We start from the raw sequence: 110171 nt of genomic DNA, 5'->3' as shown, positions 1-110171 counted from the left end.
TGAACTCACAAATTCCCACTGACTTGGAGGTCTCTAGGCTCCCGGCTGTAGGAGAGCCTGGCCGGGGGAGGGGGGTGCCTCTGTCTTCCAAAAGAGGCCAGATGTGGGCACCGGTGAGGTGGGCTGGGGCCACAAACCTTAATGGGAAAATTAATAATGGGAAACCTCACTAAAAGGGAGCCAGGAGGCCAGAAGGGGGAGCCATAACAGTCTACCTCAACTGTAGGAAGAATGATCTATTACCAACCCCCACAGAGGAATCATCAAACAGAAGAGAATCATCCAGTTCAGGTCCAACAGGGCAAGATGTGCATAGCCTCTCCTCCAAGAAAGGGAGCGCCCTGCAACTCAACTGAGCCAATGAGGAGCTGTCTTTACCCCCATCCCTCACTTTTCCCAGTGGACTTTCCTTCAAAACAACCCTTCCTGACTTCCTCCTCCTTCTCTGCGAAAGAAAGTTCCCCTCCTTGGTTTGGTGGACTAGCCTATGATTTTTGCCATAGGCTTGTCCTGAATTACCATTCTCTGCCATTCTTGAGTCAACCCATTTTTGCCGGAAAAATAATTTTTATTTTTAAGGTTAACGAACACAACCTGGAGGGGGGGGGGGAGGCCTGTCCTGGATGGAACGACCCATGTTTCCCTGTGTCTATTTAGAACAGCAGCCCAGGGACAGCCTCTGAAGTTGTAGGTAGTATGTGGTGTGAAGGCTTAGTTTTCCGGGGAAGAGTCCTTAGTTCTGAGGACTTCCTGACCCTGGCTTCGAAGAACCATGGACGGCTGGTTTTGAAGGCCCTCCACAGATGCCTGGATCCCCTGCACAGAGTCGGCCTCCCGTGGCTCCCTCTCCCAGGCACCTGAAAATGTCTTTGAGGTTGAGGCGGGGAGGAGACCCAGGGTTCTGACAGCATCGTGGGCCAGGAAGAAACGGTTTTAAGCGACAACCAGTGAGAATCTGTCTCGCCTGGCCACCAGAGGACACAGTGTGAGCACTCCTCACCCTGGGTGTGGCGGAGGCTGTCACACCCCAAGACCGGCTGGCTTACTCCTGAACCCATCCCAGGGGACCTGGTCCTCCTCTGCCAGTGGCCATCCTGCCATGGGGTCTCAGGGACGCGTTTTCCGTCGCTTGGAGGCAGTGCTGGACTCTTGGGTCCATAGGGCCCAGATGGGGTGGGGGCATCACCGTGTCTTAAAGGAGCCTGAGGTCAGTTCTTGTACCGCGAGGGAGGCGGCCAGCCCCCCCACAGTCAAAGAGGGGCTGGCTGGAAACTCTGAAGCTGGGGCTGGGAGCCGTGCTTCCCCTCCACATGCACACCTGTTCTGGCCAGAGCACCAATGGCAAGCTGCCTACCAGAGGCCGGAGCAGGCAATACCTCACACCTCTACACACAACCTGGGGAGTCCACAGAGTCACGGGGACTGAAAGCCGCTCAGACCCCACTGGGCTTTTGCACCGTGTCAAGCCCTCCTATTTGTCCCCAGCCCTGCAACGCGACCCAAGCCCTCCCCCGCCCACCCCGAGCTCCTGGTCCGGGCCACTCTCTGCTCTCTCACCTTCCCCTAGAAACAGGAATCCAGGCTCCTGGCAGGGCTGATGGGCTATCTTGGGGCATCAGAGGGAGGTGTCCCAGGGCCACCCATCCCAGAATGTTGGCTGATGACCCCCCGCACCCCCAGATCGCTCACCTTCCTCACTGGTGCTTTCAGTGGTTGCGGGGACAGAGCACGGGGCCCGTGGGATGCCTGGGGACACTTGCTTGTGGCCAGCCCTCCACCGCTCAGGGCCTTGGCATCGGTTACTGATGCGCCCGAGGTGACAGCTGGAGTTTCTAAGGCAAAGTGATCCTCTGAGTAACCTGAGAAGGCCCCAGTTACAAGGCAGGCCAGCAGGATGGCTGGACAGCTTGGCCAGGGCCCAGAGTGGTCGGCCCCTGCTGCGTGGTCCTGGAGGGCAAGCAGTGATGTTCAGACGGGAGTGAAGGCTGGCTGGAGCTGGGCCATGGCTGGGTCCCCCCATGAGGTCACGGAGCTTGGTGGGTGGGCCGAGAGGGTTTCTTCAGGCTGGTTTGAGGTAGGAGGTATCACTCAGTCCAGTGATGGCAGAGGAGAATGATGAGACTCAGTAAAGCAGGGGGATCCAGTATCCACAAGGAATATCAACCCAACGGCCAGATCTACCATCATCAGAAGAGGAGGTCCAGGCCATGAAATAAGGTTTGGATGGGAAAGGATGCTCACCTAAGTCATTTTGGAAATGAGTGGAGTCCATAAAGCTAAGCACACAGCGCTATACTGTAGCTGGTGAAGTCGGTCCCCACTGGGGTACAGGTTAACAACTGTGAAATCACCACACATGCATGCTGGACTTGAACAATTAAGTAAGTGGACTGCGGGGGCCAGGCTACTCTCTGGCAGAGTGGGAGGTCACAGATAAGCAAAAGGGAGAGCTAGAATGATCCACGTGGCACTGGGTTAGAGTTGGGGCCATCAGCGTGAACTCAAGTTTGGCTTACTATAGCTGCAGATGGGCACGTACAGAAATATTTACTGGGGCTCCTGGGGGGCTTAGTCGGTTAAGCGTCTGACTTTGGCTCAGGTCACAATCTCATGGCCCGTGGGTTCGAGCCCCGCGTTGGGCTCTGTGCTGACAGCTCAGAGCCTGGAGCCTGCTTTGGATTCTGTGTCTCCCTTTCTCTCTGCTCCTCCCCGGCTCATGCTCTGTCTCTGTCTCTCTCTCAAAAATAAATAAACATTAAAAAATTTTTTTAAAAAAGAAATCATTACAGATATGTGCATATACATAGATTAGTATAGGAACATATGTCTGCCTGCTCTGTCAGCAAGAGGGCTGAGAAGCCAGGCATCCTGGCAGCATTGAGCACATCTAGCGCCAGATCTTGGTTTCTAATATCATTCTCCAATAAAAGGAGGCAGGATCTTTGGAGAAATGACTGATTCTAGGCCTGGAAAGTCGGAGAAACTGTCAAAAACTGGAGGGGTCGGGGCGCCTGGGTGGCTCAGTCGATTAAGCGTCCGATTTCGGCTCGGGTCATGATCTCAGGGTTTGTGGGTTCGAGCCCCGCATCGGGCTCTGTCCTGGCAGCTCAGAGCTTGGAACCTGCTTTGGATTCTGTCTCTCTCTCTCTCTCTCTCTCCCCTCCCCCACTCACACTCTGTCTTTCTCTCTCTCAAAAATAAATAAACATTAAAGTTTTTTTAAAAAACTGGAGGGGTCTAAGGAGAGCTGATGACTGGATGTAATGCGGGATCCTGGGACAGAGAAAGGACTTTAGGCAAAAACTAAGGAATCAGAACTAACTAATGACAATGGATCAGTATTAGTACAGTAGTTGTGACAAAGGTACCATAGTAACGTAAGATGCCAGCAATAGGAGACATTGGGTGTGGGGCAGCAGGGAGCCTTGTACTACCTTCACGCTTTTCTGCACATCTAACAGTATTCTAAAATTAAGTTCTTATAATCAAAACCTTTTCTCAGGATGTGGGGGATGGGGATCAGACAGAGCGGACGATACTCTTAATAGGTCATCATGGTGGAGCTGGATGTCTTCCCAAGTTTGTTTACCCAACGGTGTTCCAAGTTACCGTGTGTGTGCATGTGAGCATGCGTGTGTGTTGGTGGGATGGCGGGGGGAGGGAGATAGATGTGTCCGTATGTGTCGTCTGGTCTCATTTACATTACAAACTGTGCTAAGGAGATTGCAGTATATCCTCACTGGAAAAACCAAAAACCAAAAGCTCTGGGTGAAGCAGTGTCCCCAGAGCAGGGTAGAAGAATGACTGATGATGTAACAGAACACATCTTTGAGCACAGCTCCAAATGCTTAACAGGCTGCCTAATTGTTGGGTTGCACGGTAATTACACACAAACCGTGACAGTCACATGGGCGACTTTCCTCGGCATGCTCTTTTGTCTTCTTGATTAACCAAGTGATGTTTCTCTAGATGGTAAAAAAATGGAGTCTGATGGAAATGTAAAAGGGTACAACCATTATGGAACACTGCTTGATGGCTTCTTTCTTTTTTCTTTTTTAAAAAAAAATGTTTATTTATTTTTGAGAGAGAGAGAGAGAGAGCATGCTAGAGAGAGCAGGGGAGGGGCAGAGAGAGAGTGGGAGAGAGAACCCTTTGCACTGTCTGCACAGAGCCTGACCCAGGGCTCAATCTCACAAACTGTGAGATCATGACCTGAGCTGAAATCAAGACTTGGGGGCTTAACCGACTGAGCCACCCAGGCGCCCTGATGGTTTCTTAAAAGCTAAACATACACTTAATCTTACAACCCCTCCATCCCACTCCTGGGTATATTATGTGCAAGAGAAATGACAGCATATGTCCATGTAAAGACCTGGATGTGAGTGTTTATAGCAGCACTATGCACAATAACTCAGAATTGGAGACAATTTACGCATCTGTCTATTGGAAAATGGATAAACAGACTGTGGTCCATCCATGCAATGGAATGCGATTCGGTAATAATATGAAATGAATCACTGATGCATATACCACGGGTGAAACTCGAAAACATCATGCTAAGTGAAAGAAGCTGGTAACAAAAGGCTCTATGATTCCGTTGTTGTTAAATTCTGTAAGGTGCAAAGTGATCTATTACATCGGAAAGCAGATCAGTGATTTCTGGGGCCGAGGTACAGGCAAGGATGAATTGCAAAGGACCTCGAGAAAACTTGTCCACTTCATATGTACGCAGTGTGCTGTATGCCCCTCAACAAAGTTGACTTTTAAAACTTGAATTACTTGAGGGGTATACTCCTAAATCCTGTCATTTAAAGGGGATGGGGAAAGTGACACATATACCGAGCCAGACCCAATCACAGGCCAGCAATTTTCATATATTTTTTAAAAATCTCTTTTGCTTGTCACGGCTCCCCAACAAAGTCAGAATGGCTGCCTCCAGTGTAGAGAGGAGAGAATGGAGCTCCAGAGAGACGAAGGGACTTGTCCCAGGTCACACCAGCTTCCAGCGGCTGGGGGAGGGTTTGACCCTCCCCAGCCTCCACTCCCGGCCAGCCCTGGGGAAGACTTGGAGGTCCCGGACTCTGGAATCAACCACGGAAGGAAGATGCGGTCCAAGCCTGGCTCCGTGCCCCACGTTCTACCTTCTTTAAGGCTTTGCCCAGGATGAACCAAAAGGCTCAGGATGTGCTCTGGCATTTCCCACTCCAGTCTCAGGCGGTCGAGCCAAGTTGCGGGTTTCCCGGCGGTGGGAGGGGTGTCCGCGGGTTTGGAAAAAGGGACTCCAGGAGACCCTTGGGCGGGTGCAGCTGAGGAGGACTGGCGTCCTTGATTCCTCTATTTTACGTGCCAAACTCAAACACCAGCACAGGCTATGGACTCTACCTTCTACTTTCAAATTAGAACCAGAACCCACCTGCTGTCTCCACTTCACTGTCACCATCCTGGTCCGAGCTGCCGTCATCCCTCTCCCAGACTGGCTCCTCAGCCTCCTCATTGGTCTTCCCTTGCCCCCTGCAGTCAACATAGAAGCCAGAACGATCCTTTAAAGCCAAAGTCAGATCCTGCCACTCCTCTGCTCCAAACCCAGCCCATCGCTTACGTCTTCTCCATGGCCAGCAGGACCCTGCCCAGCCAGGCCCCCTGCACCTCTCTGATTTCTTGCACAGACCAGGCATGTTCCCACCCCTGGGCCTTTGCACTGGCTCTTCCCTCCGCCTAGACTGTTTCTTCCACGTGCCGGCACGTACACACCCCCAAATCTCTTCATTTGTCTCCTGTTCCATGAGCCCTTCCCTTCTTTCCCCTTCCCTGCTTTCTGCTTCTCCAGAGCACTTCTCACCGTCCGCTGTGCCATGGACCTCGCTGATTTATCTGTTTTTTTCTTTTTATTAAAAAAATTTTTTTTAATGTTTATTATTGACAGACAGAGAGACAGAACATGACCAAGGGAGGGGCAGAGAGAGAGGAAGACACGGAATCTGAAGCAGGCTCCAGGCTCCGAGCTGCTCAGCACAGAGCCTGATGTGGGGTTAGATTCCACCATCCCGGGATCGTGACCTGAGCTGAAATCAAGAGTTGGACTCTCAACCGACTGAGCCATCGAGGCGCCCCCTGGTTTGTGTTGTTTAATGTCTGTCCCCACCCATTATAATGCAAGCCCCAGGAAAGCAGAGATTTCCGTTTTGATCATTGCTGTACCTGTGGCACCTAGAACAGTGCTTGGCACATAGTGGGTCTCAGTATTTGTAAAAGGAGTGAGTACATTAATAAACCCTACCCTGAGGTCTCATCCCTCTATCAGAAGGAAGTACATTTACCTCCCATGGCCGCCCTAAGTGATCTTAAGGGAATCTCAAGGAAGGCCCCCAGTGTGGCACATGGTAAGCATTATTATGTGATTATTGTTATAGTCACAATTATTATGTCCTTCTGACCATTCAGTTGCGTTCCCCCAAAATGAGCCGAAGTCAGGCATTTAACCGACTGAGCCACCCAGGAGCCCCTTATTTTACAATTTTTTAAAAAGTTTAATTAGTTATTTTGAGAGGGACATAGAGAGTGCGAGCGGGGGAGGGGCAGAGAGGGGGGAGAACCTCAAGCAGTTTCTGCATCGATATCGCGGGCTTTGAACTGATGAAACTGTGAGACGATGAGCCGAAATCAGGAGTCGGACACTCCACTGACTGAGCCACCCAGGCGCTTCAAAGTAAACTTTTCTTTTAGAGTAGTTGTAGGTGCACAGAAAGATTTCAAAGACAGTACAGAGTTTTCATATACTCTGCATCCAGTGTCCCTGATTGCTGACATCTTACATTACTATGGCACCTCCTTACCATTAATGAACTAATACTGATCCATTATTATTACTTAACTCAGAGTTTCGTAGTTTTTACCTAATGTCCTTTCTCTGTCCACTCTTATTCTTCCCTCTCTCCTCCCCTTCTCTCTTTCTCTCTTTTTTTTTTTTTTTTTAATGCTTATTTATTTATTTTTGAGAGAAAGAGTGCAGGGGAGGGGCAGAGAAAGAGAGGGAGAGAGAGAATCCCGAGCAGACTCTGTGCTGTCGGCACAGAGCCCAACGTGGGGCTCGAACTCATGAACCATGGGATTATGACCTGAGCTGAAGTCGGATGCTTAACCGACTGAGCCACCCAAGCGTCCCACCCTTCTCATATTTTCAATTGACAGGTTTTTTTTTAAAGTTTATTTATTTTTGAGAGAGAGACAATGCGAGCAGAGGAGGGGTAGAGAGAGAGGGAAAGAGAGAATCCCAGGCAGGCTCCACACTGTCAGCACGGAGCCAGATGTGGGGCCCGAACCCACGAAACCGTGAGACCATGACCTGAGCCAAAACCAAGAGTCGGACGCTTAACCGACTGAGCCACCCAGGCGCCCCTCAATTGAGGAGTATTGGTTAGCATTTCATAGAATGTTCTCCATTGGGCGTGCCTGATATTTTTCTCATAGTTAGACTGGTTATAGTTTTGGGGAGGAAGACCACAGAGGCAAAGTGACATTCTTGTCACACCATATGAGTGGTACATGCTATCACCTTGATTTACATGCTTTCAAACTTCATCACCTGCCTGAAGTCCTGTCAGTTTGCCCACTGTAAAGTACTCTGCCCCCTACCCCTTCATACTGTCCTCATTGGAAGGAAGTCACTGTGTGAAGTCCACACTTAAGGAGGGAGAGTTATGCTTTACATATGTTATTTGGGATCCTTCTGCATGGGAGATATGTCTCTTTTCTGCTATTTATTCAATCATTTATATCAGTACGGACTCATGAATGGTTTACACTTTGGGTTATAATCTAGTACTATGGTTTGTTTGTTTGTTTTTAATTTTTTTAAAGTTTATTTATTGGGGCACCTGGGCGGCTCAGTCTGTTAAGCATCAACTTCGGCTCAGGTCATGATCTCACAGTTCGTGAGTTTGAACTCTGGGTCAGGCCCTGTACTGACAGCTCAGAGCCTGAAGCCTGCTTTGGAATTCTGTGTCTCCCTCTCTCTCTGCTCCTCCCCCACTCACGCTCTCTCTCTCTCTCTCAAAAATAAATAAACATAAAACAAAGTTTATGTATTTATTTTGAGAGAAGGAGCATGAGCAGGGTAGGGGCAGAGAGAGACAGAGACAGAGACAGAGATAGAGAGAGAAAATCACAAGCAGGCTCCGTACTGTTAGTACAGAGCTCGACACGGGGCTTGAATTCACGAATCGTGAGATCATGACCTGAGTCGAAGTCGGTTGCTTAACTGACTGAGCCACCCAGGCTCCCCTCCTAAGACATTTTAAAAATCGCATACATGGAGGGTCCATCTTTGTGCTATAAGTACTCATGGATTTTGAAAAGTGCGTGGTGGCATGTGTCCATCATTACAGTATCACTGCCCTAGAATATCTCCTGTGCCTCATCTACTGAACCTCTCTGCTTCCCCAGTCCCCCAGTTACTATCTCTATAGTTTTGCCTTTTCCAGATTGTCACATAAATGGAATTATAACAAATTTAGACTTGTAGACTGGCTTTTTTTCACTTAGCAATATTCATCCATGTTTTTGTGTCTTGATAGCCCATTCCTTTTTTGTGTGTGTGTGTCATCCCATTGTATGGATATACCACAATTTCTTTATCTATTTACCTATTAAAGGACATCTTAGGGGCACCTGGGTGGCTCAGTCGGTTGGGTGTCCGACTTTGGCTCAGGTCGTGATCTCACGGTTTGTGAGTTCGAGCCCCGCGTCGGGCTCTGTGCTGACGGCTCGGAGCCTGGAGCCTGCTTCGGATTCTATGTCCCCTTCTCTCTCTGCCCCTCCCCAACTTGTGCTCTGTCCCTCTATGTCTCTCAAAAAATAAATAAACGTAAAAAAATGAAAATAAAAAATAAAGGACGTCTTGGGGGGAAGAAAAAAGAATAGTTACAAACTGAGAGGGAGTCAAACCACAAGACATTCTTTTTTTTAAAAAACATTTTTTTTAACGTTTATTTATTTTTGAGACAGAGAGAGACAAAGCATGAACGGGGGAGGGGCAGAGAGAGAGGGAGACACAGAATCGGAAGCAGGCTCCAGGCTCTGAGCCATCAGCCCAGAGCCCGACGCGGGGCTCGAACTCACAGACCGCGAGATCGTGACCTGAGCCGAAGTCGGACGCTCAACCGACTGAGCCACCCAGGAGCCCCCACAAGACATTCTTAAATACAGAGAACAAACTGAGGGTTGATTGGGGTGGGGGAGAAGGGTAAATGGACGATGGGCATTGAGGAGGGCGCTTGTTGGGATGAGCACTGGGTGTTGTATGTAAGCGATGAATCATGGGAATCTACTTCCGAAGCCAAGAGCACACTGTATACTCTGTATGTTAGCCAGCTTGACAATAAATTATATTTTTTAAAAAAGGACATCTTGTTTTTGGTAATTACGAATAAATCACGGATTTGAAAGAGATAAAACATATGTTTTAGGGCAGACATAACTACCTTCCAATCAGTTGGGTGAATGCATGGTACGAGTGTTGCATCATTACCCTAAGACAAAAGTTAGAATTCTCAAACTGTCTCCAAAGTGGTTGCACCATTTGCATCCTGCCAGCAAAGAATGAGACTTCTGTTGCTTCACATCCTTGCAAGCAATTGGTGTTGTAAAGATTATTTTGGGTTTTAGTCCTAATGGGTATGTAGTGGTATCTCACTGATGTTTTGGTTTTTTCCCTAATGTTAAATGATGTTGAGCATCTTTCCATATGCTTATTTGCCATTTGTCGATCTTCTTTGATGAGGTATCTGTTCAGATATCTTGTCCATTAAAATTTTTGTTCGTAATTGTTGTGTTTTTCTTTTTGTTTATTTATTTATTTTGAGAGAGAGAGAGAGAGAGAGGGCACAAACAGGAGGAAGGGGAGAGAGAGAGGAGAGAGAAAATCCCAAGCAGGCTCTGTGCTGTCAGTGCAGAGCCTGATGGCGGGCTCCGAACCCATGAAGCGTGAGAGCATGACCTGAACCAAAATCAAGAGTCAGAGGCTTAACTGACTGAGCCACACAGTAATTATTGAGTTTTAAGAATTAAAAAAAAAATTTTAATGTTTGTTTTTGAGAAAGAGAGACAGAGCGTGAGTGGGGGAGGGGCAGAGAGAGAGGGGGACACAGAATCCAAAGCAGGCTCCAGGCTTTGAGCTGTCAGCACAAAGCCTGATGCAGGGCTTGAACTCACAGACTGTGAGATCATGACCTGAGCCGAAGCTGATACTTAACCGACTGAGCCACCTAGGTGTCCCAAGAGTTTTTTTTTATGTATGTGTTTTGGGTCCAAGCCCTTTACCTGATGTGTGATTGACAAATATTTTCTCCCAGTAGGTAACCTGTACCTTCGTTCTCTTGGCAGTGCTATTCACAGAGCAAAGTTTTTAAATTTGATAAAGTCCAGTTTATTAAATTTGAGTGGGGGGGATTATGCTTTTGGTGTTGTATCTAGAAACTCATCACCAAACCCAAGGCGGTATGTATTTTCTCCTAATTTTTTTTTGTTCTAGAAAATTCTAGAAAACATGCAGCCCAACCCTGGTGCCCTGTTAAGTCTATGTTGTAGATGATCTGGCTCCTCCATGAGAACAGGCTCCCCCCACCTTAAATAATCCACAGAAATAATTCACAGAAATATGGATACTGATCGGTATGGGCTGAATTTGTCCCTTCAAGTCCATATGTTGAATTCTTAACTTCCAGAACCTCAAAATGTGACTGTTTCTGCAGATAAGGCCTTTCAAGAGGTGATCGAGTTAAGATAAGACTGTTAGGGTGGGGCTTAATCCAACATGACTGCTCTCCCTATGGGAAGAGGGAATGTGGCCACAGAGACACCAGGGATGTGCACTGACTCAGGAAAGACTACGTGAGAAGGTGGCCATCTACCAGCTTCAGGAGAAACCAACTCGGCCGACACCTTGATCTCAGACTTCTAGCCTCCAGAACTGAGAGAAAATAAATCTCTATCGTTTAAGCCTCCCAGTCCGTGGTATTTTACTACGGCAGCGCTAGCAAACGAATGCACTGTCACAATGAAGTTTTATCAGAGTATGGCGCCAAGACTCTCTATGGGCCGAGAGCTGGGTATGTGGCCTTGGCCAAGGAGAGCAAGGGTGGGCAGAAAGGGATTGATTGGGAAAACCCAGACCTAAGATTAAAATTGGCTGGTGTCCTTTCTCCGTGCCAAGTCGACCTGACACGTCCAGCGACTCTGGACAGAGCAGACCGAGTCCAAACTGGAAATTGATATCTTACAGTCTTGTCATGTACTGCTACCCAAAGCCTCTGAGTATATCTTCACGGTGTCCTTGAGACCTCAGGTGACAAAGGCAGGGGAGTAGGTGACTGCCTGCTGGGGGGATCGAGGGGTTGGTCCATATGATCGTCCACACCCATGACATGAGGGCTGAAGTTGACCAATGGCATAATGGAATTTTGAGGACATTTTGATGGTTGCCATGGGGCCATGCTATGGCTTTCATCGGCAACTTGGATAGTGTACTGGTCAAGATGAGTAATTATAGCTGCTGTAACAAACAATCTCCAATCTCCGTGGCTTAACATAATGAAATTTCATGTATCACCTACATCACAGTCCAGCATGGGTTGGATGGCTCTCCTGGGTTGGGGGCAGAATGTCCTCTGGGTTCTTGAGCCTTCCATCTTGTGCAGACATATAAATGTGTGGTTGCTTCTCCAGAGGTCACTGCAGAAGGGGAAGAGGTAGCCAGAGGATTGCGCGAGAATGTTTTAGAGGCCCAGTCTAGAAGCGACCTACATTTCTTCTGTCCACTTTTTCAATACCCAGAACAAACTTCCAAGGAGCCTGAAAGACGTAGTCTTCCCGTGCCCGGGGAGAGGAAGCAGCGTGGCAAACACTTGGTGTTGTCTCTACCACGGCTAAAGACACAGATTTTCCTACCCAGCCTGCAACTGTTGGGATGCTGGAGAAGATGGTGGGTAGGGACTCAGTCTCCACAGCCAGCGATGATGGTTGTGACAGCCATTTCCATCTAGCAAGTCAGGAGGAGAGTTGGCTTAGCGATAAACAGGCCAAGAGTTGGGGGCTTTCTTGACCACGGGTCTGGTGTGAATTAAGGAGGGAGCTTGTCGGGAGTGCTCCTGGAAGAAGAAGGTGTTGTGATGAGCAGCGTTTGGGACAGTAAATCCCACTGGCGTTCTACTCGAAGTGTTAGTGAGACAACAGTGATGAACAAAGTAGCTGCCGTGTCTGCGGCCAGGCAGGCCTGACTCTGTGCAGCCCTCGTCACAGGTCATAGGCCTGAAGTTGCACGTGGAACTGGTCTGTGAGCCAAGAGCCAGCGGGAGCCTCTGCCGGCACCTGCTTCCACAACAGAAATGAGATCAGCCCAAGGGAGCACCTCATCTGTCTTATGCCCATTTCCCTTTTGTCTTCTCTCCCCTCTGCCCACATTAAAGTTATCGCAGCTTGTTTTGTGTGTCTGTGTAAACCATCTCCAGTCCTGCCCGGAATGAAACAGGGGGATATACACAAATGTGGTGGAGAAGAGAGTCTGGGGCACTGAGAAGTTGCCTTCTCATTCCTTGTGTCCATAGCTCTTCCCCCAGTCATCAGGGTATTTGGTGGGGGAAGGGGCTTGTGAAAGGGCAGGCGGGGGTGGGCAGAGGGAGACTGAACCCTGAAAGAGCCACCTTTCTGTTTTTCAACCCCCTAAGTAGACTGCAGACAGATGTCTTTTGAAAAGACAGATGTCTCAAAGTCAAACTAATTTTTTTTGGTGTCAGGTTGGGGATTATGGAAAGGAAAAAAGATTATTGCAAAACTTACGGTTTACCCTATAAACCACAGAGTGGGGCTGCTTGCAGGGGGAACTAAGAGCCTCTTTCACACCCAAAAGAAAAAAGGGCTTGAGAGGAGGGCAAGGAGGGGAGACTCAAGAGGGAGGCTCAGAGGAGCAGACTCGTTGCTCTGTTGGAACCTGGGTCATGGGAGCCAAGCTAGGTCCAGCTATGGGAAAACAAAGAAGGTGGCGTTCGGGACGGTTGACTTTGCAGCTGTGTGAACTCCTATCAGCTGCACAAGCTCCCCTCTTGGGGCCCCTCCCCACTCTTGGGAGCACCATCGGAGTGAGATAATCAGGGTGATGAGTACCAGCTGCTGTAACAAACCACCTATCTGTATGTGTGACAACGAACAGTGTCCCAGACGCCTCTCCCTCTGGTTCTCTTGCTTCGGACTAGTGTTCCGAACCGCTCTGACACCGCGGGCTCAGGGGTCCCTCTGCCCCAGGCTGCAGGCTTTGTAAGCGGTCCATCCTGCTGATTCTGGAGCTCCTAGTCAGTTACTGAGGCACCAGCTGTATCAGGCTCTGAAGAGGAGTTGCCCCGGTGGCTCGCTGGCCCAGGGGGGCCATCAGAACCTGGTGGGCTAGTTCACGGTCAGTGCTGAAGGCAGGATAAGGGGTTCTCCAGGGACATTTCACGGGGCCTGTGGGATGCTCATTCCAGGCCTCTCGATGCGCCTCCCCTGTTCCAGCCTCCCTGGAGAGATTAGCGAGCACTTCCTGATTTGCCTTCCGTAACGGCCCTCTCTTCTCATCCTCAAGTTAGGTTGCCCATCCTCTCTTGGCCTTCTTTGCCAGCTCCTCCTTTCCTTCCGGCCGGGACGTTGGAGAGCCTCTGCCCGTCTCCCTTTACACCTTTGTGCTCGTCCTGAGGAACTGCATCCGTTCCAGGTGACCTTGCGGCACTAGTGACTGCGGCTTTGTGGCTAAAATTTCCTCCCCCTTCCTTTGAATATACATTTCCTTGAGTCTACACCAGGAGACAGCTGCCAGGAAGGAATTTTATTAATAGATTTGCCTTTGCGTCTGGGAAATGAAGGACATCTACCACACGCTCCCGCCGTGTCCCGAGCAGCCCATGTTTTCATAGTTGCACATTTCATTCATCCTGGGCTTCACCTAACTTGGGGGGACACTTCTGACATATTTCTATCATTCCACAAAGAACTTACTAGATACCCACTTACTGAGTGCCTACCCAGCATCCATGTCCCTTTCTAGTATTACCAGCTCTCCATCTGGAATCTTCCTCTCGCCTTTGGGAGAAATTGATCCCCCCTGAAGTTTCGGCAGGGGCCCTCATTTAACTCACCAAGTGATGCGTTCCATTCTCCAGGTCCTGTCACTGGTTCAGGGGTGAGCCCATGACTCAAGTCAGAGTGAATTTCAGCACCGCTACTTGGAATCCCAGGGCAAACCTCCCCATTGGCCTCTCTTTGGAAGTGAATGCGGAAGCATGAAACTCCACTGGGTGACTGGCAGCCATCCCACCACCGGGAGAAAAGCTGGTTGGGGAAGGAAGCTGTTACTCGGGTGACAGAGTGAGGGACAAAAACAACCTCTGTCCTTGATGATGCCATTGAGCTGCTGATTCAAACCTGAAGCGTGCCCCATCTCTGAACATTTACAGTGGCAGAGGCCATGAAGTGTTCTTTGTTATTTAATCCAGTTTGAGTTGGGCAATTACTCGAAACATAAAGAACCCTGGTAACACCTCCCACTTTTGTTCTTCTGTATTGGTCGTGTTTGGTAACCATGAGACTAGTGGCCCAAATTCATTGGATGTGTTTTACATGCCTGCATTATCTCATTTAACCTCCCAACAACTCTCTGAGGTAGATTCTCTTATCCTTACTTTATAGAGGAGGAAATTGAGACTCAGAGAGATTAAGTAACCAGCCTAAAACCACACAACCACGAGAGATGGATCCTGGACCGGAACTCAGGAAGCCTGATTCCTGAGCTCACACTCTTAACCCCTACGTGACTTCCCACCCCACACTCATTCTGAATTTCTTCCTGGGATGACATTCATGTCTGTGCTTCACAGAGTCTAGCGTCAGCCCCGATGTGCTTGGGTGTCCAGAATGTTAATAAGGAAATCATGACTCAGGAACTAACTGATATAGGCAGGCTAGGTCCGAGCATCCAGAAGGGGTTCCGCAGGGCCAGCCAAGATGGTCCTTGGCTTTGTGCAGGGCAGAAATCAAACGCGAGCCAGGAGGAAGTGGGAGCAGTGTTTATTGAAGATGTAGAGAGAGCACATACAGACAGGGCGTCTGGGACACTCGGAAAGGAAAAGGGGCGTGAGTCTCATCTTTATTTGGGGACTGGGGTTTTTAGGGAGGATGTGGTCTGGCATACGTGTCCTCCCAGGCATCCAGGAACCTGTCAAAACAAAGATGAGTGCTCAGGTGTCCTCCATAAGTCACTTACACCCTGGAGCCAGGGGTCTTCATATCAGGGGATCTGGACTTACTGGTCTTGGAAAACATACATGATGCCACCTCGCCCCGTCACTCCTTAGGTGTTTTCTACTGTGCTGGGAGACTCCAAAGAGATCATTATCTCCTTGACCTTTATAAGGAGGACATACGTTGTCGGTGTTACAAGCCATGTGGAGGGCGGGGGTGCAGGTCCTAGCAAGGACAGAGCAGGAAAAGGAGCAAAGAAGCAGGGTTTTTTCACGGGATGCCTTCAGGTTGTCTGTCTCATGGCCATGAAGTGCCATTCATTTCTTCCTCCCGGCTCTGAGAGAGCATTCACAAGACTGTCCCTCATCCTTCTCTACCCTCTTTCTGTGTGACACACACATCAAACAGGCAGAGCACAAACTGTATAGTTTATATGGAGGCACCGTCCTCCACCAGCCCGCCTGTAATTTCTTGTTCCTCTTTTCTCCAGGTTGTCAGACAGCTTCTCTTTTCTGAAGATGTCCCAGTGGTTGTCCTGAGACGACTCAGTCCCAACTCAATGTCCAGGGCTGGACGCTCCTTTTGCTCAGCACTACTAGCCAAGGGGTAACCAGATTCCAACTGTGAGACTACCTCTTGGTCCCAACCAAGGTAGAAAACTAGAAGCTCTATGGAGAGGCATCCCGATGGCGGCTGGAGATAGGATCTCCAAGATTTAGCCAATAAAAATAGAAGATGCCCAGTGAAATTTGAATTTGCAGTGTTGGTGACCAGAGTAACAGAACATTTGGGTAAGGAGAGCTGAGCAGTGTACCAGGTCAAGACCGATTCAGAAGCCATCAGGAAATGGAGGTTCTGCCCTGACAGTCCCGTTGGACGTCGTAGCCGAACACAGCTGCTCTAAGGGGCATAATCAAGGTAGCAAAGGCCAAGTGGAAATTCGAAAGTATAAGCTACATTGCGTTCCAAGCTGGCTAATGTACAAGACATGGCCCCAGGGACTGGCCGGAGGACTCTGTGGTTCAGTGATATCCAGGATATCGATTTCCTTTGGGTGGATGTCATCTTTTTTCTTGCATTCATGCAATGTATTTTTATTGAACATCTGTTATGAGCTAGGCATTCAGATCGCTGCCCCTGATACAATAAGAAGCAGATACAGACCCATCCTTGCCTTCCAACAAAAATATTTGCGCTATGTCCCTTTTAAAATTTTTCCTGTTTTCCTCCATTGTAAAATTCCTCCTGACCAATAAATCACTGACTGTAAACGAGCCTCGTGTGCTATATTTGTCTGTTGCGAGGATAGCTATGAAGTCCTGTATCCCGTTTCCAAAGTATTGCCTCAGTCATTCCCTGGGGGACAAGAGATCATGGTATAAACGGTGGTTGATCCTGTCAACCGATCTTGCAGCAGGTAAAAAACTGATACCACAGGTCTAGTTTCAGGGGCTGACAGGAGGGATTAGGAATGCTCCCAGGAGAAATTCTTTGCTGTATGTTTCACAGGTGCTACAGTCCTTCCTATCACATTTGAATTCGGTTTTTGATTTTAGGCTTAAATAGTGTTTTCTCCTGTGCTATTTATAGAACACAAGCATCAAGGTTCATGCTTGGAGGTTTTGAAGAACAGAGGGAAAAAGTAAAATGTGGGAAACGCATGAGTTTCAGGAACCGACAAACCACTGAGAGATTTATCCCAGGAAAGTAATTCAACTGAAAAAAATAAAATAAAAGTTCTGAATAGGTTACTTGCAAAACTATAAAATTAAAAAGTGGGAAATAATACAAATATCTAATAAGATGATATTGAGGTCATTATGTTGCATCCCTCATTAATAATTAAAACTGTCTAGATAGAGGAATAACACCTATGATAAACTAAAAGAAGCAAAATTCGAAAATTGTCTGCATGCTATGATTGTAGCTATGTAAACCATTTAAATGAATATATAAAATTCATGTTTTACATGTTTATAGAAATACACAAGTTAAGGGGCGCCTGGGTGGCGCAGTCGGTTAAGCGTCCGACTTCAGCCAGGTCACGATCTCGCGGTCCGTGAGTTCGAGCCCCGCGTCAGGCTCTGGGCTGATGGCTCGGAGCCTGGAGCCTGTTTCCGATTCTGTGTCTCCCTCTCTCTCTGCCCCTCCCCTGTTCATGCTCTGTCTCTCTCTGTCCCAAAAATAAATAAAAAATGTTAAATAAAAAAAAAAAAAAAAAAAAGAAATACACAAGTTAAGAAATACACAAGCAGTTAAGACAGTAAAATATAGCCTTTTTCTATGTTGTTATGTATGTATTTCTATAAAGTGTAAAATGATTTTAAAAACAAAAATACGAGGTGGGGAAAAAAGAGCTCAGTGACTATGTGTTTCTCTCAAGATTTGGAGGTTTTAAGTTGCAAGTTACAGAAGAGGTAATTCCACATGGTTTTAAAAAATAAAGGGGGCTTTTGGCTCACCTAACAGGGAAGTCCAGAGGTGGTGTAATCTTCAGGTACGGTTTGCTCAGGGCTCAGACTTCATTTCTCTGTGCCTCTCTCAGGTCTGCCCTCCCCAGTGTGTAGACTTCTTTCTTGGACTGACTTTCTTCATAGTCCCAAGGTAAAGGAAGTGAAGCTACAGTCTTCTTCTTTAATATCTTTATTCAATCTTGGGGAGAAGAGGCACCATGGCACGGGGATCCTAGCTTCATTCTGATTGGGTCTCTGGTATTCCAGAGGCTGGCTTTTGTTTTGAAAAATTACTGTGATAAGGAGTATAGGATTGCCTTGACTGACTGATACCAATGAAGTCCCCCACCCCCTGAGCTGAGGTAGTTCAATCCGACCCAAAGAGCACATAGGGAGGTGTGTGGCTTACCTGAGGAGTAGGGAATCTCAGTGTCCATTGTATAATGTCTGTGCAGAAGAGTGTCATGAAAATCACAGATGTGAATTGGAAGGCAGCTGAGAATTTGATAAATACCTAGTTCCTTGGCTACACACTTTAAGTGTCTTCCTTCCCTTCTGAAATTATCTCAGCCATCACAGGAAGAAATTCCAGATGAATTACAGATCAAAGTATGAATCAACTAGAAGAAAATACTGGAGAATATATTTGTGTGTGTATTTGTGTGTATGTGTGTGTGTGTGTGTGCGTGTGTGTGTGTGTAATTTTGGAGTAAAGAATACCTTAAAAATTGTTTTTAATGTTTATTTACTTTTGAGAGAGACAGACAGACAGATCGCGAGAGGGGGAGGGGCAGAGAGAGAGAGGGAGACACAGAATCTGAAGCAGGCTCCAGACTCCAAGCTGTCAGGAGAGTCTGGCACGGGGCTCAAGCCTACAAACCTCGAGATTATGACCTGAGCTGAAGTTGGATGCTTAACCAACTGAGCCACCCAGGTGCCCCCAAAATACCTTTTAAATAAGATTTAAAATTTCTTTTATGTTTTATTTATTTTTGAGAGAGAGAGAGAGAGAGAGAGAGAGAGAGAGAGAGAGAGAGAGAGAGACAGCGCGAGCAGGGGAGGGGCAGAGAGAGAGGGAGACACAGAATCCTAAGCTGGCTCCAGGCTCTGAGCTAGCTGTCAGCACAGAGCCTAATGTGGGGCTCAAACCCACAAACTGTGAGATCATGACCTGAGCTGAAGTCGGATGCTTAACCGACTGAGTCACCCAGGCGCCCCTAAATAAGATTTTTTTTTTTTAAAGTCACAAAGGAAAGGCTGATAAACGTATTCTGGAATTTAAAAGCTCTGTGTGACGAAAACACTATTAACCAAGTTAATACCAAGTGAACACATGTGTGATATATAGAAGAAAATATTTGGAGTTTATGTCAGAGATAAAGGGTTAATATTCAGAATGCAATAGAGAATATCTACTTCTTCCTTTTAGTAATAACCTATCAAGTGCTAGCTGAACACCTGGCAGCACAGCCAGAGATACATTTCCCAGCTCCCCTTTGGCCATGTGACTAACTTCTGGCCAATGGGATCTCAGCAGGAAGAGCTAAGTGCAGTTTACAAGTTCCGTTCTTTTTTGTTTGCTTTTAATTTTTTTTAAGTTTGTTTATTTACTTTTGAGAGAGAAGGGGGGAGGGGCAGGAGAGAGGGAGAGAGAGAATCCCAAGCAGAGCCCAACACGGGGATTGAACTCACGAACTATGACATTGTGACACTCAACCAACCAAGTCACCCAGGCGCCCCCTACAAGTTCCATCCTTAAGGGTAAACGGCCTTTCCTTTCCTTCTTTTCCCTTTCTCAGGGGCTCGAAGGTGGTGACCTGGGGGTAAGGACACCACCCTAGTGCTGTGTCTCCAAACTGTGCACAAAGTGCCGTGGGGTGCCAGAACAAGCTTCTAGGGGTGCTGTGGGGCATCTTAACATTTTGAGGAAACAAAGCTATTTCTGTGTCGTGCATGACATGACAGCTTGAACTAGTTCACATTTTCAACATTAGGTCACTAAGTTCCTGATATTGCGTCTTTGAGAAGACGGATTTAGGAAGCAATTGCTATGGGAATATCCATGTGGAGCAAATAACGAGAACAGTGGTTCCCAATCTGGTTTTAAAGTTTGATAAACTGTGCAACGGACACTAAGTTGTTAGGACATAAATATTTATGAAGTTGTTTGGAGCTCATTATTTAAGAGTGGAGATTGTTAGATATTTCTTTGGGCTTAGGAGCTCTGTGAAAGAATCTCTAAGGCACTTAAGGGTGCCCTGTACAGAGAAAGTTTGGGAATTTTTGCCTGGTGGCGGAGAACAAGATAGGAAGAATCTGGGTCTTTGTGTGAGCTTGTGGATCTCCTGGGACAGAACCGCCGACTGCTGTGGACTGCCACCTTCCTCAGGACAATAGTGTGTGAAAGAAATAGACTTCTTTCCTATTGCAGCCATTGTGTTTGGGGATCTCTCGGTCCTAACAGCAAAGCAGACATTGTAGGTGTCCTGCCTATATCCCCGCAGCCCACTGGAGAGGTCACCTGCAGTGGTTCCTGCACATGCTGATGGAGTCTCTGGTTCAGGGGGTTCTCTCCTTGGGGCGGGGCTGGGCTCTGTGTGGGCAGGCCAGAAGGACTAGGGAGGTACCGCCTCAGCAATGGCTGGGTGAATACCGCTGCTGCGCTGTCCCTCAGTGGAACGATTCGGAGGCATATTCTTTGCAGCCTCTCAGAGGGTCCCCGGTGGGACTGAGGTCCGCGTGCCCACCTGTACTCATCAACATCTGCTTTCTTGGCTTTCCAGTCTTCTCTCACTTTCCCAATCCCTCGCCATGTTTCCTGAGATTATCTCCAAAAACAAGCTACTTGGGGGCACCTGGGGGGCGTGGTCGGTTAATCGTCTGACTCTTGATCTCAGGTCATGATCTCACAGGTTCACGAGTTCGAGCCCCGCACTGGGCTGTGTGCTGATGGTGCAGAGCCTGCTTGGGATTCTCTCTCCTTCTTTCTGCCCCTCCCTTGCTTGTGCTCTCTCTCTCTCAAAATAAATAAATAAACTTAAAAAAAAAAAAGAAACAAAAACAAGCTGCCTTTACCAAATCCTTGTTTTGGGGTTTGCTTTTTGAGGGCGGAGGGGGCTAAACCAAGAGGAGCAGCTAGTCCGTACCTTAACAAATACATAATATATGTAAATAAGTACTGCAAAGCAACAGGAAAATGGTAAACAACTCAAATAAAAATGGATAACTGTAAACAACTCACAACAGAGGAAACGTAATTGGCCAATAAGCACATAAGACATTCATCACTAGAAACTGGCTAGTGGTGATCAAGACAGCACAGCACAGTAATTGAGAATACTGACTCTTGAGTCCAAAGGTCTGAGTTTGAATCTCTAATGCTTTCTAGCTCTATATCCCTAGGAAATTTAACTTCTCTGTGCCTGTTTTTTCATCTATAGTTTAATAATAATAATAATTAATAATTAATAATAAATTAATAATTAATAATAATTTATTATTATCTCACTGAATTACTATAAAGATTAAATGATATTTAAAAAAATTTTAAGTGCTTACAACAGTAACTGGAACCCAGGAATCACTTTATAAATGTTTGTTGAGCAAATAAATAAAATGTCATTTTATCCATTAGAATGATAAATATTAAAGGAACTGATCTATTAAATGCTGGCAAGGGTCTGGAGAGACAGATTCAGACATTTGTGGTGGAACAGCAATTTAACAGCATCTATTAAAATTAAAATGCTTATATATTCTTTGGCCCAGAAATTCTACTTCACATAGCTGCCCTAGAAAAACACACCTAGTTGCGTGCAATGAAGCTCACACAGGTATTTCCACTGTAGCATTGTTTGTAATAGCAAAAACTGACATGAATCTCCATGTTTAGTAATAGAACAGTATATTGCAAACTAGTGGCCCTTGGGCTAAATTTGTCCTGCAGGTATGTTCTGCTTAGCCTGAATGGTGTTTTAAAAGCCTAGGTTAGTTGCCAACACTAAAAAAATCAGATTTATGGGGGCACCTGAGTGGCTCAGTTGATTAGGTGTCTGACTTCAGCTCAGGTCACGATTTCAGTCTGAGAGTTCAAGCCCCGCATGGGGCTCTGTGCTGACAGCTCAGAGCCTGGAGCCTGCTTCGGATTCGGTGTTTCCCTCTCTCTCTCTCTCTCTATCCCTACCCTGCTTGTGCATGCATGCTCTCTCTCTCAAAAATAAATTATTAATTTATTTAAAAAATCAGATTTATGTTCTAAAAACCCAGATTTTCAAGTACTCTTGAAACACTGTAATTTAAGTTGTCAATCCTTTTGGTCTGCATAAACAGCTATTTCTGCTTAGAAAAAAATAAACTTGCTCTACTTTGTCACTCATTACTTGCATAGTCCCTGTAGGCACTGGAATTTGGGACCCTGGAAAACGAGTTATAGCTCAGCTATGTAATGAAATGCATATAATGAGGTAAATCAATATAATAGATATTTATGTGGAAAGATCACCAAGACGGAAAAAAAAAAAAAAAAACCAAAAAGGAGGATAGAGTACCATTATGTATGATGCCATTTCTGTAAACAACAAATTATATATTTGTGTATATACACTAGGATGCAAACTATAAAATACAGGAACATTTGTTTTATTGCTATATTCCCAGTGCCTAGAAAAGTGCCTGGCATATATTGGGTGCTCAATATATATGTGTTGAATACTTATGAATAAATGTATAAGATTATTATTTTTTAAGTAGGCTTCATGCCCAGCATGGAGCCCTACATGGGGCTTGAACTCACAACCCTGAGATCAAGACCTGAGCTACCAAGAGTTGTTTAATTGACCGAGCCAGGTCAACTGGCTGTACCCAGGTACCCCTATGAATAAATGTACAAAAGAATTTGGGGAGGATATACTAAATAAGTGGTTAATTTTTTCAAGGGATTGGGATTTCAGGGTGATGTTCAAGGAAGGGTTTTGTTTTTGTTTTGTATAGTTTCTTTTACAAGAACACAGTATTAATTGTGAAAAATTTTTTTAAATTAAAGACAACGCAAAATACATAGGTGATCAAGATTTAAAAGTTAAGTGTCATCTGGAGAAAAATGAATGGGGATAAAAGTAAACTTGCATTTATGAGCAAAAAAAAAAAAAAGAAAAATTAACTCAAAATACTTAACCACAAGCTCAGAATTAAGCAGCAAGGTGAGTCAGCTGGAGACACTGATGCAATCCAGCCCACTCTGGATAAGTGATGACGTTCCATCCATAACTTACAGTCCCCCCGCCCCCGAGGCGGGGGGGGGGGGGCCATCACATCTTCTGATTTGGGGAATTTGTTTTTCAATACCGTGTCCACAAGTTCATGATGGCCTCGCACATCATGTACCAGAAGGTGCCCAGCTTGTAAGTTTTTTAAAAAGGAAGAAGAAAAGGAATCAAGAAGCTGGGGTAGGTAGCAAAGACAGAAAAAGAGAAGAGCTTTAAAGCCAGTGTTTGGAGATCAGACATTTCCCTTCAAAGGGAAGACAGGCCTGACTGATTTTTCAGAGGCATCAAGAATAGACTGGTCCCAGCGGATTCAGAGGCGTTCGGAGCAAAGGAACGCTCCACGGGAGACTTCTCCATGCTATGTTTGGAAGCAGCTCTTCTCACCCCAGGTTCAACTGTCATTAAACAGCCTTAGTTCTTATCCTCCAGGTTTGGAGTCAAGCAATTGTCATTGTTCCCAGGGGCAGCATGTTCAGAGCTGTTCTGAGACAGCAGGCGCAAAGACACTGGAACGGTTCGGACAGAGCCCAACGGCGTGGCTGGCAGAAAGCAAAAAAGCAAATCCTGCCCTTCACGAAGACTCAGTACAGGAGCCCCTAAGGGTGCCTGCCACGGGCCAGCCGGAGCCCGTGCTTGGCTTGGTTCTACCGAAGTCGCCAGGCGGCTCGGGCCGCTTCACAGCACCGGCGTTCTCGCCCGCGCTAGCTTAGGACCGTCGTTTAGGAAGATTTCTGGCAACAGCGTCCCAAAGTTCGGCCTTCCGGCCCCAAGACACGACCACCTTCTGGAGGAGCCCAGGCGCGCAGCTAGGGACACCCAGGACAGCTCTTTCGCCAGCGGCAAGCCCCGCCTCCAGCTGCCGTCCGCACGGACTTCCGCCGGAAGTCGGCCTGGAGGCGAGCGCCGCGTGCTAACGTCACAGGTCCGACGGAAGTGTAGTGTAGAGAGGCGCCCTGACGGCGCCGGCTTGGTACGGCTGGCGGTTGGCCGATCCGGGCGGTAAGGCCGCCTCTCCGGGTTTTTTTGACACCCAGGCTGACCCGCCTTTCCACCCCGCCGGGTGCTCAGGCACCCACCATATGCCCGCCGAGCCTTCTGCACCCCGCCCCCCACCCAGGGTTCCGGCCCCCGGGGAAAGCCCTGGCCTCGTCCACCCGCCGGGACCGTAGCCTGGGAAAGACTTTCTGTTCGGTGGGCAGCGTGGGCACCTCAGGGATTAGGGATAGGAACGGGGATCCAAGGCTCCTGCCTTATTCTTCCCAATTAAGCTTTTCCTCCTGAAGTCGTATAACCCCTTTCACCCTGTGGTAGGTAACACAATATCCCCGACTTGCAAATTATTTTCCACAATTTCTGCCGCTCCTGACTCCCACCCTGTTTTATTATGTGAGTCTTTTATCGATGTCTCTGCAGCCAGGTCCAGCCTTCTAGAACCATGCCCCCGGCAGCTCTGGGTGCCACCTGTTGCACCGGGCGCACGCCGCTGCACAGGACGGGATGCCGTTTGGATTCTCCGTGAATGTTGGGAGGAGGAATGCCCGAGCTGCCGATTGAAAATTATCCAAACCAGAAATATGTAGGCTGGGGACCCTGAATCACGTGAGAATTGCTGCTCTTTGTTTCCTCTGTCTTACCTCGTGAATAGTTTGTAGTTTGCTTATCTCAGTTGGAAGTCCAGCTCCAAATCATACTTGCTAAGACCCAAAGTAACCATTTCCAGTTAATACAGACCTGTGTGTTGACTCTGGCCCCTGTGGGTGATCCCTGATTGCTGTGGGAGTGGGTCCCTGACTGCCTCTGGGGTTTGTTTGTTCCGGTAACGTTGTCAGCAGCTTATTTTGGGTACGTTCTGTATCAATGTCTATGTGAGTGTTTAAGTAAGTACAAAGATGATTTGTTGCTGGTGGGAGGGAAGGTGTATGCATTTGGCATATCTCCCCCCGTTTTATTTTGGAATTTGCAGGCGGGAGGTGCCCTAAAGACATCACAGTGGTTTGATTAGAAAACTCCCTAAGCAGAAGAACTCAGGACCATCTGGGAGGCCCTAGTGCGAGGCAGTGTGTGCTCAAGGGCTGATGAATTCTGTTTAGGGAGTTGGTGTCTGAGAATGTGCACCATAGATTTTATCCCGCAGTTGTAGTCACACTTTTTCTGTTTCTTTGTAGCCCCAGGATGGACTTCCTGGTTCTCTTCTTGTTCTACCTGGCTCTGGTGCTGATTGGTGTTGTTACGATATGCATCTGCTCAAAAACCCATTACCTGAGAGGCCTGGTCAGAGGAGGAGCCCAGGTAATCACGATGCTTGGAGACCACTGGATTGTGACTACCACATCTAAAAGGCTCACCGGTTCCCTAATGGAACAAAACACAGATGTCATTTTTATTCATTTGTTCACTTCTTTCATTTATGGCAGTTATGGTATATCCGAAAGTCTCTGGGTTTGTTTTTTTTTTGTGGGTTTTGTTTTTTGTTACTTTTGAAGTAACCTTGTGATGTTGCTTTGAGAGAAGATCACATTCTCGAGGTTGGCTATTTTTCTCTGGATTTGATGCCTGTGACTGGGCGTGGATGTGAGCAATGTCTGCCTGGAGGGGCCTGATGAGTGGAACTGGGGGCTGTATGAGGAGAGAGCTGAGCATCAGCTGCCCACACTCCTTCAGGAATCCAAGTGAGCAAAGTTGGGGTCAGTGGCCTTTGGCAAGGGGGTTCACTTGGGAGGGACCTGGGCTAATGCCCAGTGACTGCAGGTGTGGACTCTGGAATCTGAGATTGAACCCAAGGCAGGGAAAGGAGTGGAATTCACATTGGCATTACCTAATCCAGTCCCTCTGCTCACCTCCCTTTGCCTGAAGACCCCGACATGGTGCTTTCTTTGGTGCTAGGGTGAAAAAGGAGGAGCTGGCATCAAAGGCAGACCAGCTGAGTGAAGCCCTCCTTCTTATTCTCTCTTAAATCTCTTCTCTACCCGTGTGCAGAAACACAAGATCACAGTATTGACGGCTGACCGGGAAGCATCTAATTTGTTTGGGAGTGGGGGGGATGAGAAATGAAACTGAATCCTTCTCTTTTATTTTAGGTAATTTCCCATATAATTCCAGAATGCCTTCAGAGAGCTATGCGAAAAGTGCTTCATTACCTCTTCCACACACGGTATTTATATTTCACAGATTACATACTATCTTCTCTTCTGTTTTGACTGCTAACTGTTGCTGCCCTGTAGCTTCAGGAAGTTTCTTGTTGGTTTCCAGGTGTGGTATGGGGAAGGAGGCTGGAAGGATCAAGAGTCCTGGTTCAGGACCTCTGCTCATAAATAACCTGCCTTTTATTTCTGGAGTTTTGACAGAAATATTTAAAGAGTGGGGATATATTGACATGCATTTCTGTAAAAAGAAATCTATCCTGATACCTCACTTCCCAGCAAAGATGATAATCATAATAGATAACAAATACTGAATGCTTGCTATTGCTAGGCACTGTGAGAACTGTGTCACATTATGTAATTCTTGCTGTTATCCCAAGCCCAAAGGAAGCGGTTGGCCCCGGGTTAACTTTAGTATCACATGGTTTCTTCATGGACAGGGCCCTGTAAAACTAGCCACGTGTCTACTTCCTTTCAGAAACCACACCTTCATTATGCTGCACCTCCTCTTGCAAGGGCTGGTCTATGCTGAATACACCTGGGAAGTATTTGGCTACTGTCAGGAGCTGGGGTTCTCCCTGCATTACCTTCTCCTGCCCTACCTGCTGCTGGTTATAAACCTGGTGTTTTTCACGCTCAGCTGCGTAAGCAACCCTGGTAAGTTGAGGCTCTCACTACAGAGACCGGCAGCCGTCGGTCTTACCATGCTACAGACCAGTGATCCCTCTGAGGACTCTGCAAAAGAGTTGATACGTAGTGGTCTCATGATCTTTCGGTTGTGATTGTTTTGTAAGTTATTTCTTCTTTGACCTGTGGGTTATTCAGAACTGCTTAAAATTTTCCATATACTCTTTTAGTTTATTTTTTGATCTCTTCACTAATAATTGTGTTATATAGAGAGTTTGTGATCCTTATGACACAGTTTCTTTTAAACATTGATAATTTGCATTATGGCGGTCACGTGTTGTTTTTGTAAACGATCTGTGTGCTTGAAAGAGTATGTTTTCTTGTTCTTAGGCACAGACAGCATATAAGTCCATTAGATCAAGTTTTTAAATTATGTTCAAGTCTTTTATATTCATACTAATATTTTTGTGTGGTCAATTATCAAGAGAGGCATGTTATCTCATTCTGATGGTAGATTTGAGATTTCTCCTTGCAATTTTTGCTTTACTTATTTACTTATAGTGTGTGTGTATACATATATCGTGGTTATGTGTATATTTGTATTATATGCATTCAAGTTAAGAATTGGTATTCTCATTCCATTGAATCTTTTTTCAAAATATAATTAGCCTCTTTGTCACTAGTAACGCTCTTTGCTTTCAGTTCTCTTTCGTGTGATGTTAATATTATTACACTTTTTTGGATTGATATTTGCTTGGTATCTTTTTTCCATGTCTTTACTTTTTTTTTTTAATGTTTAGTTATTTTTGAGAGAGACAGAGACAGAGCATGAGCGGGGGAGGGGCAGAGAGAGAGGGAGACACAGAGTCCAAAGCAGGCTCCAGCCTCTGAGCTGTCAGCACAGAGCCCAAGGCGGGGCTCGAACTCACGGACTGGGAGATCATGACCTGAGCTGAAATTGGATGTTTAACTAACTGAGCCTCCCAAGCGCCCCTCCATGCCTTTCCTTTTAAGCCTTTCTATCCTTGAAGCACCAAGGGTCCGACAGCTGATGACAGGTAAACTGCGGTGTGCCTATTCGATGGCACAGTATTCAGCAACAGGAAGGAATGAGGGAGTGACATGTGTTAGAACATAGATGAACCTTGAAAAACTGTGCTAAATGAAAGAAGCCAGAGGGGTGCCAGGGTGGCTCAGTCGGTTAAGCGTCTGACTCTTGATTTCAGCTCAGGTCATGATCTCACAGTTCGTGAGTTCGAGCCCTATGTGGCACTCTGCGCTGACAGTGTGGAGCCTGCCTAGGATTCTCTCTCTCCCTCTCTCTGTCTCTGCCCCTCCCCTGCATATGTGTGAGCACGCACTCTCTGTTGCAAGATAAATAAAATATAACTTAAAAAAAAAAAAAAAAAGCCAGATACAAAAGACCAAAAATTGTATGATTCCATTCATATGAAATATCCAAAAAAGGCAAATGCATAGAGACAGAAAGTAGATTAGTGATTGCCAGGGGCTGGGATTAGAGAGAAATGTGGAGTGGCTGCTAACGGGTTTCTTTTTGAAGTGATAAAAACATTCTAAAATTGGTTGTGGTGATGGTTGCATAACTCTGTGAATGTACTAAAATATGTTGAATTGTGCACTTTAAATTTTTTTTTTTCAACGTTTTTTATTTATTTTTGGGACAGAGAGAGACAGAGCATGAACGGGGGAGGGGCAGAGAGAGAGGGAGACACAGAATCCGAAACAGGCTCCAGGCTCCGAGCCATCAGCCCAGAGCCTGACGCGGGGCTCGAACTCACGGACCGCGAGATCGTGACCTGGCTGAAGTCGGAGGCTTAACCGACTGCGCCACCCAGGCGCCCCGAATTGTGCACTTTAAATTGGCGAATTGGGCTTGTGAGTTGTATCTCAATTAAGCCATTTATTTAAAAAAAATTTTAAGTTTATTTATCGTGAGAGAGAGCGAGCAGAGGAGGGGCAGAGAGAGAGAGGGAGAAAGAGAATCCCAAGCAGGCTCCACCCTGTCAATGCAGAGCTCCACAGTGGGATCCACGATCCCACTGTCCACAACCCACGAACTGGGAGATCATGACCTGAGCTGAAATCAAAAGTCGGGTGCTTAACCGACTGAGCCACTCAGGTGCCCCAAAACTTTATTTAAAGTGAGTTATTTAGAATATTAAATATGTAAGTTTTAGTTGCACTTTGTCAGGACAGATTTTGTGAATGTCCAGTCTACCGTATTGCTCAAAACTGACATTTGTCCTTTTTTCAGGCACTATAACAAAAGCAAACGAGTTCTCGTTACTTCAAGTTTATGAATTCGATGAAGTGATGTTCCCAAAGAATATGAAGTGCTTCACTTGCAATGTGAGGAAACCAGCACGATCCAAGCACTGCCGTAAGTTTGGCTTTGGTCGCTCCCTCTCTACCTTTGTACAACAGACGTGGGCTTTGTCAGTAAGGGAAGGTTCCAGAAATCTAAAGCAAGGCCATTTGTCTCCCAGGCATGGGCAGCCTCTGCTTGTAGAGGCCAGATAGCGACTCCTTCAGATGACTGGAGGTGAGGTCTCGATATTCTTACATAGTGGGCAACTCAGCCCCAGGCATAACAGCCCATCCTTTGCCGCGCGGCGGGGCGTGTTGCCCAACAGGACTTCTGTGGGATGCTGTGTTTGCAGATTTCAGTGCTGGCAGAGCCTACTCTTCTGGGGAGTAGCCAAGATTCTAGACTAGTGCTGCCCAAAAAATATAATGTGAGCTACATGTGTGATTTAAATTTCCTAGTAGCCACATTACAAAAGTAAGATGAGGCAACGTTAAATTTAATTATGTATTTATTTAACGTAACCTATTTAAAATATCATGGTTTATGAAAGAGCTTTTTTTTTTTTAAGTTTATTTATTTTGAGCGAGAGAGTGAACGGGGGAGGAGCAGAGAGGGAGAGAGAGAATCCCAAGCAGGCTTCACATTGGCAGCACAGAGCCCACTGTGGAGCTTGAACTCACGAACTGTGAGATCATGACCTGAGATGAAATCAGGAGTCAGACGCTCAACTCACTGAGCCACCCAGGAGCCCCTAAAACACCATTTTAACGTGTAGTCAGTTGTAAAAATCATTCATGGGTTAGTTTATATTCTCCTTTTCATACTTTCTTTGAAATTTGGTATGCATTTTCCATTTACAGCACATCTCAATTGAGACAATAAATTTTCATAGGAAATTCTTGAGCTTTATTTAGATTTCATAAAATTGGGGCGCCTGGGTGGCTCAGTCGGTTAAGCGTCCGACTTCAGCTCAGGTCACGATCTCGCGGTCCGTGAGTGCGAGCCCCGCGTCGGGCTCTGGGCTGATGGCTCAGAGCCTGGAGCCTGCTTCCGATTCTGTGTCTCCCTCTCTCTCTGCTCCTCCCTCATTCATGCTCTGTCTCTCTCTCTGTCTCAAAAATAAATAAACGTTAAAAAAAAAACAAAACAACCATTTAGATTTCATAAAATTCGCAGTTGGAAGAGCAGATTCACGTACCCAAGTTACTCTAGAAATTCTTACAGGTTTTTTCCATAACATAATCATTTTCCTTTAATAGTCACGTAATGATTCATCTCTATAAGAAGAATTAATTTGACTTCAAGGCATTGGTTTGGGGCACCTGGATGGCTCAGTCGGTTAAGTGTCTGACTTCGGCTCAGGTCATGATCTCACAGTTCGTGAGTTCGGGCCCCACATCAGGCTCTGTGCTGACAGCTCAGAGCCTGGAGCCTGCTTTGGATTCTGTGTCTCCCTCTCTCTCCGCCCCTCCTCCACTCACATTCTGTCTCTCTCTGTCTCAAAAATAAAATAAACATTAAAAAAAAAAAAGCATCAGTTTCAAAGTTAAGTCTGTGCAAGTTAAGTAAATTCACTAACCCTTATGTCATCTCAGCATTGCTGACATTGAACTTAAAGGAGCATTGCATAAATGGAAAAACAACTCTAAATTTAGCAAAATAAACAGTATTCTTTCAGGTTTTCCTCATGGCCACATTTTAAGTGCTCAGTACCCCTCTGTGGCTCGCGGCTACCATACTAGACCCTGCACTTCTAATAGCCTGGTGATGGCAGTTGCCATTTCCTCCAACATCTACTGCCAGGAGTCAGTTTGTAAAAATTTCAGAGGTGTGCATGGTCTCCTGTTTCTTCAAGGACTAACTCGGGGCTGTGACTTTCCCTTTTCCGTGCAGGTGTGTGTAACAGGTGTGTGCACCGTTTTGACCATCACTGTGTTTGGGTGAACAACTGTATCGGGGCCTGGAACGCCAGGTACTTCCTCATCTACCTCTTGACGTTGACGGCCTCAGCTGCCACCATGGCCATTGTGAGCACCGTGTTTCTGGTCCAGTTGGTGGTGGTGTCGGACTTGTATCTGGAGACTTACGTTGATGACCTTGGACACTTGCAGGTTATTGACATTGTCTTTCTTATTCAGGTAATTAATATTCACGGAGTTATGTTGTGGGATGTACGTTTCTGACTTTAGGATTCAACATTGGAAAAAGGATATTTATTTTCCCAGTCAAGAGACGAAGCCATTCCTTTTTAAAAAATGAACATGGGGTGCCCAGGTAGCTCAGTTGGTTAAGCGTCTGACTCTTGGTTTCCACTCAGGTCATAATCTCACAATTTGTGAGTTCAAGTCCAGCATCAGGCTCTGCACTGTCGTGGAGCCTGCTTGGAATTCTCCCTCTCCCCGCCCCCCTCTTCCTCCCCTGCTCTGTCTCTTTCTCAAAATAATAAACTTAAAAAATTAAAAAAAAAAAAGAATATATAATTTTTTTAGCTGATAACAGTACATATACTGTAAAATTTATCCTTTTTGTTTTAAGGGTTTTTTTTGTTGTTGTTTGTTTTTTTAAGTAATCTCTATGCCCATTGTGGGGCTTGAACTCACAACCCTGATATCAAGAGTTGCTTGCTCTTCCAATGGAGCCAGCCAGGTGCCCCTAAAATTCATTATTTTGTTTTGTTTTATTTTATTTTATTTTTTTATTTTAATTTTATCTTATTTTTCATGTTTATTTATTTTAAGAGAGAGAGAGAGAGAGAGTGAGCACAAGCAGTGGAGGGGCAAAGAGAGAGGGAGAGAGAGAATCCCAAGCAGGCTCAGTGCTGTCAGCACAGAGCCCAACATGGGGCTCGATCTCGTGAACAGTGAGATCGTGACCTGAGCTGAAATCGAGCCAGACGCACCATCAGCTGAGCCACCAGGTGCCCCAAAATTCATCCTTTTAAACTATATAGTGCAGTGGTTCAGAGTTGTGTAACGACCACCACCATCTAATTTCAGAACGTTGCATCACCCCGAAAAGAAACTCTTACCTATTAGCAGTCATTCCTTTTTGTCCTCTTCCCCTGGCCCCTGGCAACCACTAATCTGCCTTCTGTCTTTATGGAGTTGTCTTTTCTGGACATTTCACATAACACACAGTCTGTCTTTTGGGCTGGCTTCTTTGTTTAGCATGGTGTGTCCATGGTTCATCCATGTTGTTGCATGAATCAGTATTTCACTCCTTTTAATGGCTTATTAATACTCCATTGTGTGGACATACCACATTTTATTCACGTATCAGTTATGGACATTTGAGTGTTTTCACTTTTTGGTTATTTTTGAATGCTGCTGCTTTGAACATCTGTGTACAAGTTTTTGTGTTTTCATGTCTCTTGAGTTCCACCCAGGAGTAGAATTGCGGGATCGTACGGTAGCTCTGTTTGTAATCATTTGAGGAACTGCCAGCCTGTTTTCAAAGTATCTTGACCATTTTCCATTTCCACCAGCAACGTGTGAGGGTTCCACCTTCATACATCCTCGCCTACACTTGTTACTGTCTTTTTGATCATAGCCCTGGTCACAGGCACGAAGCGATACCTTACTGCAGTTTGATTTGCATTTCCCTGATGACTTCACGATGTTGAGCAACTTTGTGTGTGCTTATTGGCCATTTGTATATCTTCTTTGGACAAGAAGATTTAGAGGGGAGGCTCATCTTTTTTTTTTAATTTTCTTTTTCGTATTAGAGAGAGAGAGACAGAGAGACGGAGCTTGAGTTGGGGAGGGGCAGAGAGACGGAGACAGAATCCAAAGCAGGCTCCAGGCTCCAAGCTGCAAGCTGTCAGCACAGAACCCGATGCGGGGCCCAAACTCACAAGCAGCGGGACCATGACCTGAGCTGAAGTCTGATGCCCAATTAACTGAGCCACCCAGGCGCCCTGAGAGGCTCATCTTTAAATTGAGTTGTCTTTCATTCTTGTGTTGTAAGAATCCTTTCTGTATTCTGTACACTTGACCCTTATCAGATATACGATTTGCAATGATTTCTCCGATTCTGTGGGTTGTCTTTTCGTGTTTTTGATAGTTTTCTCTGAAATACAAAAGTTTTACATTTTGATTTTAAGTTGATTTTTTTCTTTTATTGCTTGTGCTTTTTGGTGTCATATGTAGGAATCCATCACCTAATCCAAGGTCATGAAGATTTATTTACACTTACGTATTCTTCTAAGTGTTTTTTGTAGTTTTGGCTCTTACAGGTTAGGCCTCTGGTCATTTTGAGTTAAATTTCGCACATGCCGTAGGGTAGGGTTCCAACTTCATACTTTTAGTATGTGGGTATCCAGTTGTCCCAGCATCCTTTTTTTGAGAAGACTGTTTTTTGCTCATTGAATTGTTTTGGCACTTTGTCAAAAATTAATTTACAATAATGTAGGGTTCTTATAAAACTCATTTGATGGCTAAAAGATTTCTACTGCATTTATGGGAAGTAGCTTGTGAGCAGTCACTGTTTTAGGTAACTGGTTAATTCTTCTTGGTTTTTTTTCCTTTTGTTCAAAGAAAATGAACAAGTGGAATGTATTCCATAAATGCAAGGTTGGTTCAATGTTAGGAAATTGATTAGTATTTTATTCGGCATTATTAAATATAAAGAACAATAGCATGGTCATTTCCCTGTCTCTCTCTCTCTTTTTTAAATGTTTATTTATAGTTGAGAGGGAGAGACACACAGCGTGAGTTGGGGAGGGGCAGAGAGAGAGGGAGACACAGAATCCGAAGCAGGCTCCAGGCTCCGAGCTATCAGCACAGAGCCTGATGTAGGGCTCAAACTCATGAACCATGAGATCATGACCTGAGCTGAAGTCAGACACTTAACCAGCTGAGCCACCTAGATGCCCCACATGGTTATTTCTCTTGATACTGAAAAGTGTTTCACAGAATTCAACACCCATTCTAATAAAAGCACTCAGAAAATAGAAGTGGAAGGAGACTGTCTTAATATGATAAAATGCACAGTAAAACTAGTATTTTTTAAAATTTATTTTGAAATAACTGTGATTTACAGGAGGTTACAAAGAAACCTACAGGAAGCCTATGCGCTCTTAAGCCTGCCCTCCACTGCCAGCCCCTCCCCCCATGCCAGCATCCCTAGGCAACCACAGCCCAATGCCAAAACCAAGCAGTTGACATTGGCACAATCCGCAGAGCTGATTCAGATTTCACCAGTTACATATGTGTTCATTGGTGTTGTGTGTGTGTGTGTGTGTGTGTGTGTGTGTGTGTCTGTGTGGATCTGTGTAATCTGTCGCATGTGTGTGCCTGCATAACCACCACTATAGTCAGCATGTTGTGTCCATCACCACAGACTCCCTCGTGTTACTCCTTAAGCCACAGCCTCATCCTGCATACCTGCCACTGCTACTCTGTTCTCCATCTCTATTAGTATGTTATTTCATGATTGCTACATAAATGGAATCACATCATATCTTTTAGAGATTGGTTTTTTCACTCAGTGCAGTTTCCTTGAGATCCATGCAAATGGTTGCATGTATTTAGGGTTCCTTCCTTTTTGCTGCTGTATAGTATTCCACAGTATGGGTGGACCACGCTTTGCTTAACCATTTAGCCTTTGAAGGACATCTCTGTAGTTTCTGGGTTTTAGCTATTAACTTATAAGGTTGCATTGAACATTCCCATTTACAAGTTCCTGCATGATACCTCTTCACTGTGATTGTCGGGTTGATAAGTCCATTTTAGGTTTTGAAAAGGACCACCATACTCTTTTCCAGAGTAATGTACCAGAGTAAAATATACCGTTTTACATTCTCACCAGTGATGGAGGAATGACTGGTTTCTCTGCATTCTTTCCAGCATTTAATGTTATCACTGTGTTTCATTTTAGCCATTCTGATAGGTGTGTAGTGATTTGTTGTTTTATCCTTGAGTAGTTTTTGTTTCAGTTTTTTTCATTTATGTAAGTGTCCAAACATACTGAAAAGTTACCTGTATACTTTCCACCTAGATTTAAAAATTAACATTTTAATCTGTTCTTTGTGTATTTTTCTTTCTTTCTTTTTTTAACAATTTTTAATGTTTATTTCTTTATTTTGAGAGAGAGAGAGAGAGGACATAGTGTGAGGGGGGGATAGGCAGAGAGAGAGGGAGACAGAGAATCCAAAGCAGGCTCCAGGCTCTGAGCTGTCAGCACAGAGCCCGATGCAGGACTCGAACCCATGAACTGCGAGATCATGACCAGGGTCAAAGTCAGCGCCCAACTGACTGAGCCACCTGGGTGCCCCTTGTATTTTTCTGTATTATTAGACATAAATTGGAGACATTATGTTGCTTCACCCCTAAGTACTTGAACATGCATTTAAAAAAAAATGTTATTCTTTTTAATTTTTCTTTCTTTTTTTTTTTTTTTTTAATTTTAGAGAGCAGGAGCAGGGGAGAGGAGCAGAGGGAGAGAGAGACAGACAGACAGACAGAGAGAAAGAATTCTAAGCAGGCTCCACACTCAGTGCAGAGCTTGATCCCACGACCCTGGGATCGTGACCTGAGCTGAAATCAAGAGACACTCAACTGACTGAGCCGCCTAGACGCCTCTGGAACATGCATTTTTATAGAATGTCAACCTCCAACATAACTACAATTCTGTTATCTCACCAAGGAAAAGTAATAATAAATATATGTAATAAGTATAGAATATATAGTAAATATGTAATATATAATCTAGTCCATATTGAAATTTCCCCATTGTTTCAAATGTGTCTTTTATAAAGCTCTTTTGCCTCCTTGAAGCAGAATCTACCTTGTAGTTAACACATTGCATTTGAATGTCATATCTTTTTAGTCTCATAGTCTAAAATAATGCCCTTCCTTTTTTTCATGAAGTTGACATTTAGTAGTTTAGTAGTCTTTTAGAATGTCCCTTGGTCTAAATTTGTCTTTTTCCTACTTGTGTCAACTAATTTTTCTCTGTTCCTTAATATTAATGTGAACTGGAAGTTAGTTCTAGAGACCTGATCAGATTCAGGTTAAATGTTTTTGGCAAAAATGCTTTCTAGGCAGGAGTGTGTATTTCATGTTGCATCCCATCAGGTGGAACACAGGGTCAGTGACACTTAGCTTGATCTGTTGCTTAAGGTGGTGCCACCAGCTCTCTCCATTGGTGAAGTGCATTTTCCCCTTTACGGTAGGTAATCAGTGTATATGGTTTTGTTTTTGTATTTAGGACTTTCTGTAGGATCGCTTCCAAAAAGTATATGTACTGAGTCAAAGATTATTTTTTTTTTTTTAACATTTACTTATTTTTGAAAGAGAGAGAGCATAAGCGGGGGAGGAGGGGAGAGAGAGAGAGAGAGAGAGGGAGACACAGAATCCGAAACAGGCTCCAGGTTCTGAGCTGTCAGCACAGAGCCCAACGCGAGGCTCAAACCCAGGAGCCGCGAGGTCATGACCTGAGCCGAAGTCAGACACTTAACTGACTGAGTCACCCAGGTGCCCCTGAGTCAAAGATGATTAACATTTATAAATAAATCTTTTGATTTTAATATATATCGTCAAATTGTTTTTTAGAACATTGTGGTTAGGTGGGGCTTCTAGCACAGAGCCTGCCTGGGATTCTCTCTCTCCCTGTCTCTCTCTGCCCCTCTTCCACCTGCTCTCTCTCTCTCTCTCGCTCTCTCTGTCAAAATAAATAACATTAATAAAATAAAACCTTGTGCTTAGAGTGATTGGCAAGTATTCACTTTGTTGTGTCAGGGTGGACATTGAGGGGTTTTGGAGGGGAGGGTTTTCAGGAGCAGAATACGTAAGATTCCCATGGCCAGGCTGCTCAGGATTGGGGATTGGGAAGAGGGGACTGGGGAAGAGGACTTGGGACTAGAAGCTGGAGGCCAGGGGTAAGGGGGCATCATTTGTCACTGCAGCGCCAAGAGTTCCGGAGTAGACGTAATCTTTACAATGAACCTGCATTGGCAGGTGCTTCTATGTTAGTAGGAATACATGTTGTACCCTTTTAAAGAATTATACTTCTTTATTACTTTTGATTACTTTCCTTGTTTGGCAGTCATTTGTATATCTTTTTTTGTGAATTATGTCCTTTATTATACTAGAATTACTTTAGATTTGAGATCATATAATAATGATAGTTCATTCTTGTATTTGTTTTCTGTTTGTGTATCCTCTTTTGTATAAAAAAAAATCCTATAAAAAAATTTAGACATCCTTTCTCATCGAATCTGCCTCTTTTCTTTGTGACTTCAGTTAGAAGGTCCCTCCTGTGAAGAGTTTTGATGCGCCTGCCTCTCTTACTCTTGCCTTTCAAAGATACTGAACACTGTCAAAATTCATTTTCTTTATTCTAAAAAATAACTTCTAAAAATTCAAGCAGTCCAGAAGTGCTTAAAATGAAAAGGGGGAGAAGACGGGGAAAGGGCTCAAAGGCACAAACCTGTAGTTGAAACCAACTAACCTTGTTGTGATCATTTGCTATACGTCACGTTGTGCACCTTAAACTTTCACAATGTCATGTCAATTCTGTCTCAATAAAGCTGGGGGGAAACACATGAAATTTAAAGCATCTTTAAAAAAAAGTGAAAACTGGGGGTTATACCCTGCCCTTCCCAACAGCTCACTGCCTAGAGGCCACAACTTTTGTAGCTTGGTGTGTACATTCAGGCTTTTTTCCTGTGGTTATCGATATTACCCACCTTCATGGAGTGTGTTTTTGTTTCTTATAAGAATATGATCCCATGTGGATCCTTGCCTCTTGTCTCTCTTATCTGGCAATATTTTGCCAACGTCTTTTCCGAATCAGTATGTAAAACTTGGCCTCGTTTGTACCGGCTCCTTATTATACCATAGTATCATTACCCCAAGATTTTACTCTTTCTCATGACTGGACTTCCTCTTTTCGGAAGAGGGGCTGTGAAAATCACTACAGTGAATACTCTTGTACGTGTGTTTCTTTGGCCATATTGTGTTGAGAGAGAGATCAGTCTCCTGTGTCCGTCTGGATTTATATTGTGATGCATGAAAGAAGATCTGTATTTATTTCTTTGTTTTACAAGTAGCTGACTGGCATAGTCACATCTCCTAGTATCCTTTTCCTTTTCCTTCGGTGTGCACATTTCATTTATCCCATAGTAAACTCCTGCATGCTAGGACTGCTTCCGGGGCTCTTTGTCAGCGCCATTTATGGTTCTGTTTTGTGTTCAGTGGGTCAGGTGTGTGTACAGGTGGGTGAGCTGGGGCGGCAGCTCTCACGTGCCTGCAGACGAGGCCGGGGCTGGTGGGTGCTGGTGGCCCTTACTCGTGTCACAGCGTGGCTGCCTAACGTGCTGTTCCTTCTCTGCCCCCAGTACCTGTTCCTGACCTTGCCAAGGATCGTCTTCATGCTGGGTTTTGTTGTGATGCTGAGCTTCCTCCTGGGGGGCTACCTGTGCTTCACTTTGTACCTGGCTGCCACCAACCAGACCACTAATGAGTGGTACAGAGGTGACCGGGCCTGGTGCCACCATTGTCCCCACGTGGCCCGGCCCCCATCAGCAGAGCCCCAGGTCTACCGGAACATTCACTCCCATGGGCTTTGGAGCAACCTTGGAGAGATCTTCCTACCTGCCGCTGCACATTGTGCCGAGAAAATGAACTAAGAATGAGAAGTGTTACTGCTGTTTAAATATAGTATACATTTATTTGTACGTCTAGATACTTTCAAGCATCGGTGTGGTGTTTCTTCGTTTTGGGGTGTTTTGTTTTTTTGTTTTTTTCTCTTTTGGCTTCTGCTGCATGTTTATAAATTGGCTTCAAGTAGTTAAGGAAGGGACGAGAAAACTCGTGTTTATTGGGTGCCTAATCCTTACAGGTGCTGTGCTGGACCCTGTGGTAGAAACCCCCTTGCCCGTCCTCTGTTCACTCAGCCTGTTGGAACAGAGTATATCTGAAGTCCTGGTGTCAAGGGGACCAGAGATGCCTTCTCAGAGGACCCAGCTAACCTTGGTCTCCCGCTCTAGACTCTAGACCTCAGACTTCTGACAGGAGGGGCCTTGGCTGTGTCCCCACATGTGCGGGAGAGTTCCAGTGACCTGGGGTTGTGCCAGGCTGCACCCTTCCCATCCCTCCTAGGGAAAGGCCTTGGCTTTTTATCTCCTTAACCATATCCAGCACCCCTCACCCAGGCCCTCCCTTGGGTCAGCATGGGCCTTTTACACAAGGCCCATTCCTGTGCTGGTGGTCCCCTGCCCTTCACTGGCCTCTTGTGGCCCACGTTCAAGTCTTTTCTGACCTATTAAAACAAATTTTTTTTTAATGTTTATTTTTGAGAAAGAGACAGAAGGAGAGCGCGTGCAAGTGGGGGAGGGGCAGAGAGCGAGGGAGACACAATTCTAAGCAGGCTCCAGGCCCTGAGCTGTCAACACAGAGCCAGAGGCGGGGCATGAAGCGACCAGCGGTGAGATCATGACCTGAGCCGAAGTTCCACGCTTAACCGACTGAGCCACCTCTGCCCTATTTTTAAAATTCCAAACTATCACCCCCCACCCCTCCACTGTCCCGTTAATTCAGTGCAAAGAGATGAATGCGCAAGAGTTTCATAGAAAGTGCTGAGGGGGTTTTGGAGGGGAGGGTTTTCAGGAGCAGAATACGTAAGATTCCCATGGCCAGGCTGCTCAGGATTGGGGATTGGGAAGAGGGGACTGGGGAAGAGGACTTGGGACTAGAAGCTGGAGGCCAGGGGTAAGGGGGCATCATTTGTCACTGCGGCGCCAAGAGTTCCGGAGTAGACGTAATCTTTACAATGAACTGCCAAGGCCTGAGCTACGGCTCAGCACACCGGCCTACCTTACAGGTGGGAAAGCGCGGTCAAATCCAATCCAATAGGCTTTGAGCGCCGCGCAGAGGAAGCAAGGGGAACTTCTCGTCTTGCGCGCGGGCGAGCGAAGCGCAAAGTCCAATGAGCGTTCAGTGGCGGGTGCGGCGGCCCAGCGAGCCCCTGCAGGACCCACGGGCGGTCGCGGGGCCCGGGGGCGGGGCCTGAGGGGCGGGGCTTACCTCCGCGCGGGCCGGCCGAGCCGCCAGGTGGCGCCCTCCCGAGAGCCCGGGCCTCGCCGCGGCCCGCGCTTGGCCCCTGCGGGCCGCCGTCGCCGCGCTCGGCATTCCGCCGCCGTTCGGCCCCGCGGCGTCGGGCTCCCGCTGCCCTCGGTGGCGCCGCAGTCGCACAGCCGGGCGCCCGCTGGCCGGCGGCGGCGATGGCCCCCTGAGCAGGACGGAGCGGGAGCGGCGGACGGGCGGGCGCCGGGGTCGGCGGGCAGAGGTCGTGTCGCGGCCTCTTTGTCTCGGCGGCGGCGGGCGCGCCCGCGGGGCCCGGGGCGGAAGTGCGGCCGCGCTCTGGACGCCCCGGGCCGCAGCGGCCGCACCATGAGCGACATCCGCCACTCGCTGCTGCGCCGCGACGCGCTGAGCGCCGCCAAGGAGGTGCTGTACCACCTGGACATCTACTTCAGCAGCCAGCTGCAGAGCGCGCCGCTGCCCATCGTGGACAAGGGCCCCGTGGAGCTGCTCGAGGAGTTCGTGTTCCAGGTGCCCAAGGAGCGCGGCGCGCAGCCCAAGGTGCGGCGGGCGGCCGGGATGCCAGCGTCCGCGACGAGGAAACTCCCGCTCCTTTTCCGCCTCTCGAGGTGGCAAGCATTTGCCAAACCACAGACCCGCTTGCTGTCTCAGGCTCCGTTCTCGCCCTTGGCCGTGCTCCTTTACAGCAGCCCAGATCCACCTTCTCTGGCGTCCTGAGCATTGCTCAGCCGTGTGCCTGTTTTGCGGGGCGTGCGACAGCCAGGTGTCAGTAGTGCTACAGGGAGAGACGTTAAAGGCCCGTAACCGAGAGTCTTAAACCGCTGTAGGTCATCCTGAGTCCACCCAGGATGATGTACGATTCTGTATAGTGACGTTTCCCGAGATTAACAGAGTTCTGCCCCCTGGGACCCGGCCTTTAGAGGGGTGAACAGTTCCCTGGGCGGGGGGGGGGGGGTGGGGGGGGTGGGGGGGGTGGGGAATAGTATTTTTCCTGTTTTCTTACTCTACGAATTAACGCATCTGTTGAAGCTAAATTTTTTATCGTTTTTCTTGGATTTGTTTTACAGAGGTTGAATTCACTTCAGGAGCTCCAACTTCTTGAAATCATGTGCAATTATTTCCAGGAGCAAACCAAGGACTCTGTCCGGCAGATTATTTTCTCATCCCTTTTCAGCCCCCAAGGGAACAAGGCTGATGACAGCCGGATGAGCTTGTTGGGAAAACTGGTGTCCATGGCGGTGGCTGTTTGTCGGATCCCAGTGTTGGAGTGTGCAGCCTCCTGGCTCCAGGTACTTCTCTAGAAAGAGCCTTCTGAGAGCCTCTGAAGAGGAGTTTAGTGTCAGGAATTTTCCCTTGTTTGGATTTCAGGAGAGGCCTTTTCTATATGTTATCTCCTCCGTGTTGCTACCCGGCACGCTGATAGCCTCCTCCTATGTTTATAGACAGGTAGTATCCCTTCTTGAGAAAATAATAGTTTGGAGTGGTAAATGGATTTGAGAAGAAAAAAAAGTTCCATCTTCAGAACAAGTGAAAAATCATTTTCCTTAGTTGAATATGGTAAGTTAGTATTCTGAAAACAGCTACACATGTAGCCTCCAAGATAGGATTTTTTGTTTGTTTAAAGGTCATTATAAGTTAAATCATACACTTGGGTCAGTAAGCACGTAACTTGTTTTGCATTGTTCCAGGGTGACATTGCAAAGATGATGGCTCTCCCGATGGATATGGACAGAAGAGCCGTTTTTAAATATCAAAGGAAAAGATGTATATTTACAATAGATTTTGTGTTAGCTGGTACTTTGAAAGATTCATTTTGTTTTGCGTTTTGTTACTCAAGAGTCTTTCAGAAACTGATAATCTACTTAGAGTAATTCTTTAAAAAAATTTTTAACATTTATTTGTTTCTGAGAGGCAGAGACAGAGCACAAGCTGGGCAGGGGCAGGGAGAGAGGGAGACACAGAATCCAAACCAGGCTCCAGGCTCTGAGCTGTCAGCACAGAGCCTGATGTGGGGCTTGAGCCCATGAACTGTGAGATCATGACCTGAGCCAAAGTTGGACACTTAACTGACTAAGCCACCCAGGTGCCCCTAGAGTAATTATTAATCAGAACTCTGCTTAACATGATTCTCTATTAAGCTAACAGAATTTACCACGTTCAGTTTCACAGACCTGCTTAATTCTCAAGTATTTGAAATCATTTGGGGTTGTTTCCCCCTCCCCAGTTTATATAGATGTTTTGCTTGAATTCTGTTTATCCTCAGAATTTGGTTAGAAACATATAGGGGCGCCTGGGTGGCGCAGTCGGTTAAGCGTCCGACTTCAGCCAGGTCACGATCTCGCGGTCCGTGAGTTCGAGCCCCGCATCAGGCTCTGGGCTGATGGCTCGGAGCCTGGAGCCTGTTTCCGATTCTGTGTCTCCCTCTCTCTCTGCCCCTCCCCCGTTCATGCTCTGTCTCTCTCTGTCCCAAAAATAAATAAAAAACGTTGAAAAAAAAAAAAAATTAAAAAAAAAAAAAAAAAAAAAGAAACATATATATTGGTCTCTGTAGCACACAGGTAAGCTTCAGTGGAATCTATACGTTCATTCTCACCAGTCTGACTTCTGGGGAATGTGAACTGATGGTGTGTGCTGTATTTAATCTCACAATTACATCTATCCCTTCGTAACTTAGTGAAGTCAGGCTTAGCCCCCTGTAATTCATTACATAATTTCCCATTTATCTCTCCTGATGCTATTGTGCTGGCTTTTTGGCAAAATAAAAGCAGATGTCAATGGCAGGGTCTTGGTGGCTTGAGTCAGGGATCGTCACCACCACCAACCCTCCACCCCCAGGGGTGAGTGGCTACCACTCCCTGCTAGGGAAGGTAGGGTTGGCTGGTTTGAGGTTGTGGGGGCAAATTTCAGCCTGAGGGAACAATCTGGCACGCTCTCTCCTTGCAGTTTCCCCTCTAGGCCACAGTTGGCCCTTGGAACTAGAACATCCTGAGCAGCTGTTGAATGTGGCCCTAGCTACACATCGGCCTCTGAGTGGGAAGGAAAAAGGCGGGAGAGGCTGGTGATACAGGATTTGAAAGAATCACGGGAACCCATAAGGATAGGATTGTAAGAGAAAGTGAGACAGCACTGCTCTAAATCACATGATAGCTCACAAACTCTCCTCAAGCTCCTCAAAGTGGTAGCCACCGTTCATTTCTGCCTTTGGAGTCTTACCTGTCAGGTCCCAAAAGTTGTCATTTCCTCCTCTGAAGTCCGAGGTGATCTTCACTAACTGCACTTCAAAGCAGGGGTCGGCAGGCCTTTTGTGTAAAGGGCAAGACAGGAAATAGTTGAGGCTCTGCGATCACACAGAGTGTTTCACAACCACTCAACTCTGTCCTGGTAGCATAGGAGCTGCCTTACACAACAGGCAAGCAGATGAGCAGATACACGTCTCTGACTTACAAAAACCGGGGACAGGATGGATTTGGTCCGTGGGCTTTTGCTTGCCAAGCCCTGCTTCGGAGTTAGCTGTGAACATCTTTATCTCCTCTGGGAAGTGGATGTGCCCGTTCTGGGGGGGTCTTCCCCGTGTGTACGTGGTTGTAGCCTCCCAGCTCACGACACCTGTAGTCACGTGGACTGTGGCTTCTTTCCAGCGGACGCCGGTGGTCTACTGCGTGAGGTTAGCCAGGGCCCTCGTGGACGACTACTGCTGTCTGGTGCCCGGATCCGTGCAGACGCTGAAGCAGATATTCAGTGCCAGCCCTCGCTTCTGCTGCCAGTTCATCACGTCCGTCACTGCGCTCTATGACCTGTCGTCAGGTAAACCTTAAACAGCTTGTTGCTCTCAACAAGTTCAGTTCTTGGCCACTTTCGTGTCCCCTCAAACACCCAGGTAAAATGTCTAGTGAATGCTTTGGCGTTTTTGTTTGTTTCCTTCTGAAATGTGTGTTTTATTTTTGGCTGAAAGTGAAGGAAGTGGGCCACCCTGACTTCTGGAACTTGCTAGCAGGGAGCTTTCCATAGTCATTCCCTCTTGCCTGGTTCGGAGTGGTCCGAGGGGCAGACGGCCTAAAAAACGCTAGGGTCAGATGTCTGGGGAAGTCATGGCTTTCTCCCCAGGCAGGATTTGCTTCGTTATCCCTCACTGTTCTTTTGAAACATAACAAAACTTCGGGAAAGTTACAAGATTATTGTAAGTTGTAAGACTCCCGCCTGGGTTCACCACCTGTTAACATTTGCCAGGTTTCTCTCCTCCTTTCTTCCTCTCTTTCTCTGCCCCTCTCTCACACTCACTCACAAGTACTGGTTTTTCCTGAACTTTTGAGGGTTTGTTACTAACGTCTTGTACTAAGTCCTTAAATATGTATCTTTCTCCCAGGAACAAGAACGTTCCCTTACTTAACCAAGATACTGTTATCACGCCTAAGAAACTAAATATTGAGGGAACAGTATTTTCTCTTATATAGCCTATGTTCAGATTTCCTTGGTCATCTCAATAATAACCTCTCCCCCATCCCCCCAGAGGTCCGGAGAATTCAGGATTCCATCAGGGATCATACATTATACATGGCTGTTACGTCATTTTGGCCCTTTCAAATCTTGAACAGATGAAGCATTTTAAAAAGTCTCTTTGACATTGGCTTTTTTTTTTTTTTAAACATTTATTCATTTTTGAGAGACAGAGTACAAGCAGGGGAGGGGTAGAGAGAGAGGGAGGCACAGAATCTGAAGCAGGCTCCAGGCTCTGAGCTGTCAGCACTCAGCCCGACGTGGGGCTCGAACTCACAAACCGCGAGATCATGACCTGAGCCAAAGTCGGACGCTTAACCGACCGAGCCACCCAGGTGCCCCCTGACACTGATGTTTTGTTAGAGCTCAGACCTGTTGTTCTGCAGAATATCCCTCAATTTAGATTTATCTGGTCGTTTCCTTGTGCAAGATTCGAGTTCAACATTTTTGGCAACAGTCCCACCGAGGTGGTGACGTGTTCTCAGCCTGTTGCATGAGGAGGCTCGAGTGCCGCTTCTGTTGTGAGGTTCCTGAGGCCTCCTCAGGGAGATGTCGGGTGAAGTTCTCCGGGCAGCCAGTAGATGGCATTTGACTTCAACTGGGAGGAGCCCGTGTGCCCCGTCCCCCCCCAGCGTCAGAGCCCTCTGGTCCAATCATTTTCTGCAGACTCCAAATCAAGAAAACCAGTATCAACCTCTCCGGTTGAGCTGGAGTGGGAGTCTCAGACCCACACTCACTGGGCTCTGCTGCCTTCTTTCCTCCCCAGGGGTGACTTCCGGGGAACACGGGTTGACAAACAGGGCTTTGTGGAGCAAACAGGGCTCTGTCCTTGCGTGACCCCTATGGCTCATGTGAGCCCCTGGACAGGGGCTGTGGCCCTGGGTTTCCACATGGGAAAGTTTTGGACCTCATCCTGGTGAGCAGTTTTTCTGCAGAAAAGCCTGCTTTTCTGCTTCAGGTTCCTCCTCCTTTGCCCTCCGCTCTTGCTGCTCAGAGGGCCGACCAACAGTCTCCTATTCTGGTCTGAAGCCTAAACCAGCAGCTGGAGAGCCTTCAACGACATTTCTGCTTCTGTACAGCCCAGCAGCACCCTCAGTATATACTTGGACCTTTATTTCCGCCCCCCTTGCTGTTCAGCTTTTCCGTTCTCTTGAGAAAGCTCGCATGGACGTAGTGTGGACGTTGACATGTGTATCATGGTCACATGCGCTTTCTGCCTTTTCTGTCACGGCAGCGTGCCCCTGGGACTAGGGCAGGTCTTGTGAGCGGTGCCCTGCGGCTGGAGTGGGATTCTCCCTGGCGCTCTCCTGCAGAGGCTTCCTCAGAGCGTTGGATAGCTGGGAACAGTAGTCGGGCCCTTAGTTTTCCCATAGGAATGATTTAATTCAACCCTTTGTGTAGCTTCCCTGTTGATCAGTGATTCCACGCCATCAAGGACGGAAATTGACCTTAACACTGGGAACAGATTAGCGTGGAAAAGGAGGCAACGTTCAGAGAATACCGCCAGTGTTCTAGAATGGACGTGAGACATGGTATTTTTCTCTTAAGCCAGTTTGCCAGTCTGATATGTCAGCGATTTTTGGTTTTTTTTACAACTGCCTTATGGGGGTATGATTGACGTACAAAAAGCTGTACATTTCTAACGTATACCCCCTGGTGAGTCTGGACATAGGGAGGTCGCCGGGCACCCAGCAGTGGCGCGGTGGCCCTGGCGGGTGGACCTGGAGTCCACGGTCAGAATGGTGACCGCTGTCGCTCTTGGGAGCCTTCCTGGGGAGTCTGTGCCTTCCAGCCCACAGGATAGAAGAAACTCCCCTAAGGAGACAGAACCTTGTCTTGCCCGGATGGTGCAGACAAGCTGGGTCTCTGAGTAGGACGGTTCGCTCGAGTCCACACACACACTGCACACGCGGGTCACACACACCTCCCTCAGGCTCTCAGAGGTGCCTCAGCGTGTGTGTGTGTGTGTGTGTGTGTGTGTGTGTCGGGCAGGAGGGGTGGCGTGCCGGACAAGAAGGTGTGAAATTGGCGTTCCCTCTCAGGGGTGATAAAGGGGCCACACACAGGGTCCCCCTCCCCCCCCCCCCCCCCACACACACATTTTGCCAAGTAAAGGCTGCGGACGACATTTCATGACAGAAGGGCAGGGCACAGTTTAACTGCAGAGCAGAAGGCATGATCTCAGGGAAGAAAGCCCTGGTCCCTTGAGAAAGAGCAGCTGGAGCCTCCACGCACACGTGTCTCGCTCGCCCCACGCTCTCCTGTCTCGTGCTCGGCTCCGGCCTCAGCGTCCTGGATGGGCTTCTGTCATCTTTAGCGCTCCTCCAGCTGAGGGCTCGACAGCCCCAGAGACAGGAGGCCGGACACCCACTCCCGTGCTCGCAGACGACCCCAGGGCTTTGTGCACCAGCCCCAGGATGGCAGTGCGGCCAGCTGGTTAAGAGCCAGGCCACCTGAAGCCGGATCTGGGCCGGCCTCATACTTAAAAACTTTTTTTAAAATATTTATTTATTTTTGAGAGAGAGAGAAAGACAGAGTGTGCGAGTGGGGGAGGGGCAGAGAGAGAGAGGGAGACACAGAATCTGAAGCAGACTCCAGGCTCTGAGCTGTCAGCACAGAGCCTGATGCGGGGCTCAGACTCACAAACTGTGAGATCATGACCTGAGCTGAAGTCAGACGCTTGACTGACTGAGCCACCCAGGCTCCCCAAAGCTTTTTTTTTTTTTTTTTTTTTAATGGACCTCAGGTACACAGAATTTGATTATTCATCATCCTTGGTCTGTGATACTTATTTTTTTTTTTAATGTTTATTTATTTTTGGGAGAGACAGAGACAGAATGCAAGTGGGTTAGGGGCAGAGAGAGAGGGAGACACGGAATCCGAAGTAGGCTCCAGGCTCTGAGCTGTCAGCACAGAGCCCGACATGGGGCTCGAACTCACGAACCGTGAGAGCATGACCTGAACCAAAGTCGGATGCTCAACCGACTGAGCCACCCAGGCCCCCCATACTCATTTTTTTTTTTTAACTTTTTAAGGTTTATTTATTTTTGAGAGAAAGAGACAGTGTGTGAGCCAGAGATGGGCAGAGAGAGAGGGAGACACAGAATCCGAAGCAGGGTCTAGGCTTCGAGCTGTCAGCACAGAGCCTGACATAGTGCTCCAACTCATGAACTACAAGATCATGTCCTGAGCCAGAGTCGGACACTTAAACCAACTGAGCCACCCAGGCGCCCCTGACCTCATACTTTTAGTGAGTCCTGGGGAAGTGACTTAACATCGTCGTGCCTCAGTTTCCTCATCCGTTCTATAATAGGTGGCTTGTTTGAGGAGTGAGTTAATCTGTGTAAAGGATTTAGAACAGTGCCTGGCCCATCGCAAAACCAGAAGGAATGTCAACATTTATTTTTATTGCTCTTCTCTGTCTAGGCTATGGAACGTGCAGGGTCTCCAGGGTCATGGCAGGTCAGGCTTTGCTTAGACAAAGATTCCAGATTTGGGGCTGGGATGGCTCTTGGTAGCTGACTGACCACAGACCGCACTCTGAACTGTTCTGTGAAGGCCACTGTAGCCGTCACAGGAGACAAAAGCTACTCTCCGGGAAGGGATGGGGGTCTGGCGGTAGTTTGGGACATAAAGAGTGTGCAGATGTATTTACATTGACCCATGGGATGAGCTTCAGGGCATTGGAGGAGTTCTAGGGAAGTGTCGATTTAACAGACATTTTTTTGAACCTCACTGTGGCCAGACAGTCCTGGCTCCGGGGCTACACACTGGCCGGGACCAGGGTCTCAGCCCTCATGGAGGGGACGTTCTGGGAAAGGGGACGGAAAATAGGTGGGCGGAGCACGTAGCGTGAACGTCAGGTGCTGCTGAGCTGTGTGCACTTCGGGGTCCGTCTCCCGCCATCCGCTTACGTCACTGGGGCCGCACACCCACCTGACTTACGGCTTCTTTGTTGGCAGATGACCTCATCCCACCGTTGGACTTGCTCGAGATGATTGTCAGCTGGCTTTTTGAGGACCCGAGGTTGATTCTCATCACTTTTTTAAATACCCCGATTGCCGCCAACCTCCCAATAGGATTTTTAGAGCTCACGCCGCTCACTGGATTGATCCGCTGGTGTGTGAAGGCCCCTCTGGCTTATAAACGGAAGAAGAAGCCCTCCTTGTCCAACGGGCACGTCGCCACCAAAGTTACAAAGGACTCGGGAGGGATGGACAGAGACCCCCACCTCCTGTACTCGAAACTCCACCTCAACGTCCTCCAGGTCCTCATGATGCTGCAGGTGCACTTAACCGAGAAGAATCTTTATGGGCGCCTGGGGCTCGTCCTGTTTGACCACATGGTCCCACTGGTGGAGGAGATCAACAGGTTGGCGGATGAACTGAACCCCCTAAACGCCTCCCAGGAGATCGAGCTCTCTCTGGACCGGCTGGCGCAGGCCCTGCAGGTGGCCATGGCCTCCGGGGCCCTGCTGTGCACGAGAGGTGAGGACTCCCTCTCCCGGGCCCTCCTGGAAGGAAAATAGGGACTCCTGGACCAGTGCTGCTCTCTGCCCCTTCACAGCTTCTCTCCTCGTAGCGTGAGGGACGAGGGCAAAGTTGCACAGCTTCCCCAGGTAGAACACTGACTGTGATGTCTGAGTGTCTCCTGGCCGCTTTGCCCAGGAGCAGGGACCCTTTGGGAGTGAGGATGATCCCTCACCGTCTCTGCTCACAGAGAACCCTTTCTTTTCCTGCGTCCTTTTTTTATTGAGGCGTACATTACCTACCACGGTGCACAGGTTCAAGTGCACAAAACATTCCCTTCACCTGCATCCAGGTCCCTGATTCTCCACTGCGGTGCTGGCCTCTCCCAGTGTCTCGTAGAACTTGTGCTTGTTTAGTGACTGTGGGCTTACAGAAGTGGCCTGTGGCCCCAGCTGGCGCTCATGTGATACGTTTCCCACTCGGCACTCTTGGGACACCTGGGCCATCTGCTCTGCTCAGTGAGAGCCTTGCCACTGGAGCCTTTCCTAGCCACCTGCCAGATTGCCAGTAGACCTGCCCCTCCTCCTGAGGCATGTACTCTTTTGGGGGCCTCATTGTTAAAGCAAGAATTGAAGGAAGAGAGAACGCAGGGTTTTTTTTGTTTTGTTTTAAGTTTGTTTTGAGAGAGACAGAGACCGCATGAGTTAGTTGGGGACGGGCAGAGAGAGTGGAGAGAGAGAGAATCCCAAGTAGGTTCTGTGCTGCCAGCGCAGAGCCTGATGCAGGGCTCAAACCCACGAGGCCGTGAGATTGACCTGAGCTGAAACCATGAGTTGGCCACTTAATCAACTGAGCCGCTCAGGCGCCCCGAGAGACTACAGTTTCTGAGTGGTGATGGGAAAAGGCAGTACAGGCACTATTGCTATCTTACCGGTGTCCTTGAAAAGAACTCAGTGAACATTTCACCTTGTTGTCTCCAGTCTGTTCCTGATCATGCGTCTCCTTGATTTCAGATGACCTGAGAACCCTGTGCTCCAGGCTGCCCCATAATAAGTAAGTGCCCTCTCAAATAATTCTAGCTGGGCGGGGGCGGGCTGGACATCTTGTCCTGGCTTCCTGGATAGGACAGCCAGCTTCCTGGCTTCCGTGTATAGGGAGCTGCCAAAGGACCCGATGATAAGTGGGGAGTGAGATAGCATAACCCACGTGAGAGAGCAACTCGAGGAGATGCAACCACCTTGCCTGGGAGTCCAGGAAAGAAACCTGAGCAAGCTCGGAGCCATTTACCGTTCTCTTAAATTAGCGCACGTGTTTTGTGGTGACTCCCGGCGTCCATGCGCGTGTTGTTGGTGGTATTGTGGGTTGCGCGGCCCTCCGGGAAACACTTCAGAGCCCTGGCCTAGGGCACAGCGTGGCAGTTAGGCCTTGTCGATGGATGGCACTGACTGGGTTCTGAGCATGGGTCTAACTGGTTTTCTGTGCTGCTCGGGCATTCCCTTCACCTGTTTCTGAGCCTCCGTTTCCTCCTCTGTAAAGTTGGCCTGGGGAGGGGGCGGGTAATTCGCCTGTGCCGGGGGTTGGAGGAAGGATCAAATGTGTTGGTGCTTGTAAACTTCCAGGCCGAGTCCCTGGCTCATGGGAATCTGCCCGTAAATGGTGGCTATTGTCATGATTTGGGGGTAGTGGCGATGACAGAGGTGAGGAGCGGGAGCTGTGTGGTCACAGCTTCTGGGGGAGAGTCCAGGCTGCTGCTTGCTGTCTGAATGACCTTCGGCAAGTTCCTTATCTCCCACTGCCTTGTTTTGATGTAAAATCAAAAAAATAACAGTACCTGCCTCTTGTCTGCTCCCCTCACCTCTCCTGCCCCGCCCCTGAGGTAGGATTTTTGTGAAGATTAGAGTAAAAACTCAGTGCTTGGAACAGGCCTTGGTGTGTACCAAGTATCTAAGAAGTATTAGCTGCTGTTGCTCTTACTGTTATAGTCAGGCATGTCGCTTGATGTGATTAGTTTCACTGACTCTAAGAAGCAGAAGCCAAGGGTGCAAAACTGTTTCATGCAAATACAGCATCACTAGTAGCAAAAAGCTGGAAGCAACCTAACAGTCCCAAAGCACGGGGATCCCTAGTAAATTAGTAGTGATACATCAGAAGGGCAGAAATCATGTATCCACTGAAAAGAGTAATTCTGGCGTCCTGGTGAGGAAATGTTACAGTTGAAGGCAGAACTCCCGCCACCGCGGCAGTGTGCACAGGGACAGAAAAGAGTCAGTGAAGCCGGTAGGATTACTAACACTCTTCTTTCTTTAGATCGTCCGGGGCCGGGGCTCCAGGGCTGGCGTTGGCAGGCAGTGTGGATGGAGGGTGCACGAACCCGCCGCCTGTGCTCACGGCTGCCCAGGGCCTGGCCCGCCATCGCCGCCAGGGCCGGTGCGCCTGGGCACATGTGGCAGACCAGTAACCGGGATCGGCCAAAGGCCAGCTCGTGGGCTGATGGCGAGAGTGGTTGCAGCCTGAGGTCTGCGTCCCCGTGTGTGGTTGGGGACTCCGTGTCAGACCCTGCAGCGAGGGGCGGCTTCCGTCAGGTGTCTGGGTAGATCCGAAAACCGAGTATATCTGAGTATCGTATTGGTGGAGTGCGGTGGCTCCTGGTGAAGTAGAACCGTCCTGCTTGAGATACTCTGTCAACAGCATGGACAGCTGTCCAGAGGGCCACCTTTCCCTCAAGAGCCCATACTGTTCCTTTCTTGCCCCCACCCCCACCCCTGGGTGTAGGAAAATTCCCTGGCATCTGAAGACGTTGTTTGTATGAATAGGTATCTTCCTGCCCCTCTTCCAATAATCCCGTTGTAGTATTTCTCTTCTTTGTGCACAGCTCTTATTTCATATCTAATGTTTTTAGGGCATTAAAATGATGACAGGGTTTAAATCCTTTATCACCTCAGCATTATCGCTAGAGGTCCCCATTGGAACCCCGGTGGAACTTAACAGCCGGCGCTAGGCCCTGCCCTCCTGGCACATACCGGACGGGCAGCCTGGCACCGATGCACGCAGAGGACTTGTAGTCACTTGGAAACTTTCTTTGACTTGTGATAGTCTTTTTTCTGTTGTCCTTCCGAATAGACTGGAAACTTCTTGAAACCCATTTTATCTCTGGCACAGTATGCAGGTTCAAACGAATGTATGACCTAAATTTTGCCTCTGTAACACCCTCCTTAGATTTATTTGTTTGCTTATTTTGATTGAATTCCTCACCCCGAGTTATAAAAAAAATAGTAACATAAACGAAAAGGGGCTAAGAAGAGCTTCAGGCCAGGCACCAGCTTTTTTCCTGACCTCGGCTTACTTTCTGAGCTCCTCCCGTGGGCTCTGGGCACCAGACTTTATACCGGGGGCGGGGGGGTGGACAGGGGGAGCGGCAGTGACGGTCAGTCTGCAGACGACTTAGCCCCCACCTGTCAGAGCTCCAGGTAGCTGGCTGACAGTAGCCAGGGCAGGGTGGCCTGGGGTTGCTCCTGGACCCAGCAGGGCAGTGTGAGGGAGAGACAAGGAAGTCCTGAGTGTGAATGGTTGATGATGTGGAGAGGCCGGTGTAGACACTGCAGACACAGAACCCAGTTGAGGCATGGCCTTGGGGTGTAGCTAGGAAAGCGAGAGCAGAGCCAGTCTGTCCCACGCAGAGGCCAGGGGAGAGAGGGGAGAGGCCAGGCTGGGGAAGGAGGCCTCCGTCCTGAAGAGGAGAGGGCCAGAGAAGCTTCTCTGATTCCGGCGTTAACTGGGTGGGTGATTGGGTATTTGGTGCTAACTGCAGGGTGTGGGCGGGCTAAGGCCTGGAAGCTCCTGATGTGGGAAAGTTAGCAATCTTTGCTGGTCTCTCTGGGAGGGAATGTGGGGTGGCGAAGATAGGACTGATCAGAGGGAACTCTTCAGGGAGATCCAGAAGGGACCAACACTGGAAACTGAAGGGGATTCCAGGAGGGAGACCCAGGCCATGGATGTCCCGAACCACAGAGAGGAGAGCACAGGGCGGAGAAGGTGCGGGGCACCTGGGGCCTGGGGCGGTGGTGGGCGGGAGGGTGTTGGGGAAGGAGTGATGGGGTATGAAGAGTAGGGCTGGAGTGTGGCTGTCACCCCGGAGTGAAGGAGCAAGTGAGCAGGAGGGTCGGAGCCTCCTGGTGGGGGTGGGGGAGGTGGCCCCTGAAGGTGGGAAAGGGCTGGGTCCCGGCCTGGGCCATCCCAGGGGCAGGGCCATCGTGGGGGCGGGGCCTACCCTATTTAGGGCGGAGTCTATGAAAGACCTGCTTTCTAGTGGCTGTGCTTGGAATTCAGCGGAGACTCAGTCACTACGCATGACTCTGTGGCCCGCCGTCCTTCGTGCCATCGGGCCTTGGTCACGATCCTCCTAAGTGTACACTTGGGGCTGAACCGGATGTGGGAGTCCCCAGGCCACAGACACTGAGGCTGTGCCCAGAGCTCCTGGGGACTGTAAGCCTCGTGCAGACCCTCCCTCCGCAGTCTTCTCGCCGTCCCACCTCCGGCACCCACTTTGTGGTTTCTCCGATGCGATGCCACAGGATCCTCTCCTGGGGGGTGGTGGGGGGGGTCACCGTCTCAATCCTGCCACCTCCAGGTCAGTTCTCCTGCCGCTGTTCCCCAGCCACAAGCCGCCCCCATGCAACGCGTGTTCACAGATCTCCATGCCCGGAAACGTGCAGGCTCTGGACCTGCAGCTGGTGCCCCTCCTGGCGCTCGCGCCAGGCCACCGCCGATCCAGGCCTTCTGTCCTTCCCGGCCGCAGCACATCCACGAGTGGACGGGCCCGCCCAGCCGCCGCACACCTAACCCTTGTCCTTGTATTTGCAGCCTGCTCCAGCTGGTGATCTCGGGCCCGGTGCAGCAGGCGCCCCACGCGGCGCTCCCCCCAGGCTTCTACCCTCACATCCACACGCCCCCGCTGGGCTACGGGGCCGTGCCGGCCCACCCCGCCGCCCACCCCGCGCTGCCCACGCACCCGGGCCACACCTTCATCTCGGGCATGACGTTCCCGTTCAGGCCCATCCGCTAGGCCGGCCCCGCGTGCCGCCGAGTGGCAGTGTGCCTTCCGCCGGGGCCGGAGGAAGCCTTCCAGAGAAAGGGGGAGCCACCCCATAGAAGAGGACCTTTGGGGGGCAGCCGGCGGCCCCCCTCCCCGCCCCTCAGCGGCAGGACTGTCTTGGCGCGGAAGCTGCGCGGCGTGGGGAAGTCCGGGTGCCTCCCGCCCGGGTGACGGTCGCAGGAGTCCAGACCGGATGGATGGAAGGAAGAAGGCGTGCCGAGTGGGATGGGCGTCCCCAGTGCCGATTCTGCCAGCCCGAGGGCCTTTGTGGCATTTCAGATGCGCCGGGAGCCCGAGCGGCCGGGCACGGGTGTCACGAGCAGCCTTTGCAGGTCCGTTTGGCTTCTCTGCTTGTGAAGGTGGCGGGTCCCTGTCCCCAGGGTCTCCAGTAGCTCCGAGAGCTCGACGCTGGGTGGGGGACCCGGCCAGGGCCGCCCTCACCGCCGAGGAGCTTCTCTGTTTTATTGGGGTCTAAATTTTCCTTTCATATGTTCAAATAAATTTTTTCTAAACTGTTTTATAGAGTTTATGGAATGTATTCTTAAAACTTAGGAAACGTGAGGGGCGCCTGGGTGGCTCAGTTGATCAAGCGTCCGACTTCAGCTCAGGTCATGATCTCAGGGTTCGTGGGCTCTGTGCTGACAGCCTGGAGCCTGCCTCAGATTCTGTGTCTCCCTCTCCCTGCACCTCCCCTGCTTATACTCTGTCTCTCTCTCTCTTTCTCTCTAAAGTAAATAAACATTTAAAAAATTAAAAAAAAAAAACAACAAACTTAGTAAACGTGAGCGGCAGCAATGCCCTGTCCACAGTCATCAGGGAGAGAAGACGGGATACAATTTTAGGCACTTCTTTTGACAGAAACCCAGAGGATAGTGTCCCCTCCACTGTGCAGGGGCGCCCCAGGGCTGTCTGCTTCCCTTGGTTTTTTCCTAGCATGCGATGGAAGGTATGAGCTTTGATTTCTCATTTACTAGTTTGGGGAAGGAAAGGTCCCGGTAACTACGAGGTTGCACTGCCCTGGGCTAAAAGTGAGGAATGACAGAGGGTCACAGTGAACAGCGAGCAGTAAAGGGCCGAGATTAACCTGTGGGATGAAATGTAACCCTGCGGTTTGTCTGCCCTTGTGTTCCTGGCCAGAGGCCATGACAAGAGAGCAGACCAAACCAGATTGCCTAATAAATTCCTGTGTGTGTTTTTTCAAGTCTGGAGTTCGGGGCATCCCGCAAGATAAGGAGCAATGAGCCAGAGGCGGCTGCGTGTTAAGGGCCATCCTTGGTTGGAAAGGACCCCAACCGCAAGCGCTTTCTCAGCCACAGGAGCCTGTGGCTTTCGGGGGTTCCCCGCCATGCTCAGCCAGTGGGTAAGAATCAGCCTGCAAGTGAAGCCCCTGCAGGAATCTGTTTTTCTTTCTTTGTTTTTTGCTTTTTTGGTTTTTTTTTTTATAATTTAAAAAAATGTTTTTATTTTATTTTTGAGGCAGAGAGAGACAGAGCATGAGTGAGAGAGGGGCAGAGAGAGGGAGACACAGAATCCGAAGCAGCAGGCTCCAGGCTCCGAGCTGTCAGCACAGAGCCCGACGCGGGGCTCGAACTTCCAAAATTCCTTAGAGACTTACTCTATCCCTGACCCCCTCCCAACCTGAGGGCATATAATGAGTTACCTGTCACAATCCCAGTGCAACTCTTCCTGCCCACAAGTCCTGTCCCCTTGCTTTAATAAAATCACCTTTTTGTACAAAAGACGTCTTCAAGAATCCTTTCTTGGCCATTGGCTCCGGACCACCCCGCCATCAACCCAAAAACTTCATCACTGGTCCCAGGAATTCAGCTGCCATTTTCAAGGCTACTTCAGAGCCTGGTCCCAGGGCAGAGTAAGGTCAGATGTCACAAAGTTTACTGCTCTTACCAAGATCAGCCATTTTTTTAAACAGGTACTTCTTGGGATGCTGCAAGCTTTTAGCTCATTGCTAGTCATTCAAAAAGGTTGATTTTGTATTGCTGTTATGAAGGGGCTGGCTTTCGGAATCCCTTACTCCACGATTTTCATTGACTTCAATTCCTTAGCATTCCATTTTGAATTTATATGTTGATGTTTTAGCTATATCTCAGGATTTTAGTTTAGTTAATTTTTTTTGGGGGGGGGGTTCTCTAGGGATTGTAATTACGGGTGCCTAACTAGACTGTGGTCTACTAGGAGTTAGTATTTTAACACTTAGAGCAAAGTGTACAAACCTTACAACTTTACCGCAACATTATACGTATTTTAAAGAACTTGAGAAAATTCGTCTATTACATTTATTTGTATATTTATCATTTTGTTGCTCTTTCTTGGTTCGTTAGGTTCTAAGCTTCCCTCTGGTATCATTTCTCTTCTGCCTGAACACCTCCCTTTAGCATTTCTTTGAGAGCAGGTCTGCTAGTGATTAATTCTCTTAATCTTCTTTGATCTGAGAACGTCTTTCTTCACCTTCCTCCCTAAAAGGTATTTTTGCCCCACATAGAATCCTGGCTTGATTATTTCTTCTATTTAAGCACTTTAAAAATGTTATTCCACTGATGGGGCACCTGGCTCAGTCAGTGAGCATGTGACTCTTGATCTCAGAATTGTGGGTTCCAGGGGCACCTGGGTGGCTCAGTTCGTTGGGCGTCCAACTTCGGCTCAGGTCATGATCTCATGGTTCGTGGATTCGGGCCCTGCGTCGGGCTCTGTGCTGACGGCTCAGGGGCTGGAGCCTGCTTCAGATTCTGTGTCTCCCTCCCTCTACTCCTCCCCTGCTCACACTCTGTCCCTCTCAAAAATAAATAAACATTAAAAAAATTTTTTAAGTAAAAAAAAAAAAAGAATTGTGGGTTCCAGCCCATGTTGGGTGTAGAGACTACTTAAACATAAAATTTTGTGGGGAGGTGCCTGGGTGGCTCAGTCAGTTAAGCGTCTGACTTTGGCTCAGGTCATGATCTCACAGCTTGTGGGTCCAAGCCCCACGTCGGGCTCTGTGCTGACACTTCAGAGCCTGGAGCCTGCTTCAGATTCTGGGTCTCCCTCTCTCCCTCTCTGCCCCTCCCCTGCTCACTCACTCACTCTCTCTCAAAAAATAAGTAAACATTAAAAAAAAATTTTTTTTAATAAAAAAGTAAAAAAAACCTTGGGACGCTTGGGTGGCTCAGTTGGTTAAGCGTCTGATTTCAGCTCAGATCATGATCTTATGGTTCGTGAGTTTGAGCCCCACATCAGGCTTGCTGCTGTCAGCGTAGAACCCACTTCAAATCCTCTGTCCCCCTCTCTCTGACCCTCCCCTGCTCATTCTCTTCCCCTCCTCCTCAAAAATAAATAAACATTAAAAAAATAAATAAAGTCTTAAAATATTCCACTGTTTTCTGGCCTCCATAATTTTTTTTTTTTAATGTTTTATTTTATTTTTTGAGAGACAAAGCGCGAGCAGGGAAGGGGCAGAGAGGAGGAGACAGAATCCAAAGCAGGTTCCAGGCTCTGAGCTGTCAGCACAGAGCCCGACACGGGGCTCGAACCCACGAACCGCAAGATCATGGCCTGAGCTGAAGTCGGACGCTCAACTAACAGAGCCACCCAGGCACCCCTCGAATCCGGAAGTGTAAGTCTTTAACCAAATTCAGGATGTCTCCAGTCATTATCTCTTCAGGTATTTTCTCTGCATCATCTGTTTCTCCTCTCCATCAGGGTCTCATGACACGAATGTCCAACCTTCTGATTCTGATACTGCTCTGTACGTCACTGATGCTCCTTATTTTCTCAATCCTTTTCACCCTGTAATTTATATTTACCTGTCCTCAATCTTACTGACTCTTTCATTTGTCATCTATTCTGTTACTGAACCCATTCAGTGATTTGGTTTTTATATTTCAGATACTGGGTTTTTTTATTTTGAAGTTCTAAAGTCGTCTTTTTTATACAGTTTATGTCCATCTGCTGAAAACATGCTCCATTCATTTCAAGCATATTTACCTTTCCCTCGTGGAGGATAGTTACAATATAGCTGCCTTAGGCTCTTTAATAATTTCAACATCTGGGTCATCTCAGGGCTGGTAAATGGGGATTGTCTCTTCCCTTGTGAATCGGTCCCATTTTCCCGGTTCTTGGTGTGTTGAGTAATTTTGGATCATAGGCTGTACATTTGCAATACTGCTTTTTGTTTGTTTTTGTTTTTGAGACACTGGGTCCTGTTACTTTCTCTGGAGAACATCGGAATGGTGCTTTTTTGTTTGCTGAAAGCAGGTGGTCAGCCCGGTTGAATCACACATCCCTTCCTCCTGTGTTCAGCGGTTCCAATGACAGTTCAGTTTTCAAAGACTTTGCTACATATCTGAGTGCGGCCCATGGAGGCACCGTTGGGACATGTATTCGTTGATACGCAGAATTAGGGGAACCCATTCCCAAGCTCCCTCCTCTCCAGAATTTCCTCCACACTCCCCAGGTCCCCTTTTCCAGATTCTTCCGCAAGATGAGATTCTCTAAGAATGTCTGTCCCGCCCCCAAACCCGCTGCAGGCACATTTCTTTATGACTGGGCCTCCTCCGGAGTGAAGAGAGAAAAGACAGAGGGAAACAAATCATTCTTCACACAGCAGGGACCCTTTGTCCACGTTCCTCCATCCAGAAAGTGGGTCTTCTCTCGGGATGTTAGGTGCCCACGCCCCCTCCCCCACCATGGCAATGAGGTTCCTCAATGGCTCTGGCCTCAGGGTAGGACTAGGGAGAAAAGGAAGAAACATGTGGTGATTCTTCTCCCACACTCCTGCTCATAGGGGCCACTGTCCTGGTCTTCTGGCCATAAACACTAGTGTTTCTTGAAGGTTTTACTGTCCCCACCTGTTACGCAAGGCCCCGCTTCAGCTGGCCCTCAGCCCAAGGCCAGTAGATAAAGGAGATTAAAAAAACAAACAGGAAACCTCCTCTGCCATACTGGTTTCTCTTCATGTTTTGACTTTCCTTCCCAACCTGCCCGCTAGTACTTACTTTTCACAGCCTTCAGGTCATTGCTTTTTGGGGTTTTCCAGTTTTCAGTTGTAATCAGCCGATGAGGGAGATGAGTCCCCTTTTATCTCCTTAGAAACCCTTCCCACAGATGCCGTTTGCTCTTTCCTTAGGCCTGGGGATTACTATTCAAGAGGCAGAGAACTAATTCCAGACCCTTATGCACCAGGCTTGGGGGCTTTCTGGTAATACAGTCTTAGAAAACCTAGGTTGATTGCCAATTAATTTCATTTCTGGGGGCATAATTATACATTGGCCATGGCCAGTGGTTTCCGAAGGTTGTGCCACTCTTTCTTTTTTTTTAATGTTTATTTCTAAGAGACAGAGCATGAGTGGGGGAGGGGCAGAGAGACAGAGAGAGAGAGAGAGAGAGGGAGCGAGAGAGACAGAATCTGAAGCAGGCTCCAGGCTCTGAGCTGTCAGCACAGAGCCTGACGTGTGGCTCGAACCCACGAACCGCGAGATCATGACCAGAGCTGAAGTCGGATGCTTAACCGACTGAGCCACCCAGGTATCCCCGGCCCGGCCACTCTTGAGCCCCCAACAGCACTTTGACCGCATGTTGCATTGATGACCCAGCTTGGTGTGGATTAACTGCTGAGTCCCGAGTCCTCCCTCTAGTGGCCTTGACCCAGGGCCTGGATAGGGAACCCCAGGCGGGGGTAGGACAGCAGAAGCCCGTAGTGGATGCCAAGATCCACAATCCAGATCCTCCTCCCGCCTTAGGGTTGAAGGATGTGCCCTCCTGGGCTGCCAAGACAGCGCCTACCTGCTGGCCATTCTCAGACTTGCATCCTCTGAAGAGCAACACCTCCCTTGGGGGTCACGGCCCCTCCCCTTATGTAATGATTGATGCCAGTTTACGAAGTCCGGGCCCTCTTGCCCCAGCTCGTGACCAGTCTGAAGACCCTCTTGGCTTCAGAGGTCTCCATCGGGTTGCCTGGGGGCTTCACTGAGACCACGCCACACTTCAAAGCCTTCCTCGGCGTGGTCCTGCCTTTCCCCATCTCCATTCCAGTTCCCTGCTCTCTGTAGTGAGGCAGGTTCGTCTCCATCCCAGAGTCAGCGTCCTAGGAAACCAAACCTGTCACGGAGCCCCCTCTGCCGCCAGGCCTAGGCTGTGTCCTCTGTGCTAAAGGCAAGGTTCAGGTACAGGCACTGGGTGGCAGGCCATAGCGGCCAGCATGGAGCCGTGGCTCAGCCTGCTGTTCTACAGACCCGGAGGGGTCAGCTTACATGCATCACGTGTCTTCTTTCTGGGCTGCCCACTGGTTTCCTTAGCTGTAGCCACTGATTGGAGTATCCACCCACCGCTTGAAAACTGATTTCCGCGCCACCCATACGATACCTAAATTGCAAAGCTTCCCCGCTTTGCTTCTTGGAGGCTTACTGCTGCCTTCTGGCTTCAGCCAGGAGACTGTCCTTCTATCCCTGCTGAAGACTAGGAGGCTCACTTCAGTGGCCTGGTGGCACCACCGGGCTGATAAAAAGTGCTTTCTAACGATCCTGGTGTCTCTTCACTCACCCATCTCTCAAATCAAGGGTGAAGTCCTCTGAGCCCCTTTGGGAGAGACAGTAGAAGGGGGAACGGAACCTGGGGCAGGGGCAGAATGCCCCTGTTCGGTGCAGCCCAGGGCTCCAGCCCCAACGTCTCTGTATTCCTTCCTCAATCCAGGCCAAGGGCAGTGCCCCCAGGCACAGAGCTATGTTTGGTTCGGGTTGGCATTGGCTCCCCTGGAAACTGCTCCACCACACCCTGTGGGCAAGCTGGCACAAAAACACAGACTCCCATCTGCACTGAAGCCTCCCGTTCAGCCTGACCCAAGAAGCCACACTGTGCTTCCTGTGTGTAACTTTTCTCACGGTCTCTTTCACCCCTACTCCCTGCTCCCCCCCCCCCCAATTCATATTACTGAAGTTCCAGCCCCTCTACGACCTTATCTGGAAATGGGGTAATTGCAGATGTCGTTGGTTAAAATGAAGTCATCAGGCTGGGCCCTTGTCCAGTGTAACAGGTGTCCTTATAAAAAGGGGAAATTTGGACACCACACACACAGGGGGAACACCATGTGAAGGTAAAGGGGTGATGCTTCTACAAGCCAAGGAACGCCACAGATCGACAACAACACCGGAAGCCGGAAGAGGGGCATGGAACAGACCCACCCTCACAGCCTCAGAAGGAACCGCCCTTCCCAACACCTTGATCGCAGACTTCTGGCCTCCAGAGCTGTCCCACATTCATCTCTGTGGCGTCTGCCCGTTGTGTAGTATTTCGTCATGGCAACCTCAGGAAACTCAAAGAAGAGTCCAAGTGGAGCTCCCTTCCGGTGACCCAGGAATCAACCTGAGACCCAGGTGTTGGCCTGTGGCTACCTGTGCTCTGACATGCTCTGAGAGCAGCCCCACGAAGGCCCCGGTTCCACCTGGGCCTCAGCAAAGGAATGCTGAGGTCTTCCTGGACGGGAATGAATGCCATCAGATGGAACCATCCTATAGTGTGGGCCTGGCATCCCTGTCCCCTTCCAGTGATCCTCGAGCACCTCAACATCAGAGGACTCACGGTCTCAGGTGGCCCTAGCTGGTACCGGGATCAGTTGTTTCAACAGAACACCTCCCCTCCCCCGCCCCCATCCCAGAACACGTGTGGGAATCTCTGTGCTTTGTCCTCATCTTGGCCCAATAGCCAGTTTCGAATCCCACATTTTCCTGGGGCGTCTGGGCCTCAGTGCCACTCCTACTACCAATTTCTGCATTTGTGAGGGTTCTCTGTTTGCAGAAACCAACCCCGAGTGAGTTAGGCAAGGAAAAGGGGTTCCATGGAAGCACACAAGCGCTCGTCACAGCCAGGGTGGGACCCTGCAGCTCCTGCACTGGTGCGTTCAACCCAGCCACCTCTGGTTCCCGTGTGCCTCCGCTCCACCTCCCCGGCAGAGGCAGAGGATTATCTGCCCGCGTTGGGTCACATGCCCCCCACTGAAGTTTGGATTATTATACCGAATGGTTTTCGCTCTGCTAGCAAGTGTTTGGTTATTTTATTGATTCGTTTGGTTATTTTATTGATTCATTTGACAAATACGTGTTGCGTGTCAACTGAAGGAAGTATTGGGAAGACAAGGGTGACCAACCCAGACGAACTCTTTGCCCTTGCAGCGGCAAGACCCCAATCAGATTGTAAAAGCAGAATCAGGCGAACGCCATGGGTTCCTGGTGCTCTGAGAGGGAACACTGCGGGGAGGAGGGAGGGGATTGACCTGAGGAAGCCACGCCCGACCTTTGCTCCCTGGGCCACCACCATGAGTGCTTTAGATGCATTCCAAGCCATCAGCGCTGCTCCCCAGCCTGTCATTCTTCCCAGGATCATATTCCAAACCTCCTCCACCCTCCCCAGTGGGAGAGAAAACTTCCTGAAGCCCCAAGCCGTCAGCTGGGTGCAAGTCTGTCACATTCTGCCCCCTACTGAGGGACCCGCTCCTGGCCCATGGTCTGGTCTTCTCTGTCTCTTCTTCTCTCTGTCCCTTTTGCTGTCTCTGCTGTGTCTCTCTCAGTAAGGAAAAAAATAAATCAAAAGCTTCAGATTTTAGAAACTGGAACTCAGATGGACCCGGAAGGACCTACTTAGCAGAAGACTAAGCTATCAGAGGGGGAAGCCAAAAAGAACAACCTGATCCCCGCCCCCCTCCCCACTGCCCAGAAAGCCTTCAGAACCTGAGGTTCCCAGTAGGACTGGAAACGGAAAGATTGCTGCCAGGTGGGTCTCCAGACCTCCCCTCCCGCTTCACATCTGCTCTGGCAAAAGCCTGGTACCAACCAGGCTCTGACTCTGGGGACGCTGGGCAGAGCCAAAGGCAGGAAGAGTTCTTGAAACCATGGGGATTTAGTGAAATCTGCTTTCTGAAATCTGAGTCTTCTCTTTCCCCATTTGGCTCCTAGAACGCTCATGGCCAAGTTACTTGCCCAGGCAGGTGATCAAACGAGTCCTTTCTAGACAAACTGAGCGGCCCGAGACAAAACACTAAGAGAAGCTGGAGGACACCCCTCCCCGTGGCGGGCTCCCCAACTGTCCACACCCCTCTCTTGCATGCCGATCGATTGACTCCACACCACAGCCCAGCATCACCTGGCAGCTTAGGAAATCCTCCAACAAGAGAAATGAAACAAATACTTTGTTGTTCTTGTTGTTGTTGAAATGAATTGGGGCAAACAAGGATGATGAAGGAAGCAGGAACAAAGTTAGCTGTCTTCAGAGAGATGGGAGCCAACATTGTAATTGTGAAGCAAGAACACGCGTAAGGAAAAAACCCAGTCCGAGAATAAGAAAGCTCTGAAATTAAAGAGAGGGTTGCAGAAATAAATGCACAAAGAGTGGAGGGTAGTGATGAGAAAATCTTCTAGAAAGTGTAACCAAGAGGTGAAATGATGAAAAAATGGGAGAGAAATGACAACATGAGATGATCAGGGACCAGAATGGCACAGGACATCCTCAACAGCAACACTGGACAAGGAAACAGTGTCTTTAGAGTCTGGGGAGAAGCAGGGGCGCCTGGGTGGCTCAGTTGGTTAAGTGTCCGACTCTTGATCTCCGCTCAGGTCTTGGTCTCAGGTCTCTGATCTCAGGTCTTGATCTCAAGGTCATGAGTTCAAGCCCTGTGTTGGGTTCCATGCTGGGTGGGAAGCCTACTTGAAAATAATAATAATAATAATAATAATAATAATAATAATAATAATGATAGGGGAGCCTGGGTGGCTCAGTCGGTTGAGCGTCTGACTTTGGCTCAGGTCATGATCTCATGGTTCATGGGTTGGAGCCCTGCATCAGGCTCAGTGCCGACAGCTGGGAGCCTGAAGCCTGCTTTGGATTCTGTGTGTGTGTGTCTCTCTCTCTGCTTCTCCCCCATTCATGCTCTGTCTCTATCTCTCAAAAATAAAATAAACGAAAAAAGTTAAAAAAATAAAATAAAATCTGTGGAGAAGCCATTGCCCTTCTATAATCCATACCCAGTTACATGAAAGAGAAAAAGCTTTTTAGACATGAGGGCTCCCCAAATTTTACTTGCCATATACTTATTCTCAGGAAGACCACTCAAGAATGTGCTCCCCCAGAATGAAGGTCAGGATAATCCATTCAAGCTGCAACATTCCAATCACTCCCTTAGCTCATAAATGTGTGCCCTTCCGGCATGGGTTGGCAGGGGGCCCTGCTCTACAGAGTCACCAAATGTGCCAGCTCTTTGCCTGTTGCCTCTGGACCCAGTCTCCATCCCGCCATATGCTCCATTGCCGGAGGCCCGGAGACGGAAAACTCCATTTCCCAGGCTCCCTTGCCAGCTGGCCTCTGGCTAGATTCTGCTCATGGGAAGCACCAAGGAGGGATCCGAAGTCAGGATGGAAGAGAAGACATTTCCTGTTTCTGGTGGAGCCTTCACTGGCTGGTGAGTCTGGGCTGGTCGTTTCTTGCTTACACACCCCAGTTTCCAAGAGTGGCTACCATAGCCTCCCCGATACAGCAGTTGTGTCTCTCTATACTATCATTTTCCCCTCCTGCTCCTCTAGCCCTGGAGGTACTACTAATCTCTGGGTCGTCCCATTGTCCCCTGCGTAATACTGCAGCCCTTTTGAACATGTTTGTGACCATTTTCCTGCATTAAATGTTCTGCTTAATTACTTAAGAGTTCTGAGGTTTTCCTGACTGGACTGACAGCTCAGGCCGACTAAGGCTCTACCATCATGTGCTTGCACCACGGGGAACACATCTCTTCCAAGGCCACACGGCAGGGGAGGCGTGAGATGGAGATGTCACGCCAGCTCTTAAGTGCTTTGGCTTAGCCATAGCACGGGCCACTTCCTTTCACAGTCCCCTGGCCAGAGTAATGATTTAACCCCGGTTGAACTGCATGTAAGACTTGGAAATGTCGGGGAGCACTTGGGATATTTGGTGAGCGCTAAGGGTCTCTATTATGACCTAATCAACAAGGAGAAACAGGTCACAGAGATTGATGTAGGGGAGAGAGAGAGAGAGAGAGAGAGAGAGAGAGAGAGAGAGAGAGAGAAAGAGAGACAAAGTCCCAGATGGTGACACTGGACTCCGAGCTGACACCAGCACTCTGCAGGGCAAACCGCCCAATTTGGATCCAGTGGAAGGAGGCTCCAGAGGGATGTCTGGAAACAGACAAATGAAATGAAACAAACAGATTTTCTGACTAATTTGACCAGGTGTAAAGTTGGTTTCACAGGCATTTACTGAGCCATAAGAGCATGTGAAAAGACTTTTCAGGAGATTCTAAAAGTGAATCAAAGCAAAATTTAAAAAGAAAAAAAAAAAAAAAAAAGATGAGAGATTAAGTCCAGGAAGAACCAACGGTTGTACAAGAAGGAAACTGATACAAATAGTATCACTGGGCTCAGCAGTGAAAGATATTTACCGAGATGTACTTAGGGAAACAGTCAACGTGGATTTACCCCCAAACTGTCATAAAACCATATGGACAGGTGCAGTCTTGCCCTGCAGTTCCACAGCTGACCACCAGGGTCCCTCCAGACTCCACAAGTTAAGAGCATCACTCCCAGCAGGACTGCCCCCACTGTAGAGGTCAGCTGCAAGTTCAGGGGTCCCCAGGCCCCCAGCACTTCTGACCAACTGGCTACAAATTCAGGGATTCCTTTGACCTACTCAGGTTGGACAATAATTAACTAGATCAACTCAAAGAATTCCAGTAAATGCTATACTTACAATTGCAGTTTTACTACAAAGGATAGAAAGACAGACCAGCACTGGTTCCTGAAGAGATCCAAAGTCTGGGAGAGTCCTGAAGGTGGAGCTTCTGTGTCCTCTTTCTGGAAACAGAGCGCCCGTCACCAACCAGGAGGCTCACCTGAGTCTTGGTGTCCATAGTTTTTATTGGTGTTTCATTACATCCATACGTTGATCGAATCATTGGCCATGTGACTGACCTCAATCTCTAGCCCCAGAGGTTGGGTTGACATCACCAGCTCAGAGCCCCAACCCTGTAATCATATGGTTGGTCTTTTTGGTATGAGCAGACCCCAACCTGAAGCTAATCCAGCCCCCAACCCCCGAATAACAAAGACATTCCTGTCACTGGAGAAACTCCAAGAGTGTGGAAGTTCTCTCCCAGAAAACTGGATAAAGACCAGGCAAATTATTGTGGGCAGGACATGGACATATGTATGTGTGGCTTAAAGAGTTAAATCTGCATCCTCCAAAGTAGGCTGTCCATAGATACTACCTAAAATGGAAAAACCAAGTAATAGCACTATGAGCATGGTATTTAGAAATATGGCAAAGGGCGCCTGGGTGGCTCGGTTGGTTAAGCATCTGACTTCAGCTCAGGTCATGATCTCGCAGTTCGTGAGTTCGAGCCCCGTGTCAGGCTCTGTGCTGACAGCTCAGAGCCTGGAGCCTGCTTCCAATTCTGTGTCTCCTTCTCTCTCTGCCCCTCTCTCGCTCTCTCTCCCTCTCAAAAATAAATAATTTTTGAGAGAGAAAGAGACAGAATGTGAGTGAGTTAGGGGCAGAGAAATAATTTTTGAGAGAGAAAGAGAAAGAATGTGAGTGAGTTAGGGGCAGAGAAAGAGGGAGACACAGAATCCAAAGCAGGCTCCAGGCTCTGAGCTGTCAGCACAGAGCCGGATGCAGGGCTTGAACTCCTAAGCCATGAGATCATGACCTGAGCTGAAGTTGGACGCTCAACCAACTGAGCCACCCAGGTTCCCCTATAAATAAACGTTTTTAAACTTAAAAAAAAAAAAAATGGCAAAAAAATATCAGAAGAAAGTGGACTTGGAAATGAAAAGATTTTTGTTGTTGCTAAACCCTCCTAGAACAATTTGACTGACTCAATTCGCTTTGTGTATTACCTGGATCAAAGTTAAAGGGACAAAGAGGAAGAAAAAGGGTGGCCACTGTTTGTGAGGTGCTCAGTCATGGACAGGAGAAAGACTCTTCTGGATGGAGCTGTTGATGTGGGAAGACAACTTATGCAGGTTTTGATTCTATAAAGGAAGCAGAGTCTGTGGAGGAATCAGAGGAGGCAGACCCAGAGGAAGTGGGAACCAAGGGTGGTCCCTCTCAGCAGCCACCGGAGAAGTGTCCAAAGCCTCCCAGAGGTGGGATGGCATGAGAGATTTAGTGACAGGGAGGTCACTTCACTGGTGACATGAGAGGGAGCTGTCCAGGTGGAGTGATGGGGCCCAGGCCAAGCTGGAGAGGGGGAAGGAGGGATAGGTAGACGGAGATATGGACAGATTGCAATGGGGCATCTTTCCAGGAAGTTCCGCCATGGGGGCAGGAGAGAGAAGGGGCTGCCTGGTTTTTAAGATGGGACAGCCGTAAGGATGAACAAACGCTCTTGGCAAGAAGCCAGCAGAGAGAGAGGTTCAAGATTTAAGGAGTGAGTGGATCATCTGGGTGGTCTGGGTGTGAGGTCTCCCGGGAGGAAGGAGGAGGCAGAGACAGCTCAGCCCTCCCAGGGGAGGTGAAGGTGCACACCTGCCGGGCCAGAGGGGGGATGCTCACTTACCCTTCAACTCCTGACACGCAGCGTGCGGTCCCTGTTCCACACATGCTAGGTAATAATTTGCCTCGTTACCCAACTGGAAGAGGCCATGGTGAATCCAGAATTTTCTGCCTCCAAAGATGGGCTCCTGATGCACTTGTTCCCCCGAAGAGGCAGAGGTGGCCCTCTGTCCTCTGGAGCACCCAGTCTGGGGGCAAGCTGCCAGAGAGAGGAGCTTTTCAGAGGGCTGGAGGAGAAGCCCCAAACTCCACTGCCTGTGGGGCCAGAAAGTGTCCAAATGGAACAAGGGGGGGCCAGGTGAGCATGGAGACGGTAGGGAGGGAAGACATCTGTGTCCCCCTCCAGGGAGGCTATTCCCAGACTCTACCCCAGGAACAGCTCTCCGAGGCCAGGTCTTTGGGTTTTTCAAGAGGATTGGAGTATCCCGATTCTCATGTGAACTTTCCAGGTTAGGACAGTGCGGCAAAGCTGACAGGATATGGAGATGGTCAGGTAAGGCCTCCCCAGGCAGGGGTCAGCTTGGCGCGTCCAGGGAGGCCTCTGCACCGCGCTACTGGGGTGGGGGCCTGGGGAGGACAGAGGTTGGGGGCGGCGGAGGGGGGCTTGATCACCTGCCTTGCGCACAGAGGGAGCGAGCCGGGCTTACCCTTCAGTTAACAAGGTCTGGTCCTTCGGGGTCCCGACCCACTGTCCAAGCGGGCACAAACACCACGCCCCCCGCAGGCCTGCCTTCGCCATCCGGGGCTCCAGGAGGAGGGGTTCAAGGTGCGGAGGGGGAGGCCTCTTTGGGGTCCGCTGGGGGGCGGAATGGGGCCTCCCCATCAGGTGAGTGTCATCTAATTGAGCGCTAATGAACCACAACTAGTAGCCCGGCCAGGGGCGCCCTGAGACCGCACGCGTCCCCACGGTGGCGCGGGGGTGGGGGGGGTGGGGGGGGTGAGCAGGAGCCTGGAGCCGCCCCGCCCCCCTCGGGGCAGCGACAGTCTCGCCACCCCCGCGGGTGCGCGGCCGGGCCCGGAAGGGTTAAGCCCACCGAGCTCGCCGCGGCCTAGAGCGGCGGCGGCGGCGGCGGCGCGGGGGCCGGGGCGCGGGGCGCGCGGGTGGCGGGCGGGGGACAGGATGCGGATGCCGGGGGGACTTCCTGTGCCGGCCCCGCCGCCCCCGCCCCCGGTCCGGCCCGCCGCCCGCCGCCCGCTGCCGGCCGGACGCACGCTCGGGGGGGTGGCGGGCGAGCGAACCGGACCCCCGCGCGGGCCGCCCCCCTGCCCCCCCCCCCGCCCCCCCCCGGCGCCGGGCACCTGTGGCCGCCGGCCGAACCCGGCCGGACCCGGGCTGCCCCCGGCCCACCCGAGGCCGGTGTCGCCCGGCCCCCGCCGACCTCGGACCGGACCCCCGGCGCCCAGCCTCCTCCCCGCCCCCTTCCCCCGGGACGGGTGCCCGACACCAACTTCTGCTCGCGAACTCCGTTCTGCCCCTTTCTTGGCCCAGGGCGACCTCGGCAGCCCTGACAGCGACAGGCCCGCCGCCGCAGTGCCCAGAAAGGCCCCCGGGTGGCCCGGCGCCTCCCCGGCTCTTTCTGGATGGAGGCGCCTCAGGAAGGAGCCGGCTGACGCTTCGGCCTTGGCTGCCCAGCCCCTGCTGACCATGAACACACCTCCCCTAGTGCAGAGGCCGCGGTGAGGGGCAGGAAATGCTGCGCCAGGTGAGGCCCGTTGGGCGGGACGGCGCGGCGAACCTTCGGGGCGCTTCCAGTCTTTTCGACCGGACCCCCACAGAGACCTGGGAGGCCGGCTGGATGTGGGGACACCTCTGCAGGGGCCGGGGGTGGGGCGTGCGGCGGGAAGGCCAGTGGAGGGGGGATGCAGGAGAGAGGTGGGGAACCCTCCCGACTTCAGGAGCCCCTGGGCCAGGGCTGGTTCTGTGGGTTGCTGGTGCTCTGGCCTAGGAATGCTGGCCAAACCCCAAGAGCAGCCTAGGAGGCCAGAGACCAGGGAGGTGAACAGGCTTGGCGGGGCTTTGTGGGGGGGGGGGGGGGCAGTGGAACGTGAGGTTTCTCCGTCTTCTCTGCCAACTTCCTCAACTGTCCCTGCTGGGTCTCCAGCTCCCCATCCTAGTGGAGCAGTTGCGCCGGCTGCCCCCTAAGGCTGGGGCTGAGTGTGGGCCCCGCAGAATCCCAGAATTCGGGAATGGAGGGACTGCCTCCCTGCGGGGGGCTGAACGGGCCTTGGGGAGCAGAGCTCCGGGCTGCCCTGCGCCTCCCTTCCCCAGCTGTGGCTCCAACTGTCCTCCTTTCCAGCCAGGGTAGGGCCCCTGGCTCTGGAGGCCCGAGGCTGAGGTGGAGGGCTCTCTGGCAGTCAGTGCCACGGGGCTGGGGGCTCACAGCACTCCTGCCCACCTGAACAGCTTCCTTCCTTCCTCTCAGCACAGCTGGCTCCCCGGGGTCTTGGTCTGAGCACTAGGATGGAGCTGGGGCCAGCGACTGAGACCTTCGTGCTGGAGCTTCGGTGTCTCGAAGATGGGGGCCCGGGGCCCGGCACCCTCTCAGGTGAGGGACTAGAGGGAGGTGGCTCTGACCCAAAGCGGGAGACGGTCCTCAGGCCCCGCGGAGGACCTTCTGACAGAGCCCGGCCTGCTGCGGGCGAGAGGGGGCTGCAGGGTGGCGGGCAGCCTGCTGTCCGCAAGGGTGCTCACCTGTGGTTTCGGGGTGCGGGGCTGGGGCAGGCTGCAGCCGCTCACCGCGGCCGAGTTCAGCTGCCTGGAGTGACACTGGCGGGTTCCCCTCAGGGTTTTCCGAGGCGGCTGTATCAGGCTGTGGTTGTGCCTGTGACGGGCTCCCCGACGATGCAGATATTCTCAGGCCATGCCTGGACCCTGGGTATGTGCTGGCTGGGAGCTACTGCTATTTCCCCAGTGGCCAGGTGGCCTCCAGTGTCCCCCGACCTGTCCCTGGCTCCAGACTCAAGTTCTCAAGATTGAATTCAGGGGCTCTCTCCCACTGCCCCTTGTACCTCAGGCATTGGACCCCTTGCTTCTCTTTTCTCTGTGGCCTTCTCTGGCCTTGTCCACTTTTCCTGACCTCTGCTTCAATCCATCTTCCTCCCCTTTTGCCCAGAGGCAAATATGGCCCTGCAGAACCTTTCAAGATGCCTTCTCCCTCTGGGACACGGTCTGGGGAAACTTTCTATGGTGGTCATGCTCCTGGGGGCCACTTTCCTTCTCTGTGCTTTGAGGGCACTGACTGAGGGCCGGGCCAGGGTTGAACAGCATGAAAAGGACCAAGGCAATTAGAGGGGCTGTGTTGGGATGTGTGGCTAAACGACTCTCCTGGCTCAAATATTTAACTGGAAAAAGTCTTGCAAGGGCACGCACATCAGGTGACACTTAATAATATGTTTACTAAAAACATCATTGTTTAAAATGCTGGTGTTGCTGTAAGAAGCCAGGACTGGCCACACAGCCAAGTGCTGTGCTAGAAATGTGAGGACTCACACAGAAGCACGGTGCTCCTTGCTGCCTCGAGGGGTGGCGGGAGGCTGGAGTGTCTCAGACCTTGACATTGCTGGGGGAACAGGTTTTCGTGGCTGTCTTCGCTCACCACACGCATACTCCCAACTGGTGTGTGTTTATGCGAAATGCATTCACTTGTCCATTAGCCTAAGCAAAGGTTATTAGGACTGGTTTTCTGAAAGGAAGTTATTTTCATATAGATATCCCTTGGTTTTATGAAATCAATACAATCCTGGCAAAGTGGCCGGAAAGCAAAATTTTATAACATCGAACCTCTGCTTTCTGTTACAAAACTGAAAATACGAAGCTGTAGGAAGAACAGACGTGGAAATCAGACTCGGAAATGGAGAGAGCCTCTTCGGATTTTCCGTGAACACAGCCTGAATGCTCAAAATGAGAGACAGACACGTGGATATTGTGCAGGAAAGTGAAATGTGACAATGGAGCGACTCTTACGTAGTGGGGCTTCCTCTACACCTGCACAACCCCGGGCCAGACGTTTCCCCCCTGGCATTCTCGCTATGTCCCTGGGAAGGGTTTATCTCCTTTTTCCAGACAGGGAAATTCAGGTTCCCAGAGGTGACATAACTGGCCAGTCACCATGTTGACTTGGGGCTATGGAATTAGTCCTTTCCATTCCTGAGTAATAGTCTCAGACACTTCCAGTCTTCAGGCTGTTTCAAACGGAGCTAGTTGTATCTTTGGTATTGCTAAAGTGTTTGTTAGTTTGCAAACTCATTTTCTAAGTCACAGGGAGAGGGATTTTTCAAGCACCCACCAGGTTCTAGAGGCGATGCCGGGGCCCTTCTGGCTTTGCCCGTGAAGCCGGAAGTGTGGGTATCCCGAAGCTGTCACTGACAAGGAGGGCTCCGTGGCTGCGGGAGGTCGACGGCTGGTAAGCGGTAGAGTTAGGGCCTGAACGGAGGACTTCCCGCTGGAAACTTTGTGCTGTCTCTGACACTTCGGTGACTTTTAGGACCGCTAGTGGTGATACTTCCAGGCGTTATTATTTACGGAGAAGGCAAGTTTTACTTCTGTGAGGTGTGACCCTAACTGAGGTCAGAGTTCAGCACGGGCTTGTGGCTTAGCTGTCCGAACGGCTTGTACGCGGATTCCCACTGGATGGTGGTGAAGCACGAGAGACTTCTCAGGGAACGGTGCTGGGGAGCCCCAGGCACCCAGGCTCTTGTCACTGCCAAGATCTAAGCGTGGAGCCTGTGTGGAGGGAGGCGCGGGGGAGAGGTGGAACAGCCAGGGTGCAGAGTGACGTGACCAGCAGTCCTGCGGGCGCATTTCTAAGCCAACCCCACACCTCTGGGCAATTCAGTTCCTGCCACGCTGCCATTGTCAACCGAGCCGGTGCTTTTGGGTCCCTGATGGGAGCTCACAGTGTGTCCTAGCGTGGCTGTCCATGGGGCCGGGTGAGCGGGGAGGTCCAGGGGGTCTGCACCTGAGAGCTGCCCGTAGATTTTTCTCTCCTGGCTTCCTGCCATTTCCACTACAGGTGGCAGCGGTGGGAGTGAGAGTCAGGAGGAAGAAGAGGCTCAGGAGAACGGCAGCCCACGGCGGCCAACAAGCTCAGCCCCGACGGGGGCCAGTGAAATGGCTGAGGAAGCACAGCAGGGGCAGCCGGAGTTGCAGCCACAACAGTCAGAACAGCAACCCGCGCTGCCACAACAGCCACGGCAGGAGCGGCGACCACAAAGCCGATCCCCAGGTCCGCAGCAACAGCGGCAAGCTGACCGAGAATGGCTGCCTCGACAAGAGAAGCACCTGCAGGAAAACCCCCAACCTGGGCCACCTCAGCAGCTGAAACCACAGCTGCCGCCGATGCCGCCGCAGGAACAATCAGAGGAGCAGCAAGTGCCAGAGCAACACCTGTTGCAGCCACAGCAGAAACCGTTACCCCAGCACCAACAGTTACAGAAGCAGCAGCCACAGAAGCAGTTAAGGCAGCAGGAACCGTGGCAGCAGGAGCAGCAGCAGCAGGGACAGTCCGGGCAGCAGCAGGAGGAGGAACAATTCCAGCAGCAGCAGCAGCAGCAGCAGCAGCAGCAGGAACTGTTACAACAGCAGCACCTGCAGCAGCAACAGTTACAGCAGCAGCAGAAGGCGGAACAGTTACAGCAGCAGCACCTGCAGCAGCAACAGTTACAGCAGCAGGAACAGTTACAGCAGCAGCAGCAGCAGCAGGAACTGTTACAACAGCAGCACCTGCAGCAGCAACAGTTACAGCAGCAGCAGAAGGCGGAACAGTTACAGCAGCAGCACCTGCAGCAGCAACAGTTACAGCAGCAGGAACAGTTACAGCAGCAGCAGCAGCAGCAGCAGCAGCAGGAACTGTTACAACAGCAGCACCTGCAGCAGCAACAGTTGCAGCAGCAACAGTTACAGCAGCAGCAGCAGCAGCAGCAGCAGCAGCAGCAGGAACTGTTACAACAGCAGCACCTGCAGCAGCAACGGTTACAGCAGCAGCAGCAGGAACTGTTACAGCAGCAGCTGTTGCAGCAGCAACAGTTGCAGCAGCAGCAGCAGCAGCCGCAACGGCTGCAGCAACAGGAACAGCTTCAACAGCAGCAGCAGCAGCAGCCCCCTCTGCTGGAGCCAGACGAGGAGGAAGAGGTGGAGCTGGAGCTCATGCCGGTTGACCTGGGGTCGGATCAGGAACTGGAGAGGCAGCGGCAGGAGCTGGAGAGACAACAGGAGCAGCGGCAGCTGCAGCTCAAACTGCAGGAGCAGCTGCAGCAGCTGGAGCAGCAGCTGGAGCAGCAGCAGCAGCAGCTGGAGGAGCAGCGGCAGGAGGTGCGGCTGGAGCTGACCCCGGTGGAGCTGGGAGCCCAGCGGCAGGAGGTGCGGCTGGAGCTGACCCCCGTGCAGCCCGAGCTGCAGCTGGAGCTGGTGCCCGCCGCGGGGGGCGGCGGGGCTTCGGCCCCGGGGGCGCCAGCCGCCGTCGTGGTGGCCCCCCCGGGCTACGTGGTGCTGCAGGAGCTCATGGTGCTGCCGGCCGTGGCCGCGCCGGCGGTGGTGGCCATCCCGGGCCCCGCGGGCAGCGCCGCCCTGACCCCGGCCAGGCAGCGGCGGCGGCGGCGCGCCCGGGACCGGCCGACCATCTGCGGGGAGTGCGGCAAGGGCTTCAGCCGCAGCACGGACCTGGTGCGGCACCAGGCCACGCACACGGGCGAGCGGCCGCACCGCTGCGGCGAGTGCGGGAAGGGCTTCTCGCAGCACTCCAACCTGGTGACGCACCAGCGCATCCACACGGGCGAGAAGCCCTACGCCTGCTCCTACTGCGCCAAGCGCTTCAGCGAGAGCTCGGCGCTCGTGCAGCACCAGCGCACGCACACGGGCGAGCGGCCCTACGCCTGCGGCGACTGCGGCAAGCGCTTCAGCGTCTCGTCCAACCTGCTGCGCCACCGGCGCACGCACTCGGGCGAGCGGCCCTACGTCTGCGAGGACTGCGGCGAGCGCTTCCGGCACAAGGTGCAGATCCGCCGCCACGAGCGCCAGCTGCACGGCGCCGGCCGATCGCGGGGCCTGGGCCTGCTCCGCAGCACGCGCGCGGCCACCGGCGGCCCCGCGCGCCCCGAGCAGGCGGCGGGGGCCGCGGACAAGGCGCCGTGACCGTGGGGGGCGGGGAGCCGGGGTCGGTGAGGGCGCAGGTTCCTCCCGCCCTGTCCCGTGGTGTGCGCGCACCTCCTGGAAGCCGGCTGCGGAAGGGCTCCCGGCTCTGTCCCTGGTTAGCTGAGGGTAGGCCACGGTTACGCACGGACCCTCGGAACGGCTCCTCGAGAAAAGCCTCTGGGGCCAAAGGGCACAGGTGTGGCACACCAGGACAGCCGCACAAATTCGTTGTTGGGTACCGGTCCGTGAGGAGTCCGCTAGAGCCCTTCCCCCAGAAAACTGGACTTTCTTGAAGTGACGGCCACAGGAAAAAAAAAACAAACCTGCCAGTGACACGTGTGACAGTTGGTGACATTTGACACGCATCGAACACTAACCCGGGAGTCGGATACCTGTGGCGAAACGCACACGAATAGGATTTGATCCTGGTGAAAATGACTTCGAGGAAAAGAAATGGGGGAGAAAGGAAAGTTATCTGCACTTTGTAGAAAACCATCAAGGCATTAGATTGTCCTCAATGGCGTTTGCCTTGAAAGTACTTTCTAGAATGAAAATTCATCAGGGTGGATGTAATCCTGATTAAAATGTTTGTGTTCATAAGCACAGGGTCAGAGTGTCCACTGGGTTAGTGCACAAATGCCAGGAAGCCCTTCTCTGGGCGGAAGGTAAAACCTCCCTCCAGGTTAACCCAGGGTTCCAGCAAGCGGTAGCCCTCCCTGCTGCCAAGTCCCCATGCCCACGGTGGCCTGTCAGTGACCTCTTGAATAGGAGCCCGCGGCTGAAGCAGAGGGCATTCTGGGAATGCTCTCCAAGGTCCAGGGGAGTGTTCCCCTTGGGGAAAGAGCTCCAAGGGAGCCCCACCCTGACCTCCCTGGGATCCAGCCGCTTTAGGCTTCTCAGATGCTGGCCCAGGGACTGAGGCTATGGGCTTGGGGCCCTGAGACCCAGGGGCAGGGTTTTCCTGGGCCCGGCTATGCAGGGGGCTGGCTCGAGAAGACCCTGCCTCGTGGCTGCAGTGGTGGGGATGGCTGCGGGGGTGGGGGGCAGGGGGAGTCAGAGGGAGAAGTTGGGGGACGAAGTTTGGAAGCAACAGAAGTGCTCTCTACAACGTCTACAAAACCATCTGGGGGTCTGTATAGAGCATCGGCGATGCCCACGCCTGCGGGAAGGCGGACGGTGGAGGCGCCCGGCCCCTCCTGCCCCCAAGTGCTTCCTGCTCTTGACCACCACCTCCCCCCGCTCCCCGTGTGCAGCTGCTTAGATCCCGCACCTCTCTTTCCTCCCTGCTTCTCCTTTACTAACACAGCCTGCTACATTTTACGAATGTGTTGGTAAGTGAGAAACAAAAATTGAAAAATAAATTAAAATGAAGAAATGCATTGTCTCGTCTCTGTTTTCCCTGCCGGATTTTGCGTCTGGCCCCCGGTTTCATCTCTACAAAGCATTTTCCTGGTTGCTCTAGAGCAAGGGACGGCTTATTAAGTCCCATGCTCAGCGCCCTCACCCCAGACTCTTCTTTCCAACCTGAACCCCTTGGCCTCGGAGGAGCTGATCCGTATAACCTTGCTGGGAGGGATGGGAGCCAGAGGACAGACGCTCGGGGAGGCCAGTTTTGGCATCTCCTAAGGACAAGCTTTAAATCAATTCAGAAGTGGCCCGTCTCCCCTCCCTCCGCCTCTGTTTACAGTGAGTGATTTCCTCTGTCTTTACACCGACAGGCCCATTTCCCCGAGTAACCATTCGCTGAGGGGATGGGGCATTAGATCTTTCAACTGGGGCTCTGACCCCTCCGGGGTGAAGGTCTGACTCATCCTGTCAGACGGGCCCCCTCGACCAGCAGAGATGCTGAAGGCAAGGGATCTGCGGGTAAGAGGCATAAGCTAGGGCCTCAAACCCAACCGCGGCATCAGGGGCGATAGGTGACACCCCCAGGTCTCTGTCATCCGTGTTCTTTGGCGAGTAGAATCCACGTGGGGGGTGAGCGGATCTGTGTGAGGCAGGGAGAGGCCTGGGCGGATGTTGATTCTCTGCCCACCTGTCCTTGGGCGGATGGATCTACAGACGTGTGGGCTCTCGCCATCCTGGCTGGCTGGCTTCCCCCACAAGCGCCAGTGGCTCTCCCATCATCCACTGTCTCAGAGAAGGTGAAGTGTCCCCTAAGCCGACTCAGAAGACTTGTGGAAGCCCCGCTCCCTTCCTCACATTTGGACAACGCTGGAGCCCCAGGGGAAGGTGGAAGCTTCCTCGCCTCTGTGGGGCTTTGCCTGAGACCTCTCCTTCCACCCCCCTCCTGTGCTGCTCGCCCGCCACCGGCCTCCCCCGGCCCTCTCCTTGAGTGACCACTGGCACATACCTGCTCTTCTGCAGTCTCCTCTGGGGAACGGAAGACCGGGGCCCGCGTGGGAAGACAGGCCAAGCCTGTTGGTAGGCGGAGGCCATGTCTTGGGAGGGGCCTGGTCGGAGTGCAGGACAGGCAGGCCCCAGGTGTTGAGAGGCATTGCTGAAGAGCTCACAGCCCAGTAGGAGAGGGACACACACCTAAATGGTCACACATGGGGGGTGAGGGGACAGAGCAAGGGACTCCAACATGGGGAGCCAAGTGGCCTCCCAGAAGTCTTGCTGAATCAGCAGGCATTTGCCTGGAGGTGAGGCCTGGAGACACCAGAGGGGGAGGTGGTCAGGATGGAAGTCACACTGCGCGATAGATCAGAGCCAGAGGGGACCTGGTGTGATTAGGAACAGTGAGTCTGGGAATCGCTGGGAGGTAGGTGCTACGGGAGACAGGTGGTGGAATGAGAGAGAGAGCTTAGAGACTGGATTTTGTGGAATCCATTGGCCCCAGACTCCCAGATTCTTCCTGGGTACAGCCTTGACTTCTCCCCAGAACTTTCCAGCATCTCTGTCACCTCTACCTGACTTGTCCATTCCAACAGGCATCTAAGCCCAGCCAAATATACTCCTGGAAAGCCCCATGAGTCAGGCCCTGTCCCCCGGGAGGCCTGCCCACCCCAATCCCTGCCCTCATCACCCGGCTCTCCCCCACCTTGCTTTTGCCACCTAACCACAAGCCAGCCCACTCCCCACTCCTCGCTACCGCCCGCCTCCACCCCTACCAGCAGTCTGAGCAGCAGCGAAAGGAATAGACACCCTCCTCGACGCCCCAGGGGGACAGGAGCCATGGCGCCTGAGCCGTCTCTCACCCCTGTACTTTTACCTAAAACAAATGTCATGCGCAGATCCTCGGTGGGGGCCATGGGCTGGCCTGGTCCGGAAGCTGCGCTGTCCGCCCACCCGCCCTACCCAGAATTCCTAGGGCCCCTGGCTGCCATGCCCACTCCAGCGTCCCCACATCCTGAGCCCCTGTCTGTGGAGCTAGGAAGCCACCCTCAGCTCATCCCCATTCACAGCTCCCAGGGCTGCGTCGCACAGTTGGATTCTTGTGTCAGGAGTGGGGGGGTCCCAGTTGCAGAGACACGTGATACGCCAGGGCCCAGGGCTGTATGTAGCAGGGAGGGAGGCTCATCTCCTCGGCCCTGGCAAGGGCTCCCCTCCACCTGCTACCTGTTATTTCTGCCATGTCCATTGGTTCTTTGACTTGAGTCAGTGGTCGCCATATTCACTTTAGCTGTGCCCTCACTCATTGTGGGAGGCTGCTTTTCAGTGTTGAGATCACTCTTCTTCCCTTCTGTGCTGGCAACCAGGTAGGCCTAAGTCACTTGTGTTGAGAGACATGAAAGGAAAATGCAGAGACATGACCGTTAAGAAAAGAAATTTCTTGGGACACCTGGGTGGCTCCGTCGGTTAAGCCTCTGATTCTTGATTTCACCTCAGGTCATGATCTCACGGTTTGTGAAATCGAGCCCAGAGTTAGGCTCTGCGCTGACAGCATGGAGCCTGCTTGGGATTCTCTCTCTCCCTCTCTCTCTCTCTTTGCCCCTCCCCATTGTGCTGTCTCCCTCTCTCTCTCTCTCTCTCAAAATAAATAAACTTAAAAACAAAAAGAAATTTCTTAATGCATGGGAATCTTGTAAAGGGGTCCAGACTCAAGGCTGGCATATCAAGTGAAAAAACACAATGTGAATTTAAAAATAAATAAATAAATAAAATAAAACCTCACAAGATTATCAAGAATACGACTAGTTTTAATTTTTCATATAATGACCTTATCTGCAAGGGTTTGCAAAAGGTAGGGATCAGGTTGTTTCTGTGAGGGAGTCAGTAGAGGGCTCCCTGTCTCCTGTACTTTAGGGACTATTGCTAGACAGAGTCTGTTTTGGATTCTGTGTCGTTCTCTCTCTCTCTTCCCCTCCCCTGCTCGCTCACTGTCTCTGTCTCTGTCTCTCAAAAATAAATAAATATTAAATTTTTTTTAAATAAAGCAAGGAAGATTTGAATGCAAGCTCTTCTCTGGTTGGACGTTCTGTGAGATAAGGCTTTCTAATATTTCAATGTTAAAAAATTTAGACATTGTAGAAATAAAGATTGTGAGGCCCCCAGATGGTAGAAGGGCCTAGTTATGCCCTTAGGATCCTTCCCTGCAGGTGGGATGTGGTAGGGTCCCAGCCAACTCCATCGCAGCCTATAACATTAGTCCCCATGTGGGCATCTCTCTCAGACCTGAGAACCCATTGGTCTCCGAGATTTGGAGCACCAACTACCTGGAGGCATTGAGACACAAACCCAGGAGCCCTTCTGGATGTCCCCTGCTTTTCCTAATGCCCTCTGCTTCAGTTAACTATTGTGCAATATTCCACCCCGAAACAGTGGCTAAAAACAAAAGATGCTTTGTTATTTCTCACAGTTCGCAGGTTGCCTGGGCTCAGCTGGGTGGCTCTTCTGTTCTGTATGATGACATCTGATGGCCCAGTGGGGCTGAGGCACAGGTTCATCATGAGGCTAGTGGTTGATACTGGTGATCAGCTGGGAGCTCAGTGGGGCTGTCCCCTGGAGCACCTACACATAACCTCTCCATGTGACCTGGTGTCTCTCAGCAGAGGGTCTGGGTCCCAAGAGACCAGAGCTTGGGATCTACTAGGCTTCTTATTATGGAGCTTAGAAGTTGTGCAATGTTATTTATTGCAGATACCACTCATCAGACCAAGTCTCAATCCCCGCCCAGGTCAAGGGGAAGGAAATAGGTCCTGCCTCACCATGGGAAGGGCTGCAAACAATTTCCAGCCATCTTTTATCTCCCATACACTCGTTTAATTGTGCACCAAGTTTTGCTTTGAAATTAAGACCCCAATTTTCATCCCAACTCCCTCCTGGCTTCTTCAGTATTCAAGAATCATTGATAGTTGTGCTAAAAGCAATAACCACAGGCCTCTGCTTCTCTGTGGGTATCTGGGGTCCTTGTCCCACGGCCGCTCCGGTGGGTCAGGCCACCCTTCTCACCTCTGTCTGCCACCCATGTGCTGGAACTGCTCATCCACTGATGGTTCCTTCTGGTTGTCTTTGTCCTTGTGGATGTTTATCCTTTCCCCCTCTTCAGGGGCATTCTGGGAGGGAAATGTTATAAATGCATGACGTCAGTTCCCTGTGTTCAATCGGACATACCTGCCTTCAGCTTCTGGCCCCTTCCAATCCATCTTCTCAAACATTGTTGTGACGATGGTCCTAAAATGCTAATCCAATGTTTCCCCCTCTGGTTAAGCCCAGTCTGTGGCCCCTGGACCAATGCTTTGTGACACATGTTTGCCATATGGACCTACAACATGTACTACCAATTACTTAGCAGTTTTCTTTAAATCTGATCACTACGTATTTAAAGATTTTATTTTTAAGTAATCTATACACCCAATGTGGGGCTTGAACTCACAACCCCAAGATCAAGAGTTGCATTCTCTACCAACTGAGCCAGCTAGGAATCCCAAATCTGGTCACTTTTTAGCTGAAATAAATTTATTTTATTTTATTTTAAAGTTTGTTTGTTTGTTTATTTATTTAGGAGAGGCAGAGAGAAGGAGAGAGAGAATCCCAAGTAGGCTCCACACTGTCAGCACAGAGCCTGATGTGGGGCTTGAACTCACGAACTGTGAGATCATGACCTGAGCAGAAACCAAGAGTCGAAGGCATAACTGACTGAGCCACCCAGGTGCCCCAAAATAAATTTATTTTAAAGTGACTATTGATATCGTTGGATTAATAGCTACTACATTCACTACTGTTTTCTATGTTTTGCCTTTGTTCTTTGAATCTTTTTTGTTTTCCACTCTTTTTCTGCACTCACTGGTGTTACTTAAGCATTTTGTGTTATTTCATTATTTCTCCTCTTTTGGTATATCAGATATACTTAAAAAAATTTTAATGGGTGCCCTGACTTTACAATATAGGCCCATCCAGGTCTATTTTCTTTTTTAACGTATTTTTTAATGTTTATTTATTTTAGTGAGAGAGAGGCAGAGCACAAGCCATGGGATGGGGCAGAGAGACAGGGAGACACAGAATCTGAAGCAGGTGCCAGGCTCCAAGCTGTCAGCACAGCCCAGTGCAGGGCTTGAACTCACAAACGGTAAGATCATGAACTGAGCTGGAATCGGATGCTTAACTGATTGAGCCATTCAGGTGTCCCTCCTTTTGATACTTTCTTAGTTTCCACTTGTCTGCTGACATTACTCATCTGTTTTTTAATGTTGGCTACTTTTTCCATTATTGTCCTTAACATATTCACCATAGTTGTCTTAAATTTCTATCCTGATTATTCTAACCTCTCTACTGTATTTGGATCTGCTTCTTCAAACTGTGCTTTTGTTTTGTAGTATGCTTTGTAATTGTGCTGTTGTTGTTGAGAAGTGAACATGATGTCCTAGGTAAAAGGAACTGAGTTAAGTAGGTCTTTGGTGTGAGGCTTTATGCTTAGCTGGCTAGGAGCCAGGCTTTTTTTTACTGTTGCCATTGCTGTAGGGGTTAGAGGAGAAAATTTCCTCTGGTCTCCTTGTTTTGTCTCCCCTGTTGTCTTTGGATTTTTCTGGAGACTTCATTCATTTATTTATTTACTTACTTACTAAAAAATTTTTTTGAACATTTATTCATTTTTGAGAGATAGAGAGACAGATCGTGAGCAGGGGAGGGGCAGAAAGAGATGGAGACACAGAATCTGAAGCAGGCTCCAGGCTCTGAGCTGTTAGCACAGAGCCCGAGGTGGGACTGGAACCCAAGGAACCAAACTGTGAGATCATGACCTGAACCTGATGCTCAACTGATTGAGCCACCCAGGCACCCCCTAGAAACTTCTTTTAATTTTTTTTAATGTTTATTTATTTTTGAGAGAGAGGGAGAGACAGAGCGTGAGCAGGGGAGGGGCAGAGAGACAGGGAGACACAGAATCCAAAGCAGGCTCCAGGCTCTGAGCTGTCAGCACAGAGCCTGACACGGGGCTTGAACTCACAAACCATGAGATCATGACCTGAGCCTAAGTCGGACACTCAGCCGACTGAGCCACCCAGGTGCCCCCTAGAGACTTCTTCTAGAATAAGGTCTGAGACATGTGGGTTCTCCGTTGTGTTCCCAAGTTATCATAGAGAATCTCTACTGATGTGAAGGTGCGGTGTCAGGGAGAGGAAGTGTTCTATATCCTGACCATTAGGTCGCAGGCTTATAGTGAACCTGTGCCTGCAGGCTGTGAACTTGACAAACCTCTCTCAGGTTCCCTCTCCTGGAATACAAAGGCTAGAGGAGGCTGGAGTTGGGTATTTTCCTCTTCCATTTGTTTGCTTAGGCTCTAGTAAAATAGTTTCCCTCAAGAGCAGACTCTGTTAAGAAGAACAGAGTGCAAGGCACCTGCATGGCTCTGTCAGTTAGGCACCTGACTTCGGCTCAGGCCATGATCTCACAGTCTGTGAGTTCAAGCCCCGCATTAGGCTCCGCGCTGATGGTACAGAACCTGCTTGGGATTCTCTCTCCTTCCCTCTCTCTCTGTCCCTTCTGTGCTCTCTCTCTCTGTCAGAAATGCCCCAAAAAACCCAAAACAAACAAACAACAACAACAACAAAACACGGCGCTCTGGATGTATTTAAAAACACCTCCACAGCTCCAGGTGGGTCAGCTCATTGAGAGTCCAACTCTTGATTTCGGCTCAGGTCATGATCCCAGGGTCGTGGGATCCAGCCCTGCCTCGGGTTCCTCGCTGAGCCTGGAGCCTGCTTGAGATTCTCTGTCTCCTGCCCCTCTCCCCCACTCTCTCTCTCTCTCTGAAAGAAAAAAAGTAAGACTAAATAAAATGAGAATAAGTAAGCCCTCCCGGACCGTGAGATCATGACTTGAGCTGAAGTCGGACGCTTAACCGACTGAGCTACCCAGGCGCCCCAAAGCTTATCTTCTAAGAGGACCACCACCCCCCCCCCTCTTCCACCCCCATCCCCCGGGCGGAGGTTTTAAGCATCAGCTGAGCCCTCTTGAGCTTCTAACCATTGATCACGAAGAGTTTAAGTCTCCCTGTCCAGACGCTGGCTCCAGGGCCGTTTCTACTCCTGGAAGCTGTGATTTTCTGTGTCTGCCGTCTGTCTCTCTGATTTTAGGGGCAGCAGTTTGAGCTTTGACCTTGATTCTCTGAAGGATCTGAGATGGGTCGTTGATTTCCACTTTTTTTCTTGTTGTGAGGACAGAGCAGTGGCCTGCAAGCCCCTTACAGGCTGGCCCAGAACCCGGAAGTGCGGGTAGTGTATTTTATTATTTTTTTTTTTAATTTTTTTTTAACGTTTATTTATTTTTGAGACAGAGAGAGACAGAGCATGAACAGGGGAGGGTCAGAGAGAGGGAGACACAGAATCTGAAACAGGCTCCAGGCTCTGAGCTGTCAGCACAGAGCCCGACGCGGGGCTCAAACTCACGGACCGTGAGATCATGACCTGAGCCGAAGTCGGACGCTTAACCGACCGAGCCACCCAGGTGCCCCTTTTTTTTTTTTTTTTTTGCGGGTAGTGTATTTTAAAAAGATGAACACCGCAGGCTGAAAGCCGCGTCAATTTGACACCAGTGGAAAGCAGCCGTCAACATAAACAGTGCTGTCACCTTCAGGGGAGACCCCGGTGCCCGGCGGAAGCTCTGAACGCGAGGCCTGCTCTGTCCTTGTTGAAAGGGCGGCGAGCAAGTGCGGGATCCGTGTTGGAGGCCCGCAGCCCGCAGAGAGAACTTCTCGATGCCATCAGAGGACGCGGAGAAGCCGAAGCCGTGGGAAGAGCCACCAGGTAAGAACTGCCCAGAACGGATGCGCAGTTATGGGAGGTCCTTCCCCAGCACCCCCTTAAACCACCTCTGTCCCGCGTGACCTACAGGAGCCATGTGAATCCCTTACCTCAGAGCAAAAGGCTTTTCACATTCTCTTTGGCCTTTTAAAAAAAATCTTTGAGGCTTCTTTCTACCACATTCGGCCAGGCCCTGAAACTTAACTTACCTTCCCAATTTACTCTCAACTTATCTTCGTGTTTTAGGAATACGTAAACGATCAGTGGTGCAATAAATAAATATGTAAAGACAAATCAAATTTGAACAACGCCGTGTAACCTGTGCACCGATGGTTTCTGCCTCTTGCCCCAGCAGCGTGGCTTCAGAGGCTGCTGAGTGGCTCGGTCAGGGCAGGGGAGGGGAGGAACGGGTGGGTGTGGGCGTGGTGAGGGGAGGTTGTCCACGGCCTCGGGGAGCTGCTGGAGGAGCCCTGGACCCGAGGACAGTTACACCTTGGTTTGCATACACTGTTGCTTTGGCGGCCTTTCCTGTTACTCATGGCTGAACTCAATCTCGGACAGATTTCCCCAATCCCCCTGGAGAAGTAACTAATTTGTTTAAAAAGAGAGAGAGAGAGACAGACAGACAGACAGAGCATGAGTGGGGGAGGGGCAGAGAGAGGGAGACAGAATCCGAAGCAGGCTCCAGGCTCCAAGCTGTCAGCACAGAGCCTGACGCAGGGCTCGAATTCACAGACTGTGAGATCATGACCTGAGCCGAAGTTGGACGCCACCCAGGTGCCCCAGAAGTCACTCCCTTAAAAACACATAATAAATGCAAGAAATCAAGTGGTGTCTCTCAAATCATATAGACTTTGGCATTAAAACAGCTTCCGTGTCACTGTTACGCATCTGTGACAGTTTGGGTGCCTGGAAAGATGTAGTCATGAAATCCAGTTTACCAGCGGCCCTCCAAGGGGACGATGGCCTTGAGGAGGCTGTCAGCACCCCCTGTGATTGTCATGAGACTCGTTCTGTGTGTCAGCCTTCCTGTGGCTCACCAGCAGGGGCACAGGCATGCGGGTGCATTTGGAATTCTGTGAGGTCCACAGGTGCTTGGGGCAGGTGCCACCTCTGAACAGACCCACCTATATGCATGCCACTGCCTTCAGGGACTTGTCTGGGCAGAGTTCACTCCCACTGGGCTCTCAGGACATGCCCAAGTGTCTCCCCCTGCGGGAAGCCCTCCTGGGTTCCTCCTGGCAAGGAGCCTGGAACAGAGGGGTGCTGACCAAAGTTCCCACCCAACCCCCACATGCCCAGTGTGGGGAGAGAGCACAAGTGCCACCACTAAAAAGAACCAGAGCTGGACGACAGTTAAAGCAGTAAAACCAGCTTTTATTCAGGGCCCAATGCAATAGGGGAAAAGAGCCCTCAGAATAGCACTGGACCAGAATCTGGTTTTAGCAAGGAGGAGGGAAGACTTCACAGCCAAGGAGGGGCTAGGGGGAAGCTGGTGGGTGGAAATTTATGAAGACGGAAGAAACATCAAGGGTGAGGATTCTGGCTAAACTGACGTGACCGGATTTTTCTAAAACTGGGTGACACAGACACGGAAGCTGGAAGTCAGGGCCTGAGCTGAACTCCCACTAAAAGTTTGGTCAAAGAAAGCATCTGTCACCCCCCTCTGCCCTGTCTGTCTGTGGTCTAGACCCCACCCTTGCCTGTTCCTTTCTGCTGTGTTGCAGGGGCCTGGATTCAACCCTCTGCCCCTGTTAAGTGGACACTCTTGTCTTCTCTGCCTGCTCCCCCTTTCTGCCCTCCCGGCTGGCCTCAGCACTCTCTAGGTGGGAGGCTAGAAGAGACTCAGAGGACCGACTGGGCAGGAGTGGCATCTGGGGTGGGGGTTGGAGCTGGGGTGGGGAGGGGCTCCCTCTGGAAGGATGATGGGCAGAGTCCTTTATAGTTGGTGTCAAGGATCATCAAAGAACCAGGGAATGTTCCCAGACTGATGGGCTTCCTCCCACACAGCAGAAATCCCTATTTCCACGGCTGGACTCTATCACCTTGTGCTATGAACTAAATAAACATTTGTGTCCCCCACCTCAACACCCCCCCCACCCCCACCTCGACTCATATGTTGAAACCTAATGCCCAATGTGATGACATTAGGAGGCAGGGCCTTTGGGTGGTAACTAGGTCTTACGGGTGGGGCCCTAACAGGATTAGTGATTAGTGCCCTTATTTAAAAAAATTTTTTTTAATGTTTATTTATTTTTGAAGGGTGCCTGGGTGGCTCGGTTGGTTAAGCATCTGACTCTTGATTTTGGCTCAGGTCATGATCGCTCGGTTTGTGAGTTCAAGCCCCGCACTGAGCTCTGCACTGACAGTGCGGAGCCTGCTTGGAATTCTCTCTCTCCTCCTCTCTCTCAGAATAAATAAATAAACTTAAAAAAATATTTATTTTGAGAGAGAGAGGGACAGAGCACAAGTGGAGGAGGGGCGGAGAGAGAGGGAGACACAGAATCCAAAACAGGCTCCAGGCTCTGAGATGTCAGCACAGAGCCCGATGCGGGGCTTGAACCCACGAACCTCGAGGTCATGACCTGAGCCAAAGTCAGATGCTTAACTGACTGTGCCACCCAGGCGCCCCTGGATTAGTGCCCTTATAAAAGGGTCCTCAGAGACCTTCCTTGCCCCTTCCACTGAAGAAGGACACAGCCAGGGTACCAGCCATGAACCAGGAAGCAGGTTCTCACCAGACACTGACTCTGCCAACGCCTTGATCTTGAACTTCCAGCTCCCAGAACTGTGAGAAATAAATGTTGTTTCAGCCCCCTGGTCTGTCGTATCTTTGTTATAAGAGCTCAAGTAGACTAAGACACTGTGTGGACCCCTGCCGTGGACCCCGCATCCATCCTGGTAAGTCATGACCCACCCCCGCCTGCTGCCTTCGGTGGCTGCGCGCCTCCATGCAGGCCCTACCGAGGTATGAGTCTCCAGCCGCAGGACGGCCCCCATCCCCCCACTGGCCCCAAACTCCCCACCTCCTCTTGCTCGGGTCAGGTCTCGCCTGTCCCACTGCCTCCCGGCTTCTGGCCGCCTTCCAAGCTTGGCTGAAATGCCACCTGTCCCACCTCCACTTCCCCCAGCGCCTGGCCCGTGGCTCGCAGGCTGCACCTCATAGTTGTGACTTGCTCTCCTCTTGCGCCTGGAGACTCTGTGTCCCTTACTTCTGTCCCGGAGACCAGTGCAGGTGGCATGGTTCCGGAGAAGCTCAAGCCGAGGGTAGCCCGACGTGTCTGGGAGGGGATGCTGCTTCCCTGTGCCCAGCTCACCTCCACCAGCCCCTTCCCAGTGACAGCAGGTCAGCCGCTGGTTGGGCTGAGTGGGAACGTCCCATTTGGGTCTCTGCTACTCTGTTCTTGCTGCTTCCTACTCTTCCAGGGTGCAGGTGCACAGGCCTAGGCAGGCCTTACCCCGGGACGTACTGCCAGCCACCTCTCCCCTCTTTCCTTCCGGCTTTCTAAGCAGCCGGGCGGAGGGTGGACCGGCCCCTGATGCAGGCCTGCTTGCTCTCCCGATCCCCGTACCTCTGCAGGCTGACTCACGCCGGCAGAGGCCTTTAGCGGAACTGGGTTCCTTCCTCGGAGGTTCCTTCTATTTCCCGTCAGCTGCCCCTCGCAGACAACTCGCAGGACTTGGGCACGTGTAGACCCCAGCCCATCTTGTCAAAAATGACACCAAGTCTCTCTCGGTTCCCAATTACCTCTGGTATGGAATAGTGACGCCTTGTTTACATTTATACTTGTTCTTGAGGGTTCTCTGTCGCTCCCAGGCGGGATTGCAATTCCGAGTTTTGAGAACCCCAGCAGTAAATGCAAATGGACCTAACTGGCATCTCCGCGTGGGTGGGGACAGCCCCTTAGCGGAGTCCGGGCACGCTTTGAGCTCTTGCTGGCCCCCACCCCTGCTCATCTCTCCCCACTCAGCCCTGGCACCTCCCGTCAGCTTTCACGGCTCAATCCGAGGCCCTAAGTCTTGGGGCCTGTTGAACCAGGGGCCCGAGTGAAGGCTCCGTCTCCTTGCCCTCCCCACCACCTAGACGGCTGGGCCTGAGTGCTTCAGAGAACAGGCATGAGCACTGGGCCCTGCACTCAGCCGTGTGCGGGTGTGTGAGGGAACACCCCATCAGGAATCCCCGCTGAGAATAACAGAAAAGCAGGGGTGGAAAAACCGTTGGCCTCAGAGCGGTGGTGCCATGGAGGACCCGAGAACCCACAGGAAGAGGCGGCCAGAGAAGGGCAGGGGCCAGGACTTGACCAGGACTGTGAGTTCATAAAACCCAAGCGGCTTTCAAACATCACTGTGCGATGGAGTAAAGGGGAGAGGAGGCAGGGAATCAAGACTGGAGCCTGGGGGTCTGGCTCTCCAGCACCCCTGTGGGGAGAGGCCCGCCTGGCAGGGGCCCCGCCCTAGGTCGTGCCCAGGTTCCGTGCCCACAGGCCCTGGGGCAGCCAGCTCCAAACCCCGGCAGCTCCGGGCTTAGGTGGCTGGAAGGGTCAAGGCCAGGTGACTTCAGGACATGAAGAGGCCCAAGCGTGACCTGTTTGGGACAGCCTAGCACTGCTCCTGAGTAGGCACAAAGATGACGCGGGGCCCAGAGGAGGGTCATCTGCAGAGGCGTGGCCAGTCTGAGGCGGCTGGCAAGGCCCCCGAGCACCCAGTCTGGATCCAGTGGAGAGCTGAGCTGGAAGCAACCAGATCAGGCGGGGTGGTAAGAGCAGGGGGTTCTATTTATCTGACTATAAAGTAAGGCTCCCATCAAGGAGCTTAGCTTTTAGTCTCACAGAATAGCGGGCGGTCTGCCTGAGCACACCTTGCTTCTGAAGCCACAGGTGTGGGGCAGAGGGGGAATACCCTGGGGGGAGCGTCCCAAGCCCAACTTTGACCTCAGACGCGCCGGCTGGGTGGTGGACTGTGGGGCCTTTGTGTGGCTGCACCACTTGGTGTCCTGGGCCGGACAAGCTTTGGGGGACTCTGCCCATCACAGGGCAGGAGGAAGGAGAGGCTCCTGGGGGTGGGGGGGAGACAGAGCCTCAGAGAGGGGAGGGAACAGAGAGGTCCCGGGGGGTGGGGGGGGGCAGCAGAAGAGACTCAGGCAGAGCCTGCTGAGTGGGGAGAGTCTGGTGGACTCCATGCCTTTGAAAATCTCTTCAGAGAAGGGAGGGGAAGAAATCAGGTCTTGGTTTAGGCCTCAGGTGAGGGGACAGGCCAAGAAAAGTTCTGAGCAGATGCTGAGGTGATACCCGTCCCTGCCTGACAAGGAGGGCGGGGGGGGGGGGGTCCTAAGGCAGGGATGGAGCTGTTGGATCTGTTTTAGCCCCCCACTCTACCCCCACATGCTTTCTGCCCAGCTTTGGGCATCGAACTGTGGCTGCGGTCCCAGGGCCCCCCTTGCACCCCCACAGTACAAGTGGATTTGGCCAATGGGCAGTGCTGGTGGGAAGGGTGGAGTATTCTCCCGCCTCGTCACAGGTGCTGCTCCCACTGGGTGGCCTCATTTGCACTTTCTCCAGCTCTCCACGGGCCGGGGAGACACCATCCCTCCCTGCCACCCCCCCCCCCCCCCATGTAGGTCCAGGTGCCAGTCTCTGGGCCTCCATTCCCGCTGCTTCTCTTTCCCCGGCCTCCACTGCTCCTGCTCCTTAACCTACATTCAGAGCCTCTCATTGGGACCACCTGGGGGGGGGGGGGGTAGAGTCTACGCTGGGGGTCCAGGGCTCCAAAGGACCAGACGGGAGGTGCCGTGTAGAAGCAGGGGCTGCTGTCACTTCTCAGGGCCCCCTAACAGGTGCCCTGTAAGCCACGGCCTGTGCGTTGGGAGAACTTCTGATTTTTTCCATCTTCTTACAAGAGACTTCCCGTTTTTAAGTGTTATATTAATTTGAAAACATTTTTAAGCCACCAGGAGCTAAAGCCAGTCATGATGAGGAGTTAGGGTGGGCAGCTGGTGCTCTGGGCTCCAGAAGGCAAGAGTCGGGGTTGGGGGGCTGCACCCCTCCCCTCTTCAGGACACAGGTTTGAGTCCTCTGTAAGCCTGACAAGCTCACCAGCCGGGGCTGAGGTTTTGGAGGGGAGAAGCTGGTGTTTCAGACAGGTTTGAACCTGCCCGAAGCCCAGTTAGGTTGCTGCTCTGTCTGGTGGGTCCCAGGCTGGGGAACCGCTACAGAAAATATAAGAATAATGGTACCTGTGGGGTGGGAGGTAGGGAAGGAGCCGGGCCACACCATTCCTGACTGGGGGTGTGGAGCCAGGCTGAAAAGGGCCTGGACCTCTGTGGGCACAAGAGCTCCGACCCCAGCCTCGCCCCTGGGGGTGGATGCAGACAGGTTTTGGGGAGGACTGCAGGTGGACCCTGAGTCCAGCGGCCTCACCTTCTCACAGCTCCTACGGCCACCTATTGTTTGTACCTCCCTCTGCTTGGTAGACCCTTCCGTGCTCAGAGGCTGGCCCTCTTCGGGGTACTGATTTCAAGTCCTTCCACGCAACGGCTCCAATGCAAGGATTGCAATGCATTCATTCAGCTGCCCTGGCCCCCCCGCACCTTCAGTCCTCATCGTCATCCATTCTGGATAAAACCCCTGCCTTTAGCAGCACTGGTCCTACAGGCACTAGTGGTCCCACAAAGCAGTGCCCGTGAGCAGTGGACACCCGGCCCACCTGCTACAGTCCCTCTTGTCCATCACCTGCAAGGGAGCGCCCCTACCATCGTCTGGTGTCATGGCACGCCAGCTGGATGGATGGCCTCCGCGAGGCTCCTCCATAGGTCATGGCCTGTCTCCACCGGCTCCGGACCTAGAGAGGGTCCCAAGGCTGGGGTGGGATGAACTCCGGTCTGGCACTCAGTAGTCATTCCCGGATCTTGGTTGAATTAGGAATCCCTACTGGGCTTGGGGAGGGAGTAGGCTCGCAGGTGAGAAGGATGTCACCGGTGACTCCAGGGAGAGGGCGGGGTTGGGGTGTCCAGGGGCTGGGGTCGAGGTCTCAGAGTTGGGGCTCATGGGGTGTCTGGGGGTGGGGTCTGGGCCTCGGATCTGGGCAGGGGGCGCTGAGGTTCCCAGGACTGGGGGCCCTATCTCCGGTCGGGGCAAAGGGCGCTGGGGTGTCTAGGGGTGGGATGGGGTCTCCGGGCAGGAGTCGCTGGAGTTCCCAGGGGTGGGGCTGGGGTCTCCAGGGATTGGGTCGGGGTCGCGGGATGAGGGCACCGGGATCCCCAGGGGTGGGGCCGGGCTCCAGGGCCCAGAGCGCCCTCCCGCGCACGAGCGGCACCTCCTCTCCCTCCACGCACGCCCCCTCCGGGAGCCGCGCTCGACCCCGCGTGACCGGAAGTGGCCCCCCGTGGGCGCGGGCGGGGCGGGGCCCGGCGGCAGCACTTCCGGTGCCCACGCGCCGCCGCCGCGCAGCTCCGGGGCCGTCACTTTGTGTAGCGCTGGGCGCGCAGGCCCGGCCCGGCCCCGGCGTCCGGCGGCGGCTCGGCCGGCCCGGCGCGCGCGCGGTGAGTGGGCGGCGGCGCGGGCGGCAGGTGCGGGCGGCCGGGCGCGAGGGCCGGGCCGGGGGGTCGGGCCGCCCCTCCACGCCGGCGCTGGGAGGCCGCGGGGCCGACGGGGCCTGGCCTGGGCCTGGCGGGGCCGGAGCGGCGCGCCGGCCGGGCTCTCGGCGGCCGCGCCCACGCCCGGCGCCGCCCGCCGACCCCCGCCCGGCCCCGCGCGATGGGGGCGGGCTCCGACCCCCGGGGCGGGCAGAGGCCGGCGGCGCGGAGCAGGCGGGGCTGGGGAGGACACGCGCGGACTCCTCGGGAGGTGCCCGCCGCCGGCTAGGCCCGAGGGGCGGGGGTTGGGCCGTGGCCGCCCCCGGGGACACACCCATCCAGGAGGGGCTGTCACCGCCAGGGCCTCTGCGGGAGACCCGAGCCCGATAAGCCCCCTGGAGGGATGGAAGTGGCTTGGCCAGGCGCCCCGGGAGCTTGCTTAGTGACCTTGGGGGCCTCGTCTGGGTCCTCCCTCTCTGCAAATGGAGGCTCCGGTGGGCTGCTATGTCGTCTTCTACTGCTGGTCGTCCGGTAGGGGAACTCATCCCTGGGGTTGGACAGGGTCTGGGCCGCCCCATGTGGCGGCAGAGGTGGGAGAGGGGCTGGCCTTTGGTAGAGGACTAGGTGGGTAGGGAGAAGGGGAGGTGTGCAGAGGGATTAGGCCCCTAGCTGCACCTGTGCGGAGAGATCTTGGTACTTGGTTTGGTTCAACAAGTGTTGGCAGGTCTGGGGAGCTGGCCAGCATAGCGAAGTGTTGGCCTGGGGGAGTAGCCCCATGGATACACCTGCACCAGGAGCAAATCCTGGAGAGTAGGGGAGCCCGAGCCATGGACACACAGTGAGGATCCTAGTTGTCAAGGAAGGAAGGCTTCTTGAAGGAGGCAAAAACCTGGAAGGCCTTGAATAACAGGAGTGTAGTCAGTAAGGCCACCTAGAGGGAAGGAAGGGGCCTAGATATTTATGTACCCACATGTTTCTTCCTTTCTAGGTAGGCTTCTTGGATTTCGGACTTTTGTGGAGAGTTCTAACAGTTTCCAAACTTTGCTGCTGCTTTCTGTTCTCATAGAGGGTGTTTTGTCATCCTCAGTTCTGAGTGTCGGCAGTGCTGTGTCCTAGGGTGCAGGGCCCCAAGGGAAGTAAGGGTCTGGGATGCCCTGGGGGCTTATGTTGATGAGGCTGCTTACCTGACCCTCTGTGGCTTCTGACCTGGGATCGGATGCCAGGAAGCGGGCGGAGTGAGTTTCAGTGGGCTGGCAGGCTGAGAAGAGGAGAGAGGAGAGCGTGTGGGTCTGGGGGAGTGTGCCCAGCACCTAGCTGCCTGGCGAGGCAGAAGGAACCTGGTGCCTGAGTGACTGAAGTCTGTTTTCCGGAATGATTCTGTTCTGGATTCTGTGTTGGGGTATGTGGGGTGTCTGTTTGTGCTAGGCTGTGATTCCATCTGCAGAATGACTGCTGACCTCCAGTGCTGCTGAGCCTTTCCCTTCTCTGGTCATCAGCAGGTGCATTTTGGAGGAAAAGGGACGTCAGGTGACAGCCTCTTTGAAGGCAGAGACTCCGTAGTGCTTCTGGGATGGGTTTCATTTTGAAGGACCCCAAAGAGTGGTCAGTCTGTTGTGGAACGTGGCAGTGGGGTCAGACTACTGAGGGTTTTGTTTTTTGTTTTTGTTTTTAGTGAGCTCTGTGCGCAACAACGTAGGGCTTGCACTCACAACCCCGAGATCGAGAGTCGCATGCTCTACTGACTGAGCCAGCCAGGTGCCCCTGAGTTTTTAAAATCTCATGTTATCGTGTTGATTACAGACTTTAGAGTCGTTTCCTTAATAAATATTTGAGTGATCGCTCTGTGCCTGGCACGAGGTGGGGTGGGGGGAGTGTTCAGATGAGCAGAGGGAACTTCGCCTTCCTGCAGTGGACTGTGTGCTTGGGGAGACAGGCACTGAGCAGACAGTTCTGTAAATATATAAAAGTGAGGCGCCGTGAGGGCAGAGTTCAGAGAACTGTGTGAAATAGGGGACCCAGGAGGCTACTTCCAGAGGATCAGTGAAGAAGAGGGGAAGTGAGAGCCGGGGAAAGGGAATGGCATGTGCAAAGGTCTGGAGGTGGGACCAGCTTAGGGCCACTGTATTCCAAAGCCTTGGAGTTTTCTTCTTTTGTGAGTGGGTCCTCGGGTACAGCAGACTGGCCTGTGGGAGTCTGCTCTGGATGGTGGCCGGGCAGGAGGCAGCTCTGCTGGGCTTGGTGCGGTGTCTGAGTTCAGTGTGGATTTGTAGCCCGAGGCCTGGGTGAGAAAAGCCCTCCTGTGGGCCTGAGGTGGGTGGTGGTTGGGAAACCTTTGCTGAGCACACTCTCAGTGCCCTGAGTGCCAGGGAGGGCTGTGCCCTCCTGGAAGTGGCTGGCGTTACCCACGGCACACGTTTCTACACCTGGGCACCCTCACGTGCCCAAAGAACCATGGAGACCGAGGAGGTTGGTTTGGGGGAGCGTCTGGAGGCTGGGGTGGCCTGTAGAGGCATAGCTCTTCACCTGTGACCTTGGATTCGGTGCCTGTGAATCCGCAATCTAGTCAGCTGGAGGGGAGCGTGAGGGGCAGGACAGAGGTGGCCTCTGCGTGCCCACACATCCCAGCCCCTGGACCCGGGCCTTGGTCTCTGGAAGGCTCTCATGGGTGCACCGAGGCACTTGCTCTGAAAAGCCGTGTAAAGCCGCGGCAGCTCAGAGTGGTGCCGAGAACCGGTGCGTGCCGCCTCGTTAGTAGAAAAGCGAGGGGTTGTGGAATGAGAGCTCGTCACTGAGCGGTTTCCCTGTGGATACCTGGTGTTCCGAGCCGCTCTCGTGACCCTGCACGTCTCCACGTGGGGCGCCCCTGTCCCATTGGAGGGGTTCCGCGGCAGATGCTGCCCGCTGCTGGAGCCCGACGAGCTGCGCTGGGCCCACCTGCCCCACGTGGCCCGATGTTGCAGGATCCTTCTGGCGGTCGTGCCGTCATCCCAGGGTGCTGGGGTTGCTGTGTTTGCAGTGGGCTCAGATCATTTCGGGAGCGGCCCACTTTAGGTCTGAAACGCTGATGGGGCTGGGGCTGGGGCTGGGGGGTAGGCTCCTCAAGTTTTCACTCAAGAAGGAGCCCCAGAAACCGACCTGTCAAAACTGTGACTCTGTCCTGCCCTTGGGTCTCCACAGGCTGGTGGAGGGCGTGCACCTGGGAGGGAGGCGCGGCCCCCCAAGCCCTTGGGTCTGGGCCGTGCCGCCGCGTGGCTCTGTCTCCGGAGCACCTGGGCTGAGGCAGCTGTGACGCTGGTGTGAGTGGCACCCTGGAAGCCACTGGGCCTTTGACGGTTCCCTCCTGGGATTCTCTAATCCTTAAACTTGAAGAGCCGTTAAAGGGCATTTTAGGTTGTATCTGCTGGTCCGGCGATGAAGCAAATCTCCACGAGCTGCTGAACTTTTCCCGAATGCCCTGGATGGAGTGAGGGGCCAGGGAGACGCAGGGGGCAGCGCAGACCCACGACGTCTTGTGTGCTGCCTCTGGCAAATAGGAGCCCGACCGGCCGGCCTTCCAGGCGGTGGCGAATGAGCCCGCCTGTCTTACCTGTCACCCCTGCCCGAGCCCGGGCCTCTCCTCCCGCACCCCTGCTGGCACAGTGTCGGTGTGCAGAGGTGGGTCCCCGGATGGAGGTGGGCTGTTGCTCCCAGGCCGCACTCGCCCCTCGCAGCCAGACGTGGGCCACCCTCGGCCGTGTGGCCTGGACCCCCTGCTTCTCACGGGCCCTGAGGATGAAGACCTAGGCTAAATCCCTGATTTACTCCTAGACGGCACAGCAGTTCGTGCCCTGCACGGAACTGCTGGCAAGAAGGAGCTGAGGCTGCATAATGGGGTCACAGAGAGGGGCTCTGTGGTTAGTCTTTCTGGGCACAGAGCGTCCCAGTTGTGCCTCACGAGAGCACGGGAAGAGCCTCGGTCCCTCCTCCTCTGGCGCGTCACTGTGTAGTGGGGGAGATGAGTCCTGCCTCCCGGGGGACGGAGGGAGGCCCGAGGAGCAGCGCGTGGGAGCAAGCGGGGGGTGGGGGCGGCTCATCCCCGCTGCCCGTCTGTGTTTCAGGCCGAGCTGAGGCTTTCCTCCGGAGAAGATGGCGGCTCTTCGTACGACCCCGGACTCACCAGCCACGCAGCTGGCGACGGCGGAGGATGGGTTGGGATGTGGTCCTGCTCAGGAGGAAGAAGAGGAAGAAGAAAAGGGGGAAGAGGTGGAGCTGGAGGAGGAGGAGGAGGAGGAGCTCCTAGCGGAGGACGGGGAGGACCCGGCGGTGGTGGAGGAGGAAGAGGAGGAGGGGGGGCAGGCCGGGCACGTGGAGCAGGTGGAGGTGGAGGTGGAGGCGGACGAGAACGAGGTGGTGGCCGAGGAGCAGAGTCCCACGTTGGGGACCCAGGGACGCCTTCGCCGTGCCGGTGATGCCAGGTCCCCAGTTCTTCGGGAAAAGGGTAAGGAAAAGGAGCTGGCTCTGGGGGGAGGAGGTGAGGGAGCTTGGGAGGGCGGGTCGGGAGAGCTCTTTGGCCCAATAGGGTGGAGCTGGAGCGTCAGGACCCAGGCTTTGGGACGGAGGAGCGGGGGCTCCTGACCTACTTGCTGTCTGGGCAGGGGTGGCCGTGAGGCCTGTTGGCGAGGGCGGGTCCCTAAGAGATCCTCCCCTCAGCCTTGCAGGCCAGCCGGGCTCCAGCCACACCTAGGGATGAGGACCTGGACGAGGACGAGGAGGACGAGGACGAGGAGGACTTGGAGGAGGAAGATGATGACGATTCCCTGACAGCTGGGTCTCAGGTGAGCCGCTCTCTCACTTGGAGCTCAGTTAACCAGGCAGGCTTTCCTGAGGGGGAAGCCTGGCACCTGCTGTCCTGGAGAGCCCTGTTGGCAAGGCAGGGGCGCTGTGGTCATCAGGGCGAGCTCAGGCTGTGAGCAGGGACGGGGCAGCAGGACGCGGCTGGGGGTCTCTACCCGCAAAGCCATGGGATATGGCTCCACTTCCCTGGGGCCCGAGACTTCCCAGGCCATTGGGATGTCCTGAGTGTGTTGACTGCCACTTACTCAGCTGCTCTATGCGTAGTTATTTCAGGGGACTGGCTCTGTCCCAGGATCGGGCTGTGGTCCCTCACCTGGAGTGCCGCTCACCTGGCCGGGCTCTGGCTTCCTGCCGAGCCCAGGCAGGTTAGTCGATGCCACATACTCACCCGGGCGTGGGCCCTCTCGTTGCCAATGCGACCGCTGGCTTAGGTTGGACGATGACATAGGAGGGGAGGACACCGCCTCTTAGCACGGCCGTGGACTTGAGCTGCATTGTCTCCTGGCCTCAGTGTGAGAGTCTTGGCTCTGCCCCACACGAGCTGAGTGCTCGCCCCGTCTGAGCCTGGGTTCCTCACCTCTGAACGGACGTGGGGTCCTTGCCTTTCAGGGTGCAGCCAGGCTCAGAAGCCCTCGGTGCCACTGGGGCTTTGGGCAGTTGGGCTGTGTCCCCGTGAGCTCCATGTTGCAGGTCCACGGGCAGCTCTTCCTGAAGTAATTTTCTGTCGCTCTCTTTCTAGGGGCTCCCCTGCCTCTCTCCTAGGGCAGTTTAGGGCAGTGGCCAGGGCTCTTTGTTTTCCAGGGGCTGGTCACCTTTGAAGACGTGGCTGTGTATTTCTCATTGGAGGAGTGGGAGAGGCTGGACGCAGGCGAGCGGGACCTTTACAAGGATGTCATGCAGGAGAACTATGGGATCCTGGTGTCCTTGGGTAAGCAGGGGGCCTTCCGTCCCCAAGAGGCATTCCTACGTGATGACTGCCAGCAGCTTAGCTGTTTGAGAGAGTGGCTTCTGAAACCCCAGGGTCTAGGAGAAGGGGGTCCTGGATCCAGCCCACCTCTTGGGGGTTCTTAGGGACCACTCTGGCTTCTGGGTGGGGCTGTGTTCTGGGGTCTTCACTGTGGTCCAGCAGTGCCGTGAGCCAGGTGGATTGTTCTGGGAGCCACCAGTCCAGCTGTGGTCTCTGTTCTGTATACTCCCCAGAGGCCTCCAGGGGGGAGGAGTCAGCTAATAGAGGAGAGGGGTGAGGAAGGTGCGGGCAGGGCTCTGCAGAAGAGCTGGGGGGTATCAAGGCAAAGTTCTAGAGAAGTGAAGGTGGGCTTTCCCAGAGTGGAGGCTGGGAGGCGGGAGAGCTGGTCCTGGGAAGGAGGGAGAAGAGCGGCGAGAGAGTGAGGAGGGCTTGGGGTGTTGGGATGGCACCACGTGGGGTGCGGGCGGGCCTGGCCAGAGCGGCCCTGCAGCTGCTGGCTGTCCTTCTCCTGGCCAGGATACCCAATCCCCAAGCCGGATCTGATCTTCCGGCTGGAACAAGGGGAGGAGCCCTGGGTCCCAGATAGCCCCCGTCCTGAGGAAGGAGACATCGTCACTGGCGTCTACACAGGTGAGTATGAGATGCACTCGTGCGGTTTCTGCCTCTGTAGCTCCTCAGAGCCCTGCCGGACTTTGGCCTTCACCTTAGCTCTCTGCTGCAGCCCTGGTGCTGGCGGTCTGGGCCGTGGACGGGCGCGTGGAGACAGGGAGGCCGTCGTGCGCCAGTCTCTGCCTTTGTGGGTTGGCTTCTCTTGATTCCAGCCCGTGGTCGTCCAAGGCTGGGGAGTCCTTACAGAACCTCGAGCTTCCTCTTGGGAGCCCTTCACACTGTCCCTGTCCCTGCCTTGGAGCGTCTCTTTGGGTTTTGGAGTTGTTTTGGTAAGCGAGGGCCAGTCGTTAAGTCTTTGGCGCAGAGGGACGGGAGTGGGCATGCTCGGTCCTGGCCGTGCCAGAGCCCTTCTGGGTCCCAGACTGGAGCCGGCTCTTTGCCTTCTGCACCCACTTGGCCATCTCTGAACGAAGGGTCTGGGGGGCCGGCCACAGGCCTGGGCGGGCAGCCGCGCACCTTCCCGGGAGGAGGTTTGGGAGGGATGCGTATGGAAAGTGTTCAGGGTGGCAAATTTCTCCGGGGACTGAGGTGACTCTGGCTCTGTTCCTCTAACCCCCTGAGCTTTGCTTGCTTTACTCACACGGGGAATAAAGAAATTCGAACCGAATCCATAATTTCCAGGCTGAGGGCGCGGGACTGTCGGTTCTGTGGGGGTGCTTCAGGAGGTGTGTGTTAGGCTCGGTGTTTCAGGGCTCCCTGGGGGCCCTTGCATGGCGGGTGTACCGGCCTTGGGTTGGAGTGACGTCACCTTAGTGAGGGGCGCTGGATGGTTCATGCCGGTCACGTGCCTGGATAGACTCAGAGCCTCTCCTAAACGTGTTTTCAAATAAAAACAGAAAAACACAGACAATGCTACGCCTACACGTGTACTCTTCAAAGCATTTTCCCATTTACTTTGTATCCTCACGGCACCCCCGTGACATGGCAGGGCAGAGGAGAGCAGCCTCCCTTGCGGATGAGGAAATCGGCTTCTAAAGTGGTGGTTAAGAGCCTGGGCCCCGCTGTCCATGGTGTTGCAGAATGGCCTTCCTGCCCCAGCTGTCCACCCTCTCCGGGACCCTGTCTGGGAGCCGTTCCTGGGCTGCAGACTGGGGAGGGCTTTAGTTGGTGAGACCATGGCAGCTGCTTACAGGATGAGGCTTGGATGTGGGTGATGTTTCTCAGGGGGCCTTAGTGGGGGGTCGGCCCTATTCAGAATAGTCACCTGCAATTAAAGGGGCCACAGGCCTCCGTTGGCCTGTCTCTTATCATGTGGTCTAGATGTGGCCCCATTGTCTACGCTTCTTGGAGGGTCCAGGGGTGCAGACTTTTGCAGGTTTCAGCCTGGGTGGTCCCCACAATGTGACCTGTGACCCTGGGTGAGTTTGGCAGCTCCCTGAGGAGGACGGCTAGCCAGGCCACTGCCCCTCTGTCCTCCCCAGTGGCTGGTTGTTGTACCAGGTAGGGCCGGTGAGCCCAGAGTGCTCCCCTATCCCACCCCTCCTGTCTGGGGAGCCCGAGGTAGGGGCAGGACCGGGCATAGTCTTAGACGTGGCCTTGTGCCCGGGAGGGGATAAGGTAGCCAGGGCTGGGGTCAGCTTGGGTGCACTAAATCCACCTAAGGTCCTTCTTAACTAGAACTGTAGTCTGTTTGCTAGACGGTCTCCTTCCCTTTTCTCCCTGTACTCATTTCTGAGTACCTGAGTCAGTTGAGAATTGAGGATTGCTGGGTCTGGGCAGGACAGATGCCAACTGTTCTGAGCCCAGCAGAGTTTCTGGATTTCTAGATTGGAGTCTGGCAAAACACAAGTGTATTCCTCTCTTGTGCTGCTTGAAAAATTGGGCCAAGAGGTCTGGCACATTGTCCGCCTCCCCCGACTCAGGCACCCCAAGACCTGTCCAGTGCTGACTTGGCGCGTCCTGCTCTGGCTCCCCACCCCGTGGCCACCACCTCCAGCTCCCGGGTGCTCGCTGTCCTCGCCTCTTCTGACCCCACCCCTTTCCTGCACCTGTCTCCTCACCCGGCTTAGATAGCAGCACCTCTCCTTCCTTCGTGATTGCCCTTTGTAGTCGCCTGCCAGACCCCTGCTCCTGGCAGCAGCCCGTTCCCTGCCCACACGTGCACTGGAGCAGGGATCGTGGCTGGAATACAGCATACCTGTGGGCTGACCACAGGCCTCCTGAGGACGCTGCCACCACCTTGGCCTGCTGGGCTGGCCTTGTGTCCTTGCTAGGCTGGCTTCTCTGCTCTCTGAGATACAGACCCTCTTGGGCTCAGGACTCCACGTGCCTCGATTTCTCAGCTGCTTTCCCGGCTGCTTCTCCGCCTGCCCTCACTTATTTATGAGACCAGGACGGTCCTGCGTCCTCTTCTGTCCTCTCCAGGTGACTGGTGACTGGGACCAGAGCCTCCGGTACCATTTCTATCTCTGCTGCCCATTCTCAGCTTCTTTCTCCAGCCCTGACCTTGTCTGCTTGACATCTCCACTCAGTTATCTGATGGGCGTCCCGCAGTGAATCCCCCCAGCCCCCAGCGTGAAGTGGCCCCGCTTGTCCCCCGCAGGCCCCCCTTGCAGCGTCCTGGGCACCTGAGTGGGCCTGGCTGCCTGCCTGAGTGGTCCTTGTGTCTCTGCCTTCCTTGCGCTACCCCATCCCACGCTTCTGTGAGGCCATCAGGCACAGGTGTTCCTGAGCTAGCCGTCTGCCTTACTTTCTGGAAGTTTCCCCATGTGCTTGGAATAGCATCTGGGCTCTCTGCTGTGGCCTTGAGACCTGCCGCCCTGCCAGGCTCACTTCACACACCCTTGGGTCTTCAGGCTCAGCTCCAGAGCCTTTCTCTTCAGGCTCTCGCCTGCCTCAGGGCCTTTGTGCCTACTGTTTCCCCTGCCCAGAGTGCCCTTTGTGTGGCTGGCTCGGCTCTTAGGTCCCTACTAGGTCGCGTGTTCTCTGACCACATAGACTTCAGGAGCACTCCCTCCTGCCTTCCTCCAGGATGTTTCCTGCACGTACAGCAGACCGTGCTGTCTGAAACGGTCCTGGCTGGATGTTTGCTTCCTCATTTCCTGCCTGCCGCCTCCGGCAGACTCCGTAAGAGCCGGCACCGTGTATCGTCCACCCCTGTGCTGTCTCCACCGTACCTGGCGCGGGCCTGGCACCCGGTGGGGCTGGCTGCTGGTCCTGCCCCTCACGTGAAAGTGAAGGACAGACGAGGAGTACAGAATGCAGGGTTAAACCTGCCTGCAGATGATGCAGGAGAGGATAGAGAGAACATTTAAAGGCAGTAAGAGGTAAAACACTAAGGTGGGCGAATCCCACGGTGGGTGAGCGCGGGGAGTGGTTCTGGAGAGGCGGAACTCAGAGCGGCTGTGGAGCGGAGGCACAGGCTGGGCGCCAGCCTGCAGGTGGTGTCTACGTCACACAGCCCGTGAGCGCCTGTCTGCCCTTGGGAGAACGGGGGTGGGGGGGGGTGTCAGACCTCAGCACGGGCTTTCCCTTTGTCACACCCCCGAGGGGGCCTGGGATATCACTGAATCCCCCTTTGTGGTCTGAGCCAGGGAGAAGGCACGGAGGTGCTGTCTTGCCTCAGACCCCGGGGTTCGGTGTCGGCAGAAGGGGAAGGAGCCAGAAAACATTCCAAGTGAGGAGGGGCCCGGCCTCAAGCTCCTGCTAATAACTGGTCCTTGGTATTACAGTTCATGGTACAAATGAGGAGGCTGAGGCCAGCGATGGGGGGCGGGCTCTGCCCTCACGGGAGGACAGTTCGAAGCACAGAAACCTGGCCCTGTCGGGAGCTGTCACACTGGAGTCCAGCCCTGATTACCAAATCCCTGCTCAGTGGGGAGGAAAGGCAGCTGGCCAGCAGCCCTGGAGGAAGGAGCCATACGCAGCTTTGAGCACACCAGCCCCTGTCCGTGTCCTCCTTTGGTAACTGCCCCCAGGTGGGGGCCTCTCCCCAAGGCCACCTCGAGGCTCCGGGTCTGGAGGAAGAGGCAGGAGCAGGTGTGGACTTTACTTAGGGGTTGCAGCAGAGAGGCGTTTAGTCAGAGCAGACCCACGGCTGACTCACTGTTGGGCCTGAGGGCAGGCCTCTGGGTCCCTGGACAGGGGGCAGAGGCTGCCTGAGGGTGGGAGTCCTAGTAAACGGTGGCACCCTTCTCCGGGCATTGTGTGTCAGTCATGCGGAGCAGCTCAGGGGTACAGGTGCACCAGGTGTGTGGCCCAGGGGCCCTGCCCTTCCCCAAGGCCCTCTGATGAGCACCTGGGTAGGGCACTTACTAGAAGTACCTCGGGGGCTGTGCTGAGGCTGCCACTGGTCAGCCCCTGGGATTGTCACTGGGCCTCTGAGGGCTGGTTCCAGCCTAGCTAATCACCCAGGGTCACACTCCTTAGGAGCAATGTCTCTGGGGATGGAACACCAGCTCCCACTCAGGGTCCTCCCCTCTACCCTCTCCCTGTGGATTCTGGAAGAAGCAACTGTGTTTGACCCCATAGGCCACTGTTTCAAAATGTCCCGTCACCCTCTTTGTCAGAGCAAAACCTCTCTGTCCTGGCTCTCATGTCACAAGTAGACCTGGTAAGTGCTCACTTGGATCCCAGGTCCCCCCCTGGAAACCCTGTCCCCGTTGCAGCCCGGAGTGACCCTTACATGGGACACCCCCACTCCAGGGCCCAACCTCCAGACCTTGGTCCACTTTGGTGAGAGGAGGCAAGGGAGCAGAGCCCAGCCTAGGGCAGGCTGCTCTTCCTCTGCTCTTTGTCCCGTGGCCCCGTACCTTCCAGAGGTCCTGTCTTGCGGTGCAGCCAGCTCTGACTGCTAGGGACGTGGCTGCCCTTACCGTCCTTCCCTTGGTGTTAGTGGTGCTCTCCATGACCTGGCTGTGTGTTAAGTGTCGTCTTGTTCTCGGATAAGTGGCTGTGCTCGTTCCAGGGCTAGTGACCCGGTCCCCCAGGTCCCTCTTATGATCACTCTCTCTGTAGAGCCTTGTTCAGAGGCTCGAGGTAGGGGCAGGGCAAGGGTTCACCCCCCGCCCCGGGGTGCATGGGGGAAACTTTCTGCTGCTCCTGGACCCCAAGGAGGAGGTGTGGTGGGTGAGTCACTGGGACCTGACCCACCCCTTCCAGTACTGAGTGGCCGAGGTCGCCTGTTGGTGAGCCCTCATTTGGCCTGAGTGGCTGTTTTGGAGCCAGCAAGTGCTGCCCCTAGGCTAGGTCCTGGGGTGCACAGTCACCCCACTAAGACATTGCACTTGTTCCTCAGCTTGAATTCCCCCTGCCTTAGGGAGTCTCATTCAAACTACTCACGACCCTCACCAGTCTTGAGTTAAAATTATTTTTGAGACTCACAGAAAGAATTCCAGTGGATCTATCCGCTCAACTGCCTGACCCTCCCACCGACAATCCCATCTCGTGAGGGCACTGCAGTGAGGAGCGTGCCCCCTGTGCTGTTGAGGTCGCTGCCACTCCACAGCACCCACTCATGCCCTGGGTGGCACCTGCAGGCAAACTGAGCTTAGTTCAGGGAACTTCTGTCTCTTGCTTAAAGCTTCTTTTTACTACAACGGTATATTATTAACTGTAGAAAATTTAAAGGATTGCAATTATGAAAAAATAAAATAACCCATCTCTGTATCCCTTTACATGATGTGTGGTTTTTTTTCACAGCTGAAATCGTGCCTGTGTCTGGCTTTATTTCACTCTGCGCTGTGCTGGGTTTGCCCATGTGACCATATCACCATACATGTAGAGTGCCGTACAGAAATACAGGATGAGGGCTGAGCCGGGGGTGGGCAGCCCTGCCAGCCCGGACCTTCCCTTGGGGGCAGGACTCAGCAATCAGACTCATCCAGCCAGGTGATGCCTGGCACTGGCCACAGTTTTGGTGGCGGACCCAGGTGGGGTAGAAGGGATTCCCACCCTCGGAGCCTGAGCCTTCCAGACGTTAGGGTTCTGAAGTGGGCTACAGCAATGGTGTGCGCCCACTGTGGACACACGTGGGGCAAAGTATTCATGAGAAAGTAGGCACACAGGTACTTTGGAACACCTGGGGCCACCGTGGGTCAGGCTTTTCCCTTCTGTTCCTTGGGATTCAGTGCCTGCTCCGTAGATAGTAGTTCCCTCCTGGGTGTATCATAATGGCTGGTATATCCGGACTCCATTATATAAAGTAGAAAACCCTGCAGGCCCGAGTCCATATCCATGACCTGCACTGAAGGGAGAGGTCGGGGTGCGGTTTGCTGGGGGAGGTACAGAACTGCAGGACCTTGGAGAGGGGGCTGTCTTTGGCCTTCTGTGATAAGGTGCTTGCAGTTCCCCCAGTCTTAGCCACCTGGGGACTGTTTCCCAAATGCACACTCAGAAAAAGCCCAGCTTTGGGGTGGCTTAGCAGGGGAACGTGGGCTATACCTGAATAGTTGCTGGTGGCTGTTAGGATGAGTGCAGAGAGCTGGGGCCCAGTGGCCCCTTTGGGTCCCCTCCACTTAAGGTAGCTTTTCTGGTTCTGCTCTTGAGTATGGGAGGGAGACCCATGGCTGCTGGCCAGCCTGAGGCTGGTGAAGAATTCAGAGGTGAAGGGCTGCCCAGCAACGCTTAGGTGCTTAGGAGGGCAGGTCCTCAGCGGCAGGGGCCGGGGCTGTGCTGGCACCACAGTTTTGCTTGCCTTGGGCCAAGCAGGGGTGGGGGGTGGAATTCTCTGGAACACAAGGGGCTTTGAGGAAAACAGCTTGGGAATCTTTTTCTGAGCACAAGACCCCTGCCCCCTGTAATATTCTCACAGGAGCCTGCAGGCAAGGTCACCAACTTTGTAGAGCATCCCTGTTCCTCAGCAGGTGGCATTAATTAGTTGATGCCGTTTGAGAACAGTCCAAGAAGTGAAGGAATCTCGGCTTCCCTAGGAGGGACACCCACGGGGGAGGCGGTGGCTTCACTGAAACGGAGGTGCCCTGTCCCAGACAGGGGATGGTCCCGCCCAAGCTGCGATTTCTCAGGGGGAGGATCCTGCAAGGAGCTGCCTCTCACCTCTTTCTTCTGGCCTGCCTTTGTCACCTTCAGGGGCCTGGTTCTGGACCGACGATATAGAGGACCACGAGGAGGAGGAGGACGAGGACTTCCTGGCGGAGGTGGCCGAGGAGGAGAACGAGCCCCCGGGGCTCTGGTCAGCAGCTTATGGCGTGGGGGACGTGCCTGGGACATGGGGCCCCGATGACTCGGATTCGGCGCAGACTCCGGAGGGTTGGGGTCCCGACCCCGGGGGCCTCGGGGTTCTGGCCGAGGGGTCCGAGGCGAAGCCTTTCCTGCCGGGCCGGGAGCCTGGCGCGAACCTGCTGGCACCCTGGGCTTTCCCTGCCACCGTGGCTGCTCCGGCAGGGCGGCCCGAGACCACGTGCGACGTGTGCGGCAAAGTGTTCCCGCACCGGTCCCGGCTGGCCAAGCACCAGCGCTACCACGCGGCCGTCAAGCCCTTCGGCTGCGACGAGTGCGGCAAGGGCTTCGTGTACCGCTCGCACCTGGCCATCCACCAGCGCACGCACACCGGAGAGAAGCCCTTCCCGTGCCCGGACTGCGGCAAGCGCTTCGTCTACAAGTCGCACCTGGTCACGCACCGGCGCATCCACACGGGCGAGCGGCCCTACCGCTGCGCCTTCTGCGGTGCGGGCTTCGGGCGCCGCTCCTACCTGGTCACGCACCAGCGCACGCACACCGGAGAGCGGCCCTACCCGTGCCCGCACTGCGGCCGCAGCTTCAGCCAGAGCTCGGCGCTTGCGCGGCACCAGGCGGTGCACACGGCCGACCGGCCGCACTGCTGCCCCGACTGCGGCCAGGCCTTCCGCCTGCGCGCCGACTTCCAGCGCCACCGGCGCGGCGGCGGTTGCACGGAGCCCGGCGGCGAAGGCCCTCGGCGGGAGGCCTGCAACGCGGTCCCTGCGGCGGGGCCCGAGGAGGCCGAGGCCGGGCCTGAGGGGCCGGAGGAGGCCGAGGCCGGCGAAGCGGACGGAGAGGCCGAGGTGGAGGCGAGAGAGGAGGCGGCGGCGGCGGGGCCCACCCCCGGGAGCAAGGAGGACCCCGAGCCGGACAGGCGGTTCCTCGAGGTGGGCAACGGCCTGGGGGAGGGCGAAGGCCCTTCCTCGCACCCCCTCGGCTTCCACTTTCCCGTGCACCCTAAGTCCTGGCTCCACCCGGACGGCTTCCCCATCCTGGGCCTCCCGGACTTCGGGGACCGGCTGCCGGCCGACGGGCGCCCCCTGCCGGGACCCCTGGGGGGCCGGCTCGCCCTGGTGGAGGGCGCGGGGCTGGCCTGCGACCCCTTCGGCGGCGGCGGACCGGGGGGCGGCGGCGGCGGCGGCGGCGGCGGGCTCCGCGCGTTCGCGCCGGCCGTCGGGGGGCTGCTGGCCGAGCCGGCGCCCGCCGCGCTGGCCGAGGAGGAGAGCCCGTGGATCTGCTCCGACTGCGGCAAGACGTTCGGGCGCCGGGCGGCGCTGGCCAAGCACCAGCGCTACCACGCGGGCGAGCGGCCGCACCGCTGCGCGGACTGCGGCAAGAGCTTCGTGTACGGCTCGCACCTGGCGCGCCACCGCCGCACGCACACGGGCGAGCGGCCCTTCCCGTGCCCCGAGTGCGGCGCGCGCTTCGCCCGCGGCTCGCACCTGGCGGCGCACGTGCGCGGCCACACGGGCGAGAAGCCTTTCGTGTGCGGCGTGTGCGGCGCGGGCTTCAGCCGGCGCGCGCACCTGACGGCGCACGGGCGCGCGCACACGGGCGAGCGGCCCTACGCGTGCGGCGAGTGCGGCCGCCGCTTCGGGCAGAGCGCGGCGCTGACGCGGCACCAGTGGGCGCACGCCGAGGAGAAGCCGCACCGCTGCCCCGACTGCGGCAAGGGCTTCGGCCACAGCTCGGACTTCAAGCGGCACCGGCGCACGCACACGGGCGAGAAGCCCTTCCGCTGCACCGACTGCGGCCGCGGCTTCGCGCAGCGCTCCAACCTGGCCAAGCACCGGCGCGGCCACACGGGCGAGCGGCCCTTCCCGTGCCCCGAGTGCGGCAAGCGCTTCTCGCAGCGCTCGGTGCTCGTCACGCACCAGCGCACGCACACGGGCGAGCGGCCGTACGCCTGCGCCAACTGCGGCCGCCGCTTCTCGCAGAGCTCGCACCTGCTCACCCACATGAAGACGCACCGCGGCGCGGCCGGCGCGGCCGGCTCGGCGGCCGCGGCCCCCGCGTCCAAGGCCGAGGCGCCCGCCAAGGGGCCGCCGGGCGCGGGCAGCGGACCCGGGGAGCGCGGCAGCACCCTGCTGGAGTTCGCGGGCGGAACGAGCTTCGGCTCCGAGCCCGCGGCCGCCTTCGCGGGGCCCTCGGGCGCCTACGAGGAGAGCATCCTGTGATGGCCCGAGGCTGACGGAGGCGCAGCCCGCTGGGCCGCCGGCCCCTTTGCTCCTCTGTCCTTGGGGCGCTGAGGGCCCCAGTCCTGGTGCGGTGCCTTCCCCTCAGCCCCCGGCGCACCGCCCCGCCCGCCCCCGCCCGGCCTCGGGCGCCCCTCCTGCCCGGCCCCGGGGAAACCGGGCCGCCAAGCCCGTCCGGCCGTGCAGGGGGCGCGCGGGGAGAGGAGAGCCGCGCGCGCGGAGGAGGCGAGGGCAGGGGGCGGCCACCCCGACCAAGACTGCGGCATCCCTGGGTCTGTGCTGTGAAGCCAAGCGGTAGGGATGGCGGGCGGTGTTATTTATTTCACTCGGATTCCAATTTGGGTGGCCTGGGGTACCGGCGGCCGGCGAGTTTGTGAGTGGGTTGTACAGCGAGGGCGGGGATGCCCTTGCGTCAAGGGGAGGGGAGGGTGGTCGAGGGCAGAGCATCCCGCTCCTCCTCCCGTGGGTTCGGCTGACGACTTCTTCCATTCCTCAGTGAGAGACTTCAGGGACCTTCTGGTCATTTGAGTGTGTCCGGGAAGTTTTAGGGACTGCGCGTGGCTAAGGGGAAGCCTTAGGGTTTCCAGAGGACGATGTTCCTCCCTACCCGGGGGGACAGACATGCAGCTAGGAGAGCTTTTATTCTGTCTACTGTGGATATTTATTTCCATCTCTTGTGTGGCCTGAAGAATCTGGGAGGAGAAAACGGCAGAAACCAAATTTGTGGCCCCAGGCTGGTGGGTTGCAGGTGTTTGCAGGGTCCTGAGGGAGTTTGAAGCCTTATTCTGGGGAGAGTCACCCACTCTCCCCACCCCACTGGAGCACCCGGATCAGCCAGGCACTCGTGTTGCCGGGTGGGTTTCGGTCTCAGCCTCCTCTTCGAGCCCTTCGGTACTCTCACCCCCGACAGCCAGAGGCGGCACACTCAGAGATCCTTGGGGGCCTCTTGCCCGCTGCTGAGCCAAGGCCCCAGCCTTCAGCTGCCTGGGCTGTCCCCTCCCCTGGGGCAGGTGGACACACAAGGCCCTGCCCTCTGAGCCCAATGCTTCTTTAGATTTAATAACCAACTGTAAAGCAACAGGTCGGCAGCAGGATCGTTTCTCACAACCCTACGGGCTTGGGGCCCTGTGATGTCTGCAGGGCCCTTTAACTCTGCTTCTGTCACTATTCTGTACTAGAAGCAGGTAGTGTTTCTGTTTAGAATCCCGTTTCACAGGATGGACAGTCTGCACAGTGGCAGTCCACCTCTGGGGGTGCCGACTTGAGCCTGTGGCTCAGTGACAAGCCAGGCACCCAGCTATGCAAGGCCCGCACCTGGTGGGCACCCCACCCTCCGGGTTGGGCCATTGGGAGCCACTGGGCAGGCAGCTGAAGTGTGGCTCATGTGAGAGCTCTCTCTTCCCTCATGCCTTTTGGGCCAATGTGAGTGGGGCCAGAAAACAGACTTTGAAACAACTGCATTCCCTTTTAGACCTAGTTCCTTCTGTTTTAGTGTAGGCATGGCCTTGGGGCCTGAGAGCCAGCAGCCGGGCTCTCCAGCGCTGGGGGCGGGGTAGGAAGCGCAGTAGTTGGTGGGTGGGGCGGGGGCGTGGACGGTGGTGGTAAGAGTTCGCCCGGCTGGATGAGGTGACGGGGTGGGGTGGGCGACGAGGAGGACAGGGGTCCCGGGAGGCGTCCGCGGTGCTGGGCGATGCCTTCGTGCCCTCAGTTTCTTTCCTCTCCCTGTGGGCCGGGAACGTCGGGGGCCAAGGGCAAGGCGGACTAGCCCTGCACGGCCGGGGTCCGGCTCCGTGCTCCTCCCTCCGTGCACACCCCTCAGAGTACGACCTGACCTTCGGCGCCCCTCCTGGGCCCCAGCTGCTGCTGCCTGGCCGCGGAGCCATCGGCAGGAGGACCTAGCTTTAATAAAGAGTGGAGAAATGAGCTTTCTGACTGCATTCCGTGTTGTTGCCGCTCGGTTCCTCCGTGCCCTCAGGGAGGCTCTCTGTCAGGGCTCAGGCCTTGTTTTTGCAAAAAAGAACAAGAAGAAAAAAGGGGTTTTTGTTTGTTTGTTTGTTTGTTTGTTTTTTAAGGAGTTTCTCCTTTCAGAAACTAAAACTGGCCTGTGAGGAGTCAGCCCACGATGAGCTTTGGCCTGCTGCCTGTGTCCACCGCGTCTCTCTGGGGGTCCCCAGCCACACTGCCACATGCTCTTTGTAATACACCCATCCTGGAACCTTACTGTGTTTGGGATTGTTTGCTCCAGCTTTCCCGTGGTCAAAGGAGAGGGGCCAGGTCCCCTTCCTGGGGGTCCAGACACCTGCCGAGTCCCAGACATTTCCTCAGAGGCCCCAGCGCTTCGGGGGCTTATCCAGGCTTACCTGCTCTGTGCCCGGGAGAAGCGCACATCCCAAGACCCCAAACACCTTCCTTTGAGCTGATTTACTGACTATCTGCTCACCACATGATGTCCCCCCAACCAGATCTGACCTCCCACCCTTTCCCCAAGCATTTGGAAAATACAAACTATGAAGTAAATTCTCTTTCAAATGTGATTTCGAAGCATCAGAACCGAGCCCAATATTTCAGTTAAAAAAAAAAAAAAAAAAAAAGACAGGCTTTGAGAGGCAAATGGATGTTAAGACCTAGTTAAAAATTGATAGCCTTGAGGATCTTTCTATTCAGAGAAGGTAAATTATTCCCTGATAGGGCTTACAGACGTCCAGCCAAATTCTTTTTTATTTGGGGGATGGGGGGG

At 52.5% G+C, this 110171-nt stretch overlaps 4 protein-coding genes across 15 annotated transcripts; all 4 read left to right on the top strand.

Annotated features, from left to right (window-relative positions):
• The first annotated feature begins 23902 nt into the window (after positions 1-23902).
• ZDHHC4 (zinc finger DHHC-type palmitoyltransferase 4) lies at positions 23903-38773 on the top strand. 8 transcript variants are annotated; one of them, XM_042922332.1, is made up of 8 exons: positions 23903-23977; positions 24396-24577; positions 25144-25267; positions 26056-26129; positions 26597-26775; positions 29021-29146; positions 30968-31212; positions 38415-38773. In XM_042922332.1, the coding sequence occupies exons 3-8, from the start codon at positions 25151-25153 to the stop codon at positions 38703-38705; spliced, it is 1032 nt and encodes a 343-aa protein (XP_042778266.1). In that variant the 5' UTR covers positions 23903-23977; positions 24396-24577; positions 25144-25150; the 3' UTR covers positions 38706-38773. The 8 variants fall into 8 exon arrangements, with proteins under 8 accessions (XP_042778266.1, XP_042778268.1, XP_042778267.1 ...); XM_042922334.1 differs by having other exon boundaries at positions 23907-23977; positions 24392-24577; XM_042922333.1 differs by having other exon boundaries at positions 23913-24169.
• A 1452-nt stretch (positions 38774-40225) lies between these two features.
• CE3H7orf26 (chromosome E3 C7orf26 homolog) lies at positions 40226-54694 on the top strand. Its single transcript, XM_042922279.1, has 6 exons — positions 40226-40659; positions 41187-41408; positions 43758-43923; positions 48576-49100; positions 50096-50135; positions 53943-54694. Exons 1-6 carry the CDS (start codon positions 40468-40470, stop codon positions 54142-54144), a joined length of 1347 nt encoding a protein of 448 aa, XP_042778213.1. The 5' UTR covers positions 40226-40467; the 3' UTR covers positions 54145-54694.
• A 14379-nt stretch (positions 54695-69073) lies between these two features.
• On the top strand, positions 69074-76213 carry ZNF853 (zinc finger protein 853). Of its 2 annotated transcripts, none has more exons than XM_042921453.1 (3): positions 69074-69416; positions 70142-70259; positions 72726-76213. In XM_042921453.1, the coding sequence occupies exons 1-3, from the start codon at positions 69405-69407 to the stop codon at positions 74840-74842; spliced, it is 2247 nt and encodes a 748-aa protein (XP_042777387.1). In that variant the 5' UTR covers positions 69074-69404; the 3' UTR covers positions 74843-76213. The 2 variants fall into 2 exon arrangements, with proteins under 2 accessions (XP_042777387.1, XP_042777388.1); XM_042921454.1 differs by having other exon boundaries at positions 70137-70259.
• Positions 76214-86877: 10664 nt separating this feature from the next.
• Positions 86878-107547, top strand: ZNF316 (zinc finger protein 316). 4 transcript variants are annotated; one of them, XM_042921452.1, is made up of 6 exons: positions 86878-86925; positions 95692-96071; positions 96284-96408; positions 97229-97355; positions 97911-98024; positions 105090-107547. In XM_042921452.1, the coding sequence occupies exons 2-6, from the start codon at positions 95720-95722 to the stop codon at positions 107414-107416; spliced, it is 3045 nt and encodes a 1014-aa protein (XP_042777386.1). In that variant the 5' UTR covers positions 86878-86925; positions 95692-95719; the 3' UTR covers positions 107417-107547. The 4 variants fall into 4 exon arrangements, with proteins under 4 accessions (XP_042777386.1, XP_042777384.1, XP_042777385.1 ...); XM_042921450.1 differs by lacking the exon at positions 86878-86925 and adding an exon at positions 91521-91561; XM_042921451.1 differs by lacking the exon at positions 86878-86925 and adding an exon at positions 91916-92125.
• Positions 107548-110171: the final 2624 nt, after the last annotated feature.

This window comes from Panthera leo, chromosome E3, assembly GCF_018350215.1.
Source record: "Panthera leo isolate Ple1 chromosome E3, P.leo_Ple1_pat1.1, whole genome shotgun sequence".
Lineage (NCBI taxonomy): Eukaryota > Metazoa > Chordata > Mammalia > Carnivora > Felidae > Panthera > Panthera leo.
This window is presented reverse-complemented; position numbering and strand designations above follow the sequence as displayed.

Bases quoted from the DNA above. Each gene is read 5' to 3' on its own strand.
- ZDHHC4 (XM_042922332.1), top strand. From the start codon at position 25,151: ATGGACTTCCTGGTTCTCTTCTTGTTCTACCTGGCTCTGGTGCTGATT. The intron at 26,776-29,020 runs GTAAGTTGAGGC...TCCTTTTTTCAG, and splicing joins CAGCTGCGTAAGCAACCCTG to GCACTATAACAAAAGCAAAC. The intron at 31,213-38,414 runs GTAATTAATATT...CTCTGCCCCCAG, and splicing joins ACATTGTCTTTCTTATTCAG to TACCTGTTCCTGACCTTGCC.
- CE3H7orf26 (XM_042922279.1), top strand. From the start codon at position 40,468: ATGAGCGACATCCGCCACTCGCTGCTGCGCCGCGACGCGCTGAGCGCC. The intron at 43,924-48,575 runs GTAAACCTTAAA...CTTTGTTGGCAG, and splicing joins GCTCTATGACCTGTCGTCAG to ATGACCTCATCCCACCGTTG. The intron at 50,136-53,942 runs GTAAGTGCCCTC...TTGTATTTGCAG, and splicing joins TCCAGGCTGCCCCATAATAA to CCTGCTCCAGCTGGTGATCT.
- ZNF853 (XM_042921453.1), top strand. The intron at 70,260-72,725 runs GTGAGGGACTAG...TTTCCACTACAG, and splicing joins GGGGCCCGGCACCCTCTCAG to GTGGCAGCGGTGGGAGTGAG.
- ZNF316 (XM_042921452.1), top strand. From the start codon at position 95,720: ATGGCGGCTCTTCGTACGACCCCGGACTCACCAGCCACGCAGCTGGCG. The intron at 96,072-96,283 runs GTAAGGAAAAGG...TCCTCCCCTCAG, and splicing joins CCCAGTTCTTCGGGAAAAGG to CCTTGCAGGCCAGCCGGGCT. The intron at 98,025-105,089 runs GTGAGTATGAGA...TGTCACCTTCAG, and splicing joins CGTCACTGGCGTCTACACAG to GGGCCTGGTTCTGGACCGAC.